Source organism: Cibotium barometz, chromosome 44, assembly GCF_041138505.1.
Source record: "Cibotium barometz isolate CiBa-2024 chromosome 44, ASM4113850v1, whole genome shotgun sequence".
Classification (NCBI taxonomy): Eukaryota; Viridiplantae; Streptophyta; class Polypodiopsida; order Cyatheales; family Cibotiaceae; genus Cibotium; species Cibotium barometz.
The window spans coordinates 30,572,318-30,716,496 of record NC_141089.1 but is presented as its reverse complement, the minus strand read 5'-3'; the positions used below and the strand labels follow the sequence as shown (position 1 = coordinate 30,716,496).

At 40.4% G+C, this 144,179-nt stretch overlaps 3 protein-coding genes across 3 annotated transcripts; all 3 read right to left on the bottom strand.

Annotated features, from left to right (window-relative positions):
- Positions 1-50,719: 50,719 nt before the first annotated feature.
- Positions 50,720-52,462, bottom strand: LOC147613197 (chalcone synthase-like). Its single transcript, XM_086782065.1, has 2 exons — positions 52,095-52,462; positions 50,720-51,940 (listed from the first exon to the last, which is right to left on the bottom strand). Exons 1-2 carry the CDS (start codon positions 52,402-52,404, stop codon positions 50,916-50,918), a joined length of 1,335 nt encoding a protein of 444 aa, XP_086638191.1. The 5' UTR covers positions 52,405-52,462; the 3' UTR covers positions 50,720-50,915.
- Positions 52,463-91,712: 39,250 nt separating this feature from the next.
- Positions 91,713-93,645, bottom strand: LOC147613196 (chalcone synthase-like). Its single transcript, XM_086782064.1, has 2 exons — positions 93,278-93,645; positions 91,713-93,123 (listed from the first exon to the last, which is right to left on the bottom strand). Exons 1-2 carry the CDS (start codon positions 93,585-93,587, stop codon positions 92,099-92,101), a joined length of 1,335 nt encoding a protein of 444 aa, XP_086638190.1. The 5' UTR covers positions 93,588-93,645; the 3' UTR covers positions 91,713-92,098.
- A 36,382-nt stretch (positions 93,646-130,027) lies between these two features.
- On the bottom strand, positions 130,028-132,085 carry LOC147613195 (chalcone synthase-like). The gene is made up of 2 exons (XM_086782063.1): positions 131,713-132,085; positions 130,028-131,558 (listed from the first exon to the last, which is right to left on the bottom strand). Exons 1-2 carry the CDS (start codon positions 132,020-132,022, stop codon positions 130,534-130,536), a joined length of 1,335 nt encoding a protein of 444 aa, XP_086638189.1. The 5' UTR covers positions 132,023-132,085; the 3' UTR covers positions 130,028-130,533.
- Between the last annotated feature and the right edge of the window lie 12,094 nt (positions 132,086-144,179).

Here is a 144,179-nt window from a genome sequence, read left to right as displayed (position 1 = left end):
TTGAGATTCAAGCTCGATGTCAGTGTGAGCCAGCTATGCTATGTGCTGGCAGATTAGGTAGGAACATGTGTGAGACATAAATGACCGCGTGTCCAGCTGGTCATAGTGTGTGTGGACATTACATTAGGTTTACTTTGTAGTGTGGACATAACACTATGTTGTGTTCTCCTTTGTGTGTGTGAGAGAGATGGTGACTATGGCTTCTCTCCTTCTTTATGGTTGATGATTATGGATTAGGGTTTGCTTCTCTTGTGTGTGTTACATCCTGCTTCTGTTTTTTATCATGGTATCAGAGCCAAGAGCTCATTAGCTGAGTTGTGTGAGTGAGTGAGAGAAGAGAGAAGAAGAAGAAAAAGCTGTGAAGGAAGCCATTGGAGCTTGGAGCAAAGGAAAAGCTGTGGAGCACACACCGGCATCAGATCTGAGAGCTAAGGACCATTGGTGAGTGTAGCAAGACCCCCTCTGCGGATTGCAGGTACCAAAGAGCAAGTTAAGTGAAGATTGAAGGGCATAAAGCAAAGGAAAAATTCTGGTTTTTTCTCTAAGCTTTCATGGAAAGCTTGAAGTGAATGTATACTCTTGGCAAATGTATACACAAAGGCACATGTATTTGGACTTGGAAATGTATTAACAAAGTGGACACAAACAACATACAGGATCTTGAAGCAGATTGATGCATACAGATTTGAGCAAAATCAAGTGAAAGTGAGTTTATGCAAAAATTTCTGGTTTTTCACAAAAACAGAAAACATACCCCCCGTGGAGGATCAATTGCAGGAGCTAGAGGCAAAATTGAGCTAAACCCTTCATACCCAAGGTAGATTAGGTCATTGCTAAGAGGCCTATCTATTCAATTGTGATTTCCCCTCTCTCTACAGCCCTCTGGAGCAGGCGGTGCATGAAGATGCAGAATTCTGGACAGTTTTCAAAGATTTCATCCTAATTCACTCATTTGGACACCAAATTGAATGCTTTAAAGCTTGGAGAGTTTAGCAAATACATTGCTAAGGCCTTGTGATGCTTGGTTGCAGCTCATTTCATGTATTTGGAGCTCATTGAAGTGATTTATCAGAGGTGTGCAGGTTTGCAGAAATTCTGTCCAGAAACAGAGCATTTTTAATCAAGGCATTAATCTTTGCCTATATCAAATTGGCCAAATTCCTCTGGTACAAGTAGAGTCCTATGAGTTGCTAAACTTTTGAATCAAAAAGTTTTGGATTTGGAGAAGATTTGAAGGAGATAGAGCAATTTTAGTGAGAGGTGGTACCTGAGAGGTGCAGAAAAATTCAAACCAGAGGTTACAAAACTTGGTGGTTCTCATTCCCCTTGAAGAATTGGATCAAACCCTTCTAGGATATGTTGGAGCAATATGTTGGGAAGCTAATGCAAGTTGAATCATTGCATTTGGACAAGATTTGAAGGATTTAGAGCATAATCTTGACTGGTTACTGGCGAGAATTTACTGGCGAGAAAAAACCAGAAAATTGTTTGTGAGGGAGTTTCATTTGATTTCAACTTTGATCGAGTGTACATTGTTGGTGAACCATTGTGGGATGTTAATGCACACAATTTGCAAGAATTTGATGTGATTTGAAGAGATTTGGAGCATTACAGGTACTTCGTACATTGTGATCGAAAGGGTACATCTACTCTATTTTTTTGTAACAATGGGAGATGGTCCGATACAGATTGTTGGAGAGAAGCTTGATCGCACTAACTTTCAAGTATGGAAGTTTCGAATGAAGAGTTTTTTGAAAGGCAAAGGGTTGTGGAGTCTTGTCTCGGAGGAAGACCCGGAGCCATACCTACCTCCTCAACCAAATAATGCTCAGTTACTGGCTCACAAGCAATGGGTAGAGCGGTCCTCGAAGGTGTTGCATTATTTTTCAATATGTGTAACAGATGCCTTGCTTATTCACATCCAAGATGCAGATACACCGAAAGAAGCATGGGGTATCTTGTGCAGAATGTATGAGACAGACACTGGTGCCAGGAAGATACAACTAAAGCAACAGATTCACAGTGTAACACGAAGGAATCGGAGTATACATGAGTATGTTCAGGAAATCAAGGGTTATGCTGATTCCTTGTCATCAATCCATGCCCCAATGGATGATGATGATTTGGTTGCACTCACGTTGCGTGGTTTAGGCAAAGAATACAAATCTTTTGACACTTCCATCTCAGTAAGGTTGGGAGGAATGCCAGACTTTAATGAGCTTGTGTCATTGCTCATTGTGGAAGAATTGAAGCTTGGCCTTGGTGGTATGAGTGTTACAGGTGGTGCATCCTCGTCAAGCAATGATGAACATGCAAGAAATCAAGCTTTTTACTCATCTAGAGGCTTTCGAGGCAGGGGGAGATTCGCATCACGTGGACGTAGTGGTAATGGTCGTGGATGGCAGGATAGGCCTCCACAGCAGAATTTTCAGCCTTCATATGGTGCTCGAGGTGGTCGTGGTTATGCACCTCAGCGAGGCAGAGGTAACCCCCGTGGACGAGGACGTTGGCAAGGCCAACAAAATTCTATGCAAGATGTGGAATGCCATTATTGTGGCAAATATGGTCATATGGCGAGAGATTGCTTTCGCAAACAGAATGATTTGAGAGGGGGAAGAGCACAACGTGGTGGTCATTATGGTGGAAACTATGCACAACATGGTGGCAACTATGCATCAAGTAGCAATGATGGAACTGCAAATCATTTGTTTGCCATGAAGCATGTTGTGGGTTCTATGACAACAAATGCTGAGAATGATGATACATGGTACATGGACTCAGGAGCATCAAACCATATGACATGTCATGGAGAATGGTTTGAGCACATGAAGCCAATGGATGTGAAGGGCTATGTGGAAACAGGTGATGATACCCAGCATGTCATTACACATGTTGGAAGTGTACCATTGGTCATGCATAATGGTCAGACAAAGTCTATGTCAGATGTGCTGTATGTGCCTTCGATCACTAAAAGCTTGGCCTCAGTTGGTCAAATGGTAGAACAGGGATTACAGGTTAGATTCAATGAGCATGGATGCTTCGTTGAAGACTTTAAACATGGATGTAGAGTGATTGCTAAAGGCAAGAAAGAAGGAAGACTGTTTAAGCTGGATGCTGGAATTCCTGAGCTAAAATCAGCCATGTTCTCAAAGAGCAGGAATGTGGTACAGGATATTGATATGTGGCACAAGAGGATTGGCCATGTAAATATACAGAGATTAAAGAACATGCAAACAAGGGGCATTGTCAGTGGATTGCCTCGATTTAAATATGATGGACATATGCATGTTTGTGAAGCCTGTCAGTTTGGAAAGCAGGCAAGGTTGAGGTTTCCTAGAGAAGGAAACATGAGTAATAGACCACTTGAGATAGTGCACAGTGATGTATGGGGCCCAGCACAAAACCCATCTATCAAAGGCAGTTTATACTATGTTACATTCATTGATGACTTTAGCAGGATGACATGGATATACTTTCTCAGGGAGAAGAGTGAAGTATTGGAAAAATTCATGGATTTCAAAGCTTTTGCAGAAAAGCAGTATGGCTGTTGGATTAAATGTCTGAGGACAGATGGAGGTGGTGAATACACCTCAAAGGCCTTTGAGCATTTCTTGAGGAAGCATGGAATAAGGAGACAATTGACATGCAGGTATACACCTCAGCAGAATGGTGTGGCTGAGAGGAAGAATAGAGTTATCTGTGAAGTGGCAAGGGCGATGCTTAATGAAAAGAGCATGCCAGATTACTATTGGGCAGAAGCATGTGCTACTGCAGTTTATATATTGAACAAAACACCTACAGCAGCCATTCATGGAAGCACGCCAGAGATGCGGCTCACAGGTTATAGGCCAGACATTGGACATCTTAAAGTCTTTGGATGTGTAGCTTATGTTCATGTGCCTGATGAAAGAAGACGGAAATTAGATCCTAAGGCAGAGAAATGTGTATTTGTTGGATATGCACAGGATCGCAAAGCTTACAAATGCTATAACCCTCAAACTAGACAAGTAGTCATCTCACGAGATGTTGTATTCGATGAGCTTGCTAGTTGGTATAAAGCCAAAGATGAGGGAGTCATTGACACACTTGAGGCGAATGTGCCTGTGAACTTGCCATCACAAGCAAGTTCTAGTTCTACTACTATGTCTGGGCCAGCAGCAGAAGCTGAGAGTAGTAGCAGTGTACGTCCATGGTCAGGACGTTTGAGGCATGAGAGTGTAAGCACTGGCAGTAGTGCTATGGATAAAGGCAAAAAGAAAGTCGAAGGAATTGGAATCACAGGATATGAGTCATCCAGTTCTGAAAGTTTGGATGAGGAGCTTGGCATACCTGTATTACGCACACCTGGTGCTAGACAGGACAGATATGTGCCACCACATGCTAGAGTCACAGGTGTACAGAGTGACCCGCATGCATTGCGGAGATCCCAGAGGGTCAGATATCCTGTTGACAGGTTGACATACAGAGATTTTGCTATGCACTATGCATATATGACATCTATGGTAAAGCATGTGGAACCTACATGCTACACAGAGGCTGTTGGAGAGCATGTATGGGAAAAAGCAATGGATGTGGAGATGGACGCATTGGTCCATAATGATACATGGGATTTGGTTGCCCTACCAAAGGACAAGAATGTTATTGGATGTAAATGGGTCTACAAAGTGAAGTGCAAATCTGATGGTTCTATTGAAAGACATAAAGCAAGATTGGTAGCAAAGGGATATGCACAGACACATGGATTGGATTATGATGAGACGTTTAGCCCAGTGGCTAAGATGGGCACAGTGAGAGCAGTCATTGCTATGGCTGCAGCTAATGGCTGGGAAATGCATCAGATGGATGTCAAGAATGCATTTCTGAATGGAGATCTACAAGAGGAAGTATACATGGCACAGCCAGAAGGGTATGTACACCCTAGATATCCCACTCACGTATGCAGGTTGAAAAAGGCATTATATGGTCTGAAGCAAGCACCTCGTGCTTGGAGTGATAAGATGAGCAGATATCTTATCTCACTTGGTTTTCAGACTTCTACAGCAGATTCTTCACTGTATGTGAAGAAGACACAGCATGGGATTGTGTTACTAGTCATCTATGTGGATGACTTGATTATTACAGGTGATCATGGTGCAGATGTGATGCATGTCAAGAAAGCCTTGAGTGGGCAATTTGACATGAAAGATCTTGGTGAGTTGAGATACTTCCTTGGCATTGAAGTGGTGAAAGATCATGAAGGTACTTGGTTAGTACAGCGCCAATATGCCTTGGATATGTTGGCAAAGTATGGCATGACAGGGTGTAAGCCTATGAGTACACCATTGGAGCAAAATGTGAAATTGCGGGCTGATTATGGCGAGGAATTGGATGATCCTTCTATGTACAGGAAGATGGTTGGTAGTCTCATATACATGACTATCACACGCCCAGATTTGAGTTATGCAGTGGGGCTAGTGAGCCAGTTTATGCAGAGCCCCAGGAAACCACATTTGGATGCAGTGAGACGCATCATGAGATATGTGAAAACCACAGCACATTATGGTTTATTCTATGAGAGTGGTAAAAGCTTGGACATACATGGCTACACAGATGCTGATTGGGCAGGTAGCGCATATGACAGGAGGTCTACTAGTGGATATGCTTTTACACTTGGCAGTGCTGTGGTGAGTTGGAGTAGCAAAAAGCAACCTACAGTTGCTTTATCCAGTACAGAGGCTGAGTACAGAGGTGCAGCCATTGCTACTTGTGAGGCTATATGGTTAAAGAGTCTCTTGGCAGATTTATGTAAGCCTCTTGATGGCAAAGTTGTCATACATTGTGACAACATGAGCAGTATGCAGTTGGCAAAGAATCCAGTATTTCATGCGAGGACCAAACACATAGAGGTCCATTATCACTTTGTCAGAGAAAAGGTGCTGGATGGTACAGTTGATCTTCACTATGTGAAGACTGATGAGCAAGTGGCTGATATCTTCACGAAGCCACTTAGCAGGGAGAAGTTTCAGTACTTCCGGACTATGTTGGGAGTACATGGGATGAGCTTGAGGGGGAGTGTTGAGAGTGTTGATATCCCAAGCTCATCTACATCTTCATCGGCAGTACATCATGAGCTTGAGAGGGGCTATTGAGATTCAAGCTCGATGTCAGTGTGAGCCAGCTATGCTATGTGCTGGCAGATTAGGTAGGAACATGTGTGAGACATAAATGACCGCGTGTCCAGCTGGTCATAGTGTGTGTGGACATTACATTAGGTTTACTTTGTAGTGTGGACATAACACTATGTTGTGTTCTCCTTTGTGTGTGTGAGAGAGATGGTGACTATGGCTTCTCTCCTTCTTTATGGTTGATGATTATGGATTAGGGTTTGCTTCTCTTGTGTGTGTTACATCCTGCTTCTGTTTTTTATCAAAACATGCTCCAATGGTGATCAAACTTTGCACGCATGTGGTGGAAGTGGTTACCCCCCACATGCTTGCAAAGTTTGGTCACCATTAGTACCCAAAAATGCTCCAATGATGACCATACTTTGCAAGAATGTGGGGATGGGAGCCATTTTCGATTAGTAATCATTGAGCAATTTTGGATTAGTAATTAGCGCGCAATGCAGATATCTCAAGTCTTTTGGTACTTTAGAGGCCATGGAAAATCCCGCTCTTTCCCATGCCATCGTACCCATAAATGCTCCGATGATGACTAAACTTTGCGAGCAAGTGGGGATGGGTCCCCCCACATGCTTGCAAAGTTTGGTCACCATCGGAGCATGTTTCAATTATCAATTAGTGCCCATTGTTACAAATTTTTGAAGTCTCTTGGTGCTAGAGAGGCCATGGAAAATCCCACTCTTGCCCATGCCGTCGTACCCAAACATGCTCCGATGGTGACTAAATTTTGCGAGCATGTGTGGGGGTGGGTACCCCCCACATTCTTGCAAATTTTGGTCACCATTGGAGCATGTTTCGACTTACAATTAGCGCCCAATGCAGATTTTTCAACTCTCTTGGTACTTCAGAGGTCATTGAAAATTCCTCTCTTCCCCATGCCATCGTACCCAAACATGCTCCGATGGTTGGTGACCAAACTTTGCCCCAGCATGTGGGGGGTGGGTCCCCTCCACATGCTTGCAAAGTTTGGTCACCATGGAAACATTTTTAGATTAGCAATTAGTGCCCATGGCAGATTTTTCAAGTCTCTTGGTGCTTGAGTGGCCATGTAAAATCCCTTTCTTCCCCATGCTGTCGAACCCAAACATGCTCTGATGGTGACCAAACTTTGCGAGCAGGTGGGCGTGAGTCCCCCCCCACAAGCTTGAAAACATTAGCAACCATTGGAACATGTTAAGATTAGCAATTAGCCCATTGCATATTTTTCAAGTCTCTTGGTGCTTGAGAGGTAATGGAAAATCCCACTCTTCCCCATGCCATCATACCCAATACCCAAACATGCCATCATACCCAAACATGCGTGACTGTGGGAGTGGGTTCCCCCCACATGCTTGAAAAGTTATGTCACCATCGGAGAATTTTTTATTGGTAGTTAGCACCCACTACGGATTTTTCAAGTCTCTTGGTGTTTGAGAGGCCATGGAAAATCCCACTCTTTCCCATGACATCGTACCCAAACATGCTCCGATGTTGACCACATTTTGTGAGCATGTGGGGGTGGGTCCCCCCCACATGCTCACAAAGTTTGCTCACCATCGGAGCATGTTTAGATTAGTAATTAGGGCCCAGTACAGATATTTCAAGTCTCTTGGTGCTATAGAGGCCATGGAAAATCCTGCTCTTCCCCATGCCATCGTACCCAAACATGCTCCTATGCTAACCAAACTATGAGAGCATGTGGGGATGGGTCTTCCCACATGATTGCAACATTTGGTCACCATCGAAAAATGTTTGGATTAGCAATTAGTTCCCACTTCGGAGTTTTGAAGTCTCTTGGTGCTAGAGTGGCCATGGAAAATCCTGCTCTTCCCCCTGCCATCGTACCGAAACATGCTCCGAAGGTGACCAAACTTTGCGAGCATATGGGGGGGACCCACCCCCACATGCTCCACAAATTTTGGTCACCTTTGGAGAATGTTTGGATTAGCAATTAGCACCCAGTGAGTGATGACTTTTTAAGTCTCTTGGTGCTGGAGACGCCATGAAAAATCCCGCTCTTCCCCATGCCATCATACACAAACGTGCTCCGATGGTGACCAAACTTTTCGAGCATGTGGGGTGGGTCCTCCCCACATGCTCACAAAGTTTGGTCACCATCGAAGCTCGTTTAAATTAGTAATTAGTGCCCAGTGCGGAGTTTTCAAGTCTCTTGGTGCTTGACAGGCCATGGAAAATCCATTTCTTCCCCATGCCATAGTACCCAAACATGCTCCGATGGTGATCAGATTTTACGAGCATGTGGGGGTGGGTACCCCCCACATGCTTACAAAGTTTGGTCACCAACCATCAGAGCAAGTTTGGACTAGAAATTAGCATCCAATATGGATTTTTGAAGTCTCTTGGTGCTTTAGAGGCCATGGAAAGTTCCTCTCTTTCCCATGCCATCGTACCCAAACATGCTCCAATGGTGACCAAACTTTGTGAGCATGTGGGGGTGGGTCCCCTCAAAATGCTTGCAAAGTTTGGTCACCATCGCAGCTTGTTTAGATTAGTAACTGGTGCCCAATGTCAAATTTTCAAGTCTCTTAGTGCTTGAGAGGCCATGGAAAATCTAGTTCTTCCACATGCCATCATACCTAAACATGCTCCAATGGTGACCAAACTTTGCGAGCGTGTGGGGGTGGGCACCCCCCACATGCTAAAATGGTGACCAAAATGGTGACCAAAATTTGCGAGCATGTGGGGATGGGTCCCCTCCACATACTTGCAAAGTTTTATCACCATCAGAGCATGTTTAGATTAGCAATTAGTGCCCACTATGGATTTTTGAGGTCTCTTAGTGCTAGAGAGGCCACGGAAAATCTCGCTCTTTCCCATGCCATCGTACCCAAACATGCTTTGATGGTGACCAAACATTGATAGCATGTGGGGAGGACCCACCACCCCCACATGCTTGGAAATTTTTGTCACCATTGGAGCATGTTTGGATGAGCAATTAGCGCCCAGTGATGACGTTTCAAGTCTCTTGGTGCTTGAGAGGCCATGAAAAATCCCGCTCTTCCCCATGCCATCGTACCCAAACATGCTCCATTGGTGTGACGAAACTTTTTGAGCATGTGGAGTGCATCTTCCCCACATGCTCATAAAGCTTGGTCAACATCGGAGCTTGTTTAGATTAGTAATTACCGCCCCCCAATGCAGATTTTTCAAGTCTCTTGGTGCTTGAGAGGCCATGGAAAATTTAATTCTTCCACATGCCATCGTACCCAAACATGCTTCGATTCCAATGGTGACCAAAATTTTTAAGCTTGTGGGGGTGGGTACCCCTCACATTCTTGCAAAGTTTGGTCACCATCGGAGCATGTTTGGGCTAGAAATTACCGCCCGGTGCGGATTTTTCAAGTCTTTTAGTGCTTGAGAGGCCATGGAAAATTCCTCTCTTCCCCATGCTATCGTACCCAAACATGCTCCGATGGTGGAAACCAAACTTTGGGACCATGTGGGGGTAGATCCCCCCCACATGCTTGCAAAGTTTGGTCACCATCGGAACATGTTTGGATTTCCCACTGTAGATTTTTCAAGTCTCTTGGTGCTTGAGAGGCAATGGAAAATCCCACTCTTCCCCATGCCATTGTACCCAAACATGCTCCAATGGTGACCACATTTTGTGAGCATGTGGGGGTGGGTCCCCGCACATGCTCACAAAGTGTGGTCACCATCGGAGCATGTTTCAACTAGTAATTTGGGCCCAGTGTGGATATTTCAAGTCTCTTGGTACTTTAGAGGCCATGGAAAATCCTGCTCTTCCCCATGCCATTGTACCCAAACATGGTCCTATGGTGACCAAACTTTGCGAGCACGTGGGGATGGGTCCCCTCACATGCTCGCAAAGTTTGGTCACCACCCATCGGAGCATGTTTGGATTAGGAATGAGTGCCCACCGGATTTTTGAAGTCTCTTGGTGCTAGAGAGGCCATGGAAAATCCCGCTCTTCCCCATGCCATCGTACCCACACACATGCTCCGACGATGGTAACCAAACTTTGTGAGCATGTGGGGGGGACCCAGCCCCCCACATGCTCATAAATTTTGGTCATAATTCGAGCATGTCTGGATTAGCAATTAGTGTCCAATGAACGACTTTTCAAGTCTCTTAGTGCTTGAGAGGCCATGAAAAATCCCGCTCTTTCCCATGCCATCGTACCCAAACATGCTCGGATGGTGACCAAACTATTTGAGCATGTGCTGTGAGTCTCCCCCACATGCTCACAAAGTTTGGTCACCATTGGAGCTTGTTTAGATTAGTAATTAGCACCTACGGTGAAGTTCTCAAGTCTCTTGGTGCTTGAGAGGCCATGAAAAATCCCGTTCTTCCCCATGCCATTGTACCCAAACATGCTCCGATGATAATGAAATTTTGCGAGCATGTGGGGGTGGGACCCCCACATGCTTGCAAAGCTTTTTTTATTATCGAAGCTTGTTTGGACTAGCAATTAGCGCCCACCGCGAATTTTTCAAGTCTCTTGGTGCTTGAGAGGCCATAGAAAATTCATCTCTTCCCCATGCCATGGTACCCAAACAAGCTTTGATGGTGTCCAAACTTTGCGAACATGTGGGGGTGGTTACCCCCTACATGCTCAGAAAAGTTTGGCACCATCAAAGAACGTTTGGACCAGACATTAGTGCTGCTTCAAGTCTCGTGGATGCTTAAGAGGCCATGAAAAATTCATCTATCCCCCATGCCATCGTACCCAAACATGCTCCGATGGTGATCAAACTTTGTGAGCATATGGGGATGGCCCATCCCCACCTGCTTGCAAAGTTTGATCACCATCAGAGCATGTTTGGAGTAGTAATTAGTGCTCAGTGCAGTTTTTTCAAGTCTCTTGGTGTTGTAGAGGCCATGGAAAATCCCGTTGTTCCCCATGCCATCGTATACAAACATGTTCCAATGGTGACCAAACTTTGTGAGCATGTGGGAAGGACCCACTCCCATATGCTTGCAAATTTTGGTCACCATTGGATTATGTTTGGACTAGCAATTAGCGCCCAGTGATGACTTTTGAAGTCTCTTGGTGCTTGAGAGGCCATGAAGAATCTCGCTCTTCCCCATGCCATCGCATCCAAACATGCTCTGATGCCTTGGTGCTTAAGAGGCCATGGAAAATCCCACTCTTCCCCATACCATCATACCTAAACATGCTACAATGGGGACCAAACTTTGCGAGCATGCGAGGGTGGTCCCCCTCACATGCAAAGTTTGCTTCCCAACAACGGAGCATATTTGGGTATGATGGCATGGGGATTTTCAACAAACAATATGATAGCCAAAGTGTTTAAAAAATCAAAAAACCATGAACATCAACTAAAATGCAATGATCCTCAATGATGAAAAAACTCATAATAATGATAAAAATATCAACTAAGTACATCATAATGTGAGCTAAACACAACCACTAACTCAAAAGATCAAGGCTAAACCCAGCCACTCTGGGTTTAGCCACTAACTCAAAAGATCAAGGCATAATGAAAATGATTTACCCCAACGATTCTGAGGTTAGTCACTACCAAAAAATCTAAGTACAATGTAAGTGAGCTAACCTAGCTAGTCTGAGTTTAGTCTCACGATCAAGATAGAGATCTAGTCAACAGCACCCTCTTTAGCTCTCAAATGCTCTAGAATGCTCTCATGGTCATCCACTCGAAGCTGAAAACGAGGGGGAGAACTCTGTTTTCAGCTCTATACTCAATCAAGAGTGAGCCTAGTAGCAACCACTTGATGAGAGAACTGAAATACCTCTAACTCCCACTTCCACTGCTGGAACTCATCGATGAAGTTGAATCTGTTGGTGGAAACGGCCTACCACAATCATGCTATGGGCGTCAAAGAAAGCCCATGATCATCCATTGTATCCTGGTCAAGGATGCACTTTGGCCTAGTGCAACTCATTAGATAGTAGTCTACTCCCTTGCTATTTCTCTCACCAGCAATAACAGCAAATACATCACCCTCGTGTAGCAAATCTGTCAGGTCATCATAGCTGGCCATGAACACAGGACGTGTGTGCTCATCGGACAACACCGGATGTGAAGGATGCTCGGCGGAGAGGACTATATGTATCCATGCATTTGCCCATCCTCTCGAGGCACAATGTGACCAATCGCCATCCATACATGCTCCACAGAAGCATGCAAACCATCGTGTGTAAACCATGGGGGCCGCCATGCACATGCTCCTGATGGAATGTAAACCCAAGGTGTCAGGTACTGTGTCACAATCATGGGAGGCTCTACGATCAATCATGCCACCATCCACATGCCAAAAAAATCTCCTCACAATCCGAGCATCACATTTAGGATACGATGATGCTACACTCCCACACAAATGTTGGGAGCACCACTCGCGACGACGTGGCCCGCATCTCTAAACCACTCAGCATCCTGTCGTCGAAGTTGATGATGACTCAGGGCAAGTTTCACACACGTGCCTGCACCATCATGCTCTCCCTTCCCACGACCAGTCTCAAAGAATGACCAAATCACCGGGATACTAGACTACACATGCCACCTATAAATCCATAAAACAAAGTCTTAGTTACTGTTTTCTTTAAGATGTTCTAGTGAATTTAGTTTAATTGTGAATATAAGAGAACCATAAGTACTACCTATAGAGCCAATAGAATTGTCATGATGACTTAAACTGTGCGCCACAACCATCCAGCCAAACCCATCGCTGGCCACGTGTGATCCCACAATCTCGTAAAAAATCATCATAGAGATGAAAACAGTGTTACACAAAATGTGCATCATGTGAATGATCATCCCCACTGATATAGAAATGATACTCTCGAATAATGACTCGGGCCTCGGGGGTACTTGCTATCCCATGTACATGGGCCTCTGCATGTCGATCGCTAATGTGGACCATAATAGCAACATGGTGAGGTTAGCAAGAGAGACGATTAGGACACAAAAATCAAATAAGTAATATAGCTCAAACACAAAACAAATATTATGAAAATATAACCATTACCTGCTTCGAGAAGTAATACTCAGATTGTATCTCCTGAAAAAGGTGTGAAGGTGTAGTTCTCTGCAAAATCAACCATAGAGACGACCACACCAATAGGAAACTCTGCCAAGCATGCTCGGAACTGACGATCTTGCCACTTGGCACAATGATTGTGCCGTATATAGGGGTAGATCTACTCCCTAAATGTGGTTGTGAAGTGACAACGTGGTGTATTTTTGTCCACGAGCTATAACTTCTTGGACTGCCCCCACCACTCAGGAGCTCGTGTGTCACATACTCATAACGTTGCCATGGCACTATCTCTTGGTCACTTGCATCAAGATCTACTATCTGTGGAAGTGACAACGTGGTGTATTTTTGTCCACGAGCTATAACTTCTTGGACTGCCCCCACCACTCAGGAGCTCGTGTCACATACTCATAACGTTGCCATGGCACTATCTCTTGGTCACTTGCATCAAGATCTACTATCTGTGGATGTGCAAGTGAACCACATGATGTGCAATTGTTCTCCTCACAAGGCATCCTATGGAACTGGGCATCCTCTATGCATGCACACAAAAGAGACTGGATGAAATCACGAGGACTACGAGGCAGCTCTCTATGCCCACTAAGAGAACGGAACACATCATAAAAAAGTTGGAACTCAACATGGTAGCGAGACAACATGTGGCACGCTGTCGTGAGTACCTTACAAACGAAGGCTTACACGCCTCAAATGACCTTTGCCCAATTTTAAGCTCTCGATATGATGCCACAAACTGAGAATACAATTCTGTTTGGGTCATTTCAAGAAAGTAAGCACCATGCTCAATGAACACTCCTCTTGTCACTCTCTTACGCAAAGCTTTCTTGAAAACTAGCGAGGGATGACAATTCTCCTCCCAAAAACTTTCTATCAAGGCTCTAGTGGTTTCATCTAGTAGGCGATCATGCCTAGCTACACAACCACTACTCGCCCACAAAGCACCAACCTCATTGGCATCTAAACTTTGCCGTCTAATAGACCCAACTCTAAGTGCGAGTGGTGCTATGGAAAGGATGCGAGATGTGGCATTCACCTTACCCTTCATTTGGGAGCTACTTATGGCTGCCACAATAGCCCATCGAGCAGCCAAAGCATCCACAGAGTTCCTCTTCTTGTTAACTGTATAGGAACGATGAACACTTTGTAGCACCGCCATGCCATCTCTCCTCTCTCTTCGACCTCCAATGTCAGAAAGCACCCTGCAGTTGGCCATGTTGAGCAGATCGATCAAAGCATCAAGCACGCATGCCTGTGAGATGAAGGTGTGAGGCCTTTGAAATAGGAATGGAAAATTGTATGGGCACAACGATGCACCCCTGACACTTTGATGGTTCTTTCCTATCCACACTATGGGCGCCCAAAGGAGGGGGGGTGGGTTCTTGTGGAAGAGAAGGGAGCTCCGGAAGGGAAGGTTCATGTGGATTATCTAAACTAAGGGGTAGTGGGGGGAGGGAAGAGGACAGAGGGAGAGGAAGTGGAAGAGGAGGAGCAAGGCTTGGATCATCGCTAACGGAAGGTGTTGCTCGTTGACGTGCTCTCCACTCTCTCTTTCTCTCACGAGCTACCCTTTTCCTCTCCTCCTCTCTTGAACTTGGTGGATGAGGGGGAGTATAGTCGTATCATGTTTTTGACTCCTATGACTTTGAGAACCCATTCTCAAGAAAGCTAAGAGAAAAAAAATTATGAAGGCTCAATGATGGGATAGATAAGTGTGGGATAGTACTAGAGATAAGTGTGGGATAGTACTAGAGATGTGTGATTATATAGGAAAAATAGGTTATCTACTTCAAATTTCATTGGATTTCTTATCTAAGATTGATTGGACAATTAAGATAAACATAAAGATAATTAAAGATAAACTATTATCCACTTAAAAATTAATATTATTAATAATATTTATTAACAAGTCTAAATATTTACATTACTAGATATATAAATATATCTTTAAATTTACCTTTGTTTTATAATTATATAACTGTATTTTCTTTTATAATGTATTTTTTTAAATTTTATTCAAAGGTTTATCTTGTACATAAAATATTTTCAAGAAATATTAAATTTTAAAATTTATTTTTTAAAATTAAATAACATAAACTTTAAAAATAATATTATTTATCTAGTTTCAAAATATAATCCTTTAAAATTAGTGATTTTAAATTATTTTATATTAATAAGTTATATATATTTTATTTTTTAAAATTTTATATTTTATTTCTCTCTTTTTTTAAATACTAAAAACATACTAAATTAACTTTTTCAAAAATATATTTTTGAAAAAAATGGGAAGGTGGGAAGGAGGTGCCACGTGTCACATGCGTGCATGACACGTGGCATTTTCTTGACATGTAGCACTATTTATGGGGCTGATGTGGCATGCCATGTCACCAAGTACAAGATGGCATGCAAAGGTGGCAAGAAGATGTGGCATTAATGATGACTACGATGATGAGGTGGGGAGTCAACTAGGTTGACCATGTTGACATGGAGGGTGGAGGTGGCAAGCTGCTTATGTGGATCCTCTCGAAGCTGATGTGGACATAAAGTGGCATGCATATATAAGATTTGTGCCTACCCAAGCCTCACACATGGAATGATATCTAGGCTTTGAAGTTTACCAAGCCTAGATTTCCAAACCTAACTAGGATTGGTTTTAGACTTGAAAAGGGAAGAGTGGACACAATATGGGAATTTTCAATTGGGAGGATTCTCAAATTAAGCCAAAATATTTTTAATAAATTCGACAATAATTATATTGATCCCTAGAGTTTTTAGATTGAAAGATTCAATATTTGATTTTCTAGAATTAAATTACAATTGATTTAATGGGCCTCTAACAGTTATAACAAATTTTCCAAAGTAAATCTACAAAAATCCAACCGTTAGATTTGTAATTTTATCTTAGACCCACATTCTACTAATCTTTCCCAATGTAACCATCACTAGATCCATAAAATTTGAGAATTTTAAATGGTAGATGTGGTGGGAGGACAAAATAGTATGTTTTTTTAACAATTCTAATGTCTTTTAAATAATATAAAAAATAGTAAAACATATCAAAAATTACTCCATAAATCAAGTTAAGCTTTATGTTATTTGAATTTGTGATATGCAAAGTGGGAACATCATATAAGTAATAATGTAAAAGTTATAGGTAATTTACTCACATTTAGTGTACCTGTCCAAACCTCTGACAAGGCCTGTATATAATTTTGGTTCCCAAAGAAAAGAGGATTTGCAATTATTGGATATTAGATCAGATTATAGTTTTAGGTGCCCAACTTTGCATATGATGTGTTATTAGAAGACTTTGAAGTGAAACTCCTTGGTTAACTAGGAGAGATTGGCTATTCTTCTTGAAAAAATGCCTATTTTTCGGCTAAAGCCAAGGGCGTCCACTAAACAAAACTAGATAACCTCATCTTGCAACCACCCCAAAGTGTTTTAAGATGCACATACACATGGGATGGGCCTAGGCACATAGGCTTAGGATCATTTACATGTGGGATTAGGGCACATGGGCCTTGGGACTGTAAAAGGCATGTGCTCTAGGACTATTGTAACTTTGATATACCTTTTAATTTCTTTGGACTATCATTACACTTCACTTTCCATTGTCCTTAATGTTAATCTCTCAAGCTCTCCTTAATCTAAGCTAACTAGGCTAATCAAAGGCTAAGCTAGATGTTGCTTTCTTTCAAAAATAAAATTCACATTAGCATGGGCATGGAAACATCGTCGAAATAGACTACTCTTAACATGCATTCGAGAAGAAGTCTTTAAACATCCAAAGTTATCTTTTTCCTATTATGTTTGAGTCATGGGTGATCTACCTCCGAAGTTCCCCAAAATCAAAATATTTTGTATCCATGGATTCTTTTCCCGAGAAGTCCCCCCAAAATCTAAATATTTTGTGTTTCTTTTTGCAATGCTCCATTATTTCCCATTTACATCTTTACAGTACCTAGAGCAAGGGTGGGTTGCTTTGGCATGCTAATGTAGGTTGTCTTTTACATATATATATTTAATCGTATTTTTCATGAATTAATAATCGTGGCAAAAATATGTTTACTTTAATTTGTACATGATTCAACTTAATGGAATGTGCAAGTGAGCACAAGATTAATATATGTGCAAATGTGCACAAAGTTAACTTATGTAACAAGGCCCATTAGCAATTATATTTGGGCAAAGGTTTTTATATGTAGAAACCTTAGGGATTTTGATATGGTCAAAAATATATAAAGTAATACCCCAAAAGTGGAAAAAGCAGGCCCAAATTGTACCCATATCTATTCTTAGCTCCTTGGGCTATTTTTATGAATAAAATTCTCTGAATACTCATGTCGTGGGAGTGGAGCTACAGGACATGGAGGGGGAGATTGCACCCAATCTTGTCTTGATGATGGTGATGTTATTCTATTTTCCTTGCCTTATGTTATGCTATGTGATTTGATTTCAATTTAATTCAAGTCTTTGTTTTAATTTTTGATATATTTTATGAATTTTTTAATTAATTCTTCAAGAAGTACAAAAGGGTCTCGTACAAGTGATATCTGGTATCAGAGCATTAGTTTAATTTAATCTTCTTGAAGGTGTCAAAGACTTGTGGACAAAGAGGTGAAAGAGACAAAGGAACTGGTGATTTTGGTAAATTTTTCAATTTGAATTGAAGAAGAACAGGTTTATGGATTTATGTTTATGTATGGTTGAAAGAAGGCATGTCTTTAACCTTTAACCATTGGACAACAAGTCCCCATCAATCTATTGCCCAAAGGGTAAAACTAGGTAATCTATTGCCCAAAGGGTAAAACTAGGTGGAAAACCAGTAGTGGGTTTCTCAAAACCACAAAACCACCTTTAATTTCACTAATCTGTTTCATAATCCATCCGTATAGATGGAATCAACAAATTGAGGAGATTGAAACCTTGATTTCAGGATTGCTAAGCTGTCTCTGTGTTCAATTCCTATAATAGAGGGATGAGAATTATTCAAAGAGTTATTTTTTTTAAATTATTTTGGGATTTTAATAATTATATTTTTTATTTCTCTCCACCCATTGTCCTTCTCACGGGCAACGGGCAACGGGCAACGGGCGATGCATCTCTTTCACAAGCGATAGCAGCGCGATTGTTTTCCCTCTCTCCCTTTGGCGCAATCGGCGACTTCCTTTTTATTTTATCCCCAGCGCTGTGTGCTTTTACGAGCTGCCAAGGTTTTACCTAAAGCCTTTAAAGTCTAATTAAACTATAAAGCCTATTGTAGATATATATATATATATATATATATATATATATATATATATATATATATATATATATATATATATATATCTCCTTTTATCGGGCATGGTGCACGACCAAATTCTTTTTTTTAACATAGCACTACGCGTTGTTCACATTTTCTTAGTGGCTTGTTTTGGGTTAATAAAATCAAAGCTAATATATATATATATATATATATATATATATATATATATATATATATATATATACCCATTCTCAATTGTAGGCTGATGACCATTGGTGTATGAATATGGATAGGTGCATTTGAAATTAAAGGTTAATATTTAAATATACATGAGGACTTCATGTCCCTTACACACTAGTTGCTTATAACCTTTAGTAAAGTTACCTTGAAACTAAAATTAAATCTTTTAATTAATAGCTTTAATCATCCTTCTTGTAAGATTCCTCCCCCCAGCCCTCATGATATCCAGTATCTTCCCCTGTAATTCATTCCCCTCTTCAGAAATATAAAAGATCTTATTTCTACCTGTTTTGGCCTAAAGAGAGAAAATATTCTAAAGAGATAATATTCAGTTTTTAAATATTTTTAGATAGAAAAATACCTCATCTTATTAAAATAAGTTTCCCTGAAACAGAAGTTCAAAAAGATTTTCAAAAGGTGCATTAGAAATTAAGTATAATCAGTTCAAAGGCATTATCCTGGGGGGTGAAGATTTTTTCGAAATTTTAAATTAAGGTTCCTATGGACCAATAAGATTCATCCAAATGTAGGGAGGAGATAAATGAAGAAATAAAAGGAAAATCCCCAAAAAATGAGTAAATACTCACATAAGATGAAGAGTTGACTAAGGAGAATGTTAATAGTTAAAAAAGAGAGATATTTAGGTGAACTGATACATTTTTGACACCTCTGCATGGGGGAATTCCCCTCATGAATAGGGCGCCTATTTCACATGCTTGAATGAGTTTTAAACTCCCAAATAATGAGATATTTTCATCTCTCCTCTCTCCTGCTTCAACTAGATCCAAAAAGTGACCAAAACTGACCCAAAAATGGTCAAAAATTGACCAAACTGATCTCGAAAATTCTAGAATCAGTTGGCTTGGTTAGAGGCTCACTTTTTCCTATAAATAGAAGCCCTCCCCTTTGTTGAAACATAATAGTGTTTTATGCATTGTTACTTTGCTCCTCCCAAGCCAAGAACTGTGAATTTATTAATAATTCACTAGTTTTTGACCTTTCCCTCTTCCAAAGATTGGTGGCCACTCTTGTTACAAACAAGAGTTGAACCCTCAAACCATCAAGCCAAAGGAAAGCTCCAAGAAATTATGTAAGTAGAGATTCTTGTATTTTTCTTTATTGATTTTATGTTTTTCTAATGTTTATGATTGTTTGAAGTGACAAATGGATGTTATGCCTTGATCAAAAGGCTTTTCCCCTCTCTCTTCTTAGAATCAACCCTTCTTTATCCTAGTTAAGTGAAAATTTTTAGAATTAAACTTTTTATAATGTTTTCTCTTTTATAAGTGAATTTTGATTAGTATAGATTACTTTAAATCAATTAGAGTTAATTTTTAAGATAAAATTAAGTAAAAAATTTTAAAAAATGGTCAGCCATACAAAGGAGGTTATGGTAAAATTTTTGGAAATAAGAATTATCTTTTATTATACTAAAAGAGTAATTCCTATCAATTCTATACTCTAAAAGTGTCATTTTCATGCATAGAAGATGCATATTGATTATTATTATTTTTATGCATAAATGAATAATTTTCTTTTATTATGAAAGTGTTACTTTCATCAAAATGGATTTTTACGCATAAAAGATTATGTTTTTATTGTAAAAGTGTTACTTTTATCATATTTGATTTTCATGCATAGAAGTATGCATAAAAGATTATTATTTTATTATAAAAGTGTTACTTTTATCATATTTGATTTTCATGCATAGAGGTATGCATAAAAGATTATTATTTTATTGTAAAAGTGTTACTTTTATCATATTTGATTTTCATGCATAAATGGGTGCATGAAAGATTTTTTTATATTAAAAGTGTGATTTTTATCATAAATGATTTTATGCTTAAATTAGATACATAAGAGAAATTCTTTTATTCTAAAAGTGTAATTCCTACTAAATTGGATTTACGAATGGAAAGATGCATAAAGAATTTATTTTAATCCAAAAGTGTTATTCTCATCAACTTTAATTTCATGCATTGAAAGATGCATAAAGACATCTATTTTTAGTTGAAAAGAGTTATTTTCGTCAATTTTGATTTTATGCATAGGAAGATGCATAAAAGATTGATTTTTAATTCAAAAATATCATTCTCATTTAAAATGAATTTATGCATAGGAAGATGCATAAAAGATTGATTTTATTTCGAAAGTGTTAGTCTCCTTAAAATGGAATTTATGCATAAATAAATGCGTAAAGAAATCTTATATCGAAAATAAGAATTCTCTTGTATTCTATAAATAGCTCTATAATAAGATATGAGGATGTGAAACGAATCAATTAGATGAAAATGAACGAGGAATAGATGTAGTTATATGTATGTGAAAGAAATGATGTAGATGTGGATGTGGATGTATGTAAATGTGAATAAGGATGTGGAATGTGGATATGGATGTAGATATGGAATGTGGATGTGGATGTGGATGTGGATGTGGATGTATGTAAATGTGAATAAGGATGTGGAATGTGGTTATGGATGTCTGGATGTGAATGTGAATGTGAATGTGAATGTGAATGTGAATGTGGATGTGTGAATGGAGATATGGATATAGATATGGAATGTGAATGTGGATGTATGTGAATATGAATGTGGATGTGTGAATGGGGATATGGATGTAGATATGGAATGTGAATGTGGATGTATGTGAATATGAATGTGGATGTGTGAATGGGGTATGGATGTAGATATGGAATGTGGATGTGAATGTGAATGTGGATGTATGAATGTGAATGTGGATGCATGAATGTAGATGTGGATGTGGATGTATGAATGTGGATTTGGATGTGGATGTATGAATGTAGATGTGAAAATGGATGTATAAATGTAGATGTGAATGTGGATGTACGAATGTGAATGTGTGTGTGTGTGTGGAATAATGAATGCAAATATTAATGTGAATGGATATGAAGTCGATATGAGCGAATGGATGAGATGAGATGTCATGTGAATCATTAGAATGTGAATGAATAATATAAGATCTGAACGAATGAGATATAATGAGAAATGGATGTGATGAGACGTAATGTAAATTAAGAAAGATAGGAATGGATGTTATGTGAAGTGAATGAATCCGATGTGATGGGATGGAAAATGATGTATCTGGTCAAGAATGGATACACATATGATTTGGAATTGGATTAAGTAATATGGATTGATATGGAATAATGAGGAATGACGAGAGTTCAATATAGAAACTGTATTTGTAAACTGTGTGCAAATGACTGTTTTATGTCAAAGATGCTGGGAAAGCATTTTGACTGTCTTGAGTATGTGGTCGTAGAGACCTACTTGATAAAGTTGCAACAGCTGACGGAGAGTCAATGGAGGACGTCTCGCGTAGCAAGGTCGGTCGAGGTCTTGACCAGCCTCGGTTCGATTTAAATGGTGAGCTTCCGGTACGATGGATGAGGGACCAAGGAAGTGGCCTATGAGTGAAGCGCTAGGTGACCTGCGAAGGATCGTAGAGGGTGCTGACCATACGGTGCTCGGGCTCTGGGTCACCGAAGATACCCACACGTGCATCATGGAAGATATTGGAATAAGGAGTAAGAGTTCTTTTTCGAAACCGGGCATGGATCTGGTTAATTGACCTTGCTGATCCTCAACGGATGAGTCCATGGCTCTTTTATATGGATCTGTTGGTTGATCTTGCTGATCTTCCACGGAGATTCCATTTTGTTATGTGAATATATTGCCGGTTACTATGAGCTAGGAACTATCGAAAAGGCCCCTGAGTGAACAGGTGGTGAGCGTTCTAGTTGCCAATGATGCCATAAGTACACCGATGAATGAATGATTGGAAATATAGATTCAACCAGAGATTTTGAGGATAGTGATCAATGACATAATGGTTTCATTAAAGGATTGTTTTAAAGTTAGCTGATGTTGAGAAAAAGGCAATTTCATATTGGGTGCGTAAGTGGTGTGACTAGTTTTATGTTTGCATGAACTTCCGGCTAGGGGGCCTGGGAACTCTTTTCCTTGGTACCCGGGACAAAACCTAACCAAATTCCTAATTGGATCCCATCACTACAGTGGTTGGGAGGTTGGCTAACCCATGGGACTGGATGGGGTTAGGCTGGACTGATGGATCTGCCATAAATCGAGACTCAATTTCTGTTTAGTTCGATAGATGAAGTAAATCCCGGACAAAAATTGTTCTATGGAAAAAGGATCAACCGTTGTGCCTCTCGATGAGGAAAAAAGTGTTGGTCTCTATGATCCAAGTGCAATCTGTCCCTTGAATCTGACTATGGAACTTACGAGTTCGATCAGATCAGTTCAGTTAAGTAAGGCTTTTGACTACGTTAGGGAAAAGCTATCCTGGTGGAATCGCCCGTGCTTTCCGGGCAAGAGAAGTTTTTCCGAGTTCGGTTTGGAAGAATCGAGGAATTAGTCACCTGTCCGGATATCCGTGGGCGAGGCCCCGAGTGTGGGACCCTGCCCTGCGCAAGATGTGCTACTTCCGTTGCTAGCACCCCGAATCCTTGCGCGGTGGGGACAAGGATCTTACAGTTGGTATCATAGCTATTTGGCTAATGAGGATCAACCGAGAAGCCAAATATGTCATAAATTTATCAAGAAGCACAAAAAGGTTGTAATTGTGTGATAAAAAATTCATACAATTTGATATTCAAACTGAAATTCGTAAATCAGTAATTGGGTCTTCAGATGGAAGTATCGCAATTGTATGGAATCCCTGACTTGCTTGAGGCCTAGACATGATGGTATTTACCTTATAGTTCCAAGAACCATGACTACCCGTATATACCGAGCGTATATACCAAGGGTATAACTGCAGTGGCAGTATAAACGAGTAAATCTAAGACTTGAAATTATAAGCATTAATGCTATCCAGATGATGAATTCGAATGTGGTTGATGTGATTTTTAAATTCTGGTTGAGAACTGATGAGTTGATTTGGATTCTGATTGAAAAATGATGATCCCTGAAATTTGGTTGAAATGTAATAAGCTCAGCGAAACCGCAATGAGGATGAATGGGACGAAGCCTTGTGATGATGTTCTTAACTGGAATGATGTTAATGACTTCATCCAATCACTATGAGATTAGTGGAGTGTGCTGGCAGATTGCTATTGTTAACTTTTGTCCAGTGGATCAAGTTAAGGGATGATAAATTAAAAATGTGAAAAATTGAAATCCCCATGGAGGACTGTTGGACTGTTCAGATGGAAAATTTCAGTCTAATGGACCATTATTGTGTTAAAGATATGAATGAGATATTTTGAATAAATTGTTATTTGATAATGCGTTCTATATGAGTATCTTTATCCCTTGATTCTGTGGGGAGCCGTCCTATTTAGAGAACCCCGGAATCAGTTGAATAAAAAAAATCGGATTGAATCATAAATAAAGAGACTTAACAAGAATTTTTGTATTGATAGGAACATAGACGGAGGTCGTCGTGGTAGAAATGTTAACCCGGAACTCGATGAAGAAGAGCTCAACCTGGATGTTCGTAAAACTCTTCATAGTTCGCAGCCTGGACCTTTCAAGGGTGAAGGGGAAAACTTGGGCAAGACTGTGGAGAAGTGGGTCGAATCAATGGAAGAATACTTCGATGTCACCGGGTACAATGAGAAGAGCGAAATGGCTCTTGCAAGGCTGAAGATAGTGGAGACAGGTAGAGTGGCATGGAGAAACCACTGCGAGACAAACCGTCTCGACCGAAATACCCAAACCTAGATCGATCTCAAGGCTTACCTCAGAAAGAGATTTTGTCCCCCAGGCTTTCTTGAAATTAAGATGAATGAGTTCTTGGAACTAAAGCAGGAGACCCAAAAAATTGAAGAGTACCATAAGGCTTTTGCCCTTCTCCTTAAATATTCCCCTCAATTAGATGAAGAGCAGCTGATGGTGGCCAGGTTCATTCGGGGAATGAACATGCTTTAGTCAAGAATGCCAAACCTATTTCCATGGCCGAAGCAGTTCGGATGGCGAAGGATTTCGCCAAAGCCTTTGATGTCAAAGTCCCACCAAAGCCAGCACTATCACCTTTCAAAAGGTTTTTATTCCCCGAAGATGATTCCAACCTTCCTCCGCCTAAGAGATATCAGGGACAGACCCTCAAACCATCAAGACAAAGGAAAGCTCCAAGAAATTATGTAAGTAGAGATTCTTGTATTTTTCTTTATTGATTTTATGTTTTTCTAATGTTTATGATTGTTTGAAGTGATAAATGGATGTTATGCCTTGATCGAAAGGCTTTTCCCCTCTCTCTTCTTAGAATCAACCCTTCTTTATCCTAGCTAAGTGAAAATTATTGGAATTAAACTTTTTATAATGTTTTCTCTTTTATAAGTGAATTTTCATTAGTATAGATTACTTTAAATCAATTAGAGTTAATTTTTAAGACAAAATTAAGTAGAAAAAATTAAAAAATGGTCAGCGATACAAAGGAGGTTATGGTGAAATTTTTAGAAATAAGAATTATCTTTTATTATGCTAAAAGAGTAATTCCTATCAATTCTATACTCTAAAAGTGTCATTTTCATGCATAGAAGATGCATAATCAATATGCATAGAAGATGCATATTGATTATTATTATTTTTATGCATAAAGGAATAATTTTCTTTTATTATGAAAGTGTTACTTTCATCAAAATGGATTTTTAGGCATAAAAGATTATGTTTTTATTATAAAAGTGTTACTTTTATCATATTTGATTTTCATGCATAGAGGTATGCATAAAAGATTATTATTTTATTGTAAAAGTGTTACTTTTATCATATTTGATTTTCATGCATAGAGGTATGCATAAAAGATTATTATTTTATTGTAAAAGTGTTACTTTTATCATATTTGATTTTCATGCATAAATGGGTGCATAAAAGATTTTTTTATATTAAAAGTATGATTTTTATCATAAATGATTTTATGCTTAAATTAGATGCATAAGAGAAATTCTTTTATTCTAAAAGTGTAATTCCTACTAAATTGGATTTATGAATGGAAAGATGCATAAAGAATTTATTTTAATCCAAAAGTGTTATTCTCATCAACTTTAATTTCATGCATTGAAAGATGCATAAAGACATCTATTTTTAGTTGAAAAGAGTTTTTTTCGTCAATTTTGATTTTATGCATAGGAAGAGGCATAAAAGGTTGATTTTTAATTCAAAAATGTCATTCTCATTTAAAATAAATTTATGCATAGGAAGATGCATAAAAGATTGATTTTATTTCGAAAGTGTTAGTCTCCTTAAAATGGAATTTATGCATAAATAAATGCGTAAAGAAATCTTATATCGAAAATACGAATTCTCTTGTATTCTATAAATAGATATGAGGATGTGAAACGAATCAATTAGATGAAAATGAACGAGGAATAGATGTAGTTATATGTATGTGAAAGAAATGATGTAGATGTGGATGTGGATGGGGATGTGGATGTGGATGTGGATGTGGATGTATGTAAATGTGAATAAGGATGTGGAATGTGGATATGGATGTAGATATGGAATGTGGATGTGGATGTGGATGTATGTAAATGTGAATAAGGATGTGGAATGTGGATATGGATGTCTGGACGTGAATGTGAATGTGAATGTGGATGTGTGAATGGAGATATGGATATGGAATGTGAATGTGGATGTATGTGAATATGAATGTGGATGTGTGAATGGGAATATGGATGTAGATATGGAATGTGAATGTGGATGTATGTGAATATGAATGTGGATGTGTGAATGGGGTATGGATGTAGATATGGAATGTGGATGTGGATGTATGTGAATGTGAATTAGGATGTGGAATGTGGATATGGATGTATGGATGTGAATGTGAATGTGGATGTATGAATGTGAATGTGGATGTATGAATGTAGATGTGGATGTGGATGTATGAATGTGGATTTGGATGTGGATGTATGAATGTAGATGTGAAAATGGATGTATAAATGTAGATGTGAATGTGGATGTACAAATGTGAATGTGTGTGTGGAATAATGAATGCAAATATGAATGTGAATGGATATGAAGTCGATATGAGCGAATGGATGAGATGAGATGTCATGTGAATCATTAGAATGTGAATGAATAATATAAGATCTGAACGAATGAGATATAATGAGAAATGGATGTGATGAGACGTAATGTAAATTAAGAAAGATAGGAATGGATGTTATGTGAAGTGAATGAATCCGATGTGATGGGATGGAAAATGATGTATCTGGTCAAGAATGGATACACATATGATTTGGAATTGGATTAAGTAATATGGATTGATATGGAATAATGAGGAATGACGAGAGTTCAATATAGAAACTGTATTTGTAAACTGTGTGCAAATGACTGTTTTATGTCAAAGATGCTGGGAAAGCATTTTGACTGTCTTGAGTATGTGGTCGTAGAGACCTACCTGATAAAGTTGCAACAGCTGACGGAGAGTCAATGGAGGACGTCTCGCGTAGCAAGGTCGGCCGAGGTCTTGACCAGCCTCGGTTCGATTTAAATGGTGAGCTTCCGGTACGATGGATGAGGGACCAAGGAAGTGGCCTATGAGTGAAGCGCTAGGTGACCTGCGAAGGATCGTAGAGGGTGCTGACCATACGGTGCTCGGGCTCTGGGTCACCGAAGATACCCACACGTGCGTCATGGAAGATATTAGAATAAGGAGTAAGAGTTCTTTTCCGAAACCGGGCATGGATCTGGTTAATTGACCTTGCTGATCCTCAACGGATGAGTCCATGGCTCTTTTATATGGATCTGTTGGTTGATCTTGCTGATCTTCCACGGAGATTCCATTTTGTTATGTGAATATATTGCCGGTTACTATGAGCTAGGAACTATCGAAAAGGCCCCTGAGTGAACAGGTGGTGAGCGTTCTAGTTGCCAATGATGCCATAAGGACACCGATGAATGAATGATTGGAAATATAGATTCAACCAGAGATTTTGAGGATAGTGATCAATGACATAATGGTTTCATTAAAGGATTGTTTTAAAGTTAGCTGATGTTGAGAAAAAGGCAATTTCATATTGGGTGCGTAAGTGGTGTGACTAGTTTTATGTTTGCATGAACTTCCGGCTAGGGGGCCTGGGAACTCTTTTCCTTGGTACCCGGGACAAAACCTAACCAAATTCCTAATTGGATCCCATCACTACAGTGGTCGGGAGGTTGGCTAACCCATGGGACTGGATGGGGTTAGGCTGGACTGATGGATCTGCCATAAATCGAGACTCAATTTCTGTTTAGTTCGATAGATGAAGTAAATCCCGGACAAAAATTGTTCTATGGAAAAAGGATCAACCGTTGTGCCTCTCGATGAGGAAAAAAGTGTTGGTCTCTATGATCCAAGTGCAATCTATCCCTTGAATCTGACTATGGAACTTACGAGTTTGATCAGATCAGTTCAGTTAAGTAAGGCTTTTGACTACGTTAGGGAAAAGCTATCCTGGTGGAATCGCCCGTGCTTTCCGGGCAAGAGAAGTTTTTCCGAGTTCGGTTTGGAAGAATCGAGGAATTAGTCACCTGTCCGGATATCCGAGATACCCGTAATGCCGCTCTACGGGCATTACCATAGGAGGGGACGGCCTCTGGCTCACCAGCCAGCCATAGAGGAAGAATGGGGATTGCCCCTCATCCCCCAGGTTATATAGTGTGTGGCCTGTCGGTCCACACTAGCTTGGCCGCCCATGACTCCGCATGGGCGTCCTCTCCCACTGAACCCCGGACATGGCCATCCGGTCTGTCGTTGGTCACAGGCGTTACAGCCTACGTGACATTACCCCCCCTTAAGAAGAGTTTTCGTCCTCGAAAACAAACTGAGGAAACCTCCTCATCCCAGGTAGCTACCTCCTCATCCCTATCTGTCCATTTAACAAGTACCTCCTGGCGTTCCCAGGTAGCTACCTCCTCATCCCTATCTGTCCATTTAACAAGTACCTCCTGGTACACTTTATGTCGGGTTTGTCTGTCACGATATTGTAGAATCTTTTCAGGTTCATGTGGTATCTTTGGTGGCTCTATCAAGTCCACCAAAATCTCTGGAGAAACTGCATTCTCTAACCCGTGAACTGATTTCTTCAGTTTACTGACATGGAAGACAGGATGGACTTGAGAACTCTCCGATAACTCAAGTTTATATGCTACGTCCCCAATCTTCTTAAGGATTTTAAAAGGATCACAATATCTCGGAGAAAGTTTATCACACTTTCCCGTTTTCATGGTTTCTTACTGCGCAGGAACCTTGAGGAATACAAAGTCACCTTCTGCAAAGGTCACCTTTCTTCGTCCTTTATCCGCATAAGTTTTAGCGCGATCTTGAGCGCTACAAATGCTCTCACGTGCGGCTCTGAGCATATTATTCATATCTTCAAGGAAATCCTTGACAGATTGAATCTTCTCCTTTTCTAGGCCTACAGCCATTGGAGATCTCGGCTGGAATCCATACATTAACATGAATGGTATAAATCCAGTCTCGCTGAATGCTTGGAGCTGTTATAAGCAAACTCCAATATGGGCAAATATTCTTCCCAATTTGATTACTTCTTACTTACATAAGAACGCAACATATCCTCGAGTATTTAGTTAACCCTTTCTGTTTGACCATCAGACTGCGGATGATCTGCCGTACTCATACTCAGAGTAGTATCCAACTTTTTGAAGACTTCCCTCCAAAAATGACTGTTGAACTTTCTATCTCTATCCGACACTATATCTGCGGGGGCAAGCCATATAGCTTGTAGAGATGTTCAATAAAGAGTTTTGCCAACTCTGGCGTTTTAACAGTTTTCTTCGTGGCGATAAACTTTGCCATTTTAGTTAACCTGTCCACCACTACCACCCACACCGAGTCATTCCCTCGACTCGTCTTGGGTAAACCGGTAATGAAATCCATGGAAATGCTTTCCCATTTCCCTTGAGGAATGCTTAAAGGATGGAGCAAGCCCCCAACCTTTAGCCTTTCATGCTTATTGACCTGACACTTATTGCATTGTAGCACATAAGTCTGGACGTCCTTGAACAAACTAGGCCAATAAAATTATCGTTTGACTAGTGCATAGGTCTTTTGTATCCCAGGATGACCAGCACTTGGACTATCGTGACTTTCTCTAAAAATGCATGCTCGAAAGTCACCAATAGTTGGTACACACACCCTACCCTTGTAGAGTAAGTACCCATCGTCAATGGAGTAGTTAGCATACTTCTCCCCCCGACAAAGTTTAGCATCATCCTTTGAAACCGTGTCGAAAAACAAAGGTGATGAAGAGCCTACGTCTAAGCTCTCCGGCTCAAAACTATCTCCGAAGACTCGGCTAGCCTCTCCGGACTAACTCTCGCCTCGCTACCCGCCGCACCTACGGCCAGCCTCTCCGGACTAGCATTACGTGCCGACAAGGAAGGTGGGCATGGCTGTGATAAAATGCGTACACGTATAGCACGCCAGACCTCTGTAAAGACAGGATCATGCTCACACAAGCCACAAAGTGATTCCAAGAAATTATCTTGAAAACCGTAAAGCTTAACTCATTAATTTGTGGCATGCGGCTAAGCGCATCTGCCACAACATTATATTTACCCCTTTGGTAGCAAATCTGAAGGTCAAACTCCTGTAGGAGCTCCGCCCACCGAGCTTTCCGACCTTTCAACTTGTTTTGACTCGAAAGCCATGTCAGGCTTTTGTGATCCGTACGTACTTCAAAAGTGGCACCATATAAATAGTGTCTCCACTTTTTAAGTGCATGTACAATGGCTAGTAACTCCCGCTCGTAAGCTGAGTAGTTACGCTGAGCCCTATCTAATTTCTTGCTCTCAAATGCAACAGGGCGTCCCCTTTGCAAAATCACAGCTCCAATGGCCTCACCACTAACGTCTGTCTCCAAGACAAACGGCTCAGTAGGGTCAACTATAGTCAAAACAGGTGCAGCTGTTATGGCTACCTTAAGTTTTTCGAAGTTTCTTTTGTTGGTCTCCCTTCCAACATATATTCTTTGTTTTTGTGCACAATTGATCCATCAACGGGACTGCGATCTTCGCGTAGTCCTTTACATACTGTCGGTAAAACCCCGACATGCCAAGAAAATCTGCAGTTCTTCGAGGATTTTCAGGACTAGCCACTTGAGAATAGTTTCCACTTTCTTAGGTTCCATCCGCGTACCATGGGCGGATATAATATTGTCCAAATAGTGAATTTCTCTTTCAAAAAATTCACATTTGCTCTCCTTCGCAAATAGCTTGTGTTGTCGCAATAACTGGAACACTAATCGCAAATGTGCCAAGTGTTCTTTACGCGTTTTGCTGTACACAAGAATATCATCTAGGAAAACTACTACGAATTTTCCTAAGTATGGACGTAAAACACTGTCCATCAGCGTCATAAAAGTCGCTGGAGCATTGGTTAGCCCAAACGGCATAACCAAAAACTCAAAGTGACCGAATCGTGTCCTGAATGCTGTCTTCGCAACATCCTCGACCTTAATTCTAACCTGATGATACCCAGATCTCAGGTCTATCTTAGAGAAATATTTCGACCCATAGAGTTGATCAAACAACTCGTCCATACGTGGCATAGGGTACTTATTCTTAATCGTGACTTGATTAAGAGCCCGATAATCTATGCACATGCGCATAGAACCGTCTTTCTTCTTTACTAGAAGAATCGGTGATGCCCAAGGACTCGAACTAGGGCGAATAAACCCATTCTCTAAGTATTCGGTCAACTGCTTTTCCACCTCCTGTGCCTCGGAGTGGCTGAACCTATAAGCAGGCTTGCTTATTGGTTTGGACCGAGGCATAACTTCGATGCCATGGTCTACTTCCCTTGATGGTGGTAAACCATATGGAAGCTCTGTAGGAAAGACATCTTGAAATTCCTGCAACAATAAACTTTTCAAAGCATCTACGTACTTTGTTTTTAGAGTCTCTTTTGCCTTGGACTTTGTTGTTTTGTCATCACATGCATGCCAAACAGGGTTTTCAGAAAACAGTGGGTCTCTTCCAAGGCTTTGTTTTCCATGTTTGTCTACGCAAACATTACTTTCAGTTTCAGCCTACGGAAACAGAATTTACAAGAGGGTAACAAGCGTATACTTGTGCTACCTGGCCGCTGTGCGGACCGCGTGGCATAACTCGAGCGATGATATAAGTGGTGAAAAGGGGACACTACGGTCTCCCTGTAGGGTGATGATATTACCCCTAGACTCAAACTGTAATGTGTTGTGTAAATAACTCCGAACTAGGCTAGGACCGAGGCTATACAGCCACTCCCTGCCTAAGTAAACATCTGCTCTAGCCAAATGCATGACCTGGAAGTCAAGCACGGCCTCATAGTCCTGCATGATCAAAGGGACTCCCAAGACCACGGTATTCCATACCTTTTTATCATAACCATTGGCCAAACCAACGGTATACTCATGATCACTTGCGGTCTCTTTTAATTTCAACTTCTTGACCAATGAATAGTTCAAAAAGTTATGGCTAGCCCCATCGTCTATAAAGACAGTGACTCTACGGCCACCTATGGTGCCATATATGCGCACTATGTCATGCGGACCAACACTAGGCTGCCACATAGCTGGTGTCACTGAACAAGCGTGACGCTCGTCAATGACTCACTGTAACCTCTCTGAACTCTCCGGCACTGAGAGGTAGCGTCTGCACCATGTGCAACTGCCTAGAGGATTTACCATCGCTCTTAGGTGCCTTGCCACTAGTGCTTGCTTTTAACTTTGGGCAATCAGCCTTGTTGTGCCCTACTTCATTGCGATTTTCCTTTTGTGCTTGCAAGTACTGCTCCTTTTTGTGGGTTTCAGAACTTCGTTTTTTCTTGAAGGGTCTTGGTTTTTTAGACCAATGACCCCCTGATTCCCCTTCGTCCTCTCCCCTGTTTTTTCACTACGCAAACCCTTTCTTTTAAACCCCGACCCCCTTTTTTCTTTATCCATTGATCTCCCTGCCCCATCTCGCGCACCATGGCGCTTGATGTCATCATAGATTTGCACATACTTGATGGCCTGAGAGAGGTCCTTAGGTTGCAAGGGCTCTACATACTCAAGATAATAATTTGTTAGGCCTCGTTTGAAACCCCTCAATGTTTGGAATGCATCGATTCCCTTCAACTTGAGTATGAGCTCTCTGTACTGGTTGGGTGAGGGTCTTGTGTTCTATCAAACACTTGTCCCACGCATCCCAACTTCTCTCTTCTTCATTGCCTAGCAAAAACTCCTTTCGAAACATTGTTTCGAAAGCTGCCCAAGTGGTAGGGCGAGTGGTAAGACTCATCCACCACTTGTATGCCTTGCCAGACAATAAGAAACTAGCCTCTACGGGCTGCACATGACTAGGCTGCTTACGCAGCTCATGAATGTCCGCCGACCATTTCGCTAAGAACATATTAACAGAATCCTTGTTACGCTCTCATTCCTCGCCGCCAAAACTAGGCAACTTAAAATCTTTAACGCCGAGGCTGCCTCTACGGGCGACCTCACAGGCACTGCGGCCTGATTTCCCGGGACCACCGATGAGGTTGCACTGACGCGTGTCGTAGGCGGGCGTCTATCCACGAGGAAAAGGAGAAGATGTCGAAATAGCGGACAACACGTCTAGGCGTGTGGAGATGCCCTGCAGCATCGTGACAACGTCATCTTGGACCCTCTGTAAGGTCGTAAATTGTGTTAACATATCTAAACATCCCACTAGAGCGCTCCGTCTCCGTGAGGATGTCGGCAAGGTCAGTAAGGTATTGGTCAAAGTCGTGGTCTGCCAAGAGGTCATCGTCCCCCTCGGCGATGTCAGTGTCCATATAATCCAGCTCATCGGCCGGAGCGGGGTCAGCCAGGTCGATGGCCTCTACGGGCATGCCAAGGTCAAGGGCAGGGTCACGAGACGTGGAAGGCACCTGCTGCAGGTCACGAGACGTGCCCGGAGAGCGCCCCTCCGAACGGGAGACGGCCTGGCATCTATGGCCAGCCAACTCGATCGGGTAAGGTCCGCAACAACCGAGGAGAGAAGTCCTGAAAAACCTACCGGCGGACTAGTGGGTGGGGACACACTGGGACGGGCAGACGTTTTATTTACTTGCAATGTAACCATGCAATAAACTAGAAATACACAACAGAAACATCGGATTATCCCTTGCCGGGATTATCCCTCCCCAGCCGAGGTGAGAGAGAGGATCCGTTTTACTTTACTTTCATTTTTAATAAATTAAAAATGAATAATTAAAATATATAAAAAAAGAAATGATTTTTTTCTTTTTTCTCTTTTTTTCTCTTTTTTCTTTTTTTTTCTTCTCCTCTGCGTGCTTCGGTGGTTGGTGTCCGTTGCCAGCTGTGCACTGGGCAGGCCCATATGCGATGGCGCCTAAGGGCTGGCCGCCGCCGCTGGGCCACCCGTTGGCATGGCCGCCCATTGGGCTGGTCGCCTGGGCTGGTCGCCTAAGGCTGGCCTGGCCGCCCACTGGGCTGGCCGCCTGCCTGGCGGCCCGCTGGGCTGACCGCCTGGGTTGATCCACACCTGGCCGGGCCTCAGCAGGGCCTTCAACTCTGCCCGCCCGCCATCCACCCGCCCAGCAACACCAGCGCCATCAATGCTGTAGCCGGTGTTGCAGCTGTATGTTGTGCATCCTCCATACCAAGCGAAAAAAAAATGCTTCGCACACAAGCTTCGCCCCCCCACACTGGTCAGTATTAGCAACGGCGGGCCTGGGCTGGTCTTCGCGCCCCCACCCCCACACACAAGCTTCAACGAATCTCTTTGATTCAGACAACATTCAACGAATTCTTTCGCAGACAGTGGGGCTGGTGCCGCCCCCCTCCACACACAAGCTTCAATGAAGGCATTACAGACAATTTCAACGTAGAGAAAAAAAAACAAAACAAAAATTGCTTACCTGCGTTTTTCTTGCTGTGTGTGACGAGGAGAGAGAGAGAGAGAGAGAGAGAGAGAGAGAGAGAGTTCTTCCCTTCTAATTTTGTCTTGGCCGCCTCCCTCCACACACTCCATTGTGGAGATAAGGATGAGGAGATGAATGGTTGAAAACCATTGAGTGGGCTCCGGTCCCCCGGTCACGCGTGGACTCTGACGACCCAATCAAATCGACGCTCTGATACTAGTGTTAGATACCCGCAATGCCGCTATACGGGCGTTACCACAGGAGGGGACGGCCTTTGGCTCACCACCCAGCCATAGAGGAAGAATGGGGATTGCCCCTCATCCCCCAGGCTATATAGTGTGTGGCCTGCCGTCCACACTAGCCTGGCCACCCATGACTCCATGTGGGCGCCCTCTCCCACTGAACCCCGGACATGGCCATCCGGTCTGCCGCCGCCGTCGGTCACAGGCGTTACAGCCTACGTGACACTAAACATACTCCAATGGTGACCAAACTTTGCAAGCATGTGGGGGGTACCCACCCTCAAATGCTCGCAAACTTTGATCACCATCAGAGCATGTTTATGTAAGATGGTATGGGGAAGAACATGACTTTCCATGGCCTCTCAAGCACCAAGAGACTTGAAAAATCCGTGCTGGGCACCTGGGCACCATTGAGCATTTGTGGGGGACCCACTCCACATGCGCGAAAATTTTGGTTCACTATCGGAGCATGTTTGGGTACAATGGCATGGGGAAGAGCGGGCTTTTTCATGGCCTCTCAAGCACCAAGAGACTTGAAAAGTCATCATTCACTGAGCGCTAATTGCTAATCCAAACATGCTCCAATGGTGACCAAAATTTGTGCCCCCCCACATGCGTGCAAATTTTGGTCACCATCGGAGCATGTTTGGGTACGATGGCCTGGGGAAGAGCGAGATTTTCCATGGCCTCTCCAGCACCAAGAGACTTCAAAAATCCAATGGGCATTAATTTCTAATCGAAACATGCTCCGATGGTGACCAGACTTTGCAAGCATGTGGGGGGACCCATCCCCACATGCTTGCAAAGTTTAAGTCACCATCAGAGCATTTATGGGTATGATGGCATGAGGGGAAGAGTGGGATTTTCCATGGCCTCTAAAGCACCAAGAGACTTGAGATATCCACACTGCATGCATAATTCCTATCCAAAAATGCTCCAATGGTAACCAAAGATCATGATCATGTTGGAAGGACCCACCCCCACATGCTCACAAAATTTGGTCACGATCGGAGATTGTTTGGGTTACGATGGCATGGGGAAGAGTGGGATTTTCCATGGCTTCTAAAGAACCAAGAGACTTAAATATCCACTACGTGCTAATTACTAATCTAAAAAATGCTCTGATGGTGACCAAACTTTGTGAGAATGTGGGAGAAACCCACCCCCAAATGCTCACAAAATTTGGTCACCATCGGAGATTGTTTGGGTACGATGGCATGGGGTAGAGTGGGATTTTCCATGGCCTCTGAAGCACCAAGAGACTTGAAAAATCTGTCGTGGGCACTAATTGCTAATCTAAACAAGCTCTGATGGTGACCAAACTTTGTGAGCATGTGGGAGAAACCCACCCCCAAATGCTCACAAAATTTGGTCACCATCGGAGATTGTTTGGGTACGATGGCATGGGGAAGAGTGGGATTTTCCATGGCCTCTGAAGCACCAAGAGACTTGAAAAATCCGTAGTGGGCGCTAATTGCTAATCTAAACAAGCTCTGATGGTGACCAAACTTTGTGAAAATGTGGGAGAAACCCACCCCCAAATGCTCACAAAATTTGGTCACCATCGGAGATTGTTTGGGTACGATGGCATGGGGAAGAGTGGGATTTTCCATGGCCTCTGAAGCACCAAGAGACTTGAAAAATCCGTAGTAGGTGCTAATTGCTAATCTAAACAAGCTCTAATGGTGACCAAACTTTGTGAGCATGTGGGGGGGACCCACCCCACATGCTCAAAAAGTTTGGTCACCATCGGAGCATGTTTGGGTGCGATGGCATGGGGGGAAGAGCGGGATTTTTCATGGCCTCTCAAGCACCAAGAGACTTGAAAAGTCATCACTGGGCACTAATTGCTAATCCAAACATAATCCAAAGGTGACCAAAATTTACGAGCATGTGGGGGTGGCTCATCCACATGCTCGTAAATTTTGGTCACCTTTGGATTATGTTTGGCTTAGCAATTAGTGCCCAGTGACTTTTCAAGTCTCTTAGTGCTTGAGACTGTTTGGTCACCATATCGGTGCATGTTTGGGTAGTTGGCATGGGGCACAAGGGGATTTTCCATGGCCTCTAAAGCACAAAGAGACTTGAAAATTATGCACTGGGCGCTAATTACTAATCCAAAATGCTCCAATGGTAACCAAGCTTTGCAAGAATGTGGGGGGGACCCATCCACACATGCTCCCAAAGTTTTCTTACCAATCAGAGCATGTTTGGGTACGATAGCATGGGAAAGAATGGGATTTTCCATGTCCTTTTAAGCACCAAGAGACTTGAAAACTACGCACTGGGCGCTAATTAATAATCTAAACAATCTCCGATGGTGACCAAACTTTGTGAGTCGGAAAGTTCTGGTCACCACCATCGGAGCATGTTTGGGTACGATGGCATGGGGAAGAGTAGGATTTTTCATGGCCTCTCAAGCACCAAGAGACTTGAAAAGTCATCACTGGTCATTAATTCCTAATCCAAACATGCTCCAATGGTGATCAAAATTGGGAGCATGTGGGGGTGGGTCCCCCCCACATGCTCGCAAAGTTTGGTTCACCATCGGATCATGTTTCGGAACGATGGCATGGGGAAGAGCGGATTTTCCATGGCCTCTCTAGCACTAAGAGACTTCAAAAGTCCGCAAGTGGGCACTAATTGCTAATCCAAACATACTCCGATGGTGACTAGACTTTGCAATCATATGGGGGAACCCATCCCGACATGCTCACAAAGTTTGGTCACCATCGAAGCATGTTTGGGTACGATGGCATGGGGAAGAGCGGGATTTTCCATGGCCTCTAAAGCACAAAGAGACTTGAAATATCCGCACTGGGCGCTAATTACTAATCCAAAAATGCTCTGATGGTGCCCAAACTTCGTGAGCATGTGGGAGGGACCCACCCCCACATGCTCACAAAATTTGGTCACCATCTGAGATTGTTTAGGTACGATGGCATGGGGAAGAGTAAGATTTTCCATGGCCTCTCAAGCATAAAGAGACTTGAAAAATCCGCAGTGGGCACTAATTGCTAAAATAAACAAGCTCTAATGGTGACCAAACTTTGTGACCATGTGGGGGGACAGACTCCACATGCTCAAAAAGTTTGGTCACCATCGGAGCATGTTTGGGTACGATGGCATGGGGAAGAGCAGGATTTTTCATGGCCTCTTAAGCACCAAGAGTCTTGAAAAGTCATCACTGTGGACGCTAATTGCTAATCCAAACATGCTCCAATGGTGACCAAAGTTTGCGAGCATGTGAGGGTGGGTCCTCCCCACATGCTCGCAAAGTTTGGTCACCATCGGAGCATGTATGGGTACGATGGCATGGCAAAGAGCAAGATTTTCCATGGCCTCTAAAGCACCAAGAGACTTGAAAAATTCACATAGGGTGCTAATTACTAATCGAAACATGCCCCGATGGTGACCAAACTTTGCAAGAATGTGGGGGGGACCGATCCCCACATGCTTTTACAGATTTTGCTCACCATCGGAGCATGTTTGGGTACGATGGCATGGGGAAGAGAGGAGTCTTCCATGGCTTCTCAAGCACCAAGAGACTTGAAAAATACACACTAGGTGCTAATTGCTAGTCCAAACATCCTTTGATGGTGACCAGACTTTGCGAGCATGTGGGGAGTAACCACCCCCCACATGCTCGCAATGTTTGGTCACCATCGGAGCATGTTTGGGGTTTAAAACACATCCAACAAGAGATTACCTGGTGAACCGCAACTGTCATGAGAGGATCTTTCCAATGGCCGAGCTCGTAACCCTTGAGGTCTCCAAGCTCTACAAGTCCTTGAGAAACAATTCCAATGCACCTCCCATGAGCGTTGTCACACCGTCGCATTGCACTACGGGTACTCGTCCCTCCTCTCACATCACTTCACTCACACACACTCACTAGCATGCATTAGGGTACCTAGAAGTAGAATTACAGCACCTCTTTCTATAATGAATCGTGTGTACCATGGCATGTCTCCTTCGCAGTTTTGCTTCTTTATGCATATACGATTGAGGTAGTGATTTTGGGAGCCATGATGCTCTATCTATATATCAAAAACTTTTGATAATAGACGATGTTTTGCAAAAAGATTCCAAATTGTTTTCATGATTGTGAATATGGTTAATGAAATTATCAGAGTAAATCTTGTTTCATGATGTATGATGAAATAATTATCTGTTTAAAGAATAAATCGCAAAAATTGGATAATCAAAAATCTGTTGTCAAAGTTAAGTTGACAAAAATCTCGTTTTGTTAGAGTCATGAGGCGCGCAGACGAAGAGTTAGATCCGGATGTTCGAAAAGCCCTGCATAGATCCCAACCTGGTCCCTTCAAGGGTGAAGGGAAGCAGTTAGGTGAAGTAGGGGAAAAGTGGATTGAGGCAATGCAGGAATACTTTGATGTAACTGGCTACAATGAGAGAAGCAAGATGACTCTCGGCAGGTTAAATATTGTGGAAATGGTAAGGGTCACTTGGAGGAATCACTGCGAGACTAACTGTCTTGACCGGAATACCCAGACCTGGACCGCTCTTAAAGCTTACCTCAGAAAGAGGTTTTGTTCTCTAGGCTTCCTTGAAACTAAAATGAATGAGTTCTTGGAACTAAAGCAAGATAGCCGGATAATTGAAGAGTACCATCAAGCTTTTGCCCTTCTCCTCAATTGGATGAAGAGCAACTGATGGCCAAGTTCATTCAAGGAATGAACGAGCCATTAGACACCTTAGTAAAGAATGCCAAACCTGTCTCAATGGCTGAAGCAGTAAGAATGGCAAAAGACTTTTCCAAAGCCTTTGTTGTTATGGTCCTGCCAAAGCCTGCACCCTCTAACTTTAAAAGATTCCAAACTCTGGGAAGTACTTCAAACTTTCCTACCCCAAAGAGGCAGCAAGGCCCAATTCAGAATCAGGATACTGGGAGATTCAGAAGTGAAGGAAGACCCTTCCCACAGAACACTTTCTCAAGAGCCCCACCTCTTTCAAGGATTTAGAGAGATGAGCTCAGAAGTGAGAACTGGTGTTTTGGATGCCAAGGTTTTGGTCATGAGCTAAATGACTGCCCGACTCCTGCCATGTCAAGGGGACAGGGAAGTCAAGGACTGAGAGTGGAGAAACCGGCCCCTTCCTATCAGTCAAATCAGGGTCCATCTTGTCAAAATCAGGGCAATCCCAGGAGAACTCTAGCTCAACCATCTGCCTCTGTCCATAGTAGCCTCAGAACTCCTTCCCAGAACTGGGGCAACCAAAGAGAAAGAGTTCCACCTCAGACTGCAGTAGCCAGAGCAGTCACAATATCAGAACTAGTGGAAGAAGAAAGAGGACAGATTTATGCAGCAATTGAAAACCAAGGGCCAAACCGTCAATTCTCTGTCATTCCTACTCCAGCTGAGTATCAGGGTAAGCCTTTTAAGCTTTTGATTGATTCAGGCAGTACTCATTCTTTCATTTCCCCTGGATGCTTGCGTAAGCTAGTCTTAGATCAAAAATCACAAAAACCTATGCAAGTTAAATTGGCCAGTGGTGGGAAGATTCTTTTCACTCACCTTGAGACAGATCATATTCAGTTCAATCTAGATGGGAATTTAACTGACTGTCAGTTCAGAGTTATACCTTTGGGAATTTTTGACGAGATCCTTGGAATGGATTGGCTCCATAAAAATCAAGCTGACATTCACTGTCATAATAGAACCATTGCCTTCCGTGACCTCTGCAGAAATAAAGTTCAAGGAACCGGAATTTCAGGATTCCCAAGTCTGTAGTTAGTAAAGGCTTCTAAGTTACTAAAAGGACTTAGAAAAAAGCAGCTCATTTATGTTGTCAAAATAAATCCAATAGACACAAAGTCAAAAGCTAAAGAACCTGAATGGTTAAGTGATTATGATGATTTATTCCGAGCAGAATTAACAGAGATGCCTCCAATTCAGGAAGTAGATCATGTGATAGAATTGACCCCGGAGCTTAGCCAGTAGCCCTCCGCATGCACAAAATGCCAATTCTTGAAGCCATCAAACTCAAGGAACAGCTTAGACAGCTGTTAGAGCAAGGGTTTGTAAGACCCAGTGTTTCACCTTGGGGTGTCCTTGGGGTGTGCCAGTTCTCTTTCAAAAAAAGAAAGATGGAACACTAAGAATGTGTGTGGACTACAGAGGTCTCAATCAGTTGCTGACAGTTAAGAATAAGTATCTATCCCTAGAATTGATGAGCTTCTGGACAGGCTAAGTGGAGCCCAGATCTACACAAAGATAGATCTCAAATCAGGGTATTATCAGATCAGGTTAATGAGCAAGATATCCCGAAGATAGCCATCAATACTCGGTATGGGCATTATGAATTCACTGTGCCATTTGGATTGACAAATGCCCCAGCTACATTCAATCGATTAATGCAGGACATTCTCAGAGAATACTTGGATGATTTTGTTCTTGTTTTCTTTGATGATATTTTGATTTACTCAAAGAATACAGCTGACCATGAAGCTCATGTCAGAAGAGTTCTTGAGATCCTAAGGTCCAAGTACCAACTCTTTGCAAAAAAGAGTAAATACACTTTCTCTGCCGACCATGTTGAATACTTGGGCTTTCTGGTATCCAAAGATGGAATTTCTCCAGACTCCGCTAAAGTCTAAGCAGTCGTAGATTGGCCTGAACCAAAGTCAGTGAAAGAAGTCAAAGGATTCTTGGGATTGACTGGTTGGTATAGAATTTTTATACCAAAATATGCTCTCATAGCTTCCCCCTGACTAATCTTCTCAAGAAGAATATCCCGTTTCAATGGTCTGCCAAGTGCCAGAGTGCTTTTGACCGCCTTGGTAACCAATCCCGTTCTAAAGCTGCTAGATTTCTCTCTACCTAGCTGATGCCAGTGGTTTTGCCTTAGGAGGTGCACTCATGCATGAAGGTCATGCAGCAGCCTATGAATCTCAAAAACTCAGAATGCATGAGAGGAATTATGCTGTCCACACGACCTGGAACTACTTTCAGTTGCCCTGAAGTTGTGGAGACATTACCTACTGGGTCAAAGATTCACTTTGATGACAGATCATCAGAGCTTAAAGTGGATCTTCACTCAAAAAGATCTCAACATGCGCCAAAGACGGTGGATGCAGACCCTACAGGAATTTGATTTTGAAATCAAGTACCGCCCAGGCAAAGAAAATGTGGTAGCAGATGCCCTCAGTGGTGGAAAACCCTCCTTGCTTGCAATTAATGTAGTGTCAAATCTTTTGATTATTGAAGCAAGTGAGAAGATCATGCAGGATAGATTCTTTGGCCCTATTACTACCCTACTTATGTAGCAAAGCAAAACTCCACAGGAGGAACCGAGTTCAAGGGTACAACCTAGATGATAGAATTATGTATTATAATCGCAGGCTATGCATTCCCAATGATGAGGGAACTAAGGGTCAAATTTTGAATGAAGCCCATGACAACCTTATTGTTGCAGGACATCCAGGTTTCATCAAAACCTACATGTCTATGAAGAAAAGCTTCTTTTGGCCTGGTCTAAAAAAGGATGTGCTTAATCATGTACGTCAATGTCTGACCTGTCTCACAAAGTCAAGGCCGAGAGAGTAAAAATGCTTGGGAAGTTACATCCATTAGACATCCCCCTCATGAAGTGGGAATGCATCAGTATGGAGCCCTCAGTGCAATCAGGTTACAACTCCATCTTCGTGGTAGTTGATAGACTAACCAAAGTTTCCCATCTGATTCCAGTAAAAGAAACCTACACCACAGTGGATGTGGCTAGAGTGTTCCTCAAAGAAATCTTCAGATTGCATGGCCTACCCAGAAGAATAGTAAGTGATCGAGATCCCAAATTCACGTCAAGATTCTCGACTGCATTTTTTGAAGCAGTAGGAACTTTCTTGGATCTTAGCACAGCTTACCACCCCAAGACCGATGGTCAAACTGAAAGGGTGAACCAAGTAATCAAATATATACTTTGGTCATGCTGGCAGGGAACCCAAGAAATGGCTAAGCTACTACACCTAGTCGAGTTCGCCTACAATGCTTCTTATCACAGAAGTATTGGGATGAGCCCTTTCAAAGCTTTGTATGGACAAGATTGCTTAACTCCATTAACTTGGTCCGACCCATTGATTAGGGTCGAGATGTCTAGACATATGCTTGATGACATGGAGCAGCAGATGCAGTCAATTCGTAAAAAAATAAAAGCTGCCCAGGATAGAAAAAAGTAATATGCAAATAAGAAGAGGACAGACTGGAAATTCGAAGAAGCAGATATGGTCTTTATTCGAGTACGTCCCAAAAGAAGTTCTCTATCTTTTGGTCTTTATTCGAGTACGCCCCAAAAGAAGTTCTCTATCTTTTGGGAAGTACAAGAAGTTATCCCCCAGATATTGTGGACCATATCTGATTACAAAGAAAGTAGGTGACTTAGCCTACGAGCTTCTTCTGCCTCCTCATCTCAAAGTACATAATGTATTTCATGTCAGCCTTCTTAAAAAGTATATACCAAGCCCAAATCATGTGCTTGATGATGAAATCTTAACTTCTTCAACCCAAGGGCAGATGGAACTCCAACCTGAAGAAATCCTTGATGTTCGAGAAAAGGTTCTCAGGAACAGAATTCAGAGAGAATTATTGGTCAAATGGAAGTTCTATCCTTTTGAAGATGCCACTTGGGAGAAAGAAACCGAACTATTATGAGATTACCCTCAATTTGCGAGATGAGGACATCTCGTGTTTTTCAAGTGGGAGAGTGTAAGATTCCTCCCCAGCCTCTCAAGATGTTCAGTATCTTCCCCTGTAATCAAATTCCTCTTCAGATATATAAAAGATCTTGTTTCTACCTATTTTGGCTTAGAGAGAGAAAATATTCTAGAGAGAGGTTATTTAGATTTTAGATATTTTTGGATGGAAAAATATCTCTTCTTATTAAAATAAACCAAAAAGATTTTCAGAAGGTGCATTAAAAATCAATTATAATCTGTTCAAAAGGCCTTATCCTAGGGGTCCAGATTTTCTGAAAATTTTAAATTAAGGTTTTGTGGGGCCAATCAGATTCATCCAAATGTGTGGAGGAGATAAATAGAAGAAATAAAGAAAATCCCCCCAAAAATGAGTAAATACTCACATAAGATGAAGAGTGGACTAAGGACCAAAGGAAATACTAAAAAAATAAATTTTTGACACCTCAGAGTGGGGATTCCCCCTCATGAAGGAGGCGCCTATTTCACATGTGTGGTGGAGTTTTAAATTCCCAAAAATTGAGATATTTCATCTCTCCTCTCTCCTAATTCAAGTCTAGTTCCAAAAAGTAAGCTAAACTGACCCAAAATGGTCAAAAACTAACCAAACTGATCTGGAAAATTCTAGAATCAATTTGCTTGGTTAGAAGCTCACGTTTTCCTATAAATAGAAGCCTCCCCCTTTGTTGAAGCTTAATAGTGTTTTATGCACTGTTACTCTACTCCTCCCTAGAGTCAAAAACTGTGAATTTATTAATAATTCATTAGTTTTTGATCATTCCCTCTTCTAAAGAATTGGTGGCCACTCTTGCAAATAAGAGTAGATCCCTCAAACCATCAAGCCAAAGGAAAGCTCCCAGAAATTCATGTAAGTTAGAAATCCTACTTTTTCTTTAAAATGATAAATTGATGCTATGCCTTGTTGGAAAGGCTTTCCCCCTCTCTTCATTCTTAAATTTAGCCTTTCTTTATCCTAGTTAAGTAATCAAATTGTTAGAATTAAACTTTTCATACTGTTTCTCTTTTAAAAGTGGAATTTGATTAGTTTAGAATGCTTTAAACCATTTGGGGATAATTTTTAAGTAATTTAAGGTTAGGGAAAATTGAAAAAGGGTCAGCCATACAAAGGAGGTTATGGCAAAATTTTCTTAAATTTTGTGAAATAAGTTTTATCTTTTATTATTCAAAAAGAGTAATCCCCATCGTTTGTGTATTCTAAAAGTATTATTTTCATTCTAGGCATAGAAAAATGCATAGTAGAAAGATTTTTATTATAAAAGTGTTATTTCCATTAAAATTAAATTCTATGCATAGAAAGATGCATATTGATTATTTTATAAAAGAGTGATTTTCATTAGATTTAAATTCTATGCATAGAAAGATGCATATTGATTATTATTTTTAATTATAAAAGAGTGATTTTCATTAGATTTAAATTCTATGCATAGAAAGATGCATATTGATTTTTTTTAATTATAAAAGAGTGATTTTCATTAGATTTAAATTCTATGCATAGAAAGATGCATATTGATTATTTTTTAATTATAAAAGAGTGATTTTCATTAGATTTAAATTTTATACATTGAAAAATGTATATTGGATAAATTTTTATTATTATAAAAGTGTTACTTTCATCAATATTGATTTTTATGCATAAATAGATGCATAAAAGAATTTTTTTTATTATAAATGTGTTACTTTCATCAATATTGATTTTTATGGATAAAAGAATTTTTTTAAATTATAAAAGTATTACTTTCATCAATATTGATTTTTATGCATAAATAGATGCGTAAACAAGTCTCTTGGTGCTTGAGAGGCCATGGAAAATCCCGTTCTTCCCCATACCATCTTACATAAAGATGTTGTGATTGGTGACTAAACTTTGAGAGCATTTGGGGGTGGGTACCCCCTACATGCTTGCAAAGTTTAGTCACCATCGGAGCATATTTGTTCTAACAATCAGCGCCCAGTGCGGATTTTTCAAGTCTCTTGGTACTTGAGAGGCCATGGAAAATTGCTCTCTTCCCCATGCCATCGTATCCAAACATGCTCCGATGGTGACCAAACTTTGCAAGCATGTGGGGGTGGGTCCCCTCCACATGCTTGCAAAGTTTGGTCACCATCGAAGCATTTTTAGATTAGCAATTAGTGCCTATGGCGGATTTTTCAAGTCTCTTGGTGCTTGAGAGGCCATGTAATATCCCTCTCTTCCCCATGCCGTCGTACCCAAACATGCTCCGATGGTGACCAAACTTTGCGACGAGCAGGTGGGGGTAGGTCCTCCCCACATGCTTGAAAAGTCTGGCGAACCATCGGAACCTGTTTAGATTACCAATTAGCGCACACTGCAGATTTTTCAAGTCTCTTGGTGCTTGAGAAGCAATGGAAAATCCTGCTCTTCCCCATGCCATCCTACCCAAACATGCTCTGATAGTGACTAAACTTTGCGACCATGTGGGAGTGGGTTTCCCCCACATGCTTGAAAAGTTATGTCACCATCGAAGAATTTTTTCGTACCCAAACATGCTCCGATGGTGGTGACCAAACTTTTCGAGGATGTCGGGTGGGTCTCCCACACATGCTCACAAGGCTTGGTCACCATTGAAACTTGTTTAGATTAGTAATTAGTGCCCAGTGCAAAGTTTTTAAGTCTCTTGGTGCTTGAGAGTCCCGCCATGAAAAATCCTGCTCTTCCCCATGCCATCGTACCCAAACATGCTGCGATAGTGACCAAAACTTTTGAGCATGTGGGGTGGGCTCCCCCCACACGCTCAAAAAGTTTGGTCACCATCTAAGCTTGTTTTGATTAGTAATAAGCACCACGTGCGGATTTTTCAAGTCTCTTGGTACTTGAGAGGCCATGGAAAATCATGTTCTTTCCCATACCATCTTACATAAACATGCTCTGATGGTAATCAAACTTTGCGAGCATTTGGGGGTGGTGGGTACTAGCCACATGCTTGCAAAGTGTGGTCACCATCGGAGCATGTTTGGACTAGCAACAATCAGTGCCCAATGCGGATTTTTCAAGTCTCTTGGTGCTTGAGAGGCCATGGAAAATTCATCGCTTAAACATGCTCCGATGGTGATCAAACTTTGCGAACGTGTGGGGGGTGGGTCCCCTCCACATGCTTGCAAAGTTTGGTCACCATCGAAGCATTTTAGATTAGAAATTAGTGCCCATGGTGGATTTTTCAAGTCTCTTAGTACTTGAGAGGCCATGTAAAATCCCTCTCTTCCCCGTGTGCTGTCGTACCTAAACATGCTCCGATGGTGACCAAACTTTGCGAGTAGGTGGGGGTGGGTCGCTCCCGCATGCTTGTAAGGTATGGCCACCATCGAAACGTGTTTAGATTAGCAATTAGCCCCCACTGCAGATTTTTCAAGTCTCTTGGTGCTTGAGAAGCAATGGAAAATCTCGCTCTTTCCCATGCCATCGTACCGAAACATGCTCTGATAGTGACTAAACTTTGCGAGCATGTGGGAGTGGGTTTCCCCCGCATGGTTGAAAAGTTATGTCACCATCAAAAAAAAATTTCATCAGTAATTAGCGTCCACTGCGGATTTTTCAAGTCTCTTGGTGTTTGAGAGGCCATGGAAAATCCCACTCTTCCTCATGATATCGTACCCACAAACATGCTCCGATGGTGACCAAATTTTATGAGCATGTGGGGGTGGGTCCCCCCCACATGCTCACGAAGTTTGCTCACCATTAGAGCATGTTTGGATAAGTAATTAGGGCCCCCAGTGTGGATATTTCAAGTCTCTTGGTGCTTTAGAGGCCATGGAAAATCTCGCTGCCATCATACCCAAACATGTTCCTATGGTGACCAAACTTTGCGAGCATGTGGGGATGGGTCCTCCCACATGATTGCAATGTTTGGTCACCATCGAAAATGTTTGAATTAGCAATTAGTGCCCACTGTGGAGTTTTGAAATCTCTTGGTGCTAGAAAGGCCATGGAAAATCCCGCTCTTCCCCATGCCATCGTACCGAAACATGCTCCGAAGGTGACCAAACTTTGCGAGCATGTGGGGGGGACCCACGCCCACATGCTCACAAATTTTGGTCACCTTTGGAGCATGGTTAGATTAGAAGTTAGCGCCCATTCATGACTTTTTAAGTCTCTTGGTGCTTGAGAGGCCATGAAAAATCCCGCTGTTCCCCATGCCATCGTACACAAACATGCTCCAATGGTGACCAAAGTTTGCGAGCATGTGGGGGGTGGGTACCTCCCCACATGTTTGCAAAGTTTGGTCACCACCATCAGAGCATGTTTGGACTAGAAATGAGTGCCCAGTGTGGATTTTTCAAGTCTCTTGGTGGTTGAGAGCCATGGAAAATTCCTCTCTTCCCTATGCCATTGATGGTGACCGACCCACACCCGCACATGCTTGCAAAGTTTTTTTATCATCGGAGTATTTTTAGATTAGCAATTAGCACCGAGTGATGATTTTTCAAGTCTCTTGGTGCTTGAGAGGACATGAAAAATCCTGCTCTTCCCCATGCCATCGTAACCAAACATGCTTTGATGGTGACCAAACTTTTCGAGCATGTGGGGTGTGTCCCCTACACATGTTCACAAAGCTTGGTCACCATTGGAACTTGTTCCTGTTCTGCATAAAATTCCCCTTCTCATGATAAAATAGATTTGATCTCTTTCTTTTATTTCTAAAACATTCTTCTCTCTTTCCCATCTGTTCATATGTCATGGCATGCAGCATAGCATCTTGGAATGTAGTTGGCTTGTTACCCTTAACCAGAAATTTGATTTGCCTGTTTAAGCCATTCACAAATCGGGAGGCCCTTTCCTTTTCTGTTAATGAGGGTGAATATTTGTACGAGTCCCAAAATTTATCATGATATTCTGTAAAACAGTAAGTGCCCTCTGTTCCAAGTTTAAAAATTCATTCATTTTCTCCATATGGTATTCTAGTGGACAGTAATGCTGAATCATATACCTTTTTATTAGAGGAGGCCACGTGATGTCCTCATTCCATAAGTCCTTGCTGCGCATAATAAATTTCCAACCATAATGTTGTAGAACCTTCAAAAGTAATGCTGTCTTTTTGTTAGCTTCCTCACTGAAGTTACATGTTTGAAAATAATCTTCAAGAAGCTGCTTAATCCATGCTTCTCTTCTTCACTCCTCTTTCTCTTTCCATCAAAGGTTGGTAGTGACCTTTTCTTTGTAACTTGTTTGAGGGAAAAATGTCTACATGTCCCGATTTAAATCTTGTGTCCATAGAATTTTTCATGGCCTGCACTATGTCCTGCAACTCCTTAATAGCTCGATGAATTGAAAGGTCAAAACCAACCTGTGCAGCAACTCTTGGTTGAGCACTTATAGGAATTTCACCAGGTTCTTCTTGTTGCTCACATCAGAATTTCTTGCTCCTTGCCGTTCTCGTTGACCCTCTCTATCATCAAAATTTAGACGATCTTCCATCTCCCCATCTTCTCGGTCATCTCTGTCTTCTTCATTCAAATTCATGGAAGCTCGAGCGCGCATGACTCTCATTCTTTCCTCCAATTCTTGATGTCCTGTCAATAAGTCTGATAACTTCCTCTGGAGTTACACCCACACGTAATAATCCTTGTAAAAGATCCTCTTCTTACCCTGGATTGACTACTGAATTTGTTTCATGTGCAGCCATCTTGTGACTGTACAACAAAATTACAAAACAATTCTCAAGAGAAAGAAATTCTTGGCTGTATCACAAAAATAAAAAATAATATTAGTCATCCAAGACCTGTAATATCTGCAATCAAGTGTAGATTGCCCAACCTTTACTCTCATACCAACTGTGACGTACCCATATCCTGTTATATGTTCTAACACAAAATTTCTCAAATCTTATAGAAAAAATCACTCATACTTTAGAAAAACAAAAAGATTTTCAATAAATCATATTCGTTTACAAATCCAAAGTAACGATAATATTTGTCAATACAAAAATCAGAGAGATATTCACCAACAAAAGATCTAGCCAATAGCCCGTCCACCCAACCACCCGCCGCAGCTATTTCGGGTATGCCTCTAGTAAATCTCATCCACTCTGGGTTCTACCAAATGGCTCCAAGAGGGCATAAATTACAATCTCTTTCTGGCGTTCCCTATCTAAGGACGGCCGGCCCGAATCTCAAAATATCTGTCTCTCTATCTTGCAAATTCCTCAAGGCTCTGGAAGAAGCCCCAAAAAACACCCCAGGAGAATTAGTAAATTGTCATGCACGAAATCATCAAAGATAGAAAATCTTTTTCTAAAAACATGCATTCGAACCAAATTAGAGAAGATACGTTTTGCGAATACCGACCACCCCATGTGGAATCTCCCAATTATCTGAACACGGACTTTATTCGTCCTATGATGAACTAACTTTCTTTAATTTGCCTCTGACAAATAAAGTTATCTACACCCTCATGCAAGGCCGTTACTGAAAATTGAGGGTCAATTTGATGTCCGAGCCCCGTTTCGGGTGCTCGTTGCGTTTATCTAAAAAGTCCAAAAATTGAACCAAAATTAACATATCTAAATTACTAAATTTGTGACCAAACTTAATCTTTTATGTCCTCTATGTATTTCCTACTTTTGAACACTAAATATAGATGCTAAAAATTGACGAATCAAATGGACCCAAAAATATATACATATGAGTACGTTACAATATGTTGGGAAAATATTGAACATATGAATGTGTATGGGGCACTTCTTATCAAAAACCTCCAAGAGCTTTGGAGGGGTTTCAAGATGCACGATAGATGTAGATGTCATAGAAGCATCAAATCTTTCTTTTGTGAGGAATACTCGCATATGGACCATATATTCATGACTATCAAGGCTTTTCACTATGTTCAAATAGGGAGCGTAACATCCACACAGCATATATACATCATTATCTCGCTTTTGTCATTGCTGAATACTCAAAAAAATCGTGGATAATAAGTCTTTCTACAAAAGGCCAAAAATTAGTGGTACAGGCATTGGTTCACCCATCTCTCCTTGTAGTGTTTACTTAGAAAGAGGCTTATGTAGTACAGAGAAAGATGAATGTGATTATTGTAGATAGCGTGTGCTCAATAGATGGAAAAATCAAGAATCGAGTACCACCTCATAGGATGACTCCACATTAATGGGATTTAGCATCCATCGCAATTGAAATTGGTAGATTCCAATAGAGAAGCCAACCCTCAGAATAAAGCCCTAAAAATGGATCTATTATAGGCTACTAGAGTATTCGAGAGAATGCACGTTTGAGCAGCTTACAACTTCATTGGTTCTGAAAGAGCCAGGGAGAATGTGCCTTATGGGTGGTGGAACTAAGAAATTGTCATACAAGGAGCAATAAGTAAGAAGCAATGGCTGTCGTTTTATCGATTTAGTCTCATGAGAGAGAAAGGCTGGGTTTTCTTTGGGAAGTACGCCCGGTAATATATGAAGATTATCGATTGGAATCTAATTGTGTTGGAGGGGCACACTCCTTAGCATGATGGTCTCGCAGGTGAGGCCGGGACCGAAGCCGAGGAGGAGTCCCCACTCGTGTCCTTCTCCCGTGGTGGTGAGCTTCTGCTCAACAGATTTCTTGCGCATGTGGTCCATGATGAAGAGCACACAAGCACTAGACATGTTTCCATACTGGTCCAGCACATGCCTGCTGGGAGCCATCTTTTCCTTGTTAAGCTGGAGCTTCTCTTCTACCTGGTCGAGGATGGCAGGGCCGCCCGGGTGGGCAATCCAGAAGATATCGTTGTAGCTTGGAGGCCGCTCATCAGCTCCATCATCCGGGAACACCTTGGCAAATGCGTCTTTGAGGATGGAGCCGATGTTCTTGGAGATGATGGCGGGCACGTCTTTGAGGAGGTGGAAAGTCAAGCCCACTTCTCTAAGGTGGCCATCGATGGCTCCGTCACTGTCCGGCATGATATCAGCTCCCGTCCAGTGGACTTCAAACCAGGGTCTTTCCACTTGGGGGATGGGATCGCAGCCAACGATGAGGGCGGATGCGCCATCGCCGAAGAGGGCCTGCCCCACGAGGCTGTCGAGGTGGGTGTCGCTGGGCCCTCGGAAAGTGACGGCCGTGATCTCACTGCACACCACCAACACACGGGCGCCCTTGTTGTTCTCGGCCAGGTCCTTAGCGATTCTAAGAACTGTGCCGCCTCCATAGCAGCCCTGTTGGTAGAGCATCAGCCTCTTGACAGAGCTCCGTAGTCCGAGGAGCTTGGTTAGCGCCCAGTCCGCACCAGGCATGTCCACCCCGGCGGTGGTGCAGAAGACGAGGTGCGTGATCTTGGACTTGGGCTGGCCCCACTCCTTGATGGCCTTAGCAGCTGCCTCCTTGCCCAGCTTGGGCACCTCCACCACCACCATGTCCTGCCTCACGTCCAGCGACTTCTCCCAGTACGCGCATATGCTCGGGTTTGCCTTGAGTAACTCCTCGTTGAGATAGAGGTGCCTCTTCGTGATGCACGACTTGTCACCTGCATGCATATTGCAGCATGTCCATCCATCCATAATTAATTAGCAAGGCAGTATACTAATTTGATAAGCTGGCGCACATGCGAATTTATAAGATCGCCTGATCATCGTGCAATTCAATGCTCAAACAACATGAGTTATAAGTGCAGCACTTACACATGCGCTGGAACTTCTGTTTGAGCTCGCTCTTGTCGTTGCTGTTGGTGATGTCGAAGTAGAAGTCGGGGTAGTCCTTCTGGTAGAAGACGTTGGGTGGGACGGCTGTGCCGATGGCCAGCACAGTGGCAGGACCATCGGATCGCTCCATTTTGCGAGGGATGGCCGTAGTGCTCATGGTATTGATGGTGCTGATGATATAAAAGATGCAAAGCTTAGGACTGCTGCTATGTTCCAAGTGGAGTACTGGCTGCAATGGGACGAGGGACTGCGAAAAATGGTAGGGGGGGTGTGCCCTCTTATAGGGCATGTACTCCCATGGCTTCAACAGGCACGTTTTCGCCGTTCACCCGATCTCCTCCTTTGAATTAGAGCAAATGTCGTCTTTTGAATAAGAGCCGGGATGGGCTCGTCTTTGAAACCTCCAGCCATCTTTGAATTTGACCGACATCGCTTTCAGTACTCTCCCCTTCTTCTAATTTGCTACTTAAGCCACAATTCATTCTCTTTAATTAAGCCAACTTTGTGCTGGCTTCATTACCTTGACCAATACGCACATCGAAGAAAATCATGCCTTATTGTTTTCGTTCTCTCTCTCTCTCTCTCTCTCTCTCTCTCTCTCGTGTACACACACAAACTCAGTCACACACACACAATGTCATTAAAGAATCAACTGATATGCCTTAGTGATTGTCAACTTAGCCTTGCAAATGTCATATTATACTTTGTTGTGACCACAACACCTAGTTACCAATTTATTTGGGGAAGTGTGTAAGAGGATTGAGATGGCCATTGAATGGCATTAAAATTATAGTGTTAGAGGAAGCATATGATGGATTTCACTGGGGATTATATTTAATGGAACGCTTTGCAGTCATTGATGATGATCTTTGCTACCATCTTTACCTCGAGGACAGCATTCTCGGTCGTCATTCGTGCCCTTAGCATGTAGTAACACTGCTTCTACTTTGTGTTGTTTTCTTTACCAACGTAACGTAGTCCCAAGATTAAACATTTCACATGATCACTAATAGCAAGAGCATCACCTCTTTGAATATCCTGTATTTCCAAGACAAATGAACCTCATGACTATAAACTTCACACAGATGTGTGTAACAATGTCTTTGACTAATACCCAAATTGGAGAAAATGTCTTAATGTTTTGTGTACGATCTTCACATAAATCCTTGGCCCCCCATGAACCCACTTTGGCATCAATGACTCATTGAACATATTAAAATAGTCACAACCATAAAAAAGCTTCTTCACATTTATTAAACATAAGATATATACATATCCTTCTCTCTCTCTCTCTCTTACACACACACACACACACACACACACACACACAAAAACTCACTCACACACACAAACTCACTCACACACAAACACAATGTCATTAAAAAATCAACTAATATGCCTTACATGTTTCTAGAAGCGACATTATTTACATTTGTACCAATGTGCCTTAAATTTTGAAGGGTAAGCATTATTAGACATAATTAGTACAAGGGATAATCTAAAGGACAAGAAATGGCGAACAAAAATGATAACGAGCAATAAAATTATAATGGACTTGTTGACTATGACTCACTCGCCATCTCTCTTTTTCCCATCTCTCTCTCATGTGACAAACACACTCACATGTTGACAAAGTGATAGTCACCTTAGCCTTACATTTACCATATTTTACTTTGCTGTTCAAAATAGCACCTACTTACCAATTTGTTAAAGGATGCATGCTGCACACATAGTGTTAGTCAACATAGCCTTGCATACATCATAGTTTACGAGGGATGGTAGGGGGGGACTCCCCGGGCGTAGCTCTTTGATCGGCCTTCGCCCCAAGACTTCAACAGGCACGTTTTCGCCGATCACCCGATCTCTTCCTTTGAATTAGAGAGCTAGCTGTCGAACAAAAAAAAAAGAGCGGACTTCCATACCAAATTAGACCCGTGATGGGCTCGTCTTTGAAACCTCCAGCCATCTTTGAATTTGACCTACGCTTTCAGTATTTTACGTCCATTCATTCTCTTTATTTAAGCCTGATCTTTGCTACCACCTCTACGTCCATTCTCCTTCTAACTAGCTACTTAAGCCACAATTCATTCTCTTTAAATAAGCCATTTTATCATATGATCTTTGCTACCACCTTTACGCCGAGGATGACATTCTCGGTCGTCATCCGTGCCCTTAGCGTGTACATCGCTTCCACTTTTTGTGCTGGCTTCATAACCAAAGATTAAAAATTTCACTTGCTCGTTAATGGCAAGAGCATCGCTTCTTTGAGAGAGAGAGAGACACACACACACACAATGTCATTAAAGAATCAACTGATATGCCTTACATATTGCTAGAAGCAGCAGTCTTTACATTTCTATCAATGCACCTTTAATTTTTAAGGGTGAGCATTATTACTACAAGGGATAATCTCAAGGACAAGATATCGCAGACACAAATGATAAGTAATAGTAAAATAGATATGGACTTCATTATGACTCTCTCGCGATCTCTCTCTCTCTCTCTCTCTCTCTCTCTCATATGACAAGCTTCTTGATGTTTATTAAACATAAGATATATACATCTCTCTCTCTCTCTCTCTCTCTCTCTCTCTCTCTCTCTCTCTCTCTCTACATAAAGAATACAAATGCATGTGATAGAGCTAAATTGATGGAGGGGAGGGAATTTTTTAGGGGAGAAAGATAGGCGTCAGCGATGCCGCAGGTTCAAAATATTAATTTTCCCAGTGTCGATATAAGAGCCGCTAAAAATGATGCCTGGTGGTACTTTAACGGTTCTTATAGGATGGTTTATAGCGACAATAAGAAAATTCCAAATAGAAAATGTATGCATATACCATTGATAATGCTAGATTTAGTGCATATATTCATATTCAGTTTTTTAATTGCACACTTTTCGTGCCCACCAGTAGAGATATCTTCTACTAGTTCGGATAGTGACAGGTCACCATTAATTGGAGTTCCAAAGTGGTTGCGAAGAAGAATCCCTTGTTCATGGGCAAGATGCAAGAATGTTTGTGTATGACGTGAACGTCAAGTGGCATTGGAGCAGATAAGAAAACGAGGATCGTTTGCACCAATGCCAGCTAACATGATGAAACAAGTTGATTCCTCGGTTAGTATTTAAACTTATGACATGATATGTATACTCACGGTTTGCCATATGTAATGTTGAGTGTCATTTTTTAATATGGTTCATTAGGATGAGGAGGCCATGGACATTCATGCACAAGTACCACACAATATGCCTCATTATTCTACCATTAAAGAAAAGTTGAGAAAGGAGGACAAGTGTCGTAAGGAGAACTTGGAAAGTAGAGCATGCTTAGTACATTTGGAAGACCCAAGATTTCCTCCACATGAGATAGAGGAAGAGGATGTCATGGAGGAGATGATTACTCACTTTTTTCAAAGCGAGGGTGAGGAAGAGATACTAACTTTGAAACACATGAAAGAGAGAATGTGTTACACAAGGAGGCTAACACACAAATGTACGAGGGTGCAAAGTACTCAACCTTGCGGGCATGCTTGGAAATCCTCAACTTGCAAACAATATATGGGTGGAGCGATAATAATGGGAATAGCCTCCTCCAATTATTAAAGAAGATTCTACCAACAAACAATTTGATGCCTGCAAAAAGAAGTGATGCTCAAAAAATACTTTCCAAGCTTGGACATTTCCTCAAGCATCTTTTTACTTATCTCAACCTTCCCAACAGGATCATACCATAATACAGGTGACATGTAATATTTTCCATATAATGCTTTGAATGGAGACATTCCAATAGTAGACTGTGGACTACTATTGTATTCATATTCCACCAAATGTAGACTGTGGACTACTATTGTATGCATATTCCACCAGGGGAAGAGAGGAATTTTCCATGGCCTCTCAAGCACCAAGAGACTTGAAAAATCCGCACTGGGTGCTGATTGCTAGTCCAAACATGCTCCGATGGTGACCAAACTTTGGGGTACCCACCCCCAAATGCTCGCAAAGTTTGGTCACTATCAGAGCATATTTATGTAAGATGGTATGGGAAAGAATGGGATTTTCCATGGCCTCTCAAGCACCAAGAGACTTGAAAAATCCACACTAGGCACTAATTACTAATCTAAACAAGCTTAGATGGTGATCAAACTTTTTGAGCATGTGGGGGGGACCCACCCCACATGCTCGAAGATTTTGGTCACTATCGGAGCAGCATGTTTGGATACGATGGCATGGGGAAGAGCGGGATTTTTCATGGCCTCTCAAGCACCAGGAGACTTGAAAAGTCATCCACTGAGCGGTAATTGCTAATGCAAACATGCTCCTATGGTCCCCCCCACATGCTCGCAAAGTTTGGTCACCATCGGAGCATGTTTGGGTATGATGGCATGGGGAAGAGCGGGATTTTCCATGGCCTCTATAGCACTAAGAGACTTCAAAAATTAGCAATGGGCACTAATTGCTAATCGAAACATGCTCCGATGGTGACCAAACTTTGCAAGCATGTGGGAGGACCTCTCCCCACATGCTCGCAAAGTTTAGTCATCATCGGAGCATTTATGGGTACGATGGCATGGGGAAGAGCGGGTTTTTCCATGGCCTCTAAAGCACCAAGAGACTTGAGATATCCGCACTGTGCACTAATTACTAATCCAAAATTGCTCCAATGGTGACCAAAGTTTTCAAGAATGTGGGGGGGACCCACTCCCCACATGCTCGCAAAGTTTGGTCACCATTGGAACACGTTTGGGTACGATGGCATAGAGAAGAGGGGGATTTTCCATGGCCTCTCAAGCACTAAGAGACTTAAAAACTATGCACTAGGCGCTAATTACTATTCTAAACAAGTTCCAATGGTGATCAAGCTTTGTGAGCATGTGTGGGAGACCCACCCCACATGCTCGAAAAGTTTGGTCACCATCAGAGGAGTTTGATTTTTTTGCGAGCTTTATTTGGCGAGCTTTTTGGAGATAAGATAGTTTTATTTAAGCTTGTAAGAAAAATGATACATTTTGGTGAGCTTTTATATAGTAAGTATTTATGAAAGAGAAATAAATACATTCAAATACATACATACATACATACATACATATATACATGCATATTCTCAAACACACCTACCTACCTACCTACCTACCTTCCTACATATATACATACATATATGCATACATACATATATACACACATGTGTACAATACATACATACATACATGCATGCATACTCCCAAACATATACATGCATGCATACATACCCAACATGAGAGGCTTGATTAAAGCTTAAGTATAGGCACAAACTTCCTTGCTTCGAGGACGTGATAGTATATTGCCCACATACTCTGGTGATAGTGTCGGTTGATGCATTACCATATCCTCATTCTTATGTAATCCCAAAACTCGTAAGAAGACAAAATAGATATGCTTACATGCAACGTAAGACTTTCCTCTAGATTCTCTTTGCATGAAATCAGGACATGTACACCAAGGTTGTACCTTGATGTGTATAAAATAGTCCTCTCCACTCTCACATGCCAAATGAAAAATAGAGTAGGGGGATGGCTGCATTGCACTCTCATTAAAGGACTGTCGCTGTCATGGCCTCGGCACTACCAATCCTCTTTTCTACTTCTTTGGGAATCCAATGCCGCCACTTGGTTGATCTCTTTGTATTCGGTGTAGCATCATGTGGCCTCTTGTCACTTTCTTTGTTGCCCGTTGCTTGTGTGGATGTTTCTCCCACCCCTGACACAAAAGATTCTTCATGAGTAACATCTAACTTGTACCCTACCTTTACTAATTTCTCTACCTCTTGGCTGGTTATGTTGGTCCCAACATCCACTTTCCACATATCTGGGTATGATGGCTTGTATATTATGTTTGGATCTACATGCCATGTGTGTGAAACATCTGAAGGACAAAACCACATCATTTGAGCCTTTGGCCCTCCTCCCGGACCAAGATGTCGTCGCTCTAAGTAGAAGCTAGGGGCGACAACTCCAATAGAGCTTCCCTGTATGTATGAGTTGCACTTAAGTCTTCCATCAATACCTCCCAAACATTTGACTTTTGAGTTTGGAGGTGGAGGTGGAGATGGAGGTGGAGGCGGAGGCGGTTCAGGGAGGTGTGATCCCCCCCCTTTTCCCCCGTTGCACTGGCCAGTCCAGGCACCCACAGCAGAGCCATCCCCCGGCTCTGCCGGTTGCCTGGACTGGCCGGAGCAACGGGGGGCAAGGGGGGAGATGTGCAGGATGGGAGGAGTCACCGTCTGTGCAAACGGTAGTAGAGCAAGATTCATGACCTTTCGTCTCCTATCTGTCATTCAGCGCAAACTGTTTGCTACTCATATTCAAGGCAAAAGAGAGAGAGATGGCTCCAAGAAAACCAGGAAAAAAACAGGCAAAGACTAAGAAAGGTGTATGATGTGAATAGCCAAGATTCTATTGAGATTATGTTTTAATGTTTTTAGATATACTTACTTGGGCTTGGTGTGTGTGTCTTACAGACAACAGGGGATACTCACTTAGATCTGGGCGTGTTTGTTTGACTCTTAGCGAGACGAGGAAGCTCAATCACGGACACCTGTGTCCTCACATGTATCTCCTGTTAGAGAGGAAACAGAAGCACATAATTCTCTTGTTCATGAGGAAGAAGCGCTTGTGTTGGAGAACGAAATTGGCTCAATGAGCTCACCTCCTCCAACTCACACGGAGATGCCTGAATCTAGTACTAGACCCATAGAAGGCTTCTTGGAAAATCTATTGAATTGGGATTGCTTGGTGATGTATTCACTTGAAATATCCACACTATGCCCTAATTACTAATCCAAACATTTTTCAATGGTGATGAGCAAACTTCCTGAGCATGTGGGGTACGATATCATGATAAGGAAGAGTGGGATTTTCCATGGCCTCTCAAACACCAAGAGACCTGAAAAATTCACAGTGGGCGCTAATTACTAATGAAAAAATTCTTCGATGGTGACAACTTTTCAAGCATGCAAGGGAAACCACTCCCACATGCTCGCAAAGTTTAGTCACTATCGGAGCATGTTTGGGTACGATGGCATAGGGAAGAGGGGGATTCTCCATTGCTTCTCAAGCACCAAGAGACTTGAAAAATCTGCAGTGGACACTAAATGCTAATCTAAACATGTTCGCATGGTGGCCAAACTTTACAAGCATGTGGGGGCGACCCACCCCCACCTGCTCACAAAGTTTGATCACCATCGGAGCATGTTTGGGTACGACAGCATGGGAAAGAGAGGGATTTTACATGGCCTCTCAAGTATACCAAGAGACATAAAAAATCCCCCCATGGGCACTAATTTCTAATCTATAAATGCTTCAATGGTGACCAAAATTTGCAAGCATTTGGAGGGGACCCACCCCCACATGTTTCGCAAAGTTTGGTCAACCACCATCGGAGCATGTTTGGGTACGATGGCATGGGGAAGAGAGCAATTTTCCATGGCCTCTCAAGCACCAAGAGACTTGAAAAATCCCTGTTGGGTGCTGATTTCTAGTCCAAACATGCTCTGATGGTGACCAAACTTTGTAAGCATGTGGCAGGTACCCACCCCTAAATGCTCATAAAGTTTGGTCACCATCAGAGCATGTTTATGTAAGATGGTATGGGGAAGAACATGATTTTCCATGGCCTCTCAAGCACCAAGAGACTTGAAAAATCCACATTGTGTGCTTATTACTAATCTAAACAAGCTTAGATGGTGACCAAACTTTTTGAGCGTGTGGGGGCACCCCACATGCTCCAAAATTTTGGTCACTATCGGAGCATGTTTTGGTACGATGGCATTGGGAAGAGCGGGATTTTTCATGGCCTCTCAAGCACCAAGAGACTTGAAAAGTCATCACTGACCGCCGTTAATTACTAATCCAAACATGCTCCAATGGTGACCAAAATTTGTGAGCATGTGGGAGGGACCCGCCACATGCTCGCAAAATTTGGTCACCCCATCGAAGCATGTTTGGGTACGATGGCATGGGGAAGAGCGAGATTTTCCATGGCTTCTCTAGCATCAAGAGACTTTAAAAATCTGTAATGGACACTAATTGCTAATTGAAACATGCTCCGATGGTGACCAAACTTTACAAGCATGTGCGGGGACCCATCCCTACATGCTCGCAAACTTTACAAGCATGCGGGGAGACCCATCCCTACATGCTCGTAAGTTTAGTCATCATCGGAGAATTTATGGGTACGATGGCATGGGGAAGAGCGGGATTTTTCATGGCCTCTAAAGAACCAACAGACTTGAGATATCCGCACTGTGCACTAATTACTAATCCAAAAATGCTCCAATGGTTACGAAAGTTTGCAAGAATGTGGGGGGGGGGGACCAATCCCCACATGCTTTGCAAAGTATGGTCATCATCGAAGCATTTTTGGGTATGATGGCATGCGGAAGAGAGGAATTTTCCATGGCCTCTCAAGCACCAAGAGACTTGAAAAATCTGCACTAGGCGCTACCCCCACCACATGCTCGCAAAGTTTGGTCACTGTTGGAGCATGTTTGGGTACGATGGCATGGGAAAGAGCGGGATTTTCCATGGCCTCTCAAGCACCAAGAGACTTAAAAACTCTGCACTGGGCACTAATTACTAATCTAAACAAGTTCCATTAATGACCAAGCTTTGTGAGCATGTGTGGAAGACCCACCCCACATGCTCAAAAAGTTTGGTCACTATCGAAGCATGTTTGGGTACGATGGCATGGAGAAGAGCGAGATTTTTCATGGCCTCTCAAGCACCAAGAGACTTGAAAAGTCATCACTTGGTGCTCATTGTTGATCTATAAATGCTCCGATGGTGGTGAACAAACTTTGCAAGAATTTGGGGGGAATCCACCCCCACATGCTTTCAAAGTTTGGTCACCATCGGAGCATGTTTGGGTACGATGGCATGGGGAAGAGAGGAATTTTCCATGGCCTCTGAAGGACCAACAGAGTTGAAAAATCTGCACTGGGCGCTAATTGCTAGTCTAAACATGCTCTGATGGTGACCAAAATTTGCAAGAATATGGGGGGTGGGTAAATTTGGTCACCATCGGAGCATGTTTTGGTACGATGGCATGGGGAAGAACGGGATTTCCCATGGCCTCTCAAGCACCAAGAGACTTGAAAAATCTGCACTGGGCACTAATTGCTAGTCCAAACATGCTCTGAGTGAGCAAACTTTGCGAGCATGTGGGGGGTTACGATGGCATGAGGAAGAGCCGGTGACCAAACTTTGCGAGCGACCACCCCCACATGCTCACAAAGTTTGGTCACCATCCGAGTATGTTTGGGTACGATGGCATGAGGAAGAGTGGGATTTCCCATGGCCTCTCAAGCACAAAGAGACTAGAAAAATCTGCACTGGGCAATAATTACTAATCTAAACAAGCTCCAATGGTGACCAAACTTTAATTGACCAGAAGCATGTCAAAAACTCTCGACTTTGGATTGAATTCTAGACCAGCTATATCATGCAATTGCATGGGAAAGAGCAGGATTTTTCATGTCCTCTCAAGCACCAAGAGACTTGAATTCTAGACCAGCATATCATGAGATGGCATGGGGAAGAGAAGGATTTTTCATGTCCTCTCAAGCACCAAGAGACTTGAAAAATCATCACCCCTCACTCGGTGCTAATTGCTAATATAAAAATGCTCCGATAGTGAAACAACTTTGCAAAAAGCATGTGGGGGTGGGTGGGTCACCCCATCAGAGCATGTTTGGGTACAATGGCATGGGGAAGAGAGGAATTTTCCATGGCCTCTCAAGCACCAAGAGACTTGAGAAATCCGCACTCGACGCTCATTTCTAGTCCAAACATGCTCGGATGGTGACCAAACTTTGCAAGCATGTGGGAGGTACCCACCCCCCACATGCTTGCAAACTTTGGTCACCATCGGAGCATGTTTGGGTACGATGGCATGGGGAAGAAAGGGATTTTCCATGGCCTGTCAAGAACCAAGAGACTTGCAAACTCCGCACAGGGCGCTAATTATACTAATATAAACAAGCTCCAATGGTGACCAAAATCTGTGAGCATATGGGGGGGACCCACCCCACATGCTCGAAAAGTTTCGTCACCATCAGAGCATGTTTGTGTACGATGGCAAGGTGAAGAGCGGGATTTTTCATGGCCTCTCAAGCACCAAGAGAGACGTAGAAAGTCATCAGTGGGCGCTAATTGCTAATCCAAACATGCTCCAAAGGTGAGACCAAAATTTGTGAGCATGTGGGGGTGGGTCCCCCCCACATGCTCGCAAAGTTTAGTCACCTTCGGAGCATGTTTCGGTATGAAGGCATGGGGAAGAGCGGGATTTTTCATGGCCTCTCTAGCACCAAGAGACTTCAAAACTCCGCAGTGGGCACTAATTGCTAATCCAAACATTTTTCGATGGTACCAAACTTTGCAATGCTGTGGGGGGACCCATCCCCACATGCTCGCAAAGTTTGGTCACCAGAGGAGCATGTTTGGGTATGATGGCATGGAAAGAGCGGGATTTTCCATGGCCTCTAAAGCACCAAGAGACTTGAAATATCCACACTGGGCCCTAATTATTAATTTAAACATGCTCCAATGGTGAGCAAACTTTGTGAGCATGTGGGGGGGACCACCCCCACATGCTCATAAAATTTGATCACCATCGGAGCATGTTTGGGTATGATATCATGGGGAAGAGTGGGATTTTCCATGCCCTCTCAAACACCAAGAGTGGGATTTTCCATGCCCTCTCAAACACCAAGAGACTTGAAAAATTCGCAGTGGGCGCTAATTACTAATGAAAAAATTCTTGGATGGTGACATAACTTTTCAGGCATGCGGGGAAACCCACTCCCACATGCTCGCAAAGTTTAGTCACTATCGAAGCATGTTTAGGTACGATGGCATGGGGAAGAGCAGGATATTCCATTGCTTCTCAAGCACCAAGAGACTTGAAAAATCTGTAGTGGGTGCTAATTGGTAATTTAAACATGTTCCGTTGGTGACCAGACTTTTCAAGCATGTGGGGGGGACCCACACCCACCTGCTCGCAAAGCTTGGTCACCATCGGAGCATGTTTGGGTAAACCGGCATGGGGAAGAGAGGGATTTTACATGGCCTCTAAACCACCAAGAGACTTGAAAAATCCACCATGGGCACTAATTACTAATCTAAAAATGCTTCGATGGTGACCAAACTTTGCAAGCATGTGGAGGGGACCCACCCCCACATGCTCGCAAAGTTTGGTCACCATCGGAGCACGTTTGGGTACAATGGCATGGGGAAGAGAGCAATTTTCCATAGAGACTTGAAAAATCCGCACTGGGCGCTGACTGCTAGTATAAACATGCTCCGATGGTGACCAAAGTTTGCAAGCACGTGGGGGGTACCCACCCCCAAATGCTCGCAAATTTTGGTCAACATCAGAGCATCTTTATGTAAGATGGTATGGGGAAGAACGAGATTTTCCATGGCCTCTCAAGCACCAAGAGACCTGAAAAATCGGCATTAGGTCCTAATTACTAATATAAACAAGCTTAGATGGTGACCAAACTTTTTGAGCGTGTGGGGGGGATCCACCTCACATGCTCGAAAATTTTGGTCACTATCGGAGCATGTTTGGGTACGATGGCATGGGGAAGAGCGGGATTTCTCATGACCTCTCAAGCACCAAGAGACTTGAAAAGTCATCACACTGAGCGCTAATTTTCCATCCAAACATGCTCCAATGGTGATCAAAATTTGTTAGCATGTGGAGGTGGGTCCCCCCCACATGTGGAGGTGGGTCCCCCCCACATGCTCGTAAAGTTTGGTCACCATCGGAGCATGTTTGGGTACGATTGCATGGAGAAGAGCGGGATTTTCCATGGCCTCTCTACTACCAAGAGACTTCAAAAATTTGCAATGGGCAGTAATTACTAATAGAAACATGCTCTGATTGGTGACCAAACTTTGCAAGCATGTGGGGGGACCCATCCCCACATGCTCGCAAAGTTTAGTCATCATCGGAGCATTTATGGGTACGATGGCATGGGGAAGAACGGGATGGGTACGATGGCATGGGGAAGAGCAGGATTTTCCATGGCCTCTAAAGCACCAACACACTTGAGATATCTGCACTGCGCACTAATTACCAATCCAGAATTTCTCCAATGGTGACCAAAGTTTACAAGAATGTGGGGGGGACCAATCCCCACATGCTCGCAAAGTATGGTCATCATCGGAGCATTTTTGGGTACGATGGCATGTAGAAAAGAGGAATTTTCCATGGTCTCTCAAGCACCGAGAGACTTGAAAAATCTGCACTGGGCACTACCCCACCACATTCTCGCAAAATTTGGTCACCATTGGAGCATGTTTGGGTATGATGGCATGGGGAAGAGTGGGATTTTCCATGGCCTCTCAAGCACCAAGAGACTTAAAAACTTCGCAGCACTGGGCGCTAATATAGATTGGACAGAAGAAGAATGGTAATCAGCCTTTCACATATTATGTCGATTTTGGGTCAATTTTTTGACTTTTTCTGCATGTTTTGCGGTGTTATTTGTATGCGATTTCTACTCTATACTAAGAGAGTCATAGTGAGTGGTTTAGCCTAAAGGAAACTCATATGGGTGTCTACATAATAAAAATAAATGCAACGAGCGCGAAAACGAGGCCTGGACATCAAATTGACCCTTATTTTTCAGTAACGGCCTCGCATAAGGGTGTAGATGACTTTATTTGTCAGGGAGAATTAAAGAAAGTTAGTTCATCACAGGACAAATAAAGTCCATCTTCAGATAATTGGGAGATTCCGCATGGGGTGGCCGGTATTCGCGAAACGTATCTTCTCTAATTTGGTTCGAACGCATGTTTTTAGAAAAGATTTTCTTTCTTTGATGATATCGTGCATGATAATTAACTAATTCTCGTGGGCTTTTTTTCGGCTTCTTCCATATCCTTGAGGATTTTCTGTGCTGCAGGATAGAGAGAGAGAGAGAGAGAGAGAGAGAGAGATTTTGAGATTTGGGCCGGCCATCCTTAGACAGGGAATGTCGGAAAATGATTGTGATTTATGCCCTCTGGGAGCCATTTGCTATAGAACCCAGAGTGGACAAGATTTACTTGAGGCATACCCAGGATAGTAGCAACGTCCAGAGTGGTGGTTGGGTGGACGAGCATCAGAGAAAGGCCCTATTGGGGCTAGATCTTTTGTTGGTGAATATCTCTCTGATTTTTTTGAGGTTTTTGTATTGACGAATATTATTGTTACTTTGGATTGACGAATATTATTGAGACTTTGGATTTATAAACGAACATGTTTTATTGAAAATCTCTTCGTTTTTCTGCAGTATGAGTGATTTTTTTCTATAAGGTTTGAGAAATTTTGTGTTAGAACATATGGGTACGTCACAGTTGGTATGAGAACATATTACAGAATATGGGTACGTCACAGTTGGTATGAGAGCGTAGGTTGGGCAATCTACACTTGATTGCAGATATTGCAGGTCTTGGATGACTAATATTATTTTCGATTTTTGTGATATAGCCAAGAATTTCTTTCTCTTAAGAATTGTTTTGCAATTTTGTTGTACAGTCAAAAGATGGCTGCACATGAAACAAATTCAGTACTCAACCCAAGGCAAGAAGAGGAGCTTTTATAAGGATTATTAGTACGTGTGGGTGTAACTCCAGAGGAAGTTATCAGACTTATTGACAGGAATCAAGAATTGGAGGAAAGAATGAGAGTCATGCACGCTCGAGCTTCCATGAATTTGAATGAAGAAGACAAAGATAACCGAGAAGATGGGGAGATGGAAGATCGTCTAAATTTTGATGATAGACATGGTCAACGAGAACGGCAAGGAGCAAGAAATTCTGATGAGCAGCAAGAAGAACCTAGTGCAATTCCTATAAGTGCTCAACCAAGAGTTGCTGCTTGCACAGGTTGGTTTCGACCTTTCAGTTCATCCAGCTATTAAGGAGTTGTAGGATGCAAGGCAAGCCATGAAAAATTCTATGGACACAAGATTTAAATTGGGACATGTAGATGATTTTTCCCTTAAACAAGTTACAAAGAAAAGGTCACTACCAACCTTTGATGGAAAGAGAAAGAGGAGTGAAGAAGAGAAGCATGGGCTGAGCAGCTTGAAGATTATTTTCGAACATGTAACTTCAGTGAGGAAGCTAAGGAAAAGACAATAGTACTTCTTTTTTAAGGTTCTGCAAAATTATGGTGGAAGTCTATTATGTGCAGCAGGGACTTACGGAATGAGGACATCATGTGACCTCTAATAAAAAGACATATGATTCGGCATTACTGTCCACTAGAATACCATATGGAGAAAATGAATGAATTTTTAAACTTGGAATAGAGGGCACCTACTACTGTTTTGCAGAATATCATGATAAATTTTGGGACCCGTAGAAATATTCACCCTCATTAACAAAAAAGGAAAGGGCCTCCCGATTTGTGACTGGCTTAAATAGGCAAATCAAATTTTTGGTTAAGGGTAACAAGCCAACTACATTATTCCAAGATGCTATGCTGCATGCCATGACATATGAACAGATGGGAAAGAATGAAGAACGTTTTAGAAATAAAAGAAAGAGATCAAATCTATTTTATGAGATGAGAAGGGGAATTTTAGGCATAATAGGAGAATATAGATTGGACAGAAGAAGAATGGTAATCAGCCTTTCACATATTTGTCCCAAAGATGGTAGAAAAGGCACGAGATGTGAAGGCTTATGTTTTTGTTGTTTACAAAGGGGTCATAGAATTTATCAGTGCAAAAACAAACCAACAACATGTGAGGAACGTGAGGGACTAATTATAAAGAATCAAAAAATAAGACAAAATGTGTAGGAGAATGTACGTGGATTTTCAAGTAATGACAATGCTGCTCGTGGAGCAAAAGGAAAAGCTGCAGCAACCGTGGCCGAGGAGATTGAAGAATATGAACATGTCAATGGTGCTGTTCATGTAGGCAAGGCGGAAAACCGAGCTTCAATTATAAAAATTCCTATCAAGATTGCAAATAATATTTTTTAAGTGTTGAATAACTCGGGAAGCACCCATAGTTTTCTATTACCCCACATGACAAAACAGTTAGGAATAACTGAATTTTGTCAAAAGAAGCTTATGGTAGAGCTTGCTTCGAGAAAGCAACAAACATGTAAGGATTATGTCAAGAATATGCCTTTTGTCATAGGTGACCTCAAGTCAAAAGTAGATTTCCATGTGTTGTATTTAGGAAGGTATAATGCCATTTTAGGGATGGATTGGTTACCGAGAAAGGCTAGAAAAATGTGTCATGAGAAGCGGGTTTGCATGATTGGAGATGATGGTAAAGGTTATTACTTATTACAGGGTCAAAGATGTGATGTAGAATTTAGAATGATGTCTGCTATACAGTTTGTTAAAGGAGCAAGAAAAGGTTGTCATGTATATGTCATGGAACTGCGGACAGAAAGCCTTAAGGAACAAAAAAAGGGTGATGATCATCCTATGCTTCAAGAATTTCAAAATTTATTTCCTGAGATGATTTGACTGAATTGCCTCACATAGATTTGCAAATCATGAAATAGAGCTCATACCTGGTGCAAAACCTGTATGTAGAGCTCCTTATCATTTATCTGTGGAAGAAAGTGCAGAGTTGAAAATGCAATTGCAGAAATTGCTTGAGCAGGGATTTATTAGTCCTAGTGTGTCGCCATGGGGTGCTCCTGTTCTTTTTGTAAAAAAGAAGGATGGGACTATGCGGCTGTGTGTGTTTATTACAGAGACATGTGTTCAACAAAATGGATTTTAAGTATCCCTTATATGTATATTTTCTATAACTCCAACCAAGAAAATAAAACCGGCCTTTTGTTGAACTCACATGCTATTATCTTACATATTGTTTAGTGAACTCCCCGGGTTAGAATCTACTCTTCGAGACCTTTCCAATGATATATAGCATGATGGGTAAATTTACATATTCAAGAAGGTCCCAAATTGGTGATGATGTTGCCAATTTGGGGACTTCTTGAATATGCAAAATTGCCTATCATGCTATATATCATTGGAAAGGTCTCGAAGAGTAGATTCCAAATGTGCAATCTTGGCCAACTTTTGATTTGATTTTTAAAAATTTAGTATGAGTCCATTTTTCTAGAGAGAGGAGGTGTGGAAGTCCTTAAGGGGAAAAAATGGGAGTCCATATTTCGCTTAATGCTTGGTGCAAATCACATAACGTACCTTGAAGAGCATGCAATTGCAAATAGAATACTCTACTAGCATCACTTGTTGATAATCTCTTGCAATACTGGAGCATCCCATTGTTACCATCTCCCACATACTGAATAAATAAGGGCAAGTCTCTGAAAGTTGGTGGGTATCCTACAGAAGGGTCAATTGGGTATAGATTTCCATAAACTCATAGATGTAGATTTGTGTGACCACCTTATCTTCATGCAATCTTCTCTTATTCTGTCCAGTGACCCTTGCCCAAAGATGCATACTCTTCCAACACTCGAAAATGCAAATCCACCTTGTGTCGTTGTGATGGCACATTCACATTGGTGATTTCGCGCAAGGCCATGATTCTAGTTAGGTGAGAAGTCGCATAATCGGATGAGCTCCAAATGGAGAAAAGAATTAATAGGCCAAGTAATGTTGGATTAACAGCTCTATGTTGATGAAAGCACATTGGAGAGAAAGTGACAATGGCATGAAAGCATAGTAGAGAGAGAGAGAGAGAGAGAGAGAGAGAGAGAGAGAGAGAGAGAGAGAGAGAGAGAGAGAGAGATGAAAAGTGAGTATGCAAGCCATAAGCTCACAATAGAGATAGAGAGAGGAGAGAGGGAGATAGGGAGAGAGAGAGAGAGAGAGGAGAGAGGAGACTGATTTGGAGGGAAAGAGGTAGGGTAGAGATGGTTTTAGGAGGAAATTGATTTTAAAAAATGAATTATATATATATATATATATATATATATATATATATATATGGGTTTGAGTTAAGTTTTAAAGCAGGAGAATTCAAAAAAGATAAAAACAAATTCACTATTTTTGGTTCCCACCTATGTGAGAATGATGATGTGGAAAGTGATAGGATAATTTGGAGACATTAAATGAGGGTGAGTCATGCGTGCTCGAGCTTCCGTGAATTTGAATGAAGAAGACAAAGATGACCGAGAAGATGGGGAGATGGAAGATCGTCTAAATTTTGATGATAGACATGGTCAACGAGAACGGCAAGGAGCAAGAAATTCTGATGAGCAACAACAAGAAGAACCTAGTCAAATTCCTATAAGTGCTCAACCAAGAGTTGCTGCACAGGTTGGTTTTCGACCTTTCAGTTCATCGACTATTAAGGAGTTGCAGGATACAGTGCAGGCCATGAAAAATTCTATGGACACAGGATTTAAATTGGGACATGTAGATGATTTTTCCCTTAAACAAGTTACAAAGAAAAGGTCACTACAAACCTTTGATGGAAAGAGAAAGAGGAGTGAAGAAGAGAAGCATGGATTGAGCAGCTTGAAGATTATTTTCGAACATGTAACTTCAGTGTGAGGAAGCTAAGGAAAAGACAGCAGTACTTCTTTTTGAAGGTTCTACAAAATTATGGTGGAAGTCTATTATGCGCAGTAAAAGGACTTACGGAATGAGGACATCACATGGCCTCTAATAAAAAGGCATATGACTCAGTATTACTATCCAGAATACCATATAGAGAAAATGAATGAATTTTTAAACTTGGAACAAGGGGCACTTACTGTTTTGTAGAATATCATGATAAATTTTGGGACTCATAGAAATATTCACCCTCATTATTAACAGAAAAAGAAAGGGCCTCCCGATTTGTGACTGGCTTAAAAACAGGCAAATCAAATTTCTGGTTGAGGGTAACAAGCCAACTACATTCCAAGATGCTATGTTGCATGCCATGACATATGAACAGATGGAAAAGAATGAAAAACGTTTTAGAAATAAAAGAAAGAGATCAAATCTATTTTATGATGAGAAGGAAAATTTTATGCAGAATAAGAGAATATAGATTAGACAGAAGAAGAATGGTAATCAGCCTTTCACATATTTGTCCCCAGAGATGGTAGAAAAGGCACGACATGAAGGCTTATGTTTTCATTGTTTACAAAGGGGTCATAGAACTTATCGGTGCAAAAACAAACCAACAACATGTGAGGAACGTGAGGAACTAATTACAAAGGATCAGAAAACAAGACAAAATGTGCAGGAGAATGTACGTGGATTTTCAAGTAATGACAATGCTCGTGGAGCAAAAGGAAAAGCTGCTGCTGCTGCAACTGTGGCCGTGGAGATTGAAGAATATGCACATGTCAATGGTGTTGTTCATGTAGGTAAGGCCGAAAACCGAGCTTCAATTATAAAAATTCCTATCAAGATTGCAAATAATGTTTTTCAAGTGTTGATTGACTCGGGAAGCACCCATAGTTTTCTATCACCCCCCACGTGACAGTTAGGAATAACTAAATTTTGTCAAAAGAAGCTTATGGTAGAGGTTTCTTCGGGAAAGCAACAGACATGTAAGGATTATGTATAGAATATGCCTTTCGTCACATGATGACCTCAAGTCAAAAGCAGATTTCCATGTGTTCTCTTTAGGAAGGTATAATGCCATTTTAGGGATAGATTGGTTGCTGAGAAAGGCTAGAATAATGTGTACTCTAAAGAGCAGCAAGAAGAACCTTATGAATTTCCGATAAGTTCTCAACCAAGAGTTGCTGCTGCACAGGTTGGTTTCGACCTTTCAGTTCATCCAGCTATTAAGGAGTTGCAGGATACATTCTATGGACACAGGATTTAAATCGAGACATGTAGATGATTTTTCCCTTAAACAAGTTACAAAGAAAAGGTCACTACCAACCTTTGATGCAAAGAGAAAGAGGAGTGAAGAAGAGAAGCATGGATTGAGCAGCTTGAAGATTATTTTGAAACATGTAACTTCAGGGAGGAAGCTAAGGAAAAGACAACAGTACTTCTTTTTGAAGGTTCTGCAAAATTACGGTGGAAGTCTATTATGTGCAGCAGGGACTTACGGAATGAGGACATCACGTGGCTTCTAATAAAAAGACATATGATTCAACATTACTGTCCACTAGAATACCATATGGAGAAAATGAATGAATTTTTAAACTTGGAATAGAGGGCACTTATTGTTTTGCAGAATATCATGATAAATTTTGGGACTCGTAGAAATATTCACCCTCATTAACAGAAAACGAAAGGGCCTCCCAATTTGTGAATGGCTTAAACAGGCAAATCAAATTTTTGGTTAAGGGTAACAAGCCAACTACATTCCAAGATGCTATGCTGCATGCCATGATATATGAACAGATGAGAAAGAATGAAGAACGTTTTAGAAATAAAAGAAAGAAATCAAATCTATTTTATGATGAGAAGGGGAATTTTATGCAGAATAGGAGAATATAGACTGGACATGTAAGATTCCTCCCCAACCCCTTTTTGATGTCTAGTATATTCCCCTGTAATCAATTCCTTTTCTAAAATATAAGAGATCTTGTTTGTGGCTGTTTTAACCTAGAGAGAGAAAATATTCTAGAAAGAGAATATTCAGATTTTGAATATTTTTGGATAGAAAAATATCTCTTATAATTCAGATGAGTTCCCCTGAAATAGAAATTTAAAAAGAATTTTCCAATGTGCAATTGGAATTAATTGGAAATAGGTATAAAGAACCTTAGCCTAAGGGTCTAGATTTTCATAAATCTTTAGACTATGGTCCAATCAAGGTTCCTATGGTCCAATAGCATAAATCCATGTGTAGGGAGGAGATAAATCCAAATTGTAAAAAGAAAATACCCAAAAATGAGTAAATGCTCACATGAGGTGAAGAGTTGAAAATGTACAAGGTTTATTAGTAAAAAACTATATTAAAAATATGAGATATTTTGGGAATAATGATTTTATTATGACACATATGTAAGGAAGGGGAATTCTTTAAAGGAGGTGCATATTTCACATGCTTGAATAAATTTTAAACTCATAAAAATTGAGATATTTTATCTCTCCTCTCTCCTCATTCAAGTCTAGTTCCAAAAAGTTAGCTTAACTGACCTAAAAATGGTCAAAAAGTGACCAAACTGTCTTGGAAAATTCTAGAATCAGTTTGTTTGGTTAGGAGCTCAAATTTTCCTATAAATAGAAGCCTCCCCTTGTTGAAAAAGATATAGAGTCTTATGCTTTGTTACTCTACTCCACCTAAGCCAAATTAGATAGAGTCTTATGCTTTGTTACTCTACTCCACCTAAGCCAAATTAGATAGTGTCTTATGCTTTGTTACTCTACTCCACCTAAGCCAAAATACATAGTGTCTTATGCCTTGTTACTCTACTCCACCTAAGCCAAAATATAGAGTGTCTTATGCATTGTTACTCTACTCTACCTAAGCCAAGAGTTGTGAATTCTTTAATAATTCACTAGTTTTTGATACTTCTCTCTTTCTTCAATCCCCATTGGTGGCTCCATCAACATACTAAACCAATTGATTGGTTGGGGGCCTCTACCGTGAATAAAGAATCAAGCAAATTATAAGGTAAGTATATTGAATTTTGATCTTTCTATAATTTCTCAATGATTCCCTCTTCTCAACCCCTCTCAAGCTTGAGAAGTTTAATTGGTATGGTTTTTTAAATGCTATTGAAGTTAATTGGTGAATAGTAGTGAAGAGTTACATAATTTAATAAATGCTATTGAAGTTAATTTCCATTTATGTTTAAATTCTAATGGTTTTTATGTAAATTCTCTCTCTCACTTAAGAAATGGTCATACTCATGACCCATTCTCAATCCAAATGAAGCTTTTCATAAAGCTTTTTCTTAAATCAAGATTAAGCTATGCTTGAGGCCAAATTAATGGCTTTTTGCTATGCTTTTAATTTATGCACATTGATGATTCAATCCATTATGGATTGATGATCCAATTAGAGACCATTCTAATTAATTCCTTAATGATAAGCTTTATCCCTTAGAAAAAAATTGAGATTTATCAGTCATAGTAGCGGAGCTATGGCAAAATTTTTATAGAAATTACGCATAAAATAAATTCATTCAAAGCATAAAAAGAGGACTTCCTACCATATTCTAGGAACTATCATCCTAGATTAATTAAAAGAATTTTATTATGCATGGAGATGTGGATGTTTGCATGTAGATGTAGATGTATGGATGTGAGTGTGAATGTGGAGGTGGATGTATGCATGGAGATGTGGATGTATGCATGTAGAAGTAGATGTATAGATGAGGATGTAAATAGAGATGTGGATGGATGCATGTAGATGTAGATGTATAGATGTGGATGTGAATGGAGATGTAGATGTAGGCATGTAGATGTAGATGTATAGATGTGGATGTGGATGTATGCATGTAGATGTAGATGTATAGATATGGATGTAGATGTGGAGGTGGATATATGCATGTAGATGTAGATGTGGATGTGGATGTGGAGATGGATGTATGCATGTAGATGTAGATGTATAGATGTGGATGTGAATCTGGAGGTGGATGTATGCATGTAGATGTAGATGTATGAGGAGAATGTGAATGTGGATGTGGATGTGGATGTATGCATAGAGATGTGGATGTATGCATGTAGATGAGAATGTACGCATAGAGATGTAGATGTATGGATGTGAATGTGCATGTAGATGTGGATGTATGGATGTGGATGCATGAATGTGCATGTAGATGTGGATGTGAAAATAGATGTATGGATGTAGATGTGGATGTGTGGATGTGAATGTGGATGTGGATGTGGAGATGTGAATATATGTATGAATGTGAACATACGATATGTGATGTGAAGGAATATGAAGTGTTGAGATGGAAAATGATGTGAGGGGATGAGTATACATATAAATGGAGTATGGAATAAGTAATGTGGATTGATGAGGGATAATGTGGAAAAATGAAAGTAAAAATAGAAACTGTATTGTAAACTGTTTGTAAATGCTGTTTGTAAATGACTGTTTTATGTCAAGATTGCTGGGGGAGCATTGTGACTATCTTGTGATTAAGGTCGTGAGACCTAACTGATAATGTTGCAACTGCTGACGGAGAGTCAATGAAGGATGTCTCGCGTAGCAAGGTCGGCCGAGGTCTTGACCAGCCTCGGTGCGATTAAAATGGTGAGCTTCCGGTACGGTGGATGAGGGGCCAAGGAAGCGGCCTATGAGTGAAGCGCTAGGTCACCTGCGAAGGATCCTAGAGGGTGCTGACCATACGGTGCTCGGGCTCTGGGTCGCCTAGGATACCCACGCGTGCGTCGAGGAAGATATTGGAACAGAGTTGGAGTTGTTTTCTGAAATCGAGCATGGATCTGGTTGATTGACCTTGCTGGTCTTCAATGGATGAGTCCATGGCTCCTGATATGGATCCGTTGGTTGATCTTGCTGATCTTCAACGAGAGTCCATCTTGATAAGTGATTATATTGCCGAGTATTAAGGGCTAGGAACTAAGAAACGGCCCCTGAGTGGACAGGTGGTGAGCGTCCTAGTTGCCAATGATGCCATAGATACTCTGATGAAGGAATGATGGAAAAATTAAGAATCAACTGGATAAATTGGAAGATGGTGATCAGTGATACCATGGTTTTATTAAAGGATTGTTTTAAACTGGTTGAATCTGTGAAAAGGCAATTTCATATTGGGTGTGTGAGTGGTGTGACTAGTTTTATTTTGCATGAACATCCGGCTAGGGGGCCTTGGAACTCTTTTCCTTGGTACCCGGGACAAAACCTAACCAAATTTTTAATTGGATCCCATCACTACAGTGGTTGGGCGGTTGGCTAACCCATGGGAGTGGATGGGGTTAGGCTGGACTGATGGATCCGTAAATCGAGACTCAAACTTTTGTTTTTACGATAGAAAAAAAAAATCCCGGACAGTAACTGTTCTATGGATAGGAATCAACGGCTGTGCCTCTTGAATGGGGAAAAAAGCGTTGATCCCAATGATCCAAGTGCAAGCTTCTTCCTTGAACTGACTAAGTATCTTATAGATGTAATTGGATCATCTCGATCATAAATGATCTTGACTACGTTAGAGTAAAAAGTTATCCTGGTGGAATCGCCCGTGCTTTCCGGTTAAGGAAGTTTTTTCGGGTTCGGTTTTGGAAAAACCGACGGATTAGTCTCTTATCCGGATATCCGTGGGCGAGGCCCCGAGTGTGGGACCCCTGTCCCGCGCGAGAAGCGCTACTTCCGCTGTCAGTACCCTGAATCCGTTGCTCGGTGGGAACAGGGATCTTACAGGACAGAAGAAGAATGGTAATCAGCCTTTCACATATTTGTCCCCAGAGATGGTAGAAAAGGCACGACATGAAGGCTTATGTTTTCGTTGTTTACAAAGGGGTCATAGAACTTATGAGTGCAAAAACAAACCAACAACATGTGAGGAATGTGAGGGTCATAGAACTTATGAGTGCAAAACCAAACCAACAACATGTGAGGAATGTGAGGGACTAATTATTACAAAGGATCAGAAAACAAGACAAAATGTGCAGGAGAATGTACGTGGATTTTCAAGTAATGACAATGCTCATGGAGCAAAAGGAAAAGCTGCTCCAACCGTGGCAGAGAAGATTGAAGAATATGCACATGTCAATGGTGTTGTTCATGTAGGTAAGGCCGAAAATCGAGCTTCAATTATAAAAATTCCTATCAAGATTGCAAATAATGTTTTTCAAGTGTTGATTGACTCGGCAACCACCCATAGTTTTCTATCACCCCACGTGACAAAACAGTTAGGAATAACTAAATTTTGTCAAAAAACGCTTATGGTAGAGCTTGCTTCGAGAAAGCAACAGACATGTAAGGCTTATGTCAAGAATATGCCTTTCGTCATAGGTGACCTCAAGTCAAAAGCAGATTTCCATGTGTTGTCTTTAGGAAGGTATAATGCCATTTTAGGGATGGATTGGTTGCTGAGAAAGGCTAGAATAATGTGTCATGAGAAGCGAGTTTGCATGATTGGAGGTGACGGTAAAGATTATTGCTTATTACAGGGTCAAAGATGTGATGTAGAATTTGGAATGATGTCTGCTATACAGTTTGTTAAAGCAGCAAGAAAAGGTTGTCATGTATATGCCATGGAATTGCGGATAGAAATTCTTAAGGAACAGACAAAGGGTGATGATCATCCTATGCTTCAAGAATTTCAAAATTTATTTCCTGATGATTTGACTCAATTGCCTCCGCATAGATTTGCAAATCATGAAATAGAGCTCATACCTAGTGTAAAACCTGTATGTAAAGCTCCTTTTATCGTTTATCTGTGGAAGAAAGTGCAGAGCTGAAAATGCAATTGCAAAAATTGCTTGAGCAAGGATTTATTAGTCCTAGTGTGTCGCCATGGGGTGCTCTTGTTCTTTTTGTAAAAAAAAAGAATGGGACTATGCAGCTGTGTGTTGATTACAGGGGGATCGGTAAGTTAACGATCAATAATAAGTACCCATCGCCATGGGGTGCTCTTGTTCTTTTTGTAAAAAAGAAGGATGGGACTATGCGGCTGTGTGTTGATTACAGGGGGCTCAGTAAGTTAACGATCAATAATAAGTACCCATTGCCAAAAATGGAGGAGCTTTTTGATCGGCTTTTTGCAGGGAGTTGCATATTTCCTGGCATTATGAATTTGTTGTGATGCCATTTGGATTAAAAAATGCACGCGCTACTTTTTAGTGTGTGATGAATCGCATTTTCCAGGAGAACTTGGATGACTTTGTGTTGGTATTTTTGGATGACGTATTGGTGTTTTCCAAAAGTAAAGAAGAGCATGAAGAACATTTGCAAAAAGTGTTTCACATATTGCTAGAGCTTAAGTTGTATGCAAAGAGGTCCAAATGTGAATTCTTTAAAGACAGGGTAGAGTACTTGGGACACATTATATCCAAAGAAGGTATTTTAATGGATCCCAAGAAGATTGCAGCCATTGTGGAATGGCCAACTTCCATTTATGCTGAGAAGTTTGTGGATTTCTTGCACATTTTTATCGAATCTTTATTTTTTAGTTTTCTCATAAAGCAAGTCCTATGACGGACCTTTTGAAGAAGGGTAGAATATTCATATGGACTGTACAATGTGAGCAGAGTTTTCAGATTTTGAAGCATGCATTGACTACAACCCCTGTGCTTAAATTGCGTGAGCTTGGAAAAACCTTCTTGGTTGCGGATGCTAGAATTATAGCACTTGGTTGGGTTTTGATGCAAGATGGGCATCCGCCGGTTGCATTTGAGTCATGTAAGCTGAAACCTCATGAGAGGAATTATTGGCTATTGTGCATGCATTGCATGTATGGAGACATTATCTCCTTGGAGTTAAGTTTCAGTTGCAAACTGATCAATCTGCTTTGAGGCATTTGTTTAGCCAAGCAGAATGCAAAGCAAAGAAGGTGGATAGAATTTTTGCAAGAATGTGATTTTGAAATCATTTATAGACCACGATGAGAAAATAAAGTGACCGATGCATTGAGCTAAAAACCAGAAGTTGCTTTAGTGATGAGTGCAATCATTGTTATACAAATAGTTTGGGAGAACATGTAAAGAGTGAGATTCCAAGAGTTTCTTTCTTCAAAACAGCTTTTGCAAGTTTGACAAAGAAATATAGGTCACAAGAGGAAATAGATGTATTTGAAAAGTATGAAGTAATTGATGGAATATTATATTTTGAGAAAAGGTTATGCATACCCACCGATGTTGTAGAGATCAAGAGCAAGTTGATGCATACCTGCTGATGTTGTAGAGATCAAGAGCAAGTTGATGCATGACCTTCATGATATTTCCATAGCAGGACATCTAGGATTTCAAAATACATACACTAAGGCTAAGAAGAGTTTCTTTTGGCCAGAATGAAAGCTTATGTAAGTGATTATGTGGCGAAATGTCTAAAATACCAACAGGTGAAAGTTGAGCATGTAAAGAAACCAGGTTCTATGTTACCATTGGATGTTCTAGAGATGAAATGGCAATGTATATCAATGGACTTTATTATTCGGCTACCAAGGACTAAAGGAGGTTACGACATCATTTTTGTGGTGGTAGATAAGCTTACAGAAGCCGCTCATTTCTTGCCTATCAAGAGTTCATATACCCCTATGGATGTGGCAAATATATTTGTGAAGAATATCTTCAAATTACATGGTATTCCTAAAAGTATGAGTATTGGATCGAGATTCTCGATTCACTTGAAATTTTTGGCAGGAGTTCTTTAAAGTTGTTGGGACATCACTTGATATGAGTACTGTATATCATCCTCATAGTGATGGGCAAAGAGAAAGAGTGAATCAAATCTTGGGACATCACTTGTTGGGACATCACTTGATATGAGTACTGTATATCATCCTCATAGTGATGGGCAAACAGAAAGAGTGAATCAAATCTTGGAGGATATGTTGGATATGTTAAGAATGTATTGCATGGATAAACCTAGAAAGTGGGATGAATACATATGGTGGAATATGCATACAATAGTAGTCCATAGTCTACTATTGGAATGTCTCCATTCAAAGAATTATATGGGAAATATTGCATGTCACCTGTATTATATTTGAATGTCTCCATTCAAAGAATTATATGGGAAATATTGCATGTCACCTGTATTATGGTATAATCCTATTGGGAAGGTTGAGATAAGTAAAAAGATGCTTGAGGAAATGGAGATGCAAACAAGAGACATAAGGGAATGCATAAGAGTTGCTCAAAGTCATCAAAAGCGTTATGCATACAAGAGAACAAAAACAAGAGAATTCAATGAAGGTGAAATGGTATTGTTAAAGGTGAACCCAAAGAAGAGTTCTTTAAGACTTGGGAAGTTTAAGAAATTAGCACCTAGATTTCCAGGACCTTTCAAGCTACTTAAGAGGATTGGAACACAAGCTACCTACAACTTCCAGAAGGAGTTAAAGCACATAATGTATTTCACATTAGCTTATTGAAGAAGTACGTGGCTGATCCAACTCACATATTGGGTGACAGTACAAGAGTGGAAGAAGTGGGAAATTTTGAGATAGAACCAGAGACAATTTTGGATCGCAGGGTTAAGAAGCTTAGACATCGCGACATAATCGATCTCTTAATAAAATGGAAGACATATCCAATTGAAGATGCCACTTGGTTGTCCGAGGACCATATGATGACTCACTATGCTCAGTTCATGCGCTGATGAGGACAACGTTTTTTTTAAACCCAGGGAGAATGTAACGTACTCATATGTACGTATTTTTGGATCCATTTGATTCGACAATTTTTAGCATCTAAATTTAATGTTGAAAAGTAATAAATACATAGAGGACATAAAAGATTAAGTTTGGTCACAAATTTAGTAATTTAGATATGTCGATTTTGGGTCAATTTTTGGACTTCTTATGCACGTTTTGCGGTGTAATTTGTATGCAATTTATACTCTATACTTAACCATGTTAGAGATAATGTATAAGAGACTCATAATGAGTGGTTTAGCCTAAAGGAAACTCATATGGGGGTTTACATAATAAAAATAAATGCAACGAGCACCCGAAACGAGGCCCGGACATCAAATTGACCCTTAATTTTTAGTAACGGCCTCGCATAAGGGTGTAGATAACTTTATTTGTCTCAGAGAGTAGAATTAAAGAAAGTTAGTTTATCACAGGACAAATAAAGTCCAGCTTCAAATAATTGGGAGATTCCGCATGGGGTGGCCGGTATTCGCGAAACATATCTTCTCTAATTTGGTTCGAACGCATGTTTTTAGAAAAGATTTTCTATCTTTGATGATTTCGTGCATGATAATTTACTAATTCTCTTGGGATTTTTTGGGTTTTCTTCCATATCCTTGAGGATTTTCTGTGCAGGATAGAGAGAGAGAGAGAGAGAGAGAGAGAGAGAGAGAGAGAGAGAGAGAGAGAGAGATTTTGAGATTCGGGTCGGCCGTCCTTAGACAGGGAATGTCGGACAGAGATTGTTATTTATGCCCTCTAGGAGCCATTTGGTAGAACCCAGAGTAGTGGACAAGATTTACTAGAGGCATACGCAGGATAGCCGCGACGTCCAGAGTGGTGGTTGGGTGGAGGGGTGACGGAGAAAGGCCCTATTGGCTAGATCTTTTGTTGGTGAATATCTCTCTGATTTTTTTGAAGTTTTTGTATTGACGAATATTATTGTTACTTTGGATTTGTAAACGAATATGTTTATTGAAAATCTCTTTGTTTTTCTACAGTATGAGTGACTTTTTTCTAGAAGATTTGAGAAATTTTGTGTTAAAACATAGAACAGAATATGGGTACGTCACACATAACACAAATAGCAACAAGTTATTCTTGCATTGTTATACATTATGATAAACAAAAGTTAAGAAAGAGATCCATAAATAAAATTATTAACGGAGAATCAAAAGACTAATAATTAGGTGTTTCTTTTTTGTACATCATGATAAACAAAAATTAAGAATGACATCCATTTAATAAATACCAACTAGAAATCAAAAGACTAATAAAAACCAAATTTGATACCATATGCCTTTTTGTGTATCCATGAAGAATCATGTAGAAGATGATGTTTAAACATGTATTAGGCTTATTTTTGCTATGTCTTGGCAATGGACAAGTGTCATCAAGAGCTAAGGATCCAACACACTCAACTTCTACGATGATAATATCCATGATGGCATCCATCATGATACTATCTAGTTGATGCATACATCCATCAAAAGAAACATTGGCCAACATTTTAGGCTTCACTGGCCTCCTATGATACTTTAATACATGGCCACAACCTTACATTCTAATTATGTCCTTATAGTCTAAAGGAGTTTATAACAATGTACACATCAAAAATTCCTTGTGTGCATTTTTCTATTTGATGATATTTGTGATATGTGTATGAATAATCAAAGAAACCCTTTGGTGTCAAGTTGTATTATAAACTCATTTTCTCGGGCATAGCACATCACCTAGCTCTTTTCTACTCCCTTTTTCTCCTTCTTAAGATCTATTGAGCACATGCTATCTACAATAATCACATTCATCTTTTTCGGTACATAACACTCTTTCTAAAAGTAAACACTACAAGGAAAGAAGGGTGAACCAATGCCTGTAGTAGTGATTTTTGGCTTTTTCATCCACGTTTTTCTTGAGTATCGAGTAATGACAAGCAAGATAATGATGTATATATGCCATGTGGATGTTACACTCTATATTTGAACATAGTAAAAAGCCATGATTGTCATGAATGGTCCCTACAAGTATGCCTCACAAAAGAAAGTTTTGATGCTCGTATGACATCTACATCTGTCATGCATCTTGAAACCCCTCAAAAGCTCTTGGAGTTTTTGATAAGAAGTACCCCATAAACATTCATATGTTCAATATTTGGCTCTTTCCTAACATATCACAAATATTAACAAGTTATTCTTACATTGTTATACATTATGATAAGCAAAATTTGAGAAAGAGATCCATAAATAAAGCTATCAATCGAGAATCAAAAGACTAATAATTAAGTGTTACTTTTTTATACATCATGATAAACAAAAATTAAGAATGAGATCCATAAAAAAATACCAACTAGGAATCAAAATACTAATAAAGTGTTGCTTTTTTATCACCATGAAAGGTGGAACATTGTAGTTAATGAACAGAATAGGCCATGTTGATTATTTATACGATTGTATAGAGAAATCCATTAGGTAGCTTTTGCACATCTTTTGGGCCTTGTAAGGATTCCTAAATTTAAGGGATTAATGCTAATTTTGACCATTCTTAAGGAGACAAGGACAATGAAGAGGCCTACTTGGAGCCTATAATTTGCCCTTTCTAGCCTATAATTCCACACCAAAAGTTTAGGGTCTAAAAGTAGTCATTTTCTCTATCTTCACTTCTCTTTCTAGCAAGAACTTTCCACATCACCAAGGTGGAGTTAACAAACACAACAGGCCATGTTGACTATTTATACAATTGTATAGAGAAAGCCATTAGGTAGCTTTTGGACATCTTTTGGGCCCTGTAAGGATTCCTAATTTCAAGGGATTAAGGCTAGTCTTGAGCATTATTAAGGAGACAAGGACAATAAAGAGGCCTACTTGGAGCCTATAATATGCCCTTTCTAGCCTATAATTCCCAACCAAAAGTTTACGGTCTAAAGTAGTGATTTTCTCTCTCTTCACTTCTCTTTCTAGCAAGCACTTTCCACATCACCAAGATCGTAACTAATGGGGGCCAAAATAGTGATTTTGTTTTTCATTTAGAAAGTTTTTTGGCTTTGAAACTTATCCCATACCCTTATATATATCAAAAAATCAAATTTTAACCTCCATTTTTCCCCAAAACCTCGTCTATCCCCTTAAATGTGACATCTTTTTCTCCCTCATTTATTGCCTCCACTTTCCCACGAAATCACCCTCATTTAATGCCTCCAAATTATCCTATCACTTTCCACATCATCATTCTCACAACTATGTGGGAACCAAAAATAGTGAATTTGTTTTCATCTTTTTTGAATTCTCCTGCTTTAAGACTTAACTCAAACCCATATATATATATATATATATATATATATATATATATATATATATATATATATATTTCATTTTTTAAAATCAATTTCCACCTAAAACCATCTCTACCCTACCTTTTTCCCTCCAAATCAGCCTCCTCTCTCTCTCTCTCTCTCCTCTCTCTATCTCTATTGTGAGCTTATGGCTTGCATACTCACTTTTCACCTCTCTCTCTCTCTCTCTCTCTCTCTCTCTCTCTCTCTCTCTCTCTCTCTCTACTATGCTTTCATGCCATTGTCACTTTCTCTCCAATGTGCTTTCATCAACATAGAGCTGTTACTCCAACATTACTTGGCCTATTAATTCTTTTCTCCACTTGGAGCTCATCCGATTATGCGACTTGTCACCTAACTAGAATCATGGCCTTGTGCAAAATCACCAATGTGAATGTGCCATCGCAATGACACAAGGTGGATTTGCATTTTCGAGTGTTGGAAGAGTATGCATCTTTGGGCAGCAAGGGTCACTGATAGAACAAGAGAAGATAGCACATCTATGAGTTGATGGAAATCTATACCCAATGGACCCTTATGTGTGATACCCACCAACTTTCACAGACTTGCCCTTATTTATTCAGTATGTGGGAGATGGTAACACTGGGATGCTCGAGTATTGCAAGAGATTATCAACAAGTGATGCTAGTAGAGTATTCTATTTTTCCTCGCAATTGCATGCTCAAGGTACGTTAGGTGATTTGCACCAAGCATTAAGCGAAATATGGACTCTCAATTTTTTCCCCTTAAGGACTTCCACACCTCCTCTCTCTAGAAAAATGGACTCATACTGAATATTTTACAAATAAAATCAAAAGTTGGCCGAGATTGCACATTTGGAATCTACTCTTCGAGACCTTTCCAATGATATATAGCATGATAGGCAATTTTGCATATTCAAGAAGTCCCCAAATTGGCAACATCATCACCAATTTGGGAAATTCCTAAATATGTAAAGTTACCCATCATGCTATATATCATTGGAAAGGTCTCGAAGAGTAGATTCCAACTCAGGGAGTTCACTAAACAATATGTAAGATAATAGCACGTGAGTTCAACAAAAGGCCCGTTTTATTTTCTTGTGGAGTTATAAAAAATATACATACATACGGGGTATAAGGGATACTTAAAATCCCTTTTGTTGAACACATGTGATATAGAAGGTTTTTACATAGTGAACGTCCAGAGAGATTCCAAATGTCCAAACTCCAATCACTTCTGAGTTAATTTGCAAAAATTACACCCATGAGCCCATTTTTCTAGAGAGAAGAGGTGTGGAAATCCGTAAGGGGAAAAAATGAGAGTCCATGTTTTGCTTAATGCCCTACTATAGTCTCACGCGAAGGTTAAGGAGCATGAGGATGAAAATCGAGAGGGTGCAGCATGTATTAAAAAGCTAAGGCAAACCTCCGACCACATGAAGAGCACCCCTGTTGGATGTAGGGAGTGTAAGAGGCCGCTCAACCCCACATTGAAACACTTGTTATGGGAGGAGAGTTCACAAAGCGTGGTATGGCTCTTAACCATTCCAGTCATAATGTCGATGCACTGTCAGCTTGCACTTCCAAGTTCGAAATGTTAATGCTATCTTTTTGGTTTGTAGCGTATTCCTCCAAGATGTTACAGGTGCTGATAAGTCTGAGGATTGTAATGAGCTCTTCCGCACTCGATCACAATGATAAAGCATGTGCTTAAAATGACCAAGGATCCCCCGTGGCAAGAAGATACGCTTGGCAGGTGGCCAATGATATCATGTACTAGGTAGCCCAAATTATTAGCAGTGTTGAAGTTGTTAATGCACGCGATGAGGCAGGCTAGGGATTTAATATTCACGTGATCACAAGTTTTTTCTTGTTAATAACATATGTATGTGATTTGGATCAGCCACGTACTTCTTCAATAAGCTAATGTGAAATACATTATGTGCTTTAACTCCTTCTGGAACTTGTAGGCAGCTTGTGTTCCAATCCTCTTAAGTAGCTTGAAAGGTCCTGCAAATCTAGGTGCTAACTTCTTAAACTTCCCAAGTCTTAAAGAACTCTTCTTTGGGTTCACCTTTAAGAATACCATTTCACCTTCATTGAAATCTCTTGGCTTTGTTCTCTTGTATGCATAACTCTTTTGATGACTTTGAGCAACTCTTATGCATTCCCTTATGTCTCTTTTTTGCATCTCCATTTCCTCAAGCATCTTTTTATTTATCTCAACCTTCCCAACAGGATCATACCATAATACAGGTGACATGCAATATTTCCCATATAATGCTTTGAATGGAGACATTCCAATAGTAGACTGTGGACTACTATTGTATGCATATTCCACCATATGTAGACTGTGGACTACTATTGTATGCATATTCCACCATATGTAAGTATTCATCCCAATTTCCAGGTTTATCCATGCAATACATTCTTAACATATCCTCCAAGATTGGGTGGAACAGGGATAAGATGGTGCCTATTGGCAGTTAGTAGTGTTAGAAGGGTGAGTAGGCATCATTGACGAGGTTTAACGTATCACAAAGTATTGGTGGGTTAAGTGGAACAAGGATGAGATGGTGCCTGATGGAAGTTAGTACTGTTAGCAAGGTGAGTAGGAATCGTTGTGATGAGGTTTAACGTATCACAGAGTTTGTCATGGAGGAGGGTTTGTTGGGTGGGGGATCTTGGTAAAGGAGAGGCCTCTTTTTTGGTGGCAAGGTTCCATCTTTATACGTAATCAAGGGACACATTGTGGAACATGTCTTACTTAAATATATATATATATATATATATATATATATATATATATATATATATATATATATATAGGCTTCTCTATAGTCACTAAACTGTTAATGTGTTTGTATTCACCTATGAATCCTGAAATAGCCAAATTTTGTTGGTATCGTGCTATGGTACGTGGTCAGGGTAAGCCGAACACACAAAGACAACAAGGCTTTATACCTTGGATGAGTAGCTTTGACATGACTATGTATCCCTTTATGCTTTATTGAAACCTTGTCACAAGCCTCCACCACCTCATAAGGCTTGACAAAGTCACGAAAGTCATTGAAAACTTCCTTGACTACCCTCCGAAGCCCTACACACTACGAGAGATTTAGCATTTCAAGTCATTGTTTTTGATAGTATACTTGATTATAGAAATTCTAACCACGTGACAAAACAGTTAGGAATAACTGAATTTTGTCAAAAGAAGCTTATGGTAGAGCTTGCTTTGAGAAAGTAACAGACATGTAAGGATTATGTCAAGAATATGTCTTTCGTTAGGTGACCTCAAGTGAAAAGCAGATTTCCATGTGTTGTCTTTAGGAAGGTATAATGCCATTTTAGGGATGGATTGGTTACAGAGAAAGGCTAGAATAATGTGTCATGAGAAGCGGGTTTGCATGATTGGAGATGACTGTAAAGGTTATTACTTACAGGGTCAAAGATGTGATGTAGAATTTAGAATGATGTCTACTATACAGTTTGTTAAAGGAGCAAGAAAAGGTTGTCATGTATATGTCATGGAATTGAGGACAGAAAGTCTTAAGGAACAAAAAAAGGGTGATGATGATCCTACGCTTCAAGAATTTCAAATTTTATTTCCTGAGATGATTTGACTGAATTGCCTCGCATAGATTTGCAAATCATGAAATAGAGCTCATACGTGGTGCAGAACCTGTATGTAGAGCTCCTTATCATTTATCTGTGGAAGAAAGTGCAGAGCCGCAAAATGCAATTGCAGAAACTGCTTGAGCAGGGATTTATTAGTCCTAGTGTGTCGCCATGGGGTGCTCCTGTTCTTTTTGCAAAAAAGAAGGATGGGACGATGCGGCTGTGTGTTTATTTCAGAGGGCTCAGTAAGTTAACGATCAATAATAAGTACCCATTGCCAAAAATGAGGGAACTTTTTGATCAGCTTGCAGGGAGTTGCATATTTTCTAAAATTGATCTGCGATCTGGTTATCATCAGATTCGCATCAAAGAAAGTGATATAGCAAAGACTGCATTCAAAACAAGTTTTGGGCATTATGAATTTGTTGTGATGCCATTTGGATTAACAAATGCACCCGCTACTTTTCGATCTGTGATGAATCGCATTTTCCATGAGAACTTGGATGACTTTGTGTTGGTATTTTTGGATGATATATTGGTGTTTTCCAAAAGTAACGAAGAGCATGAAGAAAATTTGCAAAAAGTGTTTCACAAATTGCTAGAGCTTAAGTTGTATGCAAAGAGGTCCAAATGTGAATTCTTTAAAGACACAGTGGAGTACTTGGGACACATTATATCTAAAGAAGGTATTTCAATGGATCCCAAAAAGATTGCAAGCATTGTGGAATGGCCAACTCCCATTTTTGTTGAGAAGTTTGTGGATTTCTGGGACTTGCAGGTTTTTACCCAATCTTTATTTTTTAATTTTCTCATAAAGCAAGTCCTATGACGGACCTTTTGAAGAAGGGTAGAATATTCATATATGGACTGTACAATGTGAGCAGAGTTTTCAGATTTTGAGGCATGCATTGACTACAGCCTGTGTGCTTGAATTGCCTAAGCTTGGAAAAACCTTCTTGGTTGTTGTTGCGGATGCTAGTATTGTAGTGCTTCGTTGGGTTTTGATGCAAGATGGGCATCCCGTTGCATTTGAGTCATGTAAGCTGAAACCTCATGAGAGGAATTATTGGCTATTGTGCATGCATTGCGTGTATGGAGACATTATCTCCTTGGAGTTAAGTTTCAGTTTGCAAACTGAACAATCTGCTTTGAGGCATTTGTTTAGCCAAGAAGCATTGAAGGCAAAGCAAAGAAGGTGGATAGAATTTTTCCACGAATATGATTTTGAAATCATTTATAGACCACGACAATAAATAAAGTGACCGATGCATTGAGCAAAAAACTAGAAGTTGCTTTAGTGAGTGCAATCACTGTTATACATAATAGTTTGGGAGAACATGTAAAGAGTGAGATTCCAAGAGTTTCTTTCATGAGTTTGACAAAGAAATATAGGTCACAACAGGAAATAGATGTATTTGAAAATTATGAAGTAATTGATGGAATATTATATTATGAGAAAAGATTATGCATACCCGATGTTGTGGAGATCAAGAGCAAGTTGATGCATGACCTTCATGATATTTCCATAGGAGGACATCTAGGATTTTGGAATACATACACTAAGGCTAGGAAGAGTTTCTTTTGGCTAGGAATGAAAGCTTATGTAAGGGATTATGTGTGGCGAAATGTCTAAAATACCAACAAGTGAAAGTTGAGCATGTAAAGAAACCAGGTTCAATGTTACCATTAAGGCTAGGAAGAGTTTCTTTTGGCTAGGAATGAAAGCTTATGTAAGGGAGCATGTAAAGAAACCAGGTTCAATGTTACCATTAGATGTGCTAGAGATGAAATGGTAATGTATATCAATGGACTTTATTATTCGGCTACCAAGGACTAAAGGAGGTTACGACATCAATTTTGTGGTGGTAGATTGTTGAAATTTGAGCATAATGATGAGCTATGGTGGATCATACACTAGAATCAACATCATTAACAAAGTGATTAGTAAATGATTAAGATGTAATTAGTGGATAATTAGCAAATAGATTAATGTAGGCATGGATACTCAAAAACCAGCAAATTCTCATTAGGGCTATGCCTCAATTTATAGAGTTTACATCAAGCATCAAATCCCATTGATTTCTCCATGATTCACTCCCAGAATATCTCCACCTTTTGCCTGATTCTCTCCACCTCTTCTCTTTTTCCTGAATATCTCCCAGAATATCTCCACACTCCTAAATTCCCTCATGCTACCCATTATTCTCTCCCAGTAGATTCTTCTCACCTTTTCACAGGTTCTTTCACAATTACATCTCCTCTTTTACAGCCTCTATCCAAGAGCTTGTTCCCACACACACCCTATTCACTTGTATATTTCAACATAGATAGGCTTACAAAAGATGCTCATTTCTTGCCTATCAAGAGTTCATATACCGCTATGGATGTGGCAAATATATTTGTGAAGAATATCTTCAAATTACATGGTATTCCTAAAAGTATAGTATCGGATCGAGATTCTCGATTCACCTCAAGTTTTTGGCGGCATTCTTTAAAGTTGTTGGAACATCACTTGATATGAGTACTTTATATCATCCTCAAAGTGATGGGCAAACAGAGAGAGTGAATCAAATCCTGGAGGATATGTTAAGAATGTATTGCATGGATAAACGTGGACAGTGGGATGAATATAACTAACATATGGTGGAATATGCATACAATAGTAGTCCACGGTCTACTATTGGAATGTCTCCATTCAAAGCATTATATGGGAAATATTGCATGTCACCTATATTACAGTATGATCCTGTTGGGAAGGTTTAGATAAGTAAAAAGATGCTTGAAGAAATGGAAATGCAAACAAGAGACATAAGGGAATGCATAAGAGTTTCTCAAAGTCGTCAAAAGAGTTATGCATACAAGAGAACAAAGCCAAGAGAATTCAATGAAGGTGAAATGGTATTGTTAAAGGTGAACCCAAAGAAGAGTTCTTTAAGACTTGGGAAGTTTAAGAAATCAGCACACCTAGATTTGTAGGACCTTTCTAGCTACTTAAGAGGATTGAAACACAAGCTGCCTACAACTTCCAGAAGGCGTTAAAGCACATAATGTATTTCACATTAGCTTATTGAAGAAGTACGTGGGGCTGATCCAAATCACATATTGGGTGACAGTACAAGAGTGGAAGAAGTGGGCAATTTTGAGATAGAGAAAACTATGGGTGGTTCCCGAGTCAATCAACACTTGAAAAATATTATTTGCAATCTTGATAGGAATTCATATAATTGAAGCTCGGTTTGCCGCCTTACCTACATGAACAACACCATTGACATGTGCATATTCTTCAATCTCCTCGGCCACGGTTGCAGCAGTTTTTCCTTTTGCTCCACGAGCATTGTCATTACTTGAAAATCCATGTACATTCTCCTGCACATTATGTCTTATTTTTCGATTCTTTGTAATTAGTCCCTCACGTTCCTCACATGTTGTTGGTTTGTTTTTGCACTGATAATTTCTATGACCCCTTTGTAAAGCCTTCACGTCGTGCCTTTTCTACCATCTCTGGGACAAATATGTGAAAGGCTGATTACCATTCTTCTTCTGTCTAGTCTATATTCTCCTATTATTCCTAAAATTCCCCTTCTCATCAACAAAATAGATTTGATCTCTTTCTTTTATTTCTAAAACGTTCTTCATTCTTTTCCATCTGTTCATATGTCATGGCATGCACTTTAAAAATTCATTCATTCTCTCCATATGGTATTCAAGTGGACAGTAATGTTGAATCATATGCCTTTTTATTAGAGGCCACGTGATGTCCTCATTCCGTAAGTCCCTGCTATGCATAATAGACTTCCACCATAATTTTGGAGAACCTTCAAAAAGAAGTACTGCTGTCTTTTCCTTAGCTTCCTCGCTGAAGTTACATGTTCGAAAATAATCTTCAAGCTGCTCAATCCATGCTTCTCTTCTTCACTCCTCTTTCTCTTTCCATCAAAGGTTGGTAGTGACCTTTTCTTTGTAACTTGTTTAAGGGAAAAATCATCTACATGTCCCGATTTGAATCCTGTGTCCATAGAATTTTTCATGGCTTGCACTACATCCTACAACTCCTTAATAGCTCGATGAACTGAAAGGTCGAAACCAACCTGTGCAAGCAGCAACTCTTGGTTGAGCACTTATAGGAATTTCACTAGGTTCTTCTTGCTGCTCATCAGAATTTCTTGCTCCTTGCCGTTCTCATTGACCATGTCTATCATCAAAATTTAGACGATCTTCCATCTCCCCATCTTCTCGGTCATCTTTGTCTTCTTCATTCAAATTCATGGAAGCTCGAGCGCGCATGACTCTCATTCTTTCCTCCAATTCTTGATTCCTGTCAAATAAGTCTTATAACTTCCTTTGGAGTTACACCCACACGTAGTAATAATCCTCATAAAAGCTCCTCTTCTTGCTTTGGATTGACTACTGAATTTGTTTCATGTGCAGCCATCTTGTGACTGTACAACAAAATTGCAAAACAATTGTCAAGAGAAAGAAATTTTCGGCTATATCACAAAAATCAAAAATAATATTAGTCATCCAAGACCTGCAATATCTGTAATCAAGTGTAGATTGCCCAACCTACGCTCTCATACGACCTGTGACGTACCCATATTCTGTTATATGTTCTAACACAAAATTTCTCAAACCTTATAGAAAAAAATCACTCATACTACAAAAAAACGAAGAGATTTTCAATAAATCATGTTCGTTTATAAATCCAAAGTCACAATAATATTCGTCAATCCAAAGTAACAATAATATTCGTCAATACAAAAACCTCAAAAAAATCAGAGAGATATTCACCAACAAAAGATCTAGCCAATAGGGCTTTTCTCTGATGCCCGTCCACCCAACCACCACTCTGGACGTCGCTACTATCCTGGGTATGCCTCTAGTAAATCTCGTCCACTCTAGGTTCTATACCAAATGGCTCCTAGAGGGCATAAATCACAATCATTGTCCGACATTCCCTGTCTAAGGACGGTCGGCCCAAATCTCAAAATCTCCCTCTCTCTCTCTCTCTCTCTCTCTCTATCCTGCACAGAAAATCCTCAAGGATATGGAAGAAGCCCAAAAAAAGCCCACGAGAATTAGTAAATTATCATGCACGATATCATCAAAGAATGAAAATCTTTTCTAAAAACATGCGTTCGAACCAAATTAGAGAAGATACGTTTCGCGAATACCGGCCACCCCATGCAGACTTTATTCGTTTTGTGATGAACTAACTTTCTTTAATTCTCCTGTCTGACAAATAAAGTCGTCTACACCCTCATGCGAGGCCGTTACTGAAAAATAAGGGTCAATTTGATGTCCGGGCCTCGTTTCCGATGCTCGTTGCATTTATTTTTATTATGTAGACACCCATATGAGTTTCCTTTAGGCTAAACCACTCACTATGACTCTCTTAGTATAGAGTAGAAATCGCATACAAATAACACCGCAAAACATGCATAAAAAGTCAAAAAATTGACCCAAATCCGACATAATATGTGAAAGGCTGATTACCATTCTTATTCTGTCCAGTCTATATTCTCCTATTTTGCATAAAATTCCCCTTCTCATCATTGAAATTGGTAGTCCGAATGAGATTCCAATAGAGAAGCCAACCCTCAGAATAAAGCCCCAAAAATGGATCTATTATAGACTACTAGAGTATTCGAGAGAATGCACGTTTGAGCAGCTCACAACTTCATTGGTTCTGAAAGAGCCACGGAGAATGTGCCTTATGGGTGGTGGAACTAAGAAATTGTCATACAAGGAGCAATAAGTAAGAAGCAATGGCTTTCGTTTTATCGATTTAGTCTCATGAGAGAGAAAGGCTGGGTTTTCTTTGGGAAGTACGCCCGGTAATATATGAAGATTATCGATTGGAATCTAATTGTGTTGGAGGGGCACACTCCTTAGCATGATGGTCTCGCAGGTGAGGCCGGGACCGAAGCCGAGGAGGAGTCCCCACTCGTGTCCTTCTCCCGTGGTGGTGAGCTTCTGCTCAACAGATTTCTTGCGCATGTGGTCCATGATGAAGAGCACACAAGCACTAGACATGTTTCCATACTGGTCCAGCACATGCCTGCTGGGAGCCATCTTTTCCTTGTTAAGCTGGAGCTTCTCTTCTACCTGGTCGAGGATGGCAGGGCCGCCCGGGTGGGCAATCCAGAAGATATCGTTGTAGCTTGGAGGCCGCTCATCAGCTCCATCATCCGGGAACACCTTGGCAAATGCGTCTTTGAGGATGGAGCCGATGTTCTTGGAGATGATGGCGGGCACGTCTTTGAGGAGGTGGAAAGTCAAGCCCACTTCTCTAAGGTGGCCATCGATGGCTCCGTCACTGTCCGGCATGATATCAGCTCCCGTCCAGTGGACTTCAAACCAGGGTCTTTCCACTTGGGGGATGGGATCGCAGCCAACGATGAGGGCGGATGCGCCATCGCCGAAGAGGGCCTGCCCCACGAGGCTGTCGAGGTGGGTGTCGCTGGGCCCTCGGAAAGTGACGGCCGTGATCTCACTGCACACCACCAACACACGGGCGCCCTTGTTGTTCTCGGCCAGGTCCTTAGCGATTCTAAGAACTGTGCCGCCTCCATAGCAGCCCTGTTGGTAGAGCATCAGCCTCTTGACAGAGCTCCGTAGTCCGAGGAGCTTGGTTAGCGCCCAGTCCGCACCAGGCATGTCCACCCCGGCGGTGGTGCAGAAGACGAGGTGCGTGATCTTGGACTTGGGCTGGCCCCACTCCTTGATGGCCTTAGCAGCTGCCTCCTTGCCCAGCTTGGGCACCTCCACCACCACCATGTCCTGCCTCACGTCCAGCGACTTCTCCCAGTACGCGCATATGCTCGGGTTTGCCTTGAGTAACTCCTCGTTGAGATAGAGGTGCCTCTTCGTGATGCACGACTTGTCACCTGCATGCATATTGCAGCATGTCCATCCATCCATAATTAATTAGCAAGGCAGTATACTAATTTGATAAGCTGGCGCACATGCGAATTTATAAGATCGCCTGATCATCGTGCAATTCAATGCTCAAACAACATGAGTTATAAGTGCAGCACTTACACATGCGCTGGAACTTCTGTTTGAGCTCGCTCTTGTCGTTGCTGTTGGTGATGTCGAAGTAGAAGTCGGGGTAGTCCTTCTGGTAGAAGACGTTGGGTGGGACGGCTGTGCCGATGGCCAGCACAGTGGCAGGACCATCGGATCGCTCCATTTTGCGAGGGATGGCCGTAGTGCTCATGGTATTGATGGTGCTGATGATATAAAAGATGCAAAGCTTAGGACTGCTGCTATGTTCCAAGTGGAGTACTGGCTGCAATGGGACGAGGGACTGCGAAAAATGGTAGGGGGGGTGTGCCCTCTTATAGGGCATGTACTCCCATGGCTTCAACAGGCACGTTTTCGCCGTTCACCCGATCTCCTCCTTTGAATTAGAGCAAATGTCGTCTTTTGAATAAGAGCCGGGATGGGCTCGTCTTTGAAACCTCCAGCCATCTTTGAATTTGACCGACATCGCTTTCAGTACTCTCCCCTTCTTCTAATTTGCTACTTAAGCCACAATTCATTCTCTTTAATTAAGCCAACTTTGTGCTGGCTTCATTACCTTGACCAATACGCACATCGAAGAAAATCATGCCTTATTGTTTTCGTTCTCTCTCTCTCTCTCTCTCTCTCTCTCTCTCTCGTGTACACACACAAACTCAGTCACACACACACAATGTCATTAAAGAATCAACTGATATGCCTTAGTGATTGTCAACTTAGCCTTGCAAATGTCATATTATACTTTGTTGTGACCACAACACCTAGTTACCAATTTATTTGGGGAAGTGTGTAAGAGGATTGAGATGGCCATTGAATGGCATTAAAATTATAGTGTTAGAGGAAGCATATGATGGATTTCACTGGGGATTATATTTAATGGAACGCTTTGCAGTCATTGATGATGATCTTTGCTACCATCTTTACCTCGAGGACAGCATTCTCGGTCGTCATTCGTGCCCTTCGCATGTAGTAACACTGCTTCTACTTTGTGTTGTTTTCTTTACCAACGTAACGTAGTCCCAAGATTAAACATTTCACATGATCACTAATAGCAAGAGCATCACCTCTTTGAATATCCTGTATTTCCAAGACAAATGAACCTCATGACTATAAACTTCACACAGATGTGTGTAACAATGTCTTTGACTAATACCCAAATTGGAGAAAATGTCTTAATGTTTTGTGTACGATCTTCACATAAATCCTTGGCCCCCCATGAACCCACTTTGGCATCAATGACTCATTGAACATATTAAAATAGTTACAACCATAAAAAAGCTTCTTCACATTTATTAAACATAAGATATATACATATCCTTCTCTCTCTCTCTCTTACACACACACACACACACACAAAAACTCACTCACACACACAAACTCACTCACACACAAACACAATGTCATTAAAAAATCAACTAATATGCCTTACATGTTTCTAGAAGCGACATTATTTACATTTGTACCAATGTGCCTTAAATTTTGAAGGGTAAGCATTATTAGACATAATTAGTACAAGGGATAATCTAAAGGACAAGAAATGGCGAACAAAAATGATAACGAGCAATAAAATTATAATGGACTTGACTATGACTCACTCGCCATCTCTCTTTTTCCCATCTCTCTCTCATGTGACAAACACACTCACATGTTGACAAAGTGATAGTCACCTTAGCCTTACATTTACCATATTTTACTTTGCTGTTCAAAATAGCACCTACTTACCAATTTGTTAAAGGATGCATGCTGCACACATAGTGTTAGTCAACATAGCCTTGCATACATCATAGTTTACGAGGGATGGTAGGGGGGGACTCCCCGGGCGTAGCTCTTTGATCGGCCTTCGCCCCAAGACTTCAACAGGCACGTTTTCGCCGATCACCCGATCTCTTCCTTTGAATTAGAGAGCTAGCTGTCGAACAAAAAAAAAAGAGCGGACTTCCATACCAAATTAGACCCGTGATGGGCTCGTCTTTGAAACCTCCAGCCATCTTTGAATTTGACCTACGCTTTCAGTATTTTACGTCCATTCATTCTCTTTATTTAAGCCTGATCTTTGCTACCACCTCTACGTCCATTCTCCTTCTAACTAGCTGCTTAAGCCACAATTCATTCTCTTTAAATAAGCCATTTTATCATGACCTTTGCTACCACCTCTACGCCGAGGATGACATTCTCGGTCGTCATCCGTGCCCTTAGCGTGTACATCGCTTCCACTTTTTGTGCTGGCTTCATAACCAAAGATTAAAAATTTCACTTGCTCGTTAATGGCAAGAGCATCGCTTCTTTGAGAGAGAGACACACACACACACACAATGTCATTAAAGAATCAACTGATATGCCTTACATATTGCTAGAAGCAGCAGTCTTTACATTTCTATCAATGCACCTTTAATTTTTAAGGGTGAGCATTATTACTACAAGGGATAATCTCAAGGACAAGATATCGCAGACACAAATGATAAGTAATAGTAAAATAGATATGGACTTCATTATGACTCTCTCGCGATCTCTCTCTCTCTCTCTCTCTCATATGACAAGCTTCTTGATGTTTATTAAACATAATATATATACATATATATATATATCTCTCTCTCTCTACATAAAGAATACAAATGCATGTGATAGAGCTAAATTGATGGAGGGGAGGGAATTTTTTAGGGGAGAAAGATCGGCGTCGGCGATGCCGCAGGTTCAAAATGTTAATTTTCCCAGTGTCGATATAAGCGCCGCTAAAAATGATGCTTGGTGGTACTTTAACGGTTCTTATAGGATGGTTTATAGCGACAATAAGAAAATTCCAAATAGAAAATGTATGCATATACCATTGATAATGCTAGATTTAGTGCATGTATTCATATTCAGTTTTTTAATTGCACACTTTTCGTGCCCAGTAGAGATATCTTCTACTAGTTTGGATAGTGACAGGTCACCATTAATTGGAGTTCCAGAGTGGTTGCGAAGAAGAATCCCTTGTTCATGGGCAAGATGCAAGAATGTTTGTGTATGATGTGAACGTCAAGTGGCATTGGAGCAGATAAGAAAACGAGGATCGTTTGCACCAATGCCAGCTAGCATGATGATACAAGTTGATTCCTCGGTTAGTATTTAAACTTATGACATGATATGTATACTCACGGTTTGCCATATGTAATGTTGAGTGTCATTTTTTAATATGGTTCATTAGGATGAGGAGGCCATGGACATTCATGCACAAGTACCACACAATATGCCTCATTATTCTACCATTGGAGAAAAGTTGAGAAAGGAGGACAAGTGTCGTAAGGAGAACTTGGAACTTGGAAAGTAGAGCATGCTTAGTACATTTGGAAGACCCAAGATTTCCTTCAAAGCGAGGGTGAGGAAGAGATACTAACTTTGAAACACATGAAAGAGAGAATGTGTTACACAAGGAGGCTAACACACAAATGTACGAGGGTGCAAAGTACTCAACTTTGCGGGCATGCTTGGAAATCCTCAAGTTGCAAACAATATATTGGTGGAGTGATAATAATGTGAATAGCCTCCTCCAATTACTAAAGAAGATTCTACCAACAAACAATTTGATGCCTGCAAAAAGAAGTGATGCTCAAAAAATACTTTCCAAGCTTGGTATGGATTACACTCGAATTCATGCATGCCGTAATTATTATTTACTATTTAGGGGTGCCTTTGCCAACGTCATGTAATGTCCAATTTGTGGAGAGGATCGTTATAGGAAGGATTTACAGGGTGCAAAATTTCTGCAAAAGGTATCGAGGCACTTTCCTATTATAACTCGCACCAACATATGTTCTGGTGTCAATCCATTGGTAAGTTAATAAAAATACATCTGAACCATCGCTTAACTGAATGGCATGATGAGGATTCCCACTGCCGACTCACTTTCTTGTGCTCGCATTGAGGATTAATGGACATAATTCAAAGATGAGCCCTGTAATTTACGGCTTGGATTGGGGTATGGATGGGGTGAACCCATTTGGATTGATGTCTACATCATGGTCCACATGGCCCATTGTTGTTGTGAATTACAATATTCCTCCATGGATGTCCATCAAGAAGGGTCATGTGATGCTCGTGCTTCTTGTGCTGGAGAAGCACATGGTAAAGAATAAGGATGTATACATTGAGCTCTTGATTGATGAGATCAAGCTGCTATGGAGAGACATAAGGGTGCATGATGTTTCTCATCTAATTTCATGCCGCAATGCAATGGTCATAGTAAATCTCGTCCACTTTGGGTTCTACCAAATGGCTCCGAGAGGGCATAAATCCCAATCTCTGTCCGACGTTCCCTGTCTAAGGACTCTCTCTCTCTCTCTCTCTCTCTCTCTCTCTCTATCCTGCACAGAAAATCCTCAAGGATATGGAAGAAGCCTAAAGAAGCCCACAAGAATTAGTAAATTATCATGCATGAAATCATCAAAGATAGAAAATCTTTTCTAAAAACATGCGTTCGAACCAAATTAGAGAAGATACGTTTCGCGAGAATACCGGCGACCCCATGCGGGATCTCCCAATTATCTGAAGATGGACTTGTTTCGTCCTGTGATGAACTAAGTTTCTTTAATTCTTCTCTCTGACAAATAAAGTTATCTACACCCTTATGTAAGGCCGTTACTGAAAATTAAGGGTCAATTTGATGGCCGTTACTCTCTCTCTCTCTCTCTCTCTCTCTCTCTCTCTCTCTCTCTCTCGCTCTATCTCTCCCTCGATTCACGTGATTATGGCTAGAAGGATATGTATATATGACAATGAATATTTAGCTTGACTATTCAGTGCCTTTCCTCTCTATCGGTCTTGATACTCTCTCTCTCTCTCTCTCTCTCTCTCATATATTTCTTTTGATCTACTTGATTGGTGGTAGCAGTTCAGTGAATGTGCAACAATGGATGCTTCTTTTGTTTGATCAATGATAATTAATGTGACACACTTGTTACGGTTGTTTTACCTATTTTAGTGTAAAGCGTAAATGGATAACATGTTGATGTATTGCTTGATGTTGTTTTCAATACTATTGTTTGATATTCTGTTTTTGTTCTATATCTAAAGATATTTGTTAGATTTGCGACGATGGCCACCATGCTCTCCACCGAAGAGCGAAAGATCATCCTGCGAGCCATTCGCACAGAGGCAGTTATCATAGTGTCACAATGTTCAGAAGAAGCTGTCCGAAAGACTAATGAGTCAGATATCCTCATGAGAGACCTCGTTGTGCAGATCTGGGAAAATGCACAGCGTCGTCTCAGATACGAAGGCAACGCTGAATTGTGTGAAAGACGGAAGTTAGTCGACTTTGACTACCAGCACAGGATACGCACTATCTTGGGGAGTATGCGTTCGGCATATGAGGATCTCAGAGATGCCGCACCACCTTCTGCCGACTTACACCGTCTACAACTGTGGGAAGCAACATGGAACGAGTAGAAGGTGAAGAGCAAACGTATGAGAGTTCTTTCTGGCTGCAGACATACTTCCCAAAAGAGTGTGCATCGCCCAAGATATAGCCGCTGCACCGTCCCGGACAACCGGATGTGATAGGGACGGGCGCCATCATGCATATTATTTTCAACGAGCAATGTACACACCTTATCGGCGTTCCGCACGAGGCCTTGATCGAGGGGCAAACAATAGGGTCAGGAGCTTTTGGCACAGTGAAGGAGTATAAGGTCCAGGGCATCTCATTTCTTCCAGAGCACGTTACTTTTTGCGGAAAGCTTTACAAGGGAGAAGGCAGCTCAAGATTTGAGAGCTTTTAGGCAGAGCAGGGCATGCAGGTTCTACACTCATCCATCGTGCGATTCATAGCCTTCACCAAGGAATTGCGGGGTTGATCACTATTTTTCCGTTATATAACGGTGGCTCGCTGGGTGACACGCTCTTGAAGGTTTCTTTCAGATATAGTGAGTTTACCAGAGCGATGTACCGCTTGGATCAGGGATGGAAAAAGCCCCCGCCTGCTGACATACAATTAAGCCATGTGCAGCTCGCTCAGATAAAGGAGGTGGCTTTGAATATGCCTCACATTATGCATGCCCTGGTGGTGGATGGCGTAGCAGCTACACACATGGCTAGCATCATTCACACTAACCTACATTCCTTCAATGTTGTGCTAGATTTTACAAAGGATTTAAAAGCACGCATTGGTATCATTGACTGGGGCCTTTTGCTGAGAGCGCCCAAAAAGCGAGTATCGCACAATTTTGTATTTGAAGCAGTAAAAATCCAAAAAATGTGGCAGAGGCTCAAGCTTATGCCGACAGCAGGGAGCGGAACAAGCGACCATGGATAGCTCCAGAGATTTTTGATCCTCTCTTGGAAGATGCATACACTCCTGCCGCGAGCGATGTGTTTGCCTTGGGATATTTATTAGAGGTGTTATATGACTTTTGGAGGAAAGTGCTGGAGGAAAGTGCAGGAGTTGTGGATGGGCGGCAATACTCACGACAAAGCCACCATGGACACAATTATATATAAAGTCAGAAATTGGATGTGCTTGCCTAATCGTGATGAGAGAAAATCTCTCTTGCAAGTAGCAAAATTTTTTAGATCAGTTAAGACTGAACCAGCAAGGGCGCAACGTCCGCTGGTGGAGCTTTCTGTATCATTTAATCCTATTATGTAATTGAAGATGGTGTCCGCCTTACTTTGAAGAATGACCAATGTTTTCTAGTGTGTGCAATGTTTTGAAGTATTTTTATGTTAAGTGGATACTTTCCGAGTCTTTGCATTTCATCTTTCATCCCGTGGTGTTTAAAATTAAGTTTTTGAGGATAATGATGAATTGTCATACGTTTTATTTTATAGTTCATTAAAAGCCTAAAGTCATATTTATTTGTCCTCTATTCGTGCAGACATGGGAGACGCACAAGCGAACGAGCACCACGAGCTGGCTAAGAAGTCGTACGAGCGCATGAAATCCCTTGCACATGGATTGACTACTCGTGAAGCGACTAGAACGGCATGCCAATTGTCAAAATGGGCAAACCCTTCTTATTTCCAATGGAAAGACATCAACAAACAAATAACCACAGATATGATTAAACAGATATGGCCATGCCCAGATGGCGAGATCAAGAAGGGAAGGTGGAAGGTGTCGCCGTGCAATCAAGACGACATCAAAAATAATGCCGAACAAATATTCTTAAAAGTGTACGGTCATCCTCTCCACAATGCAGACGCTCCACTGTATTTTGCCAAGATGCTGTATGCCCAGTTTGTCCTGCAAATGCCTGTGGACTTCGCTTCTAGCGAGGTCACTGTAAACACACAATTTGCGTGAAGAGACAGTGACCTTCACAAGAGAGGAGCTTGCTTGGGCAAAGCTCGCAGAGAAGGAGCAAGAAGCAGTGAGATTGTCACAGGCCCAAACTCCCCCCCCGGCCAACAGAAAGGTTCAAGATCAGCTCACCCGGCTTAGCAAAGATGTGCAAGGACTATCTGCACGTTTAAATCCTATGCATCAAGGGAATCATATTTCACATTTTTTGATGCATCCTGAGCTTGTGGGGGCTGCTAGCGGTGCTACTAGTTCCTCCACCTCGCAATGTCCCGTGTGCTACAAACCATCGATGGTTGGAGCGGCCACTATGTTCTACCATGTGGCCACTACTATCACTTGATATGCTTGGTGAGACAGATGCAGAATGTGTCCACATGTGCATTGTGCGGCATAGCAATTAACCGTGGTATTTATGCTATGTTCGGTATGGCTAATGAATACAAACCACTGGGGTCACCCTCTGCTACTCCTAGTGTACTTCACAATCTCTTTCAAGACGAAAGCTAAATGTACAAACACTTCTTGCGTAATGGCAATCTTTTTGTAATGACAAATTGTACTGACAAATTGTAATGACAACTTGTAATGACAAATTGAAATCTTTCATTTGAGTTGATAATTCATATAATGAACTTAATTTTAAGGAACTTCAAGTTCCTTCTTCCCCTATGTCAATCACTGTCTACTCCTGTCTACTCTCCCATTTGCTTGATTGAGTTCATCCGAGTCAATGCTCAGATTATCTTCTATCTCAAGGCTAGTGCACAACGTAGGTCCAACGTCAAAGTGCTCGTCTTCTACATATAATGAACTTAATTTTAAGGAACTTCAAGTTCCTTCTTCCCCTATGTCAATCACTGTCTACTCTCCCATCTGCTTGATTGAGCTCATCCGAGTCAATGCTCAGATTATCTTCTATCTCAAAGTTAGTGCACAACGTAGGTCCAACGTCAAAGTGCTCGTCTTCTACATCATCACAATCGTACATCCATCTGGGCATATCTTCTTCATATTCTTCGCTTTCAATGTGTCGCAGGATTTTTTCATTGCAATACATGTAAACAAGTTTATCAGCTCGGTCTGTAAGAAGTCGATTGCGAATAGTGCTGTGAATATATTTGTACATGCTCCAATTTCTTTCTGAGCCTGAGTTCGAAGAACACTGGCCTAGAACCTTCATCGCAAGGTTGCGCAACAAAGCATAGTGCTCACCACCATTCATCATCCACCACTTCCATGCAGGTTGCTCTTTAGCCATTTGTTGAACAAGGGAGTTGGAAAATAGACCTTCTTTCAATCGAAAACAGGACATCTCTTTTATACATTTTACACGATCATCAACATTGTCATAAAAAGTGTTAACCACTGTGTAGAAATCCTAAACCACCTCAATGTTAGACATCAAATCCATATTCCAGTATTCAGGATCTAGCCCCGGGGGGTTCACCTAAAAGTATGTAAGTGTAGCACGTCAGTTCATCTAAGAGGGGTATTTAAATTCCAAAAAGTTACAGGTTTACATATACAGGAGGGGCTTTTTTATCCAATTTTGAAAAAAAGTTGTAAGTTTCTTAAGAAAGAGGGGTCATTTTATTAGCGTGTGACATGTAAGTAGAGGGGGTTTTTTATTACCTCTTGAACGCACGTGATATGCAACATTTTTTAAAGGTGAACCCCCCGAGGGATCTAGCATATAAGTAGCACTGTGTAATGGTGTATGCGCTTCAATCCATCTGGCATGGAAGTACTTCAATAGGACTTTTCTTTGTCGACTGGAGAATGGTACACGCCAATGCTTTTCAACCACCGAATGCTCTAATTTCTCAGGACACTCTAAACTCCATTGGATAGTCCACCATTGCATCCATACTTTTCCAAGATTAGGCGCTCTTTGATCAAGATTTCGTATCGCATACATAACAGGCATCATTAAGTGGTACGCATCCATTACACTGTTCCACCAGGTTTTCTTCGTGAGCGCCGTCTTTAAGACTTTGATTTTCTCTTTCACTCTTTCAGTCTGAGTGCTCTTCCAATCATGAAATGCCATACATATAAATGTTTCACAAACTACATCTTTGTTTGGAAGAAGAGACTCGAAAGTATAGAAGTGAGTGCAAAACCTGGTCTCCGCAGGAAGCTTTAACATAACTCATGCGAGGCCGAAAAATATCTAACACTCTCTGTCTCTTGAGCATAAATCTCACAAGCTTGCAAACACTATCGACGATTGAGGCAAACCATTTGGTATCATCGCTTTTATACCAATCTTTCAATACAAGATTCAAACTATGAGTATTGCAGCCAGATAGGAAAACATGTGGATACTGCCGCTTTAAGATTTTGGATGCATTCTTGCAATTTTTTGCATTGTCCATAACAGTTTGGACTACATTTTTGGCACCCACTTCTTCTATCATAGAGGCAATGATACCAACAATATACGCCCCAGATTTTATTGCACCAGCCGAATCCACGGCACGCATAAAAGTCTCACCTCTAGGTGAAACAACCATTATATTAATTAATGGTTTTCTTTGTACATTGGACCATCCATCGCTGGACTATACTACATCTAGAAAGCTCTATGTTGCTAAGAATTATTCTATGTACGCGTTCTTTCACTTGAGCATAGCATTTCTCCAATAGATCATTTCGCATAGCATGATACGAAGGCGGTGAAAACCCTGATCCAAATTCACCGATTTTCTTCCATGCTCACTCTCCACCATCACAATAGCACTCCCTGAAAAGTAGATCGCTTCAGCAAGGGCGAGCTGTGCATCATCGAGCAGACCGTTACATAAGCTTTCCTACAATGAAGTTTGACGCATGGGTATGTTAAAGTGACGCTTGCAAGAAGATGCACTTGGTAGATTACTTTCTGGTTGCACATTAAAGTTTGGAGTACAAGCCGGCGATGCTTCCAGAGTTTGATGATTAGAACAACAATGTTCTTCCTACCTCGATACATTGGCAATAGATGAGAACAGTTTCCTTGCATCTTTCTTCTACATTTTGTCTCTTAAACGTTTGGCCACTCTGCAGGTGCAGAGGGGTGGGTACATCCTCGGCCTTTTTTCTTCACTCCACCTAAAAAGTGTTCTCTTAATCGAGGTGCCCCACCTAATTTTACTGCGTGGCATAGCTTACACTCCCAATCTATGAATCGGTCACAGATGTTAATTGCATATTGCCACTCTATCCCAGGTGCCTTTTTTCTCTGCTCTTCTGAATTTGGGCTCTATTAGAAGTATCGCTAGGTCCAACGTTTTCTTCCATCTCAAATAACCTATTCAAGCAAGCATACAATAATGAATACACAAACGAAGTAACAACAAAGCCACTCACATATTACAAAACATATATCACCACAGAAACATAGAAGCCTTAAAAAACCAAGTGATTACTGAAAAGCTAAAATGTAGCCAAGCAAAAATCTGAAACTAGTTTGAATCTATTTTGACAAAAATAAAAGATCGCCATATATGTTGATCGTCATATATGTTGTTTATTGTTTTTATTTTAAAAGAGAAAGACATCCATGACGATTCATGCTAACTGCAAAGGATGACTGAAAGTTTTTGCCTAGAGGAATTTTATTTTTCAACTTACAGAACCGTAGATATTAATTTTTGCTAGACTTTTAGCGTCACGACTAGACAAGATAAATGCATAAATGTATATTCTAAGATTAAGATACATGTAATTGACAGCATGCATACAATGTACATTGCACCCCCGATGAAGGATGTCTTTCGTACCCAATTAAGGATACTTTAAACAAATCAAAGATCTATGATTGCCTAATACTCTAGTATAGGACAAAAGACCTTCTCTAAGATTCTAACATTGACAAAGCAAATCAAAGATCTATGTTTGCCCAACACTCTAGTATAGGACAATAAACCCTTGTCTAATAAAGACTATATCAAATATCAAGAACCAATACAAGCCCCTAAGGAGGACTCTTCGCTCCATCAAACCATTTATAGAGCAGAATAAGGTAGACTACCTGCGTTGCTCGAACACGCAAAGTTAAAGTGACTCCAACTTTGTCCCTAAATCTCTGCGAGTATTAGCTACGAACCACACTCTGCCCACAATTCAAAGAATTGAGGACTAGTGGCTCAGTAGCCTTAGGAGTGCCAACAAGGAAAGATAATAGCTCCTAAGATAAGGACATTCTTCCCTAGAGGACGCTCCTAGCCAACCGGGAGCTCTATAAGCACTTCAAGGAAAGATGTGACGCCCCCAAAATAAGGACAATCTTCCCAAAAAGCCGGTTGAAGGGTGTCGGGCGTCTTTTATTAATAAGAAATATGCCCGCCGAGATTCTTTGTTTCCTGGCGGGCCCCATCGGGAAACAAAGGATCTCGACGAGTTTACAGGAATAGTAAGTTTTGGCTGGTAAGAGATCAAGTCTTGTGAATATATGTTGTGATCACATGTTTTAGAATGTTAATAACACGTTTTGTTAACGTGATCACGAATTTGTGAACACGTTTATGAAATCCCTGAGGCAGGCATTAGCATTAAGGGCTATAAGACACTTCATCAGTTTTGCTAGAAGACACCGTTTGCAAAGAAAGGTATCATGCACAACCTTTTCCCGCCGCCTAAGAGGATATCATTAGCTAAGGGAGTGAGCAATGAAGACATCAAATGCAAGACTGGCGAGTACTATCACATCCACAACACCCTCTCTATTGCAGCATGGGGAAAAAGAAGACCACACATGATATGGTTTCGTTGCCTTACAACGAATTCAACAACATATATTGCTACATTTATCCTTTTATTTATTCAAAAAGCAACTAAAAATTTGGTTGATTAGGATTATGAAATCTTAAAACACTTAAAATTCTTTCAAAAATCATGCTAGACAAAGGTAAAAATAAATTGAAGTTTTTGACGCTTATATTAACGAGTCTATATAGACATTTTCATTAATGCATATTTAGACGGTTTTTTTAATGCTAATATGGAATAGTATTTGGACGGTGGTTTTAGATGATTTTTTTGATGACGTGACTTACCATCAAAAGCTACCGTTGAAAGGTTGAAGATCTTGTAGTAGTGTACAACATAGTGATTGTCCAAAATTCTAATTGACAAGCACACTACATAGTGACAATAGCACATTACATGGTGATTGCCCATAACTTAGATTATAATATTAGCACACCTCACAATGATTACTCATAAATTTTAAGTAAAATTATCAATGGTATGCTACTTAAAATCAGATATGTAGTATTCATGGTCTTTAGATTTTGCAATTTTACACTACAACACATGAAGAGCACAACCATGTCTGGAGCCATGGAAATTTAAAAGAATCCATTTACGAAAAAAAAACTTCACACGACTATAGGCGCGGCTATATACATGGCTAAGGTTATGTGACTATAGCCATGCATATAACCATGCATATAGCCACATGTATAGACTAAGTAGCATGTAATATAGCCACATACGTGGCTATTACCGTGGATTATCTGCAAAAGAAAAGAGACAGAATGGGGGAGAGATATGGGATATGTGTCTCCACATCTCTCCCCCATTATATCCCATTAAAAAAAAACACATTATTTAAACACTAGTTTTATAAAACACTTAATATCACTTAAACATACATACACAAAAAAAAATACTTGCAATATAATGTTGTGGACTATATTGCAAATTACATAGTTGCAAATTACAAAACATGAAGATGACTAATAAAACTAATTAAATTAATGCATCACCTTCATCTTCATCTTTATCAAGATTCTCCTCACCCGCATCTTCACCACGTGCACCATCACCTTAATCACCGCTACTTTCAACATCGTCTTCCTGAATTAAACTGTGAAACAATGCAAAAACATTAGCCACCACAAGCAAAATAACATAAGAATTGAGACAATTAAGTGATAATTAAAACTTAAGTTCAATTACTCACTAAGTTTCCATTAGGGACAAAAATGAAAAATAAAGATCGCGTAAGGATTGGATTAACTTTCTTAATCAAATTTTTTAATCTAAATAGTACAGACAAAAAGTTATATTAAATACATCTCTTTTACCTATATTTAGAGGAGTGTCTTTAATATGCCATCCTATATTTAGAGGAGTGTCTTTAATATGCCATCCTATATTTAGAGGAGTATCTTTAATATGCCATCCATCCATCACGTATCTATAGTGTCTTTACTTCACCTATCCTTCCCGATCGTCTTACCTACTTTAGTGTATGTTTTCTAAAATAAGCTTATTTCAAATATTTGAATCCACAACATTATTCTTTGTTCCATAGGGCATGACGCGATTTTTTTCTCTCTTTTCTTTCTACTATCTTTTTTCTCTCCCCGCCATCTCTTGCTTTCTCTTTAAATCATTTTTATTGCTATGGCAACTCCAAGGGTTGATCCACACTCAAAGAAAACACACCATATCACCTTGGTGCTTGACAAATAATATTTCACATAGAGAAGTATTCATCACAAAGCTCTACATGATAAGTCTGAAACTCAGAGGTTATGTGCAAAAGGAAAGAAGCATATAGATTTGTCGGTTCAAGGAGGTCTATACTCTCTTGATCCATCAATTGGTAAGCCTCGGCCCTCCATCATTTAGAACTTTGCATGATCTTGTTCAATTCATTGGGATGGTAGAGAATGCTTATTTGGATACTAATCAAGACTGAATAATCAAACTACTATTTTCCATCATGAACACACACACATGGCTTAAACTCTACTTTGTGTGTACAAGAAATCTATTAAAGGACTAGAAGACATCATGAACTCAAAAACTCAACATGTCAATGAGTTAGAAAAACTACTTCAGTCGTCTCGGGGGAAGAGGTAATAGAGCTTAGACAAACTAACCAAAAATTGGAGGAACATGCACTCCAAAAAAAAACCCAACTAAAAAGCACTTCTTTTGGGTTAAGAGCCAGATATAGACAATTTAAAAGTGTTACATGCCTAGCCCACATGGGGGTGCTAAGAAGAAACGGATGAGGGTTGCTTGAAGCTACGAGAGGTTTATGATTGGATAATCCTCTAGGTTGTCTGAGGATCATATGATGACTCACTATTCTCAGTCATGCGCTGAGGACAACGCTTTTTTTAAAACCCAGGGAGAATGTAACGTACTCATATGTACGTATTTTTTAGTCCATTTGATTCGACGATTTTTAGCATCTATATTTAATGTTGAAAAGTAAGAAATACATAGAGGACATAAAAGATTAAGTTTGGTCACAAATTTAGTAATTTAGATATGTCAATTTTGGGTCAGTTTTTGGACTTTTTATGCATGTTTTGCGGTGTTATTTGTATGCAATTTCTACTCTATACTTAAACATGTTAGATAATGTATAGTGTCTACATAATAAAAATAAATGCAACGAGCGCCCGAAACGAGGCTCGGACATCAAATTGACCCTTATTTTTCAGTAACGGCCTCACATAAGGGTGTAGATGACTTTATTTGTCAGAGAGGAGAATTAAAGAAAGTTAGTTCATCACAGGATGAATAAAGTCCATCTTCAGATAATTGGGAGATTCCGCATGGGGTGGTCGGTATTCACGAAACATATCTTCTCTTATTTGGTTCGAACGCATGTTTTTAGAAAAGATTTTCTATCTTTGATGATATCGTGCATGGTAATTTACTAATTCTCGTGGGCTTTTTTTTGGGCTTCTTCCCTATCCTTGAGGATATTCTGTGGAGGATAGAGAGAGAGAGAGAGAGAGAGAGAGAGAGAGAGAGAGAGAGAGAGAGAGAGAGAGAGAGAGAGAGAGAGAGAGGAGATTTTGAGATTCGGGTCGGCCGTCCTTAGACAGGGAACGTCGAACAGAGATTGTGATTTATGCCCTCTGGGAGCCATTTGGTAGAACCCAGAGTGGATGAGATTTACTAGAGGCATACCTATGATAGCCGCGACATCCAGAGTGGTGGTTGGGTGGACGAGCATCTGAGAAAGGCCCTATTGGCTAGATCTTTTGTTGGTGAATATCTCTCTAATTTTTTTGGGGTTTTTGTATTGATGAGTATTATCTTGTTACTTTGGATTTGTAAACGAATATGATTTATTGAAAATCTCTTCGTTTTTCTACAGTATGAGTGATTTTTTTCTATAAGGTTTAAGAAATTTCATGTTAAAACATATAACAGAATATGGGTACGTGTCATAGTTGGTATGAGAGCATAGGTTAGGCAATCTACACTTGATTGTGGATATTTCAGGTCTTGGATGACTAATATTATTTTTGATTTTTGTGATACAGCCAAGAATTTCTCTCTTGAGAATTGTTTTGCAATTTTGTTGTTTAGTCACAAGATGGGTGCACATGAAACAAATTCAGTAGTCAATCCAGGGCAAGAAGAGGAGCATTTAAAAGGATTATTACGTGTGGGTGTAACTCCAGAGGAAGTTATCATACTTATTGACAGGATTCAAGAATTGGAGGAAAGAATGAGAGTCATGCGCGCTCGAGCTTCCGTGAATTTGAATGAAGAAGACAAAGATGACCGAGAAGATGGGGAGATGGAAGATCGTCTAAATTTTGATGATAGACATGGTCAACGAGAACGGCAAGGAGCAAGAAATTCTGATGAGCAGCAACAAGAAGAACCTAGTCAAATTCCTATAAGTGCTCAACCAAGAGTTGCTGCACAGGTTGGTTTTCGACCTTTCAGTTCATTGACTATTAAGGAGTTGCAGGATACAGTGCAGGCCATGAAAAATTCTATGGACACAGGATTTAAATTGGGACATGTAGATGATTTTTCCCTTAAACAAGTTACAAAGAAAAGGTCACTACAAACCTTTGATGGAAAGAGAAAGAGGAGTGAAGAAGAGAAGCATGGATTGAGCAGCTTGAAGATTATTTTCAAACATGTAACTTCAGTGTGAGGAAGCTAAGGAAAAGACAGCAGTACTTCTTTTTGAAGGTTCTACAAAATTATGGTGGAAGTCTATTATGCGCAGCAAAAGGACTTACGGAATGAGGACATCACATGGCCTCTAATAAAAAGGCATATGACTCAGTATTACTATCCAGAATACCATATGGAGAAAATGAATGAATTTTTAAACTTGGAACAAGGGGCACTTACTGTTTTGTAGAATATCATGATAAATTTTGGGACTCATAGAAATATTCACCCTCATTATTAACAGAAAAAGAAAGGGCCTCCCGATTTGTGAATGGCTTAAAAACAGGCAAATCAAATTTCTGGTTGAGGGTAACAAGCCAACTACATTCCAAGATGCTATGTTGCATGCCATGACATATGAACAGATGGAAAAGAATGAAAAACGTTTTAGAAATAAAAGAAAGAGATCAAATCTATTTTATGATGAGAAGGGAAATTTTATGCAGAATAAGAGAATATAGATTGGACAGAAGAAGAATGGTAATCAGCCTTTCACATATTTGTCCCCAGAGATGGTAGAAAAGGCACGACATGAAGGCTTATGTTTTCATTGTTTACAAAGGGGTCATAGAACTTATCGGTGCAAAAACAAACCAACAACATGTGAGGAACGTGAGGAACTAATTACAAAGGATCAAAAAACAAGACAAAATGTGTAGGCAAATGTACGTGGATTTTCAAGTAATGACAATGCTCGTGGAGCAAAAGGAAAAGCTGCTGCTGCAACTGTGGCCGTGGAGATTGAAGAATATGCACATGTCAATGGTGTTGTTCATGTAGGTAAGGCCGAAAACCGAGCTTCAATTATAAAAATTCCTATCAAGATTGCAAATAATGTTTTTCAAGTGTTGATTGACTCGAGAAGCACCCATAGTTTTCTATCACCCCCCACGTGACAGTTAGGAATAACTAAATTTTGTCAAAAGAAGCTTATGGTAGAGGTTTCTTCGGGAAAGCAACAGACATGTAAGGATTATGTATAGAATATGCCTTTCGTCACATGATGACCTCAAGTCAAAAGCAGATTTCCATGTGTTGTCTTTAGGAAGGTATAATGCCATTTTAGGGATAGATTGGTTGCTGAGAAAGGCTATAATAATGTGTACTCTAAAGAGCAGCAAGAAGAACCTTATGAATTTCCTATAAGTTCTCAACCAAGAGTTGCTGCTGCACAGGTTGGTTTCGACCTTTCAGTTCATCCAGCTATTAAGGAGTTGCAGGATACATTCTATGGACACAGGATTTAAATCGAGACATGTAGATGATTTTTCCCTTAAACAAGTTACAAAGAAAAGGTCACTACCAACCTTTGATGCAAAGAGAAAGAGGAGTGAAGAAGAGAAGCATGGATTAAGCAGCTTGAAGATTATTTTCAAACATGTAACTTCAGGGAGGAAGCTAAGGAAAAGACAACAGTACTTCTTTTTGAAGGTTCTGCAAAATTACGGTGGAAGTCTATTATGTGCAGCAGGGACTTACGGAATGAGGACATCATGTGGCTTCTAGTAAAAAGACATATGATCCAACATTACTGTCCACTAGAATACCATATGGAGAAAATGAATGAATTTTTAAACTTGGAATAGAGGGCACTTATTGTTTTGCAGAATATCATGATAAATTTTGGGACTCGTAGAAATATTCACCCTCATTAACAGAAAACGAAAGGGCCTCCCAATTTGTGAATGGCTTAAACAGGGAAATCAAATTTCTGGTTAAGGGTAACAAGCCAACTACATTCCAAGATGCTATGCTGCATGCCATGATATATGAACAGATAAGAAAGAATGAAGAACGTTTTAGAAATAAAAGAAAGAGATCAAATCTATTTTATGATGAGAAGGGAAATTTTATGCAGAATAGGAGAATATAGACCGGACAGAAGAAGAATGGTAATCAGCCTTTCACATATTTGTCCCCAGAGATGGTAGAAAAGGCACGACGTGAAGGCTTATGTTTTCGTTGTTTACAAAGGGGTCATAGAACTTATGAGTGCAAAAACAAACCAACAACATGTGAGGAATGTGAGGGTCATAGAACTTATGAGTGCAAAACCAAACCAACAACATGTGAGGAATGTGAGGGACTAATTACAAAGGATCAGAAAACAAGACAAAATGTGCAGGAGAATGTACGTGGATTTTCAAGTAATGACAATGCTCGTGGAGCAAAAGAAAAAGCTGCTCCAACCGTGGCAGAGAAGATTGAAGAATATGCACATGTCAATGGTGTTGTTCATGTAGGTAAGGCCGAAAATCGAGCTTCAATTATAAAAATTCCTATCAAGATTGCAAATAATGTTTTTCAAGTGTTGATTGACTCGGGAACCACCCATAGTTTTCTATCACCCCACGTGACAAAACAGTTAGGAATAACTAAATTTTGTCAAAAAACGCTTATGGTAGAGCTTGCTTTGAGAAAGCAACAGACATGTAAGGCTTATGTCAAGAATATGCCTTTCGTCATAGGTGACCTCAAGTCAAAAGCAGATTTCAATGTGTTGTCTTTAGGAAGGTATAATGCCATTTTAGGGATGGATTGGTTGCCGAGAAAGGCTAGAATAATGTGTCATGAGAAGCGGGTTTGCATGATTGGAGGTGACGGTAAAGATTATTGCTTATTACAGGGTCAAAGATGTGATGTAGAATTTAGAATGATGTCTGCTATACAGTTTGTTAAAGCAGCAAGAAAAGGTTGTCATGTATATGCCGTGGAATTGCGGATAGAAATTCTTAAGGAACAGACAAAGGGTGATGATCATCCTATGCTTCAAGAATTTCAAAATTTATTTCCTGATGATTTGACTCAATTGCCTTCGCATAGATTTGCAAATCATGAAATAGAGCTCATACCTAGTGCAAAACCTGTATGTAAAGCTCCTTTTATCGTTTATCTGTGGAAGAAAGTGTGCAGAGCTGAAAATGCAATTGCAGAAATTGCTTGAGCAGGGATTTATTAGTCCTAGTGTGTCGCCATGGGGTGCTCTTGTTCTTTTTGTAAAAAAGAAGAATGGGACTATGCGGCTGTGTGTTGATTACAGGGGGATCGGTAAGTTAACGATCAATAATAAGTACCCATCGCCATGGGGTGCTCTTGTTCTTTTTGTAAAAAAGAAGGATGGGACTATGCGACTGTGTGTTGATTACAGGGGGCTCAGTAAGTTAACAATCAATAATAAGTACCCATTGCCAAAAATGGGGGAGCTTTTTGATCGGCTTTTTGCAGGGAGTTGCATATTTTAGGGCATTATGAATTTGTTGTGATGCCATTTGGATTAAAAAATGCACACGCTACTTTTTAGTGTGTGATGAATCGCATTTTCCAGGAGAACTTGGATGACTTTGTGTTGGTATTTTTGGATGACATATTGGTGTTTTCCAAAAGTAAAGAAGAGCATGAAGAACATTTGCAAAAAGTGTTTCACATATTGCTAGAGCTTAAGTTGTATGCAAAGAGGTCCAAATGTGAATTCTTTAAAGACAGGGTAGAGTACTTGGGACACATTATATCTAAAGAAGGTATTTTAATGCCATCCCAAGAAGATTGCAGCCATTGTGGAATGGCCAACTTCCATTTATGTTGAAAAGTTTGTGGATTTCTTGCACATTTTTATCGAATCTTTATTTTTTAGTTTTCTCATAAAGCAAGTCCTATGACGGACCTTTTGAAGAAGGGTAGAATATTCATATGGACTGTACAATGTGAGCAGAGTTTTTAGATTTTGAAGCATGCATTGACTACAACCCCTGTGCTTAAATTGCGTGAGCTTGGAAAAACCTTCTTGGTTGTGGATGCTAGAATTATAGCGCTTGGTTGGGTTTTGATGCAAGATGGGCATCCGGTTGCATTTGAGTCATGTAAGCTGAAACCTCATGAGAGGAATTATTGGCTATTGTGCATGCATTGCATGTATGGAGACATTATCTCCTTGGAGTTAAGTTTCAGTTGCAAACTGATCAATCTGCTTTGAGGCATTTGTTTAGCCAAGCAGAATGCAAAGCAAAGAAGGTGGATAGATTTTTTGCAGGAATGTGATTTTGAAATCATTTATAGACCACGATGAGAAAATAAAGTGACCGATGCATTGAGCTAAAAACCAGAAGTTGCTTTAGTGATGAGTGCAATCATTGTTATACAAATAGTTTGGGAGAACATGTAAAGAGTGAGATTCCAAGAGTTTCTTTCTTCAAAACATCTTTTGCGAGTTTGACAAAGAAATATAGGTCACAAGAGGAAATAGATGTATTTGAAAAGTATGAAGTAATTGTTGGAATATTATATTTTGAGAAAAGGTTATGCATACCCGATGTTGTAGAGATCAAGAGCATGTTGATGCATACCTGATGTTGTAGAGATCAAGAGCAAGTTGATGCATGACCATGATATTTCCATAGGAGGACATCTAGGATTTCAAAATACATACACTAAGGCTAAGAAGAGTTTCTTTTGGCCAGAATGAAAGCTTATGTAAGGGATTATGTGGCAAAATGTCTAAAATACCAACAGGTGAAAGTTGAGCATGTAAAGAAACCAGGTTCTATGTTACCATTAGATGTTCTAGAGATGAAATGGCAATGTATATCAATGGAATTTATTATTCGGCTACCAAGGACTAAAGGAGGTTACGACATCATTTCTATGGTGGTAGATAAGCTTACAAAAGCCGCTCATTTCTTGCCTATCAAGAGTTCATATACCCCTATGGATGTGGCAAATATATTTGTGAAGAATATCTTCAAATTACATGGTATTCCTAAAAGTATGAGTATTGGATCGAGATTTTCGATTCACTTGAAATTTTTGGCAGGAGTTCTTTAAAGTTGTTGGGACATCACTTGATATGAGTACTGTATATCATCCTCATAGTGATGGGCAAACAGAAAGAGTGAATCAAATCTTGGGACATCACTTGTTGGGACATCACTTGATATGAGTACTGTATATCATCCTCATAGTGATGGGCAAACAGAAAGAGTGAATCAAATCTTGGAGGATATGTTGGATATGTTAAGAATGTATTGCATGGATAAACCTAGAAAGTGGGATGAATACATATGGTGGAATATGCATACAATAGTAGTCCACAGTCTACTATTGGAATGTCTCCATTCAAAGAATTATATGGGAAATATTGCATGTCACCTGTATTATATTTGAATGTCTCCATTCAAAGAATTATATGGGAAATATTGCATGTCACCTGTATTATGGTATAATCCTATTGGGAAGGTTGAGATAAGTAAAAAGATGCTTGAGGAAATGGAGATGCAAACAAGAGACATAAGGGAATGCATAAGAGTTGCTCAAAGTCATCAAAAGAGTTATGCATACAAGAGAACAAAAACAAGAGAATTCAATGAAGGTGAAATGGTATTGTTAAAGGTGAACCCAAAGAAGAGTTCTTTAAGACTTGGGAAGTTTAAGAAATTAGCACCTAGATTTCCAGGACCTTTCAAGCTACTTAAGAGGATTGGAACACAAGCTACCTACAACTTCCAGAAGGAGTTAAAGCACATAATGTATTTCACATTAGCTTATTGAAGAAGTACGTGGCTGATCCAACTCACATATTGGGTGACAGTACAAGAGTGGAAGAAGTGGGAAATTTTAGAACCAGAGACAATTTTGGATCGCAGGGTTAACAAGCTTAGACATCGCGACATAGTCGATCTCTTAATAAAATGGAAGGCATATCCAATTGAAGATGCCACTTGGTTGTCCGAGGACTATATGATGACTCACTATGCTCAGTTCATGCGCTGAGGACAACGTTTTTTTTAAACCCAAGGAGAATGTAACGTACTCATATGTACGTATTTTTGGGTCCATTTGATTCGACAATTTTTAGCATCTAAATTTAATGTTGAAAAGTAAGAAATACATAGAGGACATAAAAGATTAAGTTTGGTCACAAATTTAGTAATTTAGATATGTCGATTTTGGGTCAATTTTTGGACTTCTTATGCACGTTTTGCGGTGTTATTTGTATGCAATTTCTACTCTATACTTAACCATGTTAGAGATAATGTATAAGAGAGTCATAGTGAGTGGTTTAGCCTAAAGGAAACTCATATGGGGGTTTACATAATAAAAATAAATGCAACGAGCACCCGAAACGACGCTCGGACATCAAATTGACCCTTAATTTTTAGTAACGGCCTCGCATAAGGGTGTAGATAACTTTATTTGTCTCAGAGAGGAGAATTAAAGAAAGTTAGTTTATCACAGGACGAATAAAGTCCAGCTTCAAATAATTGGGAGATTCCGCATGGGGTGGCCGGTATTCGCGAAACATATCTTCTCTAATTTGGTTCGAACGCATGTTTTTAGAAAAGATTTTCTATCTTTGATGATTTCGTGCATGATAATTTACTAATTCTCCTGGGATTTTTTGGGTTTTCTTCCATATCCTTGAGGATTTTTTGTGCAAGATAGAGAGAGAGAGAGAGAGAGAGAGAGAGAGAGAGAGAGAGAGAGAGAGAGATTTTGAGATTCGGGTCAGCCGTCCTTAGACAGGGAATGTCGGGCAGAGATTGTTATTTATGCCCTCTAGGAGCCATTTGGTAGAACCCAGAGTAGTGGACAAGATTTACTAGAGGCATACGCAGGATAGCCGCGACGTCCAGAGTGGTGGTTGGGTGGAGGGGTGACGGAGAAAGGCCCTATTGGCTAGATCTTTTGTTGGTGAATATCTCTCTGATTTTTTTGAAGTTTTTGTATTGACGAATATTATTGTTACTTTGGATTTGTAAACGAATATGTTTATTGAAAATCTCTTTGTTTTTCTACAGTATGAGTGACTTTTTTCTAGAAGATTTGAGAAATTTTGTGTTAAAACATAGAACAGAATATGGGTACGTCACACATAACACAAATAGCAATAAGTTATTCTTGCATTGTTATACATTATGATAAACAAAAGTTAAGAAAGACATCCATAAATAAAATTATTAACGGAGAATCAAAAGACTAATAATTAGGTGTTTCTTTTTTGTACATCATGATAAACAAAAATTAAGAATGACATCCATTTAATAAATACCAACTAGAAATCAAAAGACTAATAAAAACCAAATTTGATACCATATGCCTTTTTGTGTATGCATGAAGAATCATGTAGAAGATGATGTTTAAACATGTATTAGGCTTATTTTTGCTATGTCTTGACAATGGACAAGTGTCATCAAGAGCTAAGGATCCAACACACTCAACTTCTACGATGATAATATCCATGATGGCATCCATCATGATACTATCTAGTTGATGCATACGTCCATCAAAAGAAACATTGGCCAACATTTTAGGCTTCACTGGCCTCCTATGATACTTTAATACATGGCCACAACCTTACATTCTAATTATGTCCTTATAGTCTAAAGGAGTTTATAACAATGTACACATCAAAAATTCCTTGTGTGCATTTTTCTATTTGATGATATTTGTGATATGTGTATCAATAATCAAAGAAACCCTTTGGTGTCAAGTTGTATTATAAACTCATTTTCTCGGGCATAGCACATCACCTAGCTCTTTTCTACTCCCTTTTTCTCCTTCTTAAGATCTATTGAGCACATGCTATCTACAATAATCACATTCATCTTTTTCGGTACATAACACTCTTTCTAAAAGTAAACACTACAAGGAAAGAAGGGTGAACCAATGCCTGTAGTAGTGATTTTTGGCTTTTTCATCCACGTTTTTCTTGAGTATCGAGTAATGAAAAGCAAGATAATGATGTATATATGCCATGTGGATGTTACACTCTATATTTGAACATAGTAAAAAGCCATGATAGTCATGAATGGTCCCTACAAGTATGCCTCACAAAAGAAATTTTTGATGCTCCTATGACATCTACATCTGTCATGCATCTTGAAACCCCTCCAAAGCTCTTGGAGTTTTTGATAAGAAGTACCCCATAAACATTCATATGTTCAATATTTGGCTCTTTCCTAACATATCACAAATATTAACAAGTTATTCTTACATTGTTATACATTATGATAAGCAAAATTTGAGAAAGAGATCCATAAATAAAGCTATCAATCGAGAATCAAAAGACTAATAATTAAGTGTTACTTTTTTATACATCATGATAAACAAAAATTAAGAATGAGATCCATTAAAAAAATACCAACTAGGAATCAAAATACTAATGAAGTGTTGCTTTTTTATCACCATGAAAGGTGGAGCATTGTACTTAATGAACAGAACATGCCATGTTGATTATTTATACGATTGTATAGAGAAAGCCATTAGGTAGCTTTTGCACATCTTTTGGGCCTTGTAAGGATTCCTAAATTTAAGGGATTAATGCTAATTTTGACCATTCTTAAGGAGACAAGGACAATGAAGAGGCCTACTTGGAGCCTATAATTTGCCCTTTCTAGCCTATAATTCCCAACCAAAAGTTTAGGGTCTAAAAGTAGTCATTTTCTCTATCTTCACTTCTCTTTCTAGCAAGAACTTTCCACATCACCAAGGTGGAGTTAACAAACACAACAGGCCATGTTGACTATTTATACAATTGTATAGAGAAAGCCATTAGGTAGCTTTTGGACATCTTTTGGGCCCTGTAAGGATTCCTAATTTCAAGGGATTAAGGCTAATCTTGAGCATTATTAAGGAGACAAGGACAATATTTAGAGGCCTACTTGGAGCCTATAATATGCCCTTTCTACCCTATAATTCCCAACCAAAAGTTTAGGGTCTAAAGTAGTGATTTTCTCTCTCTTCACTTCTCTTTCTAGCAAGCACTTTCCACATCACCAAGATCGTAACTAATGGGGGCCAAAATAGTGATTTTGTTTTTCATTTAGAAAGTTTTTTGGCTTTGAAACTTATCCCATACCCTTATATATATCAAAAAATCAATTTTTAACCTCCATTTTTCCCCAAAACCTCGTCTATCCCCTTAAATGTGACATCTTTTTCTCCCTCATTTATTGCCTCCACTTTCCCACGAAATCACCCTCATTTAATGCCTCCAAATTATCCTATCACTTTCCACATCATCATTCTCACAACTATGTGGGAACCAAAAATAGTGAATTTGTTTTCATCTTTTTTGAATTCTCCTGCTTTAAGACTTAACTCAAACCCATATATATATATATATATATATATTTCATTTTTTAAAATCAATTTCCACCTAAAACCATCTCTACCCTACCTTTTTCCCTCCAAATCAGCCTCCTCTCTCTCTCTCCTCTCTCTATCTCTATTGTGAGCTTATGGCTTGCATACTCACTTTTCACCTCTCTCTCTCTCTCTCTCTCTCTCTCTCTCTCTACTATGCTTTCATGCCATTGTCACTTTCTCTCCAATGTGCTTTCATCAACATAGAGCTGTTACTCCAACATTACTTGGCCTATTAATTCTTTTCTCCACTTGGAGCTCATCCGATTATGCAACTTGTCACCTAACTAGAATCATGGCCTTGTGCAAAATCACCAATGTGAATGTGCCATCGCAATGACACAAGGTGGATTTGCATTTTCGAGTGTTGGAAGAGTATGCATCTTTGGGCAGCAAGGGTCACTGATAGAACAAGAGAAGATTGCATGAAGATAAGGTGGTCACACAAATCTACATCTATGAGTTGATGGAAATCTATACCCAATGGACCCTTATGTGTGATACCCACCAACTTTCACAGACTTGCCCTTATTTATTCAGTATGTGGGAGATGGTAACACTGGGATGCTCGAGTATTGCAAGAGATTATCAACAAGTGATGCTAGTAGAGTATTCTATTTTTCCTCGCAATCGCATGCTCTTTAAGGTACGTTAGGTGATTTGCACCAAGCATTAAGCGAAATATGGACTCTCATTTTTTCCCCTTAAGGACTTCCACACCTCCTCTCTCTAGAAAAATGGACTCATACTGAATATTTTACAAATAAAATCAAAAGTTAGCCGAGATTGCACATTTGGAATCTACTCTTCGAGACCTTTCCAATGATATATAGCATGATAGGCAATTTTGCATATTCAAGAAGTCCCCAAATTGGCAACATCATCACCAATTTGGAAAATTCCTAAATATGTAAAGTTACCCATCATGCTATATATCGTTGGAAAGGTCTCGAAGAGTAGATTCCAACTCAGGGAGTTCACTAAACAATATGTAAGATAATAGCACGTGAGTTCAACAAAAGGCCCGTTTTATTTTCTTGTGGAGTTACAAAAAATATACATACATAAGGGGTATAAGGGATACTTAAAATCCCTTTTGTTGAACACATGTGATATAGAAGGTTTTTACATAGTGAACGTCCAGAGAGATTCCAAATGTCCAAACTCCAATCACTTCTGAGTTAATTTGTAAAAATTTCACCCATGAGCCCATTTTTCTAGAGAGAGGAGGTGTGGAAATCCGTAAGGGGAAAAAATGAGAGTCCATGTTTTGCTTAATGCCCTACTATAGTCTCACGCGAAGGTTAAGGAGCATGAGGATGAAAATCGAGAGGGTGCAGCATGTATTAAAAAGCTAAGGCAAACCTCCGACCACATGAAGAGCACCCCTGTTGGATGTAGGGAGTGTAAGAGGCCGCTCAACCCCACATTGAAACACTTGTTATGGGAGGAGAGTTCACAAAGCGTGGTATGGCTCTTAACCATTCCAGTCATAATGTCGATGCACTGTCAGCTTGCACTTCCAAGTTCGAAATGTTAATGCTATCTTTTGGTTTGTAGCATATTCCTCCAAGATGTTACAGGTGCTGATAAGTCTGAGGATTGTAATGACTCTCTTCTGCGCTCGATCACAATGATAAAGCGTGTGCTTAAAATGGCCAAGGATCCCCCGTGGCAAGAAGATACGCTTGGCAGGTGGCCAATGATATCATGTACTAGGTAGCCCAAATTATTAACAGTGTTGAAGTTGTTAATGCACGCGATGAGGCAGGCCAGGGATTTAATATTCACGTGATCACAAGTTTTTTCTTGTTAATAACACATGTATGTGATTTGGATCAGCCACGTACTTCTTCAATAAGCTAATGTGAAATACATTATGTGCTTTAACTCCTTCTGGAACTTGTAGGCAGCTTGTGTTCCAATCCTCTTAAGTAGCTTGAAAGGTCCTGCAAATCTAGGTGCTAACTTCTTAAACTTCCCAAGTCTTAAAGAACTCTTCTTTGGGTTCACCTTTAAGAATACCATTTCACCTTCATTGAAATCTCTTGGCTTTGTTCTCTTGTATGCATAACTCTTTTGATGACTTTGAGCAACTCTTATGCATTCCCTTATGTCTCTTGTTTGCATCTCCATTTCCTCAAGCATCTTTTTACTTATCTCAACCTTCCCAACAAGATCATACCATAATACAGGTGACATGCAATATTTCCCATATAATGCTTTGAATGGAGACATTCCAATAGTAGACTGTGGACTACTATTGTATGCATATTCCACCATATGTAGACTGTGGACTACTATTGTATGCATATTCCACCATATGTAAGTATTCATCCCACTTTCCAGGTTTATCCATGCAATACATTCTTAACATATCCTCCAAGATTGGGTGGAACAGGGAGGATAAGATGGTGCCTATTGGCAGTTACTAGTGTTAGAAGGGTGAGTAGGCATCATTGACGAGGTTTAACGTATCACAAAGTATTGGTGGGTCAAGTGGAACAAGGATGAGATGGTGCCTAATGGAAGTTAGTACTGTTAGCAAGGTGAGTAGGAATCGTTGTGATGAGGTTTAACGTATCACAGAGTTTGTCATGGAGGAGGGTTTGTTGGGTGGGGGATCTTGGTAAAGGAGAGGCCTCTTTTTTGGTGGCAAGGTTCCATCTTTATACGTAATCAAGGGACACATTGTGGAACATGTCTTACTTAAAAATATATATATATATATATATATATATATTGGCTTCTCTACAGTCACTAAACTGTTAATGTGTTTGTATTCACCTATGAATCCTGAAATAGCCAAATTTTGTTGGTATCGTGCTATGGTACGTGGTCAGGGTAAGCCGAACACACAAAGACAACAAGGGTTTATACCTTGGATGAGTAGCTTTGACATGACTATGTATCCCTTTATGCTTTATTGAAACCTTGTCACAAGCCTGCACCACCTCATCAGGCTTGACCAAGTCACGAAAGTCATTGAAAACTTCCTTGACTACCCTCCGAAGCCCTACACACTACGAGAGATTAAGCATTTCAAGTCATTGTTTTTGATAGTATACTTGATTATAGAAATTCTAACCACGTGACAAAATAGTTAGGAATAACTGAATTTTGTCAAAAGAAGCTTATGGTAGAGCTTGCTTCGAGAAAGCAACAGACATGTAAGGATTATGTCAAGAATATGTCTTTCGTTAGGTGACCTCAAGTCAAAAGAAGATTTTCATGTGTTGTCTTTAGGAAGGTATAATGCCATTTTAGGGATGGATTGGTTACGGAGAAAGGCTAGAATAATGTGTCATGAGAAGCGGGTTTGCATGATTGGAGATGACGGTAAAGGTTATTACTTACAGGGTCAAAGATGTGATGTAGAATTTAGAATGATGTCTACTATACAGTTTGTTAAAGGAGCAAGAAAAGGTTGTCATGTATATGTCATGGAATTGAGGATAGAAAGTCTTAAGGAACAAAAAAAGGGTGATGATGATCCTATGCTTCAAGAATTTCAAAATTTATTTCGTGAGATGATTTGACTGAATTGCCTCGCATAGATTTGCAAATCATGAAATAGAGCTCATACCTGGTGGTGCAAAACCTGTATGTAGAGCTCCTTATCATTTATCTGTGGAAGAAAGTGCAGAGCCGCAAAATGCAATTGCAGAAACTGCTTGAGCAGGGATTTATTAGTCCTAGTGTGTCGCCATGGGGTGCTCCTGTTCTTTTTGCAAAAAAGAAGGATGGGACGATGCGGCTGTGTGTTTATTTCAGAGGGCTCAGTAAGTTAACGATCAATAATAAGTACCCATTGCCAAAAATGAGGGAGCTTTTTGATCAGCTTGCAGGGAGTTGCATATTTTCTAAAATTGATTTGCGATCTGGTTATCATCAGATTCGCATCAAAGAAAGTGATATAGCAAAGACTGCATTCAAAACAAGTTTTGGGCATTATGAATTTGTTGTGATGCCATTTGGATTAACAAATGCACCCGCTACTTTTCGATCTGTGATGAATCGCATTTTCCATGAGAACTTGGATGACTTTGTGTTGGTATTTTTGGATGATATATTGGTGTTTTCCAAAAGTAACGAAGAGCATGAAGAAAATTTGCAAAAAGTGTTTCACAAATTACTAGAGCTTAAGTTGTATGCAAAGAGGTCCAAATGTGAATTCTTTAAAGACACGGTGGAGTACTTGGGACACATTATATCTAAAGAAGGTATTTCAATGGATCCCAAAAAGATTGCAGGCATTGTGGAATGGCCAACTCCCATTTTTGTTGAGAAGTTTGTGGATTTCTGGGACTTGCAGGTTTTTACCGAATCTTTATTTTTTAATTTTCTCATAAAGCAAGTCCTATGACGGACCTTTTGAAGAAGGGTAGAATATTCATATATGGACTATACAATGTGAGCAGAGTTTTCAGATTTTGAGGCATGCATTGACTACAGCCTGTGTGCTTAAATTGCCTAAGCTTGGAAAAACCTTCTTGGTTGTTGTTGCGGATGCTAGTATTGTAGCGGTTCATTGGGTTTTGATGCAAGATGGGCATCCCGTTGCATTTGAGTCACGTAAGCTGAAACCTCATGAGAGGAATTATTGGCTATTGTGCATGCATTGCGTGTATGGAGACATTATCTCCTTGGAGTTAAGTTTCAGTTTGCAAACTGATCAATCTGCTTTGAGGCATTTGTTTAGCCAAGAAGCATTGAAGGCAAAGCAAAGAAGGTGGATAGAATTTTTCCACGAATATGATTTTGAAATCATTTATAGACCACGACAATAAATAAAGTGACCGATGCATTGAGCAAAAAACTAGAAGTTGCTTTAGTGAGTGCAATCACTGTTATACATAATAGTTTGGGAGAACATGTAAAGAGTGAGATTCCAAGAGTTTCTTTCATGAGTTTGACAAAGAAATATAGGTCACAACAGGAAATAGATGTATTTGAAAATTATGAAGTAATTGATGGAATATTATATTATGAGAAAAGATTATGCATACCCGATGTTGTGGAGATCAAGAGCAAGTTGATGCATGACCTTCATGATATTTCCATAGGAGGACATCTGTAAGGGATTATGTGTGGCGAAATGTCTAAAATACCAACAAGTGAAAGTTGGGCATGTAAAGAAACCAGGTTCAATGTTACCATTGGATGTGCTAGAGATGAAATGGCAATGTATATCAATGGACTTTATTATTCAGCTACCAAGGACTAAAGGAGGTTACGACATCATTTTTGTGGTGGTAGATTGTTGAAATTTGAGCATAATGATGAGCTATGGTGGATCATACACTAGAATCAACATCATTAATAAAGTGATTAGCAAATGATTAAGACGTAATTAGTGGATAATTAGTAAATAGATTAATGTAGGCATGGATACTCAAAAACCAGCAAATTCTCATTAGGGCTATGCCTCAATTTATAGAGTTTACATCAAGCATCAAATCCCATTGATTTCTCCATGATTCACTCCAACACCATATTGGGGAATATGGGAATTTCCCACAAGTTTGGGACACGTGGTCAAAAGTTTGGATTAACCAACACCACTAATCCAAAAATGAGCACTTTATAGCTCTTTAGATTCCATTTTTCAAGCGCTTTCCAATGATAGGTCATATGATAGGGTTTTCAGAAACTTACAAACATGTTATCCATGTCCCCTTTTTTAAGTATTAAAAAATGGGAATTGGAAAATTCCTAAATTCACTAATATGGTGTTCTCCCAGAATATCTCCACCTTTTGCCTGATTCTCTCCACCTCTTCTCTTTTCCCTGAATATCTCCCAGAATATCTCCACACTCCTAAATTCCCTCATGCTACCCATTATTCTCTCCCAGTAAATTCTTCTCACCTTTTCACAGGTTCTTTCACAATTACATCTCCTCTTTTACAGCCTCTATCCAAGAGCTTGTTCCCACACACACCCTATTCACTTCTATATTTCAACACCTCCCCTTAAGTGAATAATCCTAGTACACCTAGACCCTATACCAAGTTTGCCTCCCCTTACTTGGTAGTCCGCGACCAGTGTCTACTCCTCCCCTCAAGTTATCTCAGCACACCTGGACCCTGTATCAAGTTTCTTTCTTACTTGACAGTCCGCGACCAGTGCCTCAAGTCCCTAAACTCTATAGTCCTTGACTCTCTCTCTCTCTCTATGTGTCCAAGGCTACTATAAGTGCCCGCGACCTTGACTAAAGTGCTCACACATACATCTACCACGTGGCCTACATCATCAGTGGCTCAGAGGTGGTTTTACTTTATTGGGGCAGGTTACATTGGGTTGTGGGGTCTCTCTCTCTCTCTCTCTCTCTCTCTCTCTCTCTCAGAGATTTTCACTTGGCTCCTCACTCTTTGGAGCCTCACATCTTCTCTTGTCTTCAGTCTTCTTGACGTGGCAGCTTCTCTCCATGCGTCCGTCTCTTCTTTCAGTCTTCTCGGGGCAGCTTCTCTTCTCGTGGCAGCTTCTCTTCTCGTGTCCATGTCTCCCTTCAGATCTTCTTGGTGTGGATCCTCTTCTTGGGAAGAGATATTCTTCTTCTTTCATGGCTGGGGCCATGAGCTTGTCCGTCAGGTCATTTTGCTCCATGTGAGCAACATGTTTCAATGTTTTGCTGATAGTTTCTTTGGGCTTTTTATGTTTATCTTTTATCATTATGCAATGCAAACCCAAATTTATGCAAGAGGTCTTACCTCTTACCTTATTCTGGACAAGGGCAGTGTCTGTTCCCATTTTTACACTGATGTAATGTGCCCAATACATAATGCGTATAGCATTCATTCTCATGCACATTCCCAATGCAACTCTGGCTGTGAATAATCTTGAATTTGAGTGAGATTTATAGGCATTAACCAAGGGTTAAATGCAAAATGATGATTTTCACAATTTTATCAGCACAATTTTACTAGAAATTACATTAAATCAAGGGTAACCAATTTGTACGGGATGGTTGGAGTATCAAACCAACTCCGAATTGCAATCTGAAGCTTTAGGGATTTGTATCAAATACCTAATGGTTAATTTGAACCCTCAATTGCACCAAAGTACAGTGATTAACACTGATTAGCAAATTAATGCTCTGTTTTGTGTGCAGAAAACAGAGTATGCGGGGAGTCTAGATCTGGTGCCTTCCACTTCAAATGAGCTCAAATTCTTTCAAAGGCATCAATAGCAATGAGTCTAGTAGAGGATTAAGGCAAGAAACACAAGATTTGACCAAATATTGAAAGCTTAATCTCTGTTTTACCAAAGTCACCTGCAGATTTGATGAAGAGCTTGGATCTCAATGTAGACTTGATGAAACTCAATTCTGTCTTCACCAGCTTGTAGAGAATGCTTGATTACCCCTTGGGCTAAGAGGAATTAGAAGGATTTGATTTGAGCAAGGAGAAATCTTCAATTTGCTTCAGAAAAAATGCACCGGCCAAAAACGTAAATTCTGCTTCGTCCGTTTGGCGGTTTGCTGCGCCGTCTTGATAGGCTTGAAGCTAAAGATGTTAGCTAGCTTGTGTTAAAATCTTGTGCCATAATTTTATGTGTGCAAGGTGCTAGAGACCCTCCACTGGCTGGGGGTGAAGGGGAAAGTGGAAAACTCACTAAAAATTTGATTTTTTGCTAATTATCTACTAATCCTCATTAATTAACTAATGGGCTCATAAACCTAATTGATTCTAGGCATGGCTCTGATACCATGTTGAAATTTGAGCATAATGATGAGCTATGGTGGATCATACACTAGAATCAACATCATTAACAAAGTGATTAGCAAATGATTAAGACGTAATTAGTGGATAATTAGCAAATAGATTAATGTAGGCATGGATACTCAAAAACCAGCAAATTCTCATTAGGGCTATGCCTCAATTTATAGAGTTTACATCAAGCATCAAATCCCATTGATTTCTCCATGATTCACTCCCAGAATATCTCCACCTTTTGCCTGATTCTCTCCACCTCTTCTCTTTTCCCTGAATATCTCCCTGAATATCTCCACACTCCTAAATTCCCTCATGCTACCCATTATTCTCTCCCAGTAGATTCTTCTCACCTTTTCACAGGTTCTTTCACAATTACATCTCCTCTTTTACAGCCTCTATCCAAGAGCTTGTTCCCACACACACCCTATTCACTTGTATATTTCAACATAGATAGGCTTACAAAAGCTGCTCATTTCTTGCCTATCAAGAGTTCATATACCGCTATGGATGTGGCAAATATATTTGTGAAGAATATCTTCAAATTACATGGTATTCCTAAAAGTATAGTATCGGATCGAGATTCTCGATTCACCTCAAGTTTTTGGCGGCATTCTTTAAAGTTGTTGGAACATCACTTGATATGAGTACTTTATATCATCCTCAAAGTGATGGGCAAACAGAGAGAGTGAATCAAATCCTGGAGGATATGTTAAGAATGTATTGCATGGATAAACGTGGACAGTGGGATGAATACTAACATATGGTGGAATATGCATACAATAGTAGTCCACGGTCTACTATTGGAATGTCTCCATTCAAAGCATTATATGGGAAATATTGCATATCACCTATATTACAGTATGATCCTGTTGGGAAGGTTTAGATAAGTAAAAAGATGCTTGAGGAAATGGAAATGCAAACAAGAGACATAAGGGAATGCATAAAAGTTTCTCAAAGTCGTCAAAAGAGTTATACATACAAGAGAACAAAGCCAAGAGAATTCAATGAAGGTGAAATGGTATTGTTAAAGGTGAACCCAAAGAAGAGTTCTTTAAGACTTGGGAAGTTTAAGAAATTAGCACACCTAGATTTGTAGGACCTTTCTAGCTACTTAAGAGGATTGGAACACAAGCTACCTACAACTTCCAGAAGGCGTTAAAGCACATAATGTATTTCACATTAGCTTATTGAAGAAGTACGTGGCTAATCCAAATCACATATTGGGTGACAGTACAAGAGTGGAAGAAGTGGGCAATTTTGAGATAGAGAAAACTATGGGTGGTTCCCGAGTCAATCAACACTTGAAAAATATTATTTGCAATCTTGATAGGAATTCATATAATTGAAGCTCGGTTTGCCGCCTTACCTACATGAACAACACCATTGACATGTGCATATTCTTCAATCTCCTCGGCCACCACGGTTGCGCCACCACGGTTGCAGCAGCTTTTCCTTTTGCTCCACGAGCATTGTCATTACTTGAAAATCCATGTACATTCTCCTGCACATTATGTCTTATTTTTCGATTCTTTGTAATTAGTCCCTCACGTTCCTCACATGTTGTTGGTTTGTTTTTGCACTGATAATTTCTATGACCCCTTTGTAAAGCCTTCACGTCGTGCCTTTTCTACCATCTCTGGGACAAATATGTGAAAGGCTGATTACCATTCTTCTTCTGTCTAGTCTACATTCTCCTATTATTCCTAAAATTCCCCTTCTCATCAACAAAATAGATTTGATCTCTTTCTTTTATTTCTAAAACGTTCTTCATTCTTTTCCATCTGTTCATATGTCATGGCATGCAGCATAGCATCTTGGAATAATGTAGTTGGCTTGTTACCCTTAACTAGAAATTTGATTTGCCTGTTTAAGCCATTCACAAATCGGGAGTCCCTTTCCTTTTCTGTTAATGAGGGTGAATATTTCTACGGGTCGCAAAATTTATCATGATATTCTGCAAAACAGTAAGTGCCCTCTGTTCCAAGTTTAAAAATTCATTCATTCTCTCCATATGGTATTCAAGTGGACAGTAATGCTGAATCATATGCCTTTTTATTAGAGGCCACGTGATGTCCTCATTCCGTAAGTCCTTGCTATGCATAATAGACTTCCACCATAATTTTGGAGAACCTTCAAAAAGAAGTACTGCTGTCTTTTCCTTAGTTTCCTCACTGAAGTTACATGTTCGAAAATAATCTTCAAGCTGCTGAATCCATGCTTCTCTTCTTCACTCCTCTTTCTCTTTCCATCAAAGGTTGGTAGTGACCTTTTGTTTGTAACTTGTTTAAGGGAAAAATCATCTACATGTCCTGATTTGAATCCTGTGTCCATAGAATTTTTCATGGCTTGCACTACATCCTACAACTCCTTAATAGCTCGATGAACTGAAAGGTCGAAACCAACCTGTGCAAGCAGCAACTCTTGGTTGAGCACTTATAGGAATTTCACTAGGTTCTTCTTGCTGCTCATCAGAATTTCTTGCTCCTTGCCGTTCTCGTTGACCATGTCTATCATCAAAATTTAGACGATCTTCCATCTCCCCATCTTCTCGGTCATCTTTGTCTTCTTCATTCAAATTCATGGAAGCTCGAGCGCGCATGACTCTCATTCTTTCCTCCAATTCTTGATTCCTGTCAAATAATTCTGATAACTTCCTTTGGAGTTACACCCACACGTAGTAATAATCCTCATAAAAGCTCCTCTTCTTGCTTTGGATTGACTACTGAATTTGTTTCATGTGCAGCCATCTTGTGACTGTACAACAAAATTGCAAAACAATTCTCAAGAGAAAGAAATTTTTGGCTATATCACAAAAATAAAAAATAATATTAGTCATCCAAGACCTACAATATCTGTAATCAAGTGTAGATTGCCCAACCTACGCTCTCATACCAACTGTCACGTACCCATATTCTGTTATATGTTCTAACACAAAATTTCTCAAACCTTATAGAAAAAAATCACTCATACTGCAAAAAAACGAAGAGATTTTCAATAAATCATGTTCGTTTATAAATCCAAAGTCACAATAATATTCGTCAATCCAAAGTAACAATAATATTCGTCAATACAAAAACCTCAAAAAAATCAGAGAGATATTCACCAACAAAAGATCTAGCCAATAGGGCTTTTCTCTGATGCCCGTCCACCCAACCACCACTCTGGACGTCGCTGCTATCCTGGGTATGCCTCTAGTAAATCTCGTCCACTCTAGGTTCTATACCAAATGGCTCCTAGAGGGCATAAATCACAATCATTGTCCGACATTCCCTGTCTAAGGACGGTCGGCCCAAATCTCAAAATCTCTCTCTCTCTCTCTCTCTCTCTCTCTCTCTCTCTCTCTCTCTCTCTCTCTCTCTATCCTGCACAGAAAATCCTCAAGGATATGGAAGAAGCCCAAAAGAAGCCCACGAGAGTTAGTACATTATCATGCACGATATCATCAAAGAATGAAAATCTTTTCTAAAAACATGCGTTCGAACCAAATTAGAGAAGATACGTTTCGCGAATACCGGCCACCCCATGCGAACTTTATTCGTTTTGTGATGAACTAACTTTCTTTAATTCTCCTGTCTGACAAATAAAGTCATCTACACCCTCATGCGAGGCCGTTATTGAAAAATAAGGGTCAATTTGATGTCCGGGCCTCGTTTCCGACGCTCGTTGCATTTATTTTTATTATGTAGACACCCATATGAGTTTCCTTTAGGCTAAACCACTCACTATGACTCTCTTAGTATAGAGTAGAAATCGCATACAAATAACACCGCAAAACATGCATAAAAAGTCAAAAAATTGACCCAAAATCGACATAATATGTGAAAGGCTGATTACCATTCTTATTCTGTCCAGTCTATATTCTCCTATTCTGCATAAAATTCCCCTTCTCATCATTGAAATTGGTAGTCCGAATGAGATTCCAATAGAGAAGCCAACCCTCAGAATAAAGCCCTAAAAATGGATCTATTATAGGCTACTAGAGTATTCGAGAGAATGCACGTTTGAGCAGCTTACAACTTCATTGGTTCTGAAAGAGCCAGGGAGAATGTGCCTTATGGGTGGTGGAACTAAGAAATTGTCATACAAGGAGCAATAAGTAAGAAGCAATGGCTGTCGTTTTATCGATTTAGTCTCATGAGAGAGAAAGGCTGGGTCTTCTTTGGGAAGTACGCCCGGTAATATATGAAGATTATCGATTGGAATCTAATTGTGTTGGAGGGGCACACTCCTTAGCATGATGGTCTCGCAGGTGAGGCCGGGACCGAAGCCGAGGAGGAGTCCCCACTCGTGTCCTTCTCCCGTGGTGGTGAGCTTCTGCTCAACAGATTTCTTGCGCATGTGGTCCATGATGAAGAGCACACAAGCACTAGACATGTTTCCATACTGGTCCAGCACATGCCTGCTGGGAGCCATCTTTTCCTTGTTAAGCTGGAGCTTCTCTTCTACCTGGTCGAGGATGGCAGGGCCGCCCGGGTGGGCAATCCAGAAGATATCGTTGTAGCTTGGAGGCCGCTCATCAGCTCCATCATCCGGGAACACCTTGGCAAATGCGTCTTTGAGGATGGAGCCGATGTTCTTGGAGATGATGGCGGGCACGTCTTTGAGGAGGTGGAAAGTCAAGCCCACTTCTCTAAGGTGGCCATCGATGGCTCCGTCACTGTCCGGCATGATATCAGCTCCCGTCCAGTGGACTTCAAACCAGGGTCTTTCCACTTGGGGGATGGGATCGCAGCCAACGATGAGGGCGGATGCGCCATCGCCGAAGAGGGCCTGCCCCACGAGGCTGTCGAGGTGGGTGTCGCTGGGCCCTCGGAAAGTGACGGCCGTGATCTCACTGCACACCACCAACACACGGGCGCCCTTGTTGTTCTCGGCCAGGTCCTTAGCGATTCTAAGAGCTGTGCCGCCTCCATAGCAGCCCTGTTGGTAGAGCATCAGCCTCTTGACAGAGCTCCGTAGTCCGAGGAGCTTGGTTAGCGCCCAGTCCGCACCAGGCATGTCCACCCCGGCGGTGGTGCAGAAGACGAGGTGCGTGATCTTGGACTTGGGCTGGCCCCACTCCTTGATGGCCTTAGCAGCTGCCTCCTTGCCCAGCTTGGGCACCTCCACCACCACCATGTCCTGCCTCACGTCCAGCGACTTCTCCCAGTACGCGCATATGCTCGGGTTTGCCTTGAGTAACTCCTCGTTGAGATAGAGGTGCCTCTTCGTGATGCACGACTTGTCACCTGCATGCATATTGCAGCATGTCCATCCATCCATAATTAATTAGCAAGGCAGTATACTAATTTGATAAGCTGGCGCACATGCGAATTTATAAGATCGCCTGATCATCGTGCAATTCAATGCTCAAACAACATGAGTTATAAGTGCAGCACTTACACATGCGCTGGAACTTCTGTTTGAGCTCGCTCTTGTCGTTGCTGTTGGTGATGTCGAAGTAGAAGTCGGGGTAGTCCTTCTGGTAGAAGACGTTGGGTGGGACGGCTGTGCCGATGGCCAGCACAGTGGCAGGACCATCGGATCGCTCCATTTTGCGAGGGATGGCCGTAGTGCTCATGGTATTGATGGTGCTGATGATATAAAAGATGCAAAGCTTAGGACTGCTGCTATGTTCCAAGTGGAGTACTGGCTGCAATGGGACGAGGGACTGCGAAAAATGGTAGGGGGGGTGTGCCCTCTTATAGGGCATGTACTCCCATGGCTTCAACAGGCACGTTTTCGCCGTTCACCCGATCTCCTCCTTTGAATTAGAGCAAATGTCGTCTTTTGAATAAGAGCCGGGATGGGCTCGTCTTTGAAACCTCCAGCCATCTTTGAATTTGACCGACATCGCTTTCAGTACTCTCCCCTTCTTCTAATTTGCTACTTAAGCCACAATTCATTCTCTTTAATTAAGCCAACTTTGTGCTGGCTTCATTACCTTGACCAATACGCACATCGAAGAAAATCATGCCTTATTGTTTTCGTTCTCTCTCTCTCTCTCTCTCTCTCTCTCTCTCTCTCTCTCTCTCGTGTACACACACAAACTCAGTCACACACACACAATGTCATTAAAGAATCAACTGATATGCCTTAGTGATTGTCAACTTAGCCTTGCAAATGTCATATTATACTTTGTTGTGACCACAACACCTAGTTACCAATTTATTTGGGGAAGTGTGTAAGAGGATTGAGATGGCCATTGAATGGCATTAAAATTATAGTGTTAGAGGAAGCATATGATGGATTTCACTGGGGATTATATTTAATGGAACGCTTTGCAGTCATTGATGATGATCTTTGCTACCATCTTTACCTCGAGGACAGCATTCTCGGTCGTCATTCGTGCCCTTAGCATGTAGTAACACTGCTTCTACTTTGTGTTGTTTTCTTTACCAACGTAACGTAGTCCCAAGATTAAACATTTCACATGATCACTAATAGCAAGAGCATCACCTCTTTGAATATCCTGTATTTCCAAGACAAATGAACCTCATGACTATAAACTTCACACAGATGTGTGTAACAATGTCTTTGACTAATACCCAAATTGGAGAAAATGTCTTAATGTTTTGTGTACGATCTTCACATAAATCCTTGGCCCCCCATGAACCCACTTTGGCATCAATGACTCATTGAACATATTAAAATAGTTACAACCATAAAAAAGCTTCTTCACATTTATTAAACATAAGATATATACATATCCTTCTCTCTCTCTCTCTTACACACACACACACACACACACACACAAAAACTCACTCACACACACAAACTCAATGTCATTAAAAAATCAACTAATATGCCTTACATGTTTCTAGAAGCGACATTATTTACATTTGTACCAATGTGCCTTAAATTTTGAAGGGTAAGCATTATTAGACATAATTAGTACAAGGGATAATCTAAAGGACAAGAAATGGCGAACAAAAATGATAACGAGCAATAAAATTATAATGGACTTGACTATGACTCACTCGCTATCTCTCTTTTTCCCATCTCTCTCTCATGTGACAAACACACTCACATGTTGACAAAGTGATAGTCACCTTAGCCTTACATTTACCATATTTTACTTTGCTGTTCAAAATAGCACCTACTTACCAATTTGTTAAAGGATGCATGCTGCACACATAGTGTTAGTCAACATAGCCTTGCATACATCATAGTTTACGAGGGATGGTAGGGGGGGACTCCCCGGGCGTAGCTCTTTGATCGGCCTTCGCCCCAAGACTTCAACAGGCACGTTTTCGCCGATCACCCGATCTCTTCCTTTGAATTAGAGAGCTAGCTGTCGAACAAAAAAAAGAGCGGACTTCCATACCAAATTAGACCCGTGATGGGCTCGTCTTTGAAACCTCCAGCCATCTTTGAATTTGACCTACGCTTTCAGTATTTTACGTCCATTCATTCTCTTTATTTAAGCCTGATCTTTGCTACCACCTCTACGTCCATTCTCCTACTTAAGCCACAATTCATTCTCTTTAAATAAGCCATTTTATCATGATCTTTGCTACCACCTCTACGCCGAGGATGACATTTTCGGTCGTCATCCGTGCCCTTAGCGTGTGCTGGCTTCATAACCAAAGATTAAAAATTTCACTTGCTCGTTAATGGCAAGAGCATCGCTTCTTTGAGAGAGAGAGAGAGAGAGAGAGAGACACACACACACACAATGTCATTAAAGAATCAAATGATATGCCTTACGTATTGCTAGAAGCAGCAGTCTTTACATTTCTATCAATGCACCTTTAATTTTTAAGGGTGAGCATTGTTACTACAAGGGATAATCTCAAGGACAAGATATCGCAGACACAAATGATAAGTAATAGTAAAATAGATATGGACTTCATTATGACTCTCTAGGGATCTCTCTCTCTCTCTCTCCCCCCCTCTCTCTCTCTCTCATATGACAAGCTTCTTGATGTTTATTAAACATAAGATATATACATATATATATATATCTCTCTCTCTCTACATAAAGAATACAAATGCATGTGATAGAGCTAAATTGATGGAGGGGAGGGAATTTTTTAGGGGAGAAAGATAGGCATCGGCGATGCCGCAGGTTCAAAATGTTAATTTTCCCAGTGTCGATATAAGCGCCGCTAAAAATGATGCCTGGTGGTACTTTATCGGTTCTTATAGGATGGTTTATAGTGACAATAAGAAAAATCCAAATAGAATATGTATGCATATACCATTGATAATGCTAGATTTAGTGCATGTATTCATATTCAGTTTTTTAATTGCACACTTTTCGTGCCCACAGTACAGATATCTTCTACTAGTTCGGATAGTGATGGGTCACCATTAATTGGAGTTCCAGAGTGGTTGTGCCCTTGTTCATGGGCAAGATGCAAGAATGTTTGTGTATGACGTGAACGTCAAGTGGCATTGGAGCAGATAAGAAAACGAGGATCGTTTGCACCAATGCCAGCTAACATGATGATACAAGTTGATTCCTCGGTTAGTATTTAAACTTATGACATGATATGTATACTCACGGTTTGCCATATGTAATGTTGAGTGTCATTTTTTAATATGGTTCATTAGGATGAGGAGGCCATGGACATTCATGCACAAGTACCACACAATATGCCTCATTATTCTACCATTGGAGAAAAGTTGAGAAAGGAGGACAAGTGTCGTAAGGAGAACTTGGAAAGTAGAGCATGCTTAGTACATTTGGAAGACCCAAGATTTCCTTCAAAGCGAGGGTGAGGAAGAGATACTAACTTTGAAACACATGAAAGAGAGAATGTGTTACACAAGGAGGCTAACACACAAATGTACGAGGGTGCAGAGTACTCAACTTTGCGGGCATGCTTGGAAATCCTCAACTTGCAAACAGGGTGGAGTGATAATAATGTGAATAGCCTCCTCCAATTATTAAAGAAGATTCTACCAACAAACAATTTGATGCCTGCAAAAAGAAGTGATGCTCAAAAAATACTTTCCAAGCTTGGTATGGATTACACTCGAATTCATGCATGCCGTAATTATTATTTACTATTTAGGGGTGCCTTTGCCTCGGGGGGTGCACTATATGGAAGCCCCTCCTACGACGTGCGTTCAAGGGGTATTTAAAAAACCCCTTATCTGTGAATTTTGAGCTAATAAAACTACCCCTTTTTCTTTATAGACTTACGGGTTTTTTTCTAAAGTACAATTAAAATACCCCTCTTGTAATTGTATTTCTGTAAATTTACCCAATATTTTGGATTAAAAAAACCCCACCTGATGATCGCACGTGGTAGACTTACATTTTTTGAGGTGCACCCCCCGAGGCCTTTGCCAACGTCATCCAATGTCCAATTTTTGGAGAGGATCGTTATAGGAAGGATTTACGGGGTGCAAAATTTTTGCAAAAGGTATCGAGGCACTTTTCTATTATAACTCGCACCAACATATGTTCTGGTGTCAATCCATTGGTAAGTTAATGACATGGCATGTGAACCATGGCTCAACTGAATGGCATGATGAGGATTCCCGCTGCCGACTCACTTTCTTGTGCTCGCATTGAGGATGGATGGACATAGTTCAAAGATGAGCCTTGTAATTTACGGCTTGGATTGGGGTATGGATGGGGTGAACCCATTTGGATGGATGTCTACATCATGGTCCACATGGCCCATTGTTGTTGTGAATTACAATATTCCTCCATGGATGTCCATCAAGAAGGGTCATGTGATGCTCGTGCTTCTTGTGCCGGAGAAGCACATGGTAAAGAATAAGGATGTATACATTGAGCTCTTGATTGATGAGATCAAGCTGCTATGGAGAGGCATAAGGGTGCATGATGTTTCTTATCTAATTTCATGCCGCAATGCAATGGTCATGGGTATCTTGATGTGGACTATGCATGATTTTTTGGGCTGTACCGAGTGCTCGGGTATGTCGTACTCATAGATTGATTCCTATCTAATAATGCACAAATTATTCATTCATAACTCTGATGTATTGTAATGTCTATTAACTTTACATTCTTACATGCCATTTTGGTAGGTCTCACAAACTACAAGATATAATGCATGCCTAATTTGTAGTCCATCACTTGTATCCAAACAAGTACGTGCCGTAAAGAAAGTGGTGGATGATGACAAACATCATAGATTTCTTCCTCCAAGCCACCCAAATTATGCTGCATTAGAGGTTTCTCCAATTGTGATGAGAGGTGTACGGGTGGGAAGGCATGTGTGTGGCATTCGCCTCCTACTATGCCATTGGCGGAGGAAGGTGGAGAGATGGAGGGGGACTCCCATTATAGAAACCGTGGGCATGTACTCGAGAGATGGAGATGGGACGAGGGACTGCGAAAAATGATAGAAGGGGGGGGTGTGCCATCTTATAGGGCATGTACTCCCATCGTGTTTCTCTTTGATCAGCCTTTGCCCTAAGAATTCACACAAGCACGTTTTCGCCGATCACCTAATCTCCTCCTTTGAATTAGAGCTAGAAAAAAAGAGCTATCTTTGAAAACTCCAAGCATCTTTGAATTTGACCTACATTGCTTTCAGTACTCTCCATCCATTCTCCTTCTAATTAGCTACTTAAGCCACAATTCATTATCTTTAATTAAGCCACACATTCATCATGATCTTTGCTCCGAGGATGACATTCTCGGTCATCATCCACGCCCTTAGCGTGTACACTGTTTCCACTTTGTGCTGGCTTCATTACCTTGACCAATATCCACATTAAAGAAAATCATGCCTTATTGTTTTGTAAAGGAACTTCACATAAATCCTTGGCCCATGCACCCACTTTGGCATCACTGACAAATTGAATATATTAAAATAGTTGCAACCATAAAAAACGCTTCTTCACGTTTATTAAACATAAGATGTGTACGTATCCTTTCTCTCTCTCTCTCTCTCTCTCTCTCTCGTGTACACACACACACACAAACAAACTCTCTGTCTCACACACACACACACAAACTCTCTCTCTCTCTCTCTCTCTCTCTCTCTCTTTCGCGTGACACACACACACATAAACTCTCTCTCTCTCTCTCTCTCTCTCTCTCTCTCTCTCTCTCTCTCACACACACACACACACACACACACACACACACACACACAATATCAATAAGGAATCAACTGATATGCCTTAGATAATGCTAGAAGCAACCTTCTTTGCATTCTATCAATGCACCTTTCATTTTTAAGTGTGATCATTATTAGATATGATTACTACAAGGGATAATCTCAAGGACAAGATATCGAACATACAAATGATAAGGAATAATAAAATAAATATATACTTCACTTTGACTCTCTCTCTCTCTCTCTCTCTCTCTCTCTCTCTCTCTTTCGCATGTGACAAGCTAGTGCTTTCTGCTTGGCCATTGGCTTTGGGGTAATAGGGTGAAGATTTATGGTGTGTGACGAGGAATTCCTGTAGTAGCAAGAATTGTATTATCTCATTTATGAAGTGGGTGCCATCGTCTCACTGATGAGACAAGCTCAAGGGGACACCGAATGGGGAACTTACACATACTGTGTCATGAAGATTCTCCTTACCCACATTTTCACCACGTGCACCATCACCTTAATCACCGCTACTTTAAACATCGTCTTCCTGAATTAAACTATGAAACAATGCAAAAACATTAGCCACCACAAACAAAATAACATAAGAATCAAGACAATTAAGTGATAATTAAAACTTAAGTTCAATTACTCACTAAGTTTCCATTAGGGCCAAAAATAAAAAATAAAGATCGTGTAAGGATTGGATTAACTTTCTTAATCAAAGTGATTTAACTAAATAGTAGAGACAATAAGTTATATTAAATACATCTCTTTTACCTATATTTAGAGGAGTGTCTTTAATATGCCATCCATCCATCACGTATCTATAGTGTCTTTACTTCACCTATCCTTCCCGATCGTCTTACCTACTTTAGTGAATGTTTTCTAAAATAAGCTTATTTCAAATATTTGAATCCACAACATTATTCTTTCTTCCATAGGGCATGATGCGATTTTTTTTCCTCTCTTTTCTTTCTACTATCTTTTTTATCTCCCCGCCATCTCTTGCTTTCTCTTTAAATCATTTTTATTGCTATGGCGACTTCGAAGGTTGATCGACACTCAAATAAAAGACACCATATCACCTTGGTGCTTGACAAATAATATTTCACATAGAGAAGTATTCATCACAAAGCTCTACATGATGAGGCTGAAGCTCAGAGGTTATGTGCAAAAGGAAAGAAGCATGTAGATTTGTCAGTTCAAGGAGGTCTATACTCTCTTGACCCATCAACTGGTAAGCCTCCATCATTTAGAACTTTGCATGATCTTTTTCAATTCAATGGGATGGTAGAGAATGCTTATTTGGATACTAATCAAGACTGAATCATCAAACTACTATTTTCCATCATGAACACACACACATGGCTTAAACTCTGCTTTGTGTGTACAAGAAATATGTTAAAGGACTAGAAGACATCATGATCTCAAAAATTCAACATGTCAATGAGTTAGAAAAACTACTTCAGTCATCTCGGGAGAGGTAACAGAGCTTAGACAAACTAACCAAAAAATTAGAGGAACATGCACTCCAAAAAACCCAACTAAAAAGCACTTCTTTTGGGTTAAGAGCTAGATCTAGACAATTTAAAAGTGTTACATGCCTAGCCCACATGGGGGTGCTAAGAAGAAACGGATGAGGGTTGCTTAAGGCTACGAGAGGTTTATGATTGGATAATCCTCTAGATAGAATCACTATAATCAAGTATACTATCAAAAACAATGACTTGAAATGCTAAAGCTCTCGTAGTGTGTAGGGCTTTGAAGGAGGGTAGTCAAGGAAGTTTGCAATGACTTTCGTGACTTGGTCAAGCCTGATGAGGTGGTGGAGGCTTGTGACAAGGTTTCAATAAAGCATAAAGGGATACATAGTCATGTCAAAGCTACTCATCCAAGGTATAAAGCCTTGTTGTCTTTGTGTGTTCGGCTTACCCTGACCACATACCATAGCACGATACCAACAAAATTTGGCTATTTCAGGATTCATAGGTGAATACAAACACATTAATGGTTTAATGACTGTAGAGAAGCCCAAAAAAAAATTCAGCTATTTCAAGATTCATAGGTGAATACAAACACATTAATGGTTTAATGACCGTAGAGAAGCCAAAAATAATAATAATAATATTCAAGTAAGACATGTATAATAACATATTTAAAGATGATAGAAGGGTCTAATCAGCCATGGTGAAGTTCTATCAGTGCACAATAGAGGACTGTGAGGGTAATCTTATTTTTTGTTATCAAGATTGATGAGGTACAAATTCTCAAACATCAAAAAATGGAAAGGATCAGTATAGGACTGATGAACAAAGCTTTAAATCGTGCCCAAGGTAAGAAAGACCAGCCATTACGTAGTGCACAGTCAAAGATAGAACTATGGTACCTAGGGGCAATGCCAGGTGAGAGTCATGATACTCTCACATGGTTGTTTTGGCACACAAAAATTTCAAACACCATTCATTCTCAGAATAAAGGTGAGAATCTTGTGGTGGATGGTGTAGGAAACTTTATAGGTGAGTGGCACATGAGTGCCAACTTGAAAGCATTGAAGTGTATGTATGGGGTGTGTGGTGGTCCTAGATGTGCAAACCCATGCCTCTACTACATGGCCGAACCCCACAATGGATTGTACAAAGCCTCCTTCCAAATACAAGACAAAGGAAGTAACTGGTGAGACCAAATCAAGGATAAAGGGAAATCAAACACTGGGAGCAAGGGAAAGTCAACAAAAATAGTTGTAGTCAAGGGTGAACAATGTATTATTCTTGAGGATCCCAATTTGGATACCATACTTCTATAAAACTAGAGAGAGTTCACATTTGTACTTTACATAAAGAAATTAAAATACTAAATAAGCTATTAAAGCGACATCTTGACTATGCTAATTTCATTTTGCCATTACATCTACTGGATGCATGTTTAGAGAAATGTCATATTTTACTCTCTAACATGGGCTTTCATATTGTGGATGTGTAACTTAGAAAGGATGACAAACAATCAGATACCACTGGTGATGTTCTGGCGGATGTATCAGTGAGAAGAGCTAAAGCTAGGAGGTTCTTGTCAAACTATAAGAACAAACAAGTTACAGGTACCACTTGTGATGTTCTAGTAGATGTGTCAATGGGAGTCAAAGCTAGGATATTCTTGTCAAAATATGAGAACAAACAAGTTACAGGAGTATGGGAATGTTGAAAAGCTCTATGCAAGCACACAACTAACCAAGATAGTTATCCAAGGATGACAAAGCTTTGTATGAGAGTTTGGATAGCTTGATAACTTTATAAAACTCTTACGTAAGAAAATTACACAAGTCACTTTGAAACAACAATCAAGACACTTGTGGAAACAATTGTAGTTGACATGTCAAAAGGAGGATCCAAATCTAAAGGTTCTTTGTTAAACTATGGAACAAAGAAGTTACAGGAGTATGGGAATGTTGAAAATCTCTATGCGAGCACACAACTAACCAAGATATTGATCAAGGATGTTAAAGCTTTGTATCATATTCTAGATAGAGCTTGATAATTTTATAAAACTCTTTCATAAGCACGCAAGTCAGTTTGAAACAACAATCAAGATGCTTGTGGAAATAATTGTAGCTGCCTGGGGTAACAAGGGCATAACCTTCTACTTAGTAAGAGTTTTTTCTTCATGTAATTTAAACATTGACTAATTAATATGATATAAAACGATTATTAATATGTTTTTTATGTGAAGCATATTTTGTTTGCACATGGCCCATACTTTTTGAGGAACCAAGGGCCTCTTGTTACTACATGGAGTACTCAAGGCATGGAAAAATTACACTATGCCACACGTATTAACTATTTTCGTACAACTCAACATGGTGGTGGAAAAACAAATAAAAATACATTACAACATCTCTTCAACACATTCTACTGAAGCTAAATGCAACGATACAATTAAATTCTTAAAAACTAGGTTAGTTTATACCACACAAAAAGATAGTCACTATTATTAACATCAATATATTATAAACACTCATCATGCTCAATAAAGTGTATCTTTATGTAGGATGGTGATTGAGAAGGAGAAAAAGTGAAGGTGACAGAAATTGTAATAGAAATTATTCTCAATACTACAAATAGGAAAATACTTTTTTTAAAAAGTTTTCCTCTTTTCCCCTTCAATTGTTTGTCTTCTTCAAGGAGATTTCCCTCCTTTTTGGGGTTTTCTTTGGGTAGTTGTTTTCCCTCATCTAATTAGGATAATCGTTTGCCCTCATCTTCTTTGAGTAGTTTGCCTCTATACCTTAATAACTGTTGGTGTTCACGAGAACGGGTATTCAAATCAGGAATCGCCTTTGCATGAGCTGCATAACATAAAAATTACCCTATCCTCGATGCCCACAGCCTTGGTCCATATCCAAATATGCGTATAGATTATTGCTTCTCCATTAGCATTATCTTTTCTATGTTGTATTGTATCTTTAAATATCCTAAGTATGCTAACAAATTTTTAAGGCCATCAATGGAATGCGTGGATTACCTTTTGGCAACCAAATGTGTTTTCTTTGTAGACCATCAAGCTCTTATTTATCTGGTAAATAAACCTTGCACCATGAACAGAATCACGTGATGGCTCCTCACTCTACTAGAATTTGATTTTACTATCACATGATACGTAAAGGCTCGCAACATGTACTGGTGGCTAACCATATGTCGTGCATTCCTAAAACGGAGAGCCATTGGTGGAGGTTGATGATGGCTTGCGAGATGCCCTCTGTATGCATGATTCCTCAATGGGGAGAGGAAGTTGCACATGTCCTAGTAGTGAATGCCTACCCAGCAAAGTGCCAATCAACAAGGATCGAGCAAGACGCCTCATCAAAAAGGCAGCTTCCTATCAATTGATTGGCAAGGCAACTTTACAAGCAAGGGAAAGATGCAGTGTCTGTGAGGATGAATACGTCTCTATTTTGAAACAAGTCCACTCTGGGGTCATAAGGGACACTTCGCCACCACTCAAAAGATCTTTCTGCAATCTTGTAGTGGTCAACCTACCAGTAGACACCGCCACTCAAAAGATCTTTCTGCAATCTTGTAGTGGTCAACCTTGTTTGGAGATGCGGCAAAATATGTAAAAAGATGTGATGAATGCCAATAGTAGATGGTGGTTTTGCACAATAAGGACAGGATGCCTCTGTACCCCTTCATGTCCCTACAACCATTTGATAAATGGGGCATCGATTTTCGTGGGTCCCATTAGCCTGGCTTCTCGACCGACACACCTAAGCTCGATATATCATAGGCGACGAACTGCTGCACCAAATGGGTAGAATCTCGACCCACAAGAAAAAGTAAAGACACTATACATACGTGATGGATGGATGGCATATTACAGACACTAAATATAGGTAAAAGAGATGTATTTAATATAACTTATTGTCTCTACTATTTAGTTAAATCACTTTGATTAAGAAAGTTAATCTAATCCTTACACGATCTTTATTTTTTATTTTTGGCCCTAATGGAAACTTAGTGAGTAATGGAACTAAAGTTTTAATTATCACTTAATTGTCTCAATTCTTATGTTATTTTGCTTGTGGTGGCTAATGTTTTTGCATTGTTTCACAGTTTAATTTAGGAAGACGATGTTGAAAGTAGCGGTGATTAAGGTGATGGTGCACGTGGTGAAGATGCGGGTGAGGAGAATCTTGATAAAGATGAAGATGAAGGTGATGCATTAATTTGGTTAGTTTTCTGAGTCATCTTCATGTTTTGTAATTTGTAACTATGTAGTTTGCAATATAGTCCACAACATTATATTGCAATTTGTTTTTTTGTGTATGTATGTTTAAGTGATCGTAAGTGTTTAAAAAAACTAGTGTTTAAATAATGTGGTTTTTTTAAATGGGATATAATGGGGGAGAGATGTGGGGACACATATCCCATATCTCTCCCCCATTCTGTCTCCTTCTTTTGCAGATAATCCATGGGAATAGCCACGTGCGGCTATATTACATGCTACTTAGTCTATACATGTGGCTATATGCATGATTATATGCATGGCTATAGTCACATAACCTTAGCCGTGTGTATAGCCGCACCTATAGTCCCATGAAGTTTTTTTTTTCATAAATGGATTCTTTTAAATTTACATGGCTCTAGACATGGTTGTGCTCTTCATGTGTTGTAGTGTAAAATTGCAAAATCTAAAGACCATGTGTCACGTAGGCTGTAATGCCTGTGATGACCGACGGGGCAGACCGGATGGCCATGTCCGGGGTTCAGTGGGAGAGGACGCCCATGCGGAGTCATGGGTGGCCAGGCTAGTGTGGACGGCAGACCACACACTATATAGCCTGGGGGATGAGGGGCAATCCTTATTCTTCCTCTATGGCTGGGTGGTGAGCCAGAGGCCGTCCCCTCTCGTGGTAACGCCTGTAGTGGCGTTACGGATATCTAACACTGGTATCAGAGCAAGAAGTTGGGATTGACTGAGACCCGGAGTGATCATGAGTATACTGTTGGCCGAGCCAACAGTATATGACAAAACGGTATGGAATACCGTAGTATTGGGAGTCCCATTATCTATGCAAGACTACGAGGCTCCGCTTGACTTTCAGGTCATGCACTTAGCCAGAGCAGACGTATATCTAGGCAGGGAGTGGCTGTATGGCTTGGGCCCTAGTCTAGCTCGGAATTACTTACATAATACGCTATGTTTTGAGCATGGAGGTAGAGTCATCACCCTGCAGGGTGACCGTACTGTCCCTGCCACACCACTTATTTCCTCCATGGAGCTGTGTACAGCGGTCCGCGGAGACCAGATAGCAGAGGTATATGCTTGTTACCCTCTTTT

Bases quoted from the DNA above. Each gene is read 5' to 3' on its own strand.
- LOC147613195 (XM_086782063.1), bottom strand. From the start codon at position 132,022: ATGCCCTATAAGAGGGCACACCCCCCCTACCATTTTTCGCAGTCCCTC. The intron at 131,559-131,712 runs GTAAGTGCTGCA...ATATGCATGCAG, and splicing joins ACAGAAGTTCCAGCGCATGT to GTGACAAGTCGTGCATCACG.
- LOC147613197 (XM_086782065.1), bottom strand. From the start codon at position 52,404: ATGCCCTATAAGAGGGCACACCCCCCCTACCATTTTTCGCAGTCCCTC. The intron at 51,941-52,094 runs GTAAGTGCTGCA...ATATGCATGCAG, and splicing joins ACAGAAGTTCCAGCGCATGT to GTGACAAGTCGTGCATCACG.
- LOC147613196 (XM_086782064.1), bottom strand. From the start codon at position 93,587: ATGCCCTATAAGAGGGCACACCCCCCCTACCATTTTTCGCAGTCCCTC. The intron at 93,124-93,277 runs GTAAGTGCTGCA...ATATGCATGCAG, and splicing joins ACAGAAGTTCCAGCGCATGT to GTGACAAGTCGTGCATCACG.